Below are 105,768 nucleotides of genomic sequence, written 5' to 3' on the forward strand. Positions count from 1 at the left end.
CTGTCTGCCATGAACGCTGTCTGCCGTCTCTACCAGGCAGATGGCAAACAGCGTGCATGGTGTCGTGTGGGTGAGCGGTTTCCTGATTTCAACGTTGTGAACAGTTCCTCATGGATGACGGTGCGTTTATGGTATGGGCAGGCATACGGACAACAAACACAATTGCATTTTATCGATGGCAATTTGAATGCACAGAGGTACCGTGACGAGATCCTGAGGCCCATTGTCGTTCCATTCATCCGCCGCCATCCCCTCATGTTTCAGCATGATACTGCACAACCCCATGTCGCAAGGTTCTGTACACAATTCCTGGAAGTTGCAAATGTCCCATTTCTTCCATGGCCTGCTTACTCACCAGACATGTCACCCATTGAGCATGTTTGGGATACTCTGGATTGACGTGTACGACAGCGTGTTCCAGTGTTTGCCAATATCCAGCAGCTTCTCAAAGCCATTGAAGAGGAGTGGGACAACATTACACAATCAACATCCTTATCAACTCAATGCGAAGGAGATCTGTCGCGCTGCATGAGGCAAATGGTTGTCACAACAGATACTAACTGGTTTTCTGGTCCATGCCCCTACTTTTTTGTTGTTGTTGGTATTTGTGACCAACAGATGCATGTCTGTATTCCCAGTCGTGAAATCCATAGATTAGGGCCTAATTTATTTATTTCAATTGACTGATTTCCTGATATGAACTGTAACTCAGTAAAATCTTTGAAATTATTGCATGTTGCTTTTATATTTTTGTTCAATGTACATTTCCAATGATGAGGAGTTTATTGTTTTAGAGCAGCGTTGGTCCTGCTGAGAAATTAACAACTTAAATTTTTATAGGCTAAACTCATGCTGAAATCCAATCTAACAGACATCATTCATTAATTCAATTAGGCCACAATGACATCATTTGCTGGCGGAGCTTTGTCGTAAACACTAAAGATGGCTTACACCTGTCTACTTTGATACTACAGAACAGTCATACAGTCACATACTTCACATACTATATATCTAGTGACGTCGGGGGGGGGGGGGATTGAAGCTCATTCACTGCATACACTACACAATTTAAAAACTCATAAAACGATATTTGGGGAAGAGCAAAAACAAAACAAAAATGACACCAGCCATTAATTATCACCGCAAAGTTAGGTTTAAAGGTACAGACCAGTCAAAAGTTATGACACACCTACTAATTCAAGGGTTTTTCTTTATTTTTACTATTTTCTACATCGTAGAATAATAGTGATTACATCAAAACTATGAAATAACACATATGGAATCATGTAGTAACCAAAAAAGTGTTTAATATTTCAGATTCTTCAAAGTATCCACGCTTTGCCTTGATGACAGCTTTGCACAATCTTGGCATTCTCTCAACCAGCTATTATTCACATGCTTTGTAAACAACAGGTGTAGACTAACAGTGAAATGCTTACTTAAGGCCCTTCCTAACAATGCAGCAAGAAAGAAAATAAAACATGTAATAATAAAATGTATAATAAATACACAGTTGGGAAAATACATGGGGTACCAGTACTGAGTCGATGTGCAGGGGTACAAGGTAATTGAGGTAGATATGTACATATAACTAGAGATAAAGTGACAGATAATGAACAGTAGCAGCAGTGTATGTGATGAGTCAAAAAAGCTAGTGCAAATATGGTCAATGCAGATAGTACTGGTAGCTATTTGGTTAAATATTTAGCAAACTATTTAGCAGTGTTATGGCTTGGGGTAGAAGCTGTTCAGGGTCTTGTTTTTTCCAGACTTGGTGCATTGGTACCGCTTGCCATTTAGTAGCAGAGAGAACAGTCTGGGTGGCGTTAGTCTTTGACAATTTCTAGGGCCATCCTCTGACACGCCTGGTATAGAGGTTCAGGATGGTAGGGAGCCCAGCGCCTGTGATGTACTGGGCCATACGCACTACCCTCTGTAGCGCCTTGCGGGTCTCATGCCAAGCAGTTGTCATATCAAGTGGTGATGCAGCCAGTCCAGGCCTGCCCAGAAGGGCATTAGGGGTGGCGACCCACTTGTGATTGCCCCCCCCCCCCCCCCACAAAAAAAAATTATATTAAATAATTCATGGATTATGTTTTAAATGCTCATAAAAGTACCATAAATGTGTACATTTTCCTGTTTCAAAAATATATTGTTCAATATAAGCTGTTCCGTTACTTACTGCTCTGCCCCTCAGTGGCTGCCACCAGCAGCAGCTCCGCCTCTGTGGGCGCATAGGCCGTGCGAACATTGCTTGGATTGTTTTGAAAAAACAATCCAAGCAAAGCAAAAAGCTAATTCTAATGAACTTGTAAATAAATAGTTATAACATTCATGGGAGCCTGGGACCTGATAAACCAGAAAACTACATCCAACAAGAGTCGAAGGACATAGGGATACACTATCTAGAACCTTCATCTCAGATCTGGTAGGACAACAAAACATGGCCAATTTGATTATTTCCCTAGTTGTTCATCAGGTTCTGCTGTACAGTGGCAAGAAAAGCATGTGAACCCTTTGGAATTACCTGGATTTCTGCATAAATTGGTCATCAAATTTGATCTGATCTTCATCTAAGTCAAAACAATAGACAAACATAGTGTGCTTAAACTAATAAAACACAAATGATTATATTTTTCTTGTCTATATTGAATACATCATTTAGGTTGGAAAAAGTATGTGAACTCCTCCTCTTACTTCTCCAAATGCTTATTGGAATCAGGAGTCAACTAACCTGGAGTCCAATCAATGAGACGAGATTGGAGATGTTCGTTAGAGCTGCCTTGCACTATAAAAAACACTCACAAAACTTGAGTTTGCTATTCACAAGAAGCATTGCCTGATGTGAACCATGCCTAGAACAAAATAGATCTCAGAAGACCTAACATTAAGAATTGTTGACTTGCATAAAGCTGGAAAGGGTTACAAAAGTGTCTCTAAAAGCCTTGATGTTCATCAGTCCACGGTAAGACAAATTGTCTATGAATGGAGAAGGTTCAGCACTGTTGCTACTCTCTAGGAGTGGCCGTCCTGCAAAGATGACTGCAAGAGCACTGTGCTGAATGCTGAATGAGGCTAAGAAGAATGTCAGCTAAAGACGTACAGAAATCTCTGGAACATGCTAACATTTCTGTTGACGAGTCTACGATACGTAAAGCACTAAACAAGAATGGTGTTCGTGGGAGGACACCCCGGAAGAAGCCACTGCTGTCCAAAAAAAAAACATTGCTGCACGTCTGAAATTTGCAAAAGTGCACCTGGATGTTCCACAGCGCTACTGGCAACCTATTCTTTGGACAGATGAAACTACACTTGAGTTGTTTGGAAGGAACACACACCACTATGTGTGCATAAAAAAGGCACAGCACACCAACATCAAAACCTCATCCCAAGTGTAAAGTCTGGTGGAGGGAGTATCATGGTTTGGGGCTGCTTTGCTGTCATCGACAGAAAAATGAATTCCCATGTTTACCAAGACATTTTGCAGAAGAATGTTAGGCTATCTGTACGCCAATTGAAGCTCAACAGAAGTTGGGTGATGCAACAGGACAACGACACAAAACACAGAACTAAATCAACAACAGAATGGCTTCAACAGATGAAACTACACTTTCTGAGGTGGCCTAGTCAGAGTCCTGACCTCAACCCGAATGAAATGCTGTGGCATGACCTCAAGAGAGCAGTTCACACCAGACATCCCAAGAATATTACTGAACTGAAACAGTTTTGTACAGAGGAATGGTCCAAAATTCTTCTTGACCATTGTGCAGGTCTGATCCGCAACTACAGAAAACATTTGGTTGAGATTATTGCTGCCAAAGGAGGGTCAACCAGTTATCAAATCCAAGGGTTCACATACTTTTTCCACCCTGCACTGTGAATGTTTACTTGGTGTGTTCAAGAAAGACATGAAAACGTATAAGTGTTCATGTGTTATTAGTTTAAGCAGACTTTGTTAGCCTATTGTTGTGACATAGATGAAGTTCAGATCGAATTTTATGACCAATTTATGCAGAAGTCCAGGTAATTCCAAAGGGTTCACATACTTTTTCTTGCCACTGTAGGTGACAGGGCAAAATGTTGTGTGGACTAAACAACATAAAATTGGGTGTATCACAAAGCATGATCAAATGAATTAGCCAGATACAGTCATTTTGAGAAACATTGAGAAATAGTTTGGTCGAATTTTGGTCAAATTAACAAGTTATCTACCTTTTGATAAGCAGCTAGCTAAAGTTAGCTGGTAACTTGCTAGCTTGTTAGCTCCCATGCCAATTTCAAGTCTTTGTAGCCCATTCCTGCAGTCAAATGACCAAATCGTCCTCTAGTGGCCTCATGGGTTTAATGTTATTAATGTTTTTCATAATTTCATAATGAATCAATATTATTAAAAAAACTGTGTATGTATATAAAGTGTAATATTGGGAGACAAAGTCAAAATGTAATACATTTCAACTCTATATCAGACACGGTACAGGTTTCTTATTTTTTTAAGCCCATAACCATGTGTGAGGTGTATACTTTTGTATTAAAGTAGATTTGTTTAAAACTACCAAGAAACACTTTGTGGCACCCTGATTTAGCCCACTGCAGTAAAAGACTAAACTAATATCTGACTAACTCAGAATTATATAGTTATTTCTGAATGAATGTTAACTGGTTAGCGCATCATGCTTTTTGACATTTTGTTAGCTAGCTATCTCCAGTTTGATAATGTGTTTTCACTTATTGCATCTGCATGTTGGTTGCGTTCTCCCTGGTGCACTCGTTCGTTGGTGAGCTGGCTGCTTGTTGTAAATAGTAGAATCTAATCTGTTCACAGCATGTGCAGCAGTGGTTATTGGGTTTCTGACATGCAAAAGGGAAATAGGTGTATTGATGCTGTCGTTCAAATGGACAGATTGCTTCATATATCTTCTCAAATAAACTACCGGTAGTTTGAAATCTTGTCATCAGATTTTTTTGTTGACCACTCCAACCACCTTGTGCCCCAGGTATTAAGCCAATCAGCGTCTGCCACTGGTTGGTTTGTGTGGACTAGGCTTGGGCGGTATATTGTATATACCTTATACCTGGGTGTGTGGAATAAGCCACTGGATGGTTTTTCAATACTGTCAATAGCATTGAAAGTTTTTCAATTGATTTTTATATTTGTAGCTACTTTTTAAGTAAATACCTGCAGTTAAATTGTGCAATAAGTTAGGAGATATAGCATATTTCGTTGTTAATTTCCCCTGTTGAATAATTTTACATTATGAAGCTTACCGTAGTTCCCCAGAACAGTTGAGCCAGTCACGTGTTTGTTTGTAAATAGCACAATGGAAGAAAGCGGAAGCAGGTAAGTCCAGCTGTGTATTGACAGGGGTTGCGTTTGATATTGAAAGTCAACAGTGTTTTTTTTTTGCTTCAATAGAGTGATGGGGGGTGCAACTATAGTTTTCCTTCACAGAAAATACATTAGTGCTACACATTCTGCAAAAAATTGCTTCACAGAAGTACAACACTATTTGACTGGCAAAAGTAGGCTACACCGAGAACAGTAGAAGAGAGAAGTAGTTAGTCAGAGCGTTGTCTACTGAGAGAATGCTGGTTTGTGAATTGTCATCTGAGTGGAGAAGTGCAACTGAAGAACAACATTTGTCTGATGCCGAGCAGAAATTACAATAAGAAGTATTTTAGAACTGCGTTTACAAAATATATTCCTCATGCGTTTAATCTTTTTTTTCTCTATAAAAAATACATAATTCTGCATTATGACCACCAAGTTTATCTTGCTAGTTATCTAAGTAAGTGGCTGAATTAATAAGGGGATGGGACACTATATACTGTAGTGGTAGCTTTTTGCCATGTGTGAGAAGGCAAATCCCTTTGGATGAGTTATCTGTACAGCTGCCTTGATTTCCTTGGGTTTTTTATCTTCTCTGTTCTCAAGCCCTGTGCTCTTCCTCTCAACTTCTCCGAGCAGAGCAGGCAGACCCGTTGCCCTAATGACTCCAGACTCCACACAGACAGCTGTTCACATGCTGCTCCAGATCCAGTACTGTTCTTCCTTCAGACAATGGGCTTTTTTGTAGGCTATTTGACGTGCACGCTGCCCAAGTTGCGAGCAACACATCTCTTTTTTTAAAATAAGCTAATGATCCTCTGTGGCCAAATCATGCTCTCTGGTGTAATATTTTGAATGATTTTATTTATTTATTTATAGGCATGAGTAATGATATCGACCATTTTTGCAAATTCAGTTTACTTTAGGGGAAGCTTACCTTCACCTAGCCGATTGGACTCATCGCCTAAGCCGACATCAATGTGAAAGTAACTGGTGCATAAAATAGCTGGCTGGGAGGCTTACAAGGCCTAGTTCAAATGCCAATATTAAGTTCAAAGGAATTGTTGCACTGCCTAAACAGCTCGGCAAAGTAAACTGTCTGGCACTGTCTCTGCTCTCGCAGGCTGGCAGCTTCTCTCTAGTGATGGTCCTAAAGCCAGCCAAGCAATATGCTAAACCATCCTATGCATTTTATTTGGGATTGGAATGATTTTAGTCTACTTTTTTGAAACCTTTTCATTTTTGGTCTTGAACTAGGGTATGGCGACTGCCATACCCAACTGACAGCCCTGTATTTATCCCTTAATTAAATTAACACACGCATGGTCTATTAATGTTGTTCTGTTTCAATTGCTGTGGTGACAGAAATATGCCATGTTTGCCATCATCCCTGCAGTGTGAGTCTAGTTATTGTTGGCATGCAACTTACTGCAGGGGTAATCCAAGATGAGATCATGTTCTCTTTGTCAGCAGACCCCAAAGAGCACTAACAAACTATACTATTATCTAATGATAAAAAATTTCTCTGTAAGGGATGAAAGATTTAGGATACACATCATTCTGTAATTGTATGTCAGACTTGTAGCTATCTAATAGACATATGACTGGGCGGGCTGGGCAGGGACATTTACGCTCTTTACTATTACAGTTTATGTGGACTTGAAGGATTAATGAATTTGTACTTCCCTCACCTGATACTGAGACGGCTTATCTTTTGAATCGTCTTCCATACAGTTTGAACACAACCTTAAGACAGAGAAGAGGTAACCCAGTGTTTCCAGGGCAACTTGACAAGAAATGACATGCACCTTCAAAAGGACAGCCACAGGCAAGGGGTTTGTGGGTAGCCTTTCCCCCTGAGCAATGGTAGCTCATTCCAGGCTGGCTAGGAACACAGAACTCTCTCTGTCGGGGCTTGCTGCCTTCACCTGAGCCTCCTGTATACTCCTGCTCCCTCCCAGAAGGCTGCTGCTGCATCACATTGCCTCTCAGAGGCAAATCAGGTGATCCAGTCACACACTGAGATTGGCACCACCCCTGTGCATCTCAACAAAAGGATTGGATCTGCAACAGTACTGCTCAAGAAGTAAAAGGCATTTAAAATGTTGTTTTGAGCAGCTAATACATTATATTGTTTTCTGAGTAATATGTCGTCAACATAAAACTATGACAAGAGAAACCTATAACGCATGAGTAATGTTAATTGAAAAATACATATTTCCCAAACTTCATCCCTTTTCTCCAAGAACATTTTCATTTAGAAAAAAGCTAGTTAAATAACATAAAGATCAGTGTACTTAAAACAGTGTGTTACTTATCCTAATTCATGGCACTGCTAAGACCTTAGCGCTCAACGCCATACAGCTTGTCAGGCCTCCCTTTTCAGCAGAGGAAGTCTACAGAGATCTTTCAGTCAGGAGGGTACAGTGAGTCTGATGACATACAGGGAGGTGGGCGAGGGAGCTCATGTACCTCCACACCACCTTGGGAGAGAACCAGTGAATGCCTGGGAGGAACCGATCCGTCACGACCTTGACTTTCCAAAGCCTGCTTGGGCTCACTGATGTGATGGTGTGACTGCACCGAGCCAGAAGGAGTAGGACTAGAGGGAAGGTCTGTGAAACTCAAGCCCCATACACATGCACGCACGCGCACGCGCACACACGCACACACGCACACACGCACACACGCACAGCCACAGCCAGATGAGAGGTCTGCTGTACACATCAACACACAAAGAAAATGGACACATAAAACCTGCTTACACAAATCCCTGGAAAGGGGACCGGGCAGGGTGGTAGCGGTGGGTACAAGGCCAGGGGCTGAGGCTTGGGCTGAGGCTGGGGCAGTGCAGGTCACCAAAGCCTCTACAGCCTCTTCAGAAAAACACTACAACTCTATCTTCTGCTCTGGTGGGTCCACTTAGGCTATTGACTGTAAGGTAATCAATATCAGCACAAAAGGGTCATTCTGGGAGTTCACGACCTTTGATGTCTGTGCTAGGTTGTAATCTGGAGGCAGAGATTATTGCTCCTTCCAAGAAATCTACTATTAAAAACGATGATTTACTCTGTTCCTCATTCTAACACTGACAGCTAAATATTCGATGAGATTGACGTTTATATAACATGGTGATCGAAGAAACATCCAGTCATTTGACATACATTTGTGATGTTCTATGTCCACATATTGATGTGTATCTATTGAGATACATCTGTTATTACACCCATGAGTCCATCTAAAATATCCATCTTCATTAAAAGGAGAAGACGAACAACAGCAACACTTAACCTCACCACACTCAGTGATATTGTAAAAGTGCAATTTCTCTACAAATTGACCCCACAGTTAATTATTAAACCATGACATTTAAGAAAGACCCCCAAAATCCATATAGTGAATGTACTAACCTTTTGAAGAAAAGTCTGGCGGGGCTGTTAATATGAGGTTTGTTTGGGATGTTTAAAGCCTAATAATAAAGCTGTCAAAGCCAGTCAAAAGCTGCCCGTCTGAGAGTAACGGTCTTCTGGTGTGGTCCTCCAGTTGGTCAGCTGAGAACAGAAGGTGCTGGGGTTCAGTCAGGCCTCTGATACAGTCAATACGGTCTGGGAGGACACAGCCACGGAGAGAAGACTCTCTGAGGAGGCACATGGAATCATGCTTTTGCTCACGCTATGAATACATTTTTTTCAATGTTAATGTAAAGAATATTCATGTTCATAATAAAAGAATGGCATTGATGACCTAACAAAAACTCTGGAGACGTAATAATATCTCAGTGAAGGTCAGAGGGAAGGGCATGGAAGTGACAGTGGTATTGAGCTCTATCTTCTCTGAGAAAACACCCGTTATCAGATAGGTTACATAGGTCATACATAGGTCACACAGGGTGGCATTACAAGGTCCAGAATCCAGCCCACAAGTCATTAGGTTTGCACTGTTAAAGAAGCATTTATTGGCTTTGTCACTGCAACCTGTGTTAACCAGGATTCCTGTGTGGGGTTTAGTGAGGGCTTAAATAATTGAGAAGTCAGACAATTCGATTCATTGTTTTGCATGACTTGGACCATCTCTCTTGAACATGGCCCAAAGGTCCTTACTACTGCAGTTACTCCCCCCTGAATATCATACAGTGTGGCTCACATTGCCATGGAATTGGAAGTTTGAAAATGAAGACCCTCATTGCTCTCTGTGAGAGAGGTATTCCTCCTGCCCTTGTTTGGAAATTGAATTATTCATACAGACCTAAGGACATTCTTCTAAAACTGCAAGAATGGTAGATTAGCTTATAACGTGAGTTAAAAGGCAATGATTTCATTGTTCAGAAGTTTATTGCAATTCTATCAGAGTAAATATTTCATTACATGTGAGTAAAATATGCTGCAAACTAGAGGCATCAGCTTATTTTAATTTTCAAGATTAGGATAAAATAATTACGGCATCACTTCAAGAAGTTTTGCATTCACCAGCTACAGATTTACTATTTTTCAAAGACCTTTGGACATGACCTAAAATGTTAGATAATTTATGGAAACAAATATAGACCTTAAAAACAGGTTTTCTTTTATAACTTCCTTCATAAAGAACAGAGGCAAACTCGTATTTTGAGAGCAAATGTATGTCTTACAAGTCAGCATTGGCCTCCAGAAAGCAGAGAAAAAGCGGCTCTTATTGGAGGAATTAAACATATGTAATAAATAGAAAGTACATGACAGGATGTGCGCCAAATGCAGAATTCCTGCCAGTTTAGTTTACCAGTTATTGGCTGTTGACTTTAAGATTTACTGTCTACGGCCAGTTCTCTGCCTACCTGTGATTTATTAGCCAATGGTTAGTTCTGTCGGAACATCTTGTCCTGTACTACATCCCAGGGTAACTCAAATGTCTCCTTTACTTCCCAGAGGACTGTGTGTGCTGTCGGGAGGGACCCAGCTTGCTGTAAGCCAGTCATCTAACTCTTCCCTGCCCTGTGTGGAGCTGGACAAGTTGTCTCCTATTTAGTTTCAGCTATACAAGTGTGATAGGATCACCATGCAGAAAGTATCAGGCTTTAACAGGCTATCAAATTAAACAAATAATGTTTCTTCATGACATGCATGCAGCCATTTTTTGGGAAGAGAATCTGACGGAATAAAACCGTTAAATAGAGCTCTTTATTTGACTTGGTTTGTAAACTGCCTGAGTAAAATGATACTGCAGACACTCCCTTTCAAGCCTTCAGAGCGATTTCATCTAGAGAGAAAAAGCAGGGACCGGTTTAATTCTGTGTTCCGTTTTGATTGATGCACAAATCCAGTATAACAGCAGAGGTGAATTTTAAAAGTTAGCTCAGTAAATGTCAGTGTCCTGGGCATTTGCCAAGAGGTAAATCAGGTAATTTAATAATGGTAAGCACACAGGTATCAGTTTACATTGCATTTCATGGTTATGAAACACTACAGTAAAAGATCAATAAATGTATTTACTCTGCATCCAATAAATGACTTTGCCACTGCACAGTGTTCTAACAAAACCATAATTAAAGTAAGACCACAAGCAGGATATTAGGTTTTCCAATTATAACTCCTCTTTATCCGCGCTGAATAGACGCTTTCTTAGGTTTCATAATAGGAGCATAATACTGTCTGTCTGTATGTCTATTTTAATTAGATGCAGCAAATGGAAAACTCTTGTTCGACTCATTATTATTCTCTATTGACGTCCCTGGACAACAAATTGTTCTAATTTGTAAGACATCAAATGTCCCACTTTGGGGTGGCAAAGGTTTGATGGTATTAAATTGTTCCCCACAAGCCCCTGATCAAATTGATATATGATGATCTCTCCAAAAAAGTAGATTTCTATGTGTTTCACTGCCTTTTATATTTTGCAGTATGGGAGTCTGTCACACCCTGATCTGTTTCACCTGTCTTTGTGATTGCCCCCCTCCCTCCAGGTGTCACCCATCTTCCCCATTATCCCCTGTGTATTTATACCTGTGTTCTCTGTTTGTCTGTTGCCAGTTCATCTTGTTTGTTCAAGTCAAACAGCGTTTTGTGTCTCACCTCCTGCTTTTCTCAGTCTCTCTTTTCTCGCCCTCCTGGTTTTGACCCTTGCCTGTCCTGACTCCGAGCCCGCCTGCCTGACCACTCTGCCTGAGCCTGCCTGCCGAATTGTACCTTTGACCCCCTCTGGATTGCCGACCTCTGCCTTACCCTGACCCCTGAGCCTGCCTGCAGCCCAGTACTGTTGCCCCATCTCTGGTTTACTGACCTCTGCCTGCCTTGACCTGTCTATTGCCTGCCCCTGTTGGAATATTAAACTATTGTTTATTCGATGTGGTCTGCATCTGGATCTTACCTTCATACCTGGTAGGAGTCTATGCATTGAAATAATTTTTGATGCAAGTTGGAATGTTCACATGCTCATTGAAAATGATCTCATCTTAAAAACCAGGGGATGTGGTAAATTTTTGCCATCAGATCTAATGATTTACATAGACTGACTCATCATTGAAACAAAAATGTTACAAAATGTTACAAAATGTTACAAAATGTTACAAATAGCATACTGGGAAATAATACACGTCCAAGAGATCCAGATCTGGTGGCATATTGATTTAATGATTACCACCTGTAGTAGTCAGTTGTATAACAATACTCAGCATGCTAAGATGAAAGGTGTGCTCTTGTCATTTGTTGAGTTGTCCCATCAAGTTAACACAAAGATTTAGGTAAACACAAATTATCTCCAAAAAGGAACATTGGTGATTACAAGCTCTTCTATCCCTGACCATTTTAGAATTATTGTCACACCCTGATCTGTTTCAGCTGTCCTTGTTATTGTCTCCACCACCTCCAGGTGTCGCTTGTTTTCCCCAGTGTATTTATCCCTGTGTTTCCTGTCTCTCTGTGCCAGTTCGTCTTGTATGTCCAAGTCAACCAGCGTTTTTTTCTGTTCTTCTGCTTTTGCTATTTCTTCTTTGTCTAGTCCTCCCGGTTTTGACCCTTGCCTGTTTCTGGACTGTACCCGCCTGCCTGACCATTCTGCCTGCCTTGACCTCGAGCCTGCCTGCCAGGGTGATGGGTGCAATGGGTGATTAGAAAAAGACAGCGTTTTAGCAATTGGACTATTGCTGATGCCCTCAACAACCCTCAGCTGTAACGGGGTGCGTACTGGCGGCAGAGAAGTCAGTCGCAGGAGAGCGAAAACTGATTTACAACGGTATCGTTTAATAAACATAAAAAACACCGTAAACAGAACAATCAATAAATGGGTCAAACAAAACCCAGGTATTCACCAGCATAACGTACACAAGCACTACAAGAAACAATTCCGGACAAGGACATGGGTTGAACAGAGGGTTAAATACACAACATGTAATTGATGGAATTGAAACCAGGCGTGAGGGAAGACAAGACAAAACCAATGGAAAATGAAAGGTGGATCAGCGATGGCTAGAAGGCCTGTGCCGTCGACCGCCGAACGTCGCCCGAACTAGGAGAGGGACCGACTTCGGCGGAAGTCGTGACATCAGCAGCCACTAACCAATATATATTTCAGTAGGCCATATACTACAATATACAATTTTTACCATAAATAGTGCAACTAGACATCATATAAACTCAGCAAAAAAAGAAACGTCTTCTCACTGTCAACTGCGTTTATTTTCAGCAAACTTGTGTAAATATTTGTATGAACATAACAAGATTCAACAACTGAGACGTAAACTGAACAAGTTCCACAGACATGTGACTAACAGAAATTGAATAATGCGTCCCTGAACAAAGGGGGGGGTTCAAAATCAAAAGTAACAGTCAGTATCTGGTGTGGCCACCAGCTGCATTAAGTACTGCACTGCATCTCCTCATGGACTGCACCAGATTTGCCAGTTCTTGCTGTGAGATGTTACCCTACTCTTCCACCAAAGCACCTGCAAGTTCCCGGACATTTCTGGGGGGAATGGCCCTAGCCCTCACCCTCCGATACAACAGGTCCCAGACATGCTTAATGGGATTGAGATCCGGGCTCTTCGCTGGCCATGGCAGAACACTGACATTCCTGTCTTGCAGGAAATCACACACAGAACGAGCAGTATGGCTGGTGGCATTGTCATGCTGGAGGGTCATGTCAGGATGAGCCTGCAGGAAGGGTACCACATGAGGGAGGAGGATGTCTTCCCTGTAACGCACAGCGTTGAGATTACCTGCAATGACAACAAGCTCAGTCCAATGATGCTGTGACACACCGCCCCAGACCATGACGGACCCTCCACCTCCAAATTGATCGCGCTCCAGAATACAGGCCTCAGTGTAACGCCGGCGACGTTGTTGCCGGTGATGTCTGGTGAGGACCTGCCTTACAACAGGCCTACAAGCCCTCAGTCCAGCCTTTCTCAGCCTATAGCTGACAGTCTGAGCACTGATGGAGGGATTGTGTGTTCCTGGTGTAACTTGGGCAGTTTTTGTTGCCATCCTGTTCCTGTCCCGCAGGTGTGATGTTCGGATGTACCGATCCTGTGCAGGTGTTGTTACACGTGGTCTGCCACTGCGAGAACGATCAGCTGTCCGTCTCCCTGTAGCGCTGTCTTAATCATCTCACAGTACGGGCATTGCAATTTATTGCCCAGGCCACATCTGCAGTCCTCATGCCTCCTTGCAGCATGCCTAAGGCACGTTCACGCAGATGAGCAGGGACCCTGGGCATCTTTCTTTTGGTGTTTTGGAGTCAGTAGAAAGGCCTCTTTAGTGTCCTAAGTTTTCATAACTGTGACCTTAATTGCCTACCGTCTGTAAGCGGTTAGTGTCATTGTTTTATTGTTTAAAAATAAAATATAGAAATAAGGGATGCAAATACTGACCAAAAACAGTTATATGAATAGTGTTTTTGGCACATTTTGGGAGCAATTTAGCAGAACAACTTCCCTAATGGGTCTCTTTGTTCTGTGACCACATCCCAGTACTGCCAATTCTGTCTCAATGTACCCCAAAATGCATACATGTATGACCTATGAACTCCCAAGGTGGACCCATAGACATGTTATTACCAATCCAATTGTTTTACACCTTAGTTTGTGTTGTAATATGAATTTAATAATATATCAATTGCCTTAGTATGAGAAGATTGTTCCCTGACAATACAACATTTCATTTCATACCTTCAATCCTGTCCAACTAACCGCATAGGGGTCAAAACATATCATGCACTGATACCCACATTTGTCTACCTCCGATAAGTGGTTATCATACCAACATATAACCCACAGACATGGACCTTAATTAATGAAAATCATCATTAGACTTTGCAACCCCAAAGTGGACAAATATGTGAAATTTGTTCCTCTGGCCCGTGGACAAAGTCCAGAAATGGTTGTGGTAAAATGTGTTTAGCTATTGTAGGGCCGCATTAAAGGTGGGTCGCCAGGAGGTTAGGGGAGCTGGCTTGTGTTAGCCCTGGAGGGCATCACTACCTCATCCAATGCCCCTGGTCTCACCATCCTCCTCAGACTTCAAACAGTCAAACTGCATTCCTCTGCCGTTTAACAATAAGCACTAATAATGCTGAAAAATGAAAAGCAAAACAGATGGTGTCCAATAGTGTGGGAGGATTACCGAGACTATCCAAGGCTATATCTGCAAATCTAGGCATGGAGAGGTGAATCCCACTCCATTTCTTTCTCAGCAGGACACAGAGTTGGCCAGCCAGTATCTGTGGAATAGTGTGGTGTTTTTGATTGACAGCCTGAACCCAAAGCGTCTCTGGGGGGGCAATACCTGGCTGGATGGCAGGCTGTGACCTATCTATTTGGTAACAGCCACAGCACAGTCAGTCAGCCTCAGTTGTGTGCTCACTTCAAGACTCTAAAAAAATTACTGGCTTGAAGAAAATGTCAGTCAGACATTGGTTACCAACACTCTCACTAACAGTTAACCACACACAATGAAAAGTGCCCAACAAAAATAGAGAGAAGCTCCTCTAATCCCCAGTTGGACTAGCATTGAACTCATAAGATTGTGCTAAGAGCAGGGAGAACCAGACAGTGGTGAGCCCACGGAGACCTGAATGTTTTTGTCCTAGCCTGTAATTAATTGGTGAGGGAAATGTGGTTTCGGTCACTTCTAATTGTAAGGTTGGGAAATAATGGTGATAAAATATGCCTTAGAGGACATTATTGTGTTAAGATATGTTGTGTAATGAAAACAATAGTCAGATAAAAAATTATGTATTGTGGGATATTCATAGCAAACCCAGTCATCTGTTACAGTAGATGAATGAATGATGGGCCTCTTCTGGTTTAAGTGATGGAGAGAGGATGGGTTATAAGGTCACAAACTGACACATAGTACTATCGATTGTCTCCCTTCATGCTGTGTTATTAAGAGGCCTGCTGCTGAGAATATATCTAGCCATTCATTTGATACTTTGGATAAACAAACAGGACCATACACATGCTTTTTCTTGGGGCGGAATATAAAGAAAACAGCTAGGAGAAAAAATGGATTACAGGCCTACAACTGTCTCTCAGGTGGAAGTGTGGGATTTTGGTAATCTAATGAAAATATTGTTGATGGGCTAATTTCCTATGTGGTGCCAGAGCGGCAGAGGAGAAAATGTGTGAAAAGTCTACAGAGGCCAACGGTTAACAGAGTGGAAATGTGTGTGTGAGAGTGTGTGTGGGTGTGTGTGCGAGTGGTAGAGGTCAGCTCATGTTTCAGGAGTGCTGTTTTCTTGACTAGGCCACCCCACTAATCCCTCTCAGGGTCTTCTCTGGGCTAGCTGAATCTCCTAGCAGGTAGTGATACAAGCTAGCATTCACCCGCTGCCTGCACTGTTTTGGTTAGTTCTGCTCTAATTTGAGAAAATACAATCTCAAGGTTTGCATTGAGGATGAGGAGGTAGGGTAGAACCTCATATTTTTTATGACAATAAGGGGTTTGTACTTTGAAATGACAGGATGGGAAGGCACAGTGATGGAATAAGAAATTATGATTTGGAAAAGCTTAAATGGACACTTCGGGATTTTGGCAATGAGGCCCTTTATCAACTTCCACGGAGTCAGATGAACTTGTGGATACCATTTTTATGTCTCTGGTTCCAGTATGACGGAAGTTAGAGGTAGTTTCGCAAAACCAATGCTAACTAGCGTTAGCACAATGACTGGATATCTATGGGTATCTACTAGCATCTACTAGCATGTTCCCTCTAAGCTGAGAAGCATGAGATTGAACTTCACTCAACTTTCTAGAGTTTTCCTCGTTAGTTAACACTATCAACTTTTCTCTTTACTGTGGGAATTGTGATCGAATCAGCGCAGTATTAGCCACTTTCTATGCGACATACCAAAACAAAACGAACTATGCAAGACTTAGTATACAAAACTAACTATACAAGAGATTTTGTTGTAAGGCATAACGCATCGGAGTTATAATTATATTGCATTGACATGCACGACTTAGGTACGTGCTCTACACAGACAGGAGCACCATAACCAATCAGAGCTGCAGTAGGCCTATATGCAAATAGACCATTGCCATATATGGATGTGCCATTCACTTTGAACTGGACTGTTTTTACAGTATCAGCAGTGGTGTGTAGATGTCTTGGTACTGAGATCAAATCGAAAGCTACATGTAGCGACGTGTGCACATTTGTACATGTGTTCATATCCTTTGCTAGTTAGTGAGTTATTAGCTCAGTTGTAGATCATTTGTAGTCAGCAATGTGCGAGTGATTGCTTCCTACAAGGGTACAAAAAGTGTTTATTTCTAGACATCTTTGAAAAGCGAGTCAGGTAAAGAGGTATTTTTTTGTCTTAAAGGGGCAGTGTTGTATTTTGAGACAGGCTTGAAGCTAAGTAGCCAATAGGCAGAGGGTAGCATAATTTGTCTGATTCTCCCTAATAATGGTATGGGAATAATGACACATTCTATTTTGTTAAGTGGTTTCTTGCATCAAACAACACAACAACATTTTCAGTCACCTCCTTGTCTGAAGGACAAGTGGATAAACAGGTTAATGTCAAGCCCTGCGTGTCTCATGGAATGTAGGCCTACATTGAACACCACACATTGGCTGCTACTGTAGGCTGAAAAATAGAACAGCTATGTCCATGTAAAAATGTTATGGGATGCATTTTCTCCATTGTTTTTGATATTAGGCCGCTCTGGTAGGCCTAGATTATGATCAAATAGACACCGTAGCTTACTTTACCACTGTTAAAACTGACTTAAAGTGGGTGCAGCCTCAGTGTTCACAGTAAACACATGCCGGAAGTTGCATAGAATTTTCACAACATTCAAGTTTGCGCTCAGCAGACCTGAAATTTGGGGGAACGTTTTTGACGGAACATTGCCCATAGACTTATTTACTTGCATGCTAGTAGATACCAATAGACTTCCAGTCATTGCGCTAACGCCAGTTAGCATTGGCTTGCGAAACGACCTTCATAAAAGGTATAAAACAGTACATAATGTAGATCTAGAAGTGTCTTAGAGTGAAAAGGTTTAGATTAGAAGATACATGTAATTGTATTTACTACTTTGAGTTATCTAGAAATAATGGATTCACAATATGATGACCACTGTGCACACTACAATACTACAGCATGCTACTATGGCATGTGTTTGCTGGTGACAGGGCTTTCAGTTGTCCTCAGAACCCTACACTGTGGGTTCACCTGGCCTGATCTCCACTAGGTGAGGTCCTGACCAACCTTTCCTTGAAACGCAAACCCATTGTGGGCGTGCCAGCTCTCTGAGTGTTTACTGTAAATTAAACTATTTTGTTATACCTGTTTGCTGTGGCTTTTACTCTGTAGTCCTCACACATGACTCAATGAGCCCATCACCTCAACCTGCTTCCTGAGAATAGTCATTATGGAGCCTATTCACTGGACATATCCCCTCACAGCTGTACAGAGAGGACTCTTGAGTCCTGAGTCTTAGTTAACACTTTGAGTCCCACAATCACACTGGCGTGATGTAATGCTTCTGACTCCTTTTATACATTCTGTGTTTGGATTTGTTTATTTCTTCTGCATCCGCTGATACCAACCATTAGCCTGTGCGATTAATGGGGGCTGAGCTAGAGCAGTGTTCTATGATGCTCACAAGCCACACAAGAGTCATTAGAAAGTAAAGGGTTCTTCTACATAGAAGATCACAGGAAATCCCTGTCCCACTGTCCCAATGAGTGAGAAAATTACAGAGCCATAAATATCAAACTCCCAAATTGTAATGGTGCATGTCTTGGGGATAGGATATTTATGCCACTGTAACTTTCTCACTCATCATTATTCATGATTCATTCAGGATTATCTGTAATCATGGTAGCATCCACATTAATGTAGACGTGTTCAGAAACATATTCTATTCTTATTTACAATAAAGTTAATCCAAAATGACACAATACATTATTTACCATTAATTTATATTGTACACAAAACAATCTGAAACACAACCAAAACAAACAGCAAATGCGTCCAATAAGTTTGTAAAGTCACAATCTTGATGTAATCATTGCGTGCTAGGAATATGGGACCAAATACTAAACTAATTTCTAAACTGTTCACCCGATATGGATGAAAATACCCTCAAATTAAAGCTGACAATCTGCACTTGCATCATTTCAAATCCAAACTGCAGAGGGGTATTCCAGAAAGACGGTTTAACAAATTCAGGATTTCCTGAACATATCCGGCTTCTCATAACCAGATGAGAGAGTCCAGGATTTCTTGGTTCCAGAACGGCTGCTTCTAGTTTAAGTTATTAGGCTAAGTGAAGCGCAGATTGGTTTATTTGACTACCTACTACAATACCCTGTTCAAAGGCACTTAAATATTTTGTCTTGCCCATTCACCCTCTGAATGGCACACATACACAACCCTCTTGTCTCAAGGCTTAAAAAGTATTCTTTAACATGTCTTCTCCCCCTCATCTACACTGATTGAAGTGGAGATCAAATTAACCTACTAGGTTGCAGGTTTGCTTCAGAGCATTCGTTGCTATGATTTCTTGCTTTCAAGATCTCTTTCTGAAGCGGGAAATTTTGACAGATCTTGCTAAATCACTAATCCGGCTTTATGGAATACCCCTCAGGAGTACAGATCCAAAACAACAAAAAATGTGTCACTGTCCCAATACTTTTGGAGCTTACTGTATACTGCAGGGATGTTAGCTGTAATCTACATTGTACAGTAGAAATGGAGAACTGCATTAGGCTGTTTCTAAGAGTGTTGCAGTGGAGAAATGACAGGAATTCAGCCAGAGGCGATAAGTCACGTAGAGGTTAAGAAGCTGATACGGGTGGAATACATTTCCCCCCCATTTGCATCTGAAGACAGGTCAACCACTGAGGTGTTTGGGCTAAAGTGGTGATGTCAGCAATGCTCCTTTAGGGAGAGGAGGAATAATGCCAGAGTGACAGGGAATGACGAACGGCCATACCTTCCAACACCTGTGACAGCAGATATTTTGGGTTGATAAGGAAAAGATATACTACTCTACCAGATAGAGCTGGCATTCAGCACCTCACGAACACCACAAGCCCTCCAAGCCTCGGTCGTCACCATCAAGGCAGTGGATGTCAACATTCATTTATTACCTGTGCAGAAACTCACTCATTCACTCTCTCATGTATGTTGTGCATGAAGCACACACAATAACACACAGCAAAAAAATGAAAGGGCAGCTACTACCCAATGATGATACAAAAAAATCCAAGTTAAAATCCTGATCACAGCAGCTAAAAGATGAACGAATATACATACACATACTGTACAGTGCATTCAGAAAGCATTCAGACCCTGAGACTTTTTCCACATTTTGTTATGTTACAGCTTTACTCTAAAATTAATTTACTAGATTTTTTTCCTCATAAATCCACACGCAATATCCCATAATGACAAAGCAAAAACATGAAATATCACATTTACATAAGTATTCAGAACCTTTACTCAGTACTTTGTTGAAGCACCTTTGGCAGCGATTACAGCCTTGAGTCTTGTTTGGTATGACGCTACAAGCTTGGCACACCTTTATTTGGAGAGTTTCTCCCATTCTTCTCTGCAGATCTCCACAAACACTGTCAGGTTGGATGGGGAGAGTAGCTGCACACCTATTTTCAGGTCTCTACAGATATGTTTGATCGGGTTCAAGTCCGGGCTCTGGCTGGGCCACTCAAGGATATTCAGAGACTTGTCCTGAAGCAACTCCTGTGTTGTCTTGGCTGTGTGTTTAGGGTTGTTGTCCTGTTGGAAGGTGAACCTTCACCCCAGTCTGAGGTCCTAAGCGCTCTGGAGCAGGTTTTCATCAAGGATCTCTCTGTACTTTGCCCCGTTCATCTTTCCCTTGATCCTGACTAGTCTCCGCTTGCATGATGACGAGTTTCTCACACAACTGGCCTATCTGGGTGATGTTTTTTCTCGCCTGAATGACCTGAATCTAGGATTACAGGGACTCTCCGCAACTATATTCAATGTGCGGGACAAATTTGAGGCTATGATTAAGAAGTTGGAGCTATTCTCTGTCTGCATTAACAAGGATAACACACGGGTCTTTCCATCGTTGGATGATTTTTTGTGTGCAAATAAACTCAAGCTTACAGACAATGTTAAATGTGATATAGTGAAACACCTGAGTGAGTTGGGTGCACAATTAAGCAGGTACTTTCCTGAAACGGATGACACAAACAACTTGATTTGTTATCCCGTTCAGGCCCTGGCTCCAGTCCACTTACCGATATCTGAACAAGAGAGCCTCATCGAAATTGCAGCAAGTGGTTCTGTGAAAATTGAATTTAATCAGAAGCCACTGCCAAGATTTCTTTATTGGGCTGCGCTCAGAGTATCCTGCCTTGGCAAATCTTGCTGTTAAGACACTGATGCCCTTTGCAACCACGTACCTATGTGAGAGTGGATTCTCAGCCCTCACTTGAATGAAACTAAATACAGGCATAGACTGTGTGTGGAAAATGATTTAAGACTGAGACTCTCTCCAATACAACCCAACATTGCAGAGTTATGTGCAGCCGTTCAAGCACACCCTTCTCATTAACCTGTGGTGAGTTATTCACAATTTTCGATGAACCAATAACATGTAATATGTAAGATGGCTAAATAAAGAGCAAAATTATTGATTATTATAATGTTATTATTTGTGCCCTGGACCTATAAGAGCTCTTTGTCACTTCCCACGAGCTGGGTTGTGACAAAAACTCACACTCATTCTTATGTTTAATAAATGCATCTTATGTGTGTGTGTGGCAGGCTTACAATGATGGCAAAAACAACATTTGAGAGTGCGCTGACCCTGGTGCTAGAGGGGGTACGCAGCTGGAGGTTGAATGTTTGAAAGAGTACGGGACTATAAAAAGTTTTGGAACCACTGATCTAGAAGGTAGAGACAGTACAGGTGCATCAAAGCTGGGGACTGAGAGACTGATAAACAGCTTCCATCTCCAGGCCATCAGACTGTTAAACAGTCATCACTAGCCGGCCTCTGCCCAGTACCCTGCCCTGAATCTTAGACACTGTTACTAGCCGACTACCACCCGGTACTCTACCATGCACCTTAGAGACTGCTGCCCTATGTATACATATAGTCATTGATCACTGATCACTTTAATAATGTGTACATACTGTTTTGCCCACTTTATATGTACAGTGAGTGCACAAAACATTAGGAACACCTTTCCAATGTTTTGTTGAACCACCTTTTGCCATCAGAACAGCCTCAATTTGTTGGGGCATGGACTCTACAAGGTGTCAAAAGCATTCTACAGAGAAGCTGGGCCATTTTGACTCCAATGCTTCCCACAGTTGTGTCAAGTTGGCTGGATGTCCTTTGGGTGGTAGACCATTCTTGAAACACAAGGGAAACTGTTGAGTGAGAAAAACCCAGCAACGTTGCAGTTCTTGACGCCTGGCACCTACTACCATACCCCGTCCAAAGGCATTTAAATATTTTGTCTTGCCCATTCACCTTCTGAATGGCACACTTACACAATCCATATCTCAAGGCTTAAAAATTAATTCTTCAACCTGTCTCCTCTCCTTCATCTACACCGATTGAAGTGGATTTAACAGTTGACATCAATAAGGAATCATAGCTTTCACCTGGATTCACCTGGTCAGTCTATGTCATGGAAAGAGCAGGTGTTCTTAATGTTTTGTATACTCAGTGTACAGTATATACCATATTTTAGTCATGCCTCATCCTATATAACTACTGCTGTACACACCTTTTCTATTCACATACTATCCATACTGTCTATACACACCATTCATATACATATACAGTACCAGTCAAAAGTTTGGACACACATACTCATTGAAGGGTTTTTCTTTATTTTTACTATTTTCTACATTGTAGAATAATAGTGAAGACATCACAACTATGAAATACCACACATGGAATCATGTTGTAACCAAAAAGTGTTAAACAAATCAAAATATGTTTTATATTTGAGATTCTTCAAAGTATCCAGCCTTTGTCTTGATGACAGTTTTGCACACTCTTGGCATTCTCTCAACCAGCTTCACGAGGTAGTCACCTGGAACGCATTTCAATTAACAGGTGTGCCTTGTTAAAAGTTAATTTGTGGAATTCCTTTTCTTCTTAATGTGTTTGAGCCAATCAGTTGTGTTGTGACAACGTAGGGTGGTATACAATAAATAATTTTTAAAAAACTTGAATGAGTACGTGTTTCCAAACCTTTGACTGGTACTGTATATTTATATTCCGGACTCTGGTCTGGAAGTTAATTTCCTGCAATTCTATACATTTTGCCATGAGGTTTTGTAATGTTTCTCGTAATGCCTCATTCTAATACCGTATTTTTTCTTCTACTGCACTGTACATTACATTCTTAGTATATCTTATGTAAATGAATCTGGTGTACAGTATATACGTATAGATTGCATTTCGATTTCTTGTGATATTCGGGTTGTTAATTTAATTAGCTCCGACATTTCTTGATTTCGTTTTTTAAAATTGCTTATTTGTGTGCTTGTTTAACATTTTACTGCATTGTTAGGATCTAGTAACAAACATTTTGCTGCACCCGCTATAACATCAGCTATATTGTGTACGCGACCAATACATTTTGATTTGATTTTGAATTGATAAACTAGATCTCAGATAACCCCTCATGATTAGAAGAGACTGTAGGCAGCAGGCAGGTGGCCAGGCTGGGATCTGGGGGAGTGTCAGCTTGTCTGACCGCATTGAGGAGCTGTCAGGTAGATGAAGGAGCACACAGGTGGTAGCTAGCCTACATTCAAGCAGCCACTGCCTTCCTAGCTGCATGCTACATCCCCTCCAGGCTGTACTGGGAGGGAGGGTGTCTGGTAGTGATACACGGGTTGACTCATAACCCGTACTCCCTGCGGTTATATCCGTAGGGCGGGCGGGTTTAGGATCATGAAATGTTGTGTGGATGGAGGGTGGGTGCGTGGTGGGCAGGTTGAATAAAGATAAGGAAAAAAAACATCCATGAATGTTTAATTCTTGTGTAATTCATATCTATATGCTATACAGAGTTTTTTCTTTCCTTATTTGTATCTGGCATTAGTGCTTAAGATTTAGGTCCTATCTGTATGCATGCCAAGTACATGCCAATCTCCAAATGCTTTTGGGAACTTGGGCAGAAAAAGCTAATGTAGATCCAAATATTCAATAAATAAATTAGGAAATGTTGAAGAAAAACGTCCTTGTTCAATAAATGTCAAGAGGAAAAAAGTGAACTGTATAGCACATTTTCTATATTTGCGGGTAAGGGTCGGGTGCAGAGCTCAGATTTTCACTTTATCACATATAGTCGGGCGGTTGCGGATGGGTTATTAGCAATTAAGGGTGGGTGTCTGGAGCCTACTCAAGCCATGTTAAATGATCCTGCTCTCTTTCTCTGTGACCCAAACTACTCATCTCTCCCTTTCTCTCTTTCTCTTTCTCTCTCTCTCTCTCTCTCTCAAATCATAAATGAACATGATTGTAAATTTAATCCATTCACACAGTTTAATCCAAAAAACAACAAACCTTGCGTTCCATCTCTTTAACAACTTCTGTACCATGAAAATACATGTTACAATTCCTTCTGGGTCACAAAATGATGCAATTGCTATTATGAGGTTCAGTCTTTTTAGTACAAATGTGTTTCAGTGTAGCATGAATTAAGCTATAATCAGGAGAAGAAATAGTGTTTATTCAATGAACCAATCGACTTTGGTAATTTAGCAATTTCTTAACATTGAAAATGTACATTTACATGGTCTCAAGTCTGTATGAAATAAATAGCACAATTTTGCTCATTTACAGCTTGGCTGAAAAAAGGGTTATGGTTCATAATTAAATGGCATACAAATGAATTGTGATAATCATGTACTCACTAATTACATAACAAAATGTTCTCCTGTTTAAATAAAGCTTTTCAGATTCATAAGTACCTTCAAGAGCATGTTATAGTTAAATAAATAGAATGTTTTCCATTTTAACATGCACAACCAATCTGCTTGGGAAAGTATTTACACCAAACGGACACCACAATGCATCTTTATTTTTCTGAATGTTTATATCTCTCACACACTCTTACTCAAATACACACACACATACCCACATTGTCTCTTGTGAACACACTGTCTATTTACTATGAACACAATATCTTCTCTTTAGGGCTAAAACTATCAATGTGATCAAAATGCTAATGCTGAATGCATTATAAAATGGACACATCTCAACAACTCACAGGTTTTTTTTTCAGGGTTTTTCAGTTTTATGGTCATACGATTAACTATGAAGTCATGCATTATGATAACTGGTGGGCCTGTAGTATTTGGTTTGCGTTTTTAAAATCGGTGGCTCCATTGATTTTCTTTTTGTTGACAAAGAAAGGTGTGCAACTTTTCTGGCAGTAATATACAAATATGCTACCAATAATCTCTAGAAAAAAAGAAAATTGTTTTTTTCCCCAGGGAATCTCCACTGTTGAGAAACAATTTTTCTCTATTTGAATCCATTGTCTGCACATGATCCAGGAGTCATTGGAACAGGTCGTTGCTTCTGTCTTGTCCATAGCAGTGTGGAAACTCCTTGATGTGAGGCAGTTGAGGAAGGCGAGAAGCAGAGTTTGTGGATGATCTGCTATATTACATAATATAATTTCTGTATGTGATACTTTCATGATGCAAAGTAAGAGTTCTGCATGGAATAGAGTCGGTCAATGGGTCCCACACGTGCTTGCATGTTCATTTCTGAAGATGCCATGAAGCAGTCACTGAGGCTGGTTAAAGATGTGTCGCTGTCTATGTCATGGAAAATTGAATCATTACCTATAAAGAAGAGAAAGAGAAAAAATTGTTGCAACAATATAATAATTTACAGTCAAAGAAAATACTATACACGGGGCATTGAATAAAAGCAAACTGCAACTTCCAATTGCACTGATAATAAATCTGATATATTTATGACTGTCTTGCAAAGTGATAATTGTTAGTCTTGATGCCCACTTTGAATGATTGTTATTACATTCCATTATAATTCTGAAAACTGTTTTGACAATAACTCTCTGAAAGCATTGTCCTGCCCTCTCTGGGACAGTTACTATGGATCTGAGAGGAACATGTCAACAAGAGGCATCAATCCAAAAGAGATCAATAATAGCAAATGTTTACGTATCTCATAATTTCTCTTCCTATAATTTTTCTTGTGGGAATTGTTAACTTTATTGCACTCCAGATTTTAATGACACTGTTACAAAAGACAGGGACAGAGTGATGAAGAGACATATCTTTTAATGTGTTGGCAATATCATCCTGCCCTCTATTTATCCCATAAAAACAGAGGAAGTGTGATGAGACTGGGACTTTGGGTGTTGCAATTGCAAGACACAAAATGGAGGCTTTCAGAAATGATATTACGGTAAGTTTAGTAAACGATCTTTATGGGGTTGGAGACACTGCTCAAAATGGTCTTCTACCAGTTTCAACCCGTATATGTAAATTAAATGGAAGAATAAAATAACTGATTCAAGTTTTATTTCAACTATTGTGTTTTGTTTGCAATTGCATCCCTGTGTTGTCATGTGTTGCTGCCATGCTATATTGTTGTCTTAGGTCTCTCTTTACGTAGTGTTGTGTTGCTACCATGCTGTGTTGTCATGTGTTGCTACCATGCTGTGTTGTCATGTGTTGCTGCCATGCTATATTGTTGTCTTAGGTCTCTCTTTACGTAGTGTTGTGTTGCTACCATGCTGTGTTGTCATGTGTTGCTGCCATGCTATATTGTTGTCTTAGGTCTCTCTTTACGTAGTGTTGTGTTGTCTCTCTTGTCGTGATGTGTGTTTTTGTCCTATATTTAAAAATATATATATATTTTAATCCCAGCCCCCGCTCCCGCAGGAGGCCTTTTGTGTTTTGGTAGGCCGTCATTGTAAATAAGAATTTGTTCTTAACTGACTTACCTAGTTAAATAAAGGTTAAATGAAAAAAACAAATAAAAATCCCTGTGATTGTCACATATTAATCACATACAATGGTTATTTCGCATCGTGGTACATTACTTCACTCATCATTCTCACCATTGTTTTGATTATAATTTACCGCAAGCCATTTGGATTATCTAAAAGCTCTTCACATAGTCCGCAATGCAAACTGTCAGATAGCATAGCATTGCATGTCACTAAACCCCATACACAGACAGAGAGAACGTATTGAGTGATTGTGGGGTGGGAGGAGGAAGGGGAGTAGAAAACATGTTGGATTGATTTTGAAATGAACTTCAAAATAAACCAGTGGCCTGTGAGTATGTTTGTGTCATCTCATGTGGAAGGGGGTTGCTTATACTTTGTGCAAGCAGCCTAAGCCAGGGCTCTGTGGCCTGAACACATGTCCCACACTGGGGAGCATGTAAGGTTGAGCAGGGGGGTAGGGGGGTGGATGCTCACCATATGGGTTCATGTGGTCTCCGGGCATCTGTGGGGGAGTGAGGCCCTGTTGGAAGGGGTCTGTACTGTAGCCGTTCTGATCCATGGCAACCAGTTGCTGCTGGGGCGGGGCCAGTGGCGTGAAGGAGTTCATCATGCCCTCCATCCGATTGGACATCACCTCTGTAACACAGCCAACCACATGGAGAAAGACTTTACATGAAGACTCTTGTGTTCCTGGGAGGAAAATCATCAACTCTAAATCTAATACAGAAACTAGACCATGAGCACTGTCTCCATGGAAACCCTCTCTGCTCTGCTGTGGCCAAGGGAGATTCTCCCAGCATTCCCTTGAAGAAGGCAGCTCTTGACTCAGTCAGCGGTGAGTGGGATGCACACACAGCCCTTGTGGGTTTGAGACTGGAGCCCACCACCCTGCACTTTCCTTTACAGTGGTGAGCCCTTGTGAAAAGATGTCTGTCATTCATTTATTTTGGGTTCCAGAAGTTTCCATCACATATGTCTGCTGTAATGCTTTCTTGTTTAAGTTAACTGTACTCAGTAGATTTTGTTATCTGAAATACATATGTCTCCTCACATACTATCCTATCCAGTATTCACAATATGCACTTTTGGGCAACAGCATTTCAGGGCATACTGTATGCCTTTCCCTACAGAGTTTGACAAAATATTCTAGAGCTGTTGAGTAATAAAATGTCAATGTAAGCCTTGGGATTTCCACAGTAAAGAAAGGTAGCTGCTTTAGCTTGTACAGCTATATTTATGTACTGTGTGCAACATCTCTTAAATCGTGTATCTTCTGTCTTGTGTATACTTTGTGTAGATTCTTCCTCCTCACTGTTATATATCTTGTGTTTTCTTACAATATTGTGAAACCAAATCCTTTCTCCATAGTGGATGTGTGTCTTTCAATTAAGCTTTCGTCTGTGCCTGGAATCATATCATTACCACCATTTTATCTAAAATTCCAAATATAATATGATTTGTGAACATTTTACAACCGCTCTAGTGATTCCTCCTCGCGGTGTGGTAGAGTGCCAAGGCATTATGTGCAATATTTCTTCATTTTCTCTGTTTTTATTTGTCTTGAATTCTGAGAAGATTGCCTCTGAACACTTGTTGGTGTGTCTCTAACCCTGACAAACAGTTTGTATGACATCATTACAGGAGTGCAGTTTCTGAACGGGAATGTGAGTGTTTGACCTGGCTACAGCATGCGGACTACAGTACTCACACAGGATGGGTCATTTTATATACAAGACTGATTAACAGGTTTTCATTTGTAAATCTCCCCACCCACACACACAGCTGACACGGTCTCCCATGTACCACGCCTGACTGGGGCCACAGACGCTAGCTAGCCTCCTCCACCCCCCCACACACCAGTGGAAACTAGGGCTAATGCGTGGGAGGTCACACACGAGCAGAAGCCATTACGACCGTTCTCCTCCAAAGGTTTGCATGTTGCCTCAATTAATGCCATCTTTTGGAGTGGTCACACAGAGCTGTGGTATACAGTATGTGATTATCCTGCCTCTGTGTTTCTCATTGAAGTGCCATGCTGCATGTTTAGCTGGCTGAATCATCATTTTTATTTCTGTTATGTGATAATCCCAGATCACAATTTTTAACACCATGTCAAATGCAAAAGAATTGTCTGAAGCCATGGTAATACGGAAGCAGTAACATCTGTTTTTAAACTACTGAAAGGCTATTGAAAATGATTCTGGGGCAGTGGTTATTGGCCCTCTTCAGCCCAAACTGTAGACTGTACCTTGGCCAAGCCTTTGAGAATTCTGTTGTTCTTGTTGCTGTTGCTGCCTCCTTGCCATCTTCTTCATCTAAAAAAAAAAAAGACACCGAGTTTTAACCCTTTCATGCGTGAGTTCCAAATATCTCTAACGGTCGCCCCAGCGTGAGTTTTTTTATGCACGTGATGTTAGAATGTTCTCTCCATTCCAGAATGTGATTGATACGTAACAGTACATTTTATCCGCGCTGCCCTCAAACCAAAGCACGCAGCCTGTTTATATTTATAGGCTGTTTCAACTTCAATTTCAAATTATTTTCTAACAAGTTTTTATTTTCTAAAAACAGTTTGAATTTAGGTGTGTTCCGCCTCCTCATTCATTCACATAAAAATAGTAATTTTTACTTTTGCGGACAATTACATTTTTGGGACATTTCTGACACGGACAAAATTCCCCCAAGCACTTCCCAATTGTTTGTGCAGTTCACGTCTGCAGACATTTGCTCATCTCCCGTCAGAACATGATCTGCACACGTGTTCACATTTTCTATCTGTTGCCCTCATTGCAGTCATTGTTTTCGTTAATAATAATAACTTTGGAAATGTGTGCGTTTCTATCAAAGTAAGTGCATTATTACGTTGTAATAGTTTCTGTATGTCGTTTCTATTGTAGCGTACTGTATGTATGGAGCGTAATATATTTGTGTATATTCTTTATAACCGCGGACACGTGAGGTAACGTTACTCATTTTATAACCTTTATGGTGTTATAGTCAATCGTGCTTATGTAGCTACATTATTCTATTAGCTCTGTAAAACAATGCTAATTGCGTCAGAGAAGTACTATCTTGTGTTGTATTTTGAAGCTACATGGCCTTATGACTCCCAAGTGACGCAGCGGTCAAAGGCACAGCACATCAGTGCTACAGGCGTCACTACAGACTCCCTGGTTCAAATCCAGGCTGCGTTTCTATCAAAGTAAGTGCCTTATTACGTTATAATAGTTTCTGCTGTAGCTCACTGTATGTATGGATCATAATATATTCCTTATAACCGCGGACACGTGAGGTAACGTTACACATTTTATAACCTTTATGGTGTTATAGTCAATCGTGCTTATGTAGCTACATTATTCTATTAGCTCTGTAAAACAGTGCTAGTTGCGTCAGAGAACTATTAGCTTGTGTTGTATTTTGAAGCTACCCTGACTTTATGACTCCCGAGTGGCGCAGCGGTCTATGGCACTGCATCTCAGTGCTAGAGGCGTCATTACAGACACCCTGGTTCAAATCCAGGCTGTATCACAACTGGCTGTGATTGGGAGTCCCATAGGACAGCGCACGATTGGCCCAGCGTTGTCCGAGTTTGGCCGGTGTAGGCCATCATTGTAAATAATAATTTGTTTTTAAATTACTTGCCTAGTTAAATAAAATAAAAAATATGACCATGGTTTGTTTATTTGGTCTATTCAGCATAGCTCTGTTCTGCCCTGCCTTGCCCCCCTGTGGAGCTCAAAAGTTAGTTTCTTAATGCAATAAACTATTTTTTATAGCAGTGTTTATTATGTTACTTCTTTGTAGTATTGTTTTATTGCTATATCCTTATATTGTATTCTAATTAATAATTCCTCTTTCTTCTGTACTTTCAGAAACCACAAACATTATTTGCCAATATCATAACTGGAGCTGGACATCTTTGGAGCAGAAGAATGAGGACAGCTTTTGTATGCTAACGTACACTCCTTAACAGTCTTACTGGATGAAAAGACAGCAAGAAAACACATATGCCAATATGTAATAGTCGTCTATTTTATTGCAGTATTGGTAGTTGGTTCAACAACATACTAGAGGACAAAAAACTGAAAATGCATAACCCATATTTAATATTCATGCAGTGACTGAACAACAACTGCATTTCCACCCCCCCCCCCCCCCCCCACCTCTGAAGGCATAGTATCATGGCAGTCAGTCACTTATTGCTGCAGATGTGCTCAATAATGCTTGAGCATGTGATACTCCTCAAAGCATGGTGAAATACATAGAGGTGTATCACAAGCTAAACACATGTATTTTGTCATCTTCCTCTGCTTACTTCTCCTGGTGCCAGACAGGCAGACTTTGCAGTGCCTCCTTGTGCGACTACCTTGAGCAGCAGTTTGAGGGACTTTGCAGGGAAAATGCCGTGCAGTAAGGCGTAGGGGATTGTTTACAGCAGGACGACCCCCAGTGGATGGGCGCCGAGGGGTGTGGTGCTCCTCCAGCAGCTCTCTCATTAGGTTCTCTCTGTATTTTTGGTAGGTAATTACTTTACCTAAGAGGGAGTGGGGAGGATGAAGAAAGTTAGAGGATGATGAGGCAGTGGGTAGGTGGGTGAGATATTGTCACTATAATTGCATAATGGATTTGTATGTGAACTGTACATCCAATTACAAAAATAGCTTGTTCAGTAATCAACTCACCTGTTAGTTGGCGGTGAACTATGCTGCCATTGAGGGCAGCAGTGTCGATCAGATGGAAAAATATCTTCTTGTACCACTTGGTTGTTTTCCGAGTGCATTCCACAAAGCTGTTTATCATGTCTGCCTTATCCACTGCCCCCATTTTGAGGTTATAGTCGAGCACACAATCTGGTTTGATCTTTCTCTCTCCAGTCAGGTGATCCACCTTCCCTGTGGCCGACATGGTTGCTGTATGGACAGTGGAGAGGACATGGACATCTCTTTTGTCATGCCACTTTACTGCCAGCTGTTGACCATTCTCCTGGAACTCCACCTCCCCTCTCTGCATCTTCCTGCATCCGAATACTGGCATCCCCTTCCTGTTCGACCTGACTGTGCCACAGGCCCCTGTGCTGTTGGAGAGCAGATGCTGGAAGAGTGTGGGACTGCTGTACCAATTGTCCACGTACAAAGTGTGTCCCTTGCCGAGATGAGGAGCCAGCATGGTCATCACTACGGACCCGGACACCCCAAGCCCCTCATAATGTTTGATGTCAGTGGTGGACCCTGTGTAAACTATAATATCCTGGACAAATCCTGTCTTCACGTCGCACATGACAAAGAACTTGACTCCAAACCTGTGCCTTTTGGAGGGAATATATTGACGGAACGCCAGCCTACCTTTCCATAACATCAGGGACTCATCAATGCATAGGTCCTTGTATGGCACAAAGACCCGACCAAATGCTGATGTCAGGCTGGTTAGAACATTTCTTATTTTGTATAACGGGTCACTTAAGATGGCAGTAGCATTGTTGACGAAATGCAGGCATCGCAGCAGAACTAGGAAGCGGTCTTGGGAAAAGAGGGTGGCAAAGAAGGGAGTTGCAAACATAGGATCTGTGCTCCAGTATTCTCTTAGGGAGTTCTTCTTTACTATCCCCATGAGGAGGACTGTCACCAGGAAGGTATACATTTCACTAATTGTGGTTGTCACCCATTTAGCGAGTTTCCCCCTCACTCCTGGCTCTCTCTTCTCCTGTAGCTCCAAGGCATAGCGATTGGTCTCCTCTACTATGTCTCCCACCAGCTCCTCTGTCAGAAACAACTTGAAGCACTCTGCCTCAGTTGGAAATGGCAAGGGGCGTTGCACTCCAGACTGGGACTCGTCAAAGCAAACAGCAGGGCCAGGAGGGGTGAAATTACTGGTGGCCTTCCAGCTACCACAGAACTCCTGTACTTCATCCACTGTCGGTCTGCCTCCATCACCACCAGCATCTTCAAAGGGAACTGGTACTTCGTCAGTGGACAAGGGAAATTCAGATTCAGGGTTCTCAATGGCTACAAGGTTGGAGGGCAGCTCCTCACTGTCACTGTCAGAATCTGATTCCTGACTTTCATACTCAGACTCATTGTCAGAATTTTAAAAAATCTCCAGAATTTCCACATTTGTGAGTTGTCTCCTTTTGAAAGACATTGCTAATGCTACAGCTTAGCTCACTAGCTACATACATAAACAACAACACTGAATGGCTCAGAGGAATGGCTCAGAGTGAGAGGGTACGTGTTTGACTACCGGCACGCGCCACTTGTATCAATAAATCACTATCAGAAAATGTTTCGCGTGGCAATTATTTGTGTATTTACGGTTTTATTCACATGTTTTCAATTCTAGGTGACAAATCATGCATTCCGATTCTTGCACAGATTGTAATGGGCACATATTATGTGTGTAAAATAATTTTTTTGAAGGTTGTACTGATTATGATGAGCTAAGCTAATTCCAGCTGTGTAGCCATGTTTGTTGACATACAATGCATTCTGGGTTTCACGTAATCGTCTGTTTGACCAAAGATGTTATAACAAAATGAGGTGAGTAAGAGTTCACAAATTCTTTGAGGACTTCCGGAAATGAATGGTGGGATGTGAACGACGGTAGATGACACACCCCTTCAACATGCATACTATAAACAGACCAAACTCATCTCGTCTTCTCTTATTATCTTCGGTTTCTGTGAGGAAAAATGCATGGCTGCGCGCTGAAACTAATCATCGGATTACTTTCGATTTCTATAAAGTGTTTTACCTAATTATTTCGATCAATGGTGAGCTCACCCGTGATGTGATTAATTATACATAGTAATTGCTATTAGCTAATTCATATTGTAGTTTATGTCAGCCTAGAGTTAGAAAATATGACTGCTTGTGTTGGGTCAATCTTTCCTCAGTTAGCGCTAGGACTATTGTAGCCTACATTTTCCCGGTTAGGATGATTGTGTTATGCTATATATACTTCTGTGAATATCTGAACATTGAATCCAAAAAATAAACTGCTCACATTCTGGACATAACTTTGTAAGGACTGTGTTTGTGTAAATAGTTTCTGAAAAAAGTGTGGCCAGCTCAAACGCTGATTGTTGCGTCATTCGAAACTGGCCGTTCTAAACGAGCGTTCTAAATGAGTGTTCTAATCACACAGGTGTGATCGTACGCTTCAGGGACCACTGTAGAACGATCACACCCGTGTGATGGTACGTGTGAAAGGGTTAAGCAACTCCCCAAACTAACGTGCTGTTTTTCATTTGAAAACAATGCTTCTTGTTGCTCACCCCTGAGTGAACTATAGGAACACGTATCTGACTGTACTTTGTTATCAAAGGCTTTTTACGATAATATCAAAAAAAGGAGGTGGATGTAGACATCCAACGTATGACTGAGGTAGATTTGAATGCATTGCACTTTAACTTTACAGAGTTAAATGGAATGCAATGAAATAGTTACATTTATTGTTGATATCTGTGGTGATTTGTTATCTCCAATACTGTAATGTTTTCCCACTCCTGCCAATCTATGTGTACTGCATTGCTATTACTGCATTGCTTGATTAGTAACAAATAACATAATTATCACAAACAACAGTGCCTTTCTGGTGGTTGTGCTCTCACCTTGGCTCTCTGGTTTTGAAACCACACCTGCACCACACGAACACTGAGGCCTGTCTCAGCAGCGAGGGTCTCCCTTACCTTTAACAAGTCAACACAAACGCATTTCAACATCACACAAGAAAACAAACACTTAACTACAGATTGCGGCAGTCTTTTTGGACCTATTGGTTACTGCCTCTTCAAAGCTTTGGAGCGGGTGCAGTGAATGCTTTTAGGGCCTCCACTATGGATGCAGTTCCTCTCTTTCAGAATGTCATTTGGTGCAGGGCAGATGGGCTGCGTTACCCTCTACCTCAGTTAACACAGACCAGAGTGTTGCTAGCCACTTCAAAGCACAGCTCTGAGGTGCTGGAGATTTTTCAAATTTGAGAATTTTATTTGTAAAACTACTGTAGGTCTCATGGCATTCCTTCCTCTCCACATGTCATTCTGTCCATGGGGATATTATGAAGTATTAGTATTGGATTTGCATCTACCGTATACTACAAAAACACCTCAAAGTAAGCTTAAAAGATTGATTTTGTTGCTTGTCTTCTCACAAAAGCCAGCTTTCAGTTCATACTGTGTGTATACTGTAGCCGTGCAGACATTTACAGTAGTTTTCCAAATGTAGGTCATTCTTTCAGGTCATTCTCTGTAGCCTAAATACACTTGTTCCTCATAGCTACTTTTGTGCTCAAACTGCAGCTAGCCGCCTTCGTGCTAGAGGTTAAACAAAGTGTTCGTTTTCATCTCCGTTGAGTGTTCAGTAGGCAGACAGTGGGATTAACTCTGTCTGTCTGGTGAAAATAGAGCTGCTTTGGTGGTGACTAGGTCATGTGGAGGAGAGGAGAAGGTCTCACCTTTCTGCAGGGCTTGGAGGACACCTCGAAGGAGGCTTTGAAGGCTCGTCTCTGCTGAGTGTTCAGAATGGTGCGGGGTCGCTTGGGCCTTCTGGGGTCCTTCCCATCATCTCCCTTCCCCTGGCCTCCGGTGCCTTTCTCCTGCTTGATACCCAGATCCCCATCGTCGCTTTTCTCTGCATGGAGATACCATTTTTCACCAATATCAGTATGGGTTTGAGCTGACACCTTCTCAGAAAGTCTGCTGGTAAATAGATGTTCTTTCCAATTCCAAGAGATTCCGACTCCACAAGTGTATCCATAATGAAAGGAGACACGTGGTTTTAATAGTTTCTTATGAATTTATTACAAAACGAATAGGCCACATGCACGATTAGACTTTCAGAGGACTTACCAGAGAAGCACAATGGTATATGCACATTTGTCATTGGATTTGACATTATGTCATTGGTAATTAATTACACTCAGCTTTGGCTGTTTTACACCAAATAAATCTTTGGTAAGAATCCTACATAGCGGATCCACCACAACATGAAAAGGCAGCATGACCGCATATGGGAAATGAACTCAAAATATCAGAGGAAATATCAAATATAGATTTCAGAACCTGAAAATAATAGTAAAATGTACACTGGGTCCCAACAGACAAAAAGACAAAAAATATGCTATGCATAAAGAATACAATTGGAAAAGGTTCTAAGACATTCTTACCAAAAGGTGGAAAGCTGATGGGTTTTGTTATTGTCTATTGTAATTGCATGTGTCCATAAAGGGATCTTGGTGTCTCTCTATTGGCACACATAATGTGCCATCTTTTATCATCACATAGTGTGATGGACATTACATCATTAATCTGACAAGCAATATCAGTGTACATAATATAAAGATACTCATACTTAAAATGCTAAACTTCATGAGTTTACAAAGATAATGATCAAATCCAATGTTAAATAATGTGTCCCCAATGCATTCATTACAACCTTCAAGGCCTGGGTGAGTGAAAGGCAGTATTCTCAGAAACAGCAGCACTTTCAATTAAAGCAACAAATGATGTGGGCTTCCAGTGATGGCTTAGAGATGCATACATGATGGTCTCGTTCTGTCTGCTGTCATCTGGTTCTGATTCTCTACTGTAAATAGTGTGGTGTAGTATGCTAAACTGTATTTCACCAGTTGATTTCTATATTTTATTTTCTGTATATGCCGAGGTTAACCTCTGTTCATGTAAAATCTTGAATTTGGAGACACTCCAAAAGAATGCCCATGTGATACACTAGGACAAAACGAAGTGTGGAAGTAAAATAAATATTCCTTTAAGTTGACAAAAGTTGACACAGACAGATGTGTTTGACAAATTCTCTGCCTTTGTGTGCATGTTTAAATGAGAGCCAGATGGGTCTGAACAGTGAGGCTTGGCGAGATGCCTCATTGTGTGGAGGCGAGGAGTACAGAGGAGAAGATAAGAGGAGCTCCGCTCGGCCTTCTGCAGAAAGGCCCTAAATCCTCCCGTCAGTCATCATGATACACTGATTTAATTATTTCCAGCAAAAGAGCCCGCCGGCACAAGGACCCAACAGCCATTAATACAGTGCCTTTTTGTCTTCCCTGTTTCGACTTCCTAGCCCAATACATTTTTGCTCCCTGCCCATAATATCCATTGTACATTGAATAAAATGAATGAATGACTGAATAAAATCACTCAAAACTGTGGGTCTCACCCAGAATACATTTTCATACTTTTCTGTGTTTGCGTGAGTGCGAGTGTGTGTTCTTCTGTTTCTGCGTGTACTGTATTGTACTGTACTGACTGCGATAGGATTTGGTCTTACCTGAGTCGGAGTCGTCCGGGCTGACAGAACTGAGCAGGTCCTTCTCCTTCTCATAGTCACTCTTACACAGCAGCTGGCCCTCCTTCAAGACAAACTCATCCCCTTTTCTCAGCTGCCGGTCACACACACAGCAGGAGAAGCAGTTGAGGTGGTATACACACTCCAGAGCACGCATCACAAACTCTGTGGGGGCGATCTTCTCCAGGCATCCACTGCACTTGGCGGCAAACAATCTATGGAAGGTGAGAGAAAAGGCACCATTACTAATCAGATTAATCAACAACGTACGTTACATTAATAATACAATCTGATCACAGAATCAAGGGGGGTCAACTTAGTCTCCCGAGCTTGACCTGTCATCATTTTTTTTAAATTAAGTGTGTTTGAGGGTGGCAGGCCGCTGTGGCTGATTCTGTGTGCAGCCAGTACCAGTGAGTGATCCCTTTGACTGGAGTTCATGTGTGTAAGTGACTAGGGTCCCCCTATCCCCATGCCACTCCAACAGAGCTTGGTCATGGGCACCTAAATGCCTCTTAGCCTCAGACAGCTGACCGACACTGGGTTCAGTCAGTTATGATGCTCAATTAGAATCAGCACATTAAACCCTACATGTCCTTTTTTCTCTTTTTATTTGTTTATCGTAATCACTGTTTCTCTGTCAGATTAGCATCTGATTCTTTGCAGGTTGTCAGCATGGTCTGTTTGAGTAATGACTAGGAACTGGAACATGCCCACTGTGTCCTCATACTTTTCTACACCCACTATATCTGATTAATCTCCTCCTACTCATCACACTGTTTTAAATCTCATCTGGCCATCCTAAACCAGCCTCTATGGTGCATTAACACTTCCATCTTCCATTATATCCTTTCAGGAAGATGTCAAACTGTTTGTATTGTTTTATTGGTGGCTGGGAGAGTTTTAATTCATTTGCTGTCGTTCAGAAGGAGAATCATTAACTGGGCAAGGAGGCAGAGAGTGTGGTTGATGTTGTCCAGCCGTGAAGCTGGTTTTATTAGCATGCTCTTTGTTTTCGTTGGTCTGGAGGACAGCTGGCAGCCGCCTATCTATTTGTGGTGAACATCTATTTCATTGTGCAAGGGAGAGAGCGAGAGGGAGGGAATAGAGAGAGAGAGAGAGAGCAGCAATTGACATCATCTGCTGTTTCAGGACAGGGATGAGCGATAGTGATGAATATGTTTAAATATGAGGGGAGAGAAACCCAGGGAAGGTTTTGTCATGCTAATATTATTGTAGGTGCTGATTGAGAACTGATAGGGAGTTTGTGTCTGCCACACAGTTCAGTAGAGCAGCTGCTTGCATGGTTGAAACAAGAGACACGTTTGGTTGCTGTTTCTAGTCTCTACATCTCATATCAGCTCCATCTTTGAGCGGCCATTTACTACAAATCAGACTGTTGTCAGCAAGCCAAACTTTTCTCACTATAATGGCAAAACAACAGAGATATCAGAATTGGCACACGCATGCTTTAATCTTTCAATTATTACAATACATTAAGACGATTATTATTAAACTATGGAAAAACCTAGAGGATAATCGCTTAAAAAATATATTTTTGGCACATTTTGCAAACAAGCTGACTTCTTGTGAAAGCAACCTGCAGACCTACAGAATGATGCTTATCTGCTCAACGATGAAATTACTGTGATCCAACAAAATGTGTAATTCATATCATCTTAAACATCACCTAATATTAATTTAACCTTTGTTTAGGCAGAGTCCCACTGAGACCAAAGTATCTTTTGCAAGGCAGCCCTGCATTACATGGGCAGCAAGCAATTACACATTAAATATTCAAGCTGTGTCAAACGATAATAGCAGGGACATACATACAGATGTAGGATCTTAATTTGAAACAGTTTGCTACAGCAGGAAAATAATCCTGCATTAACAGGAAATGTGAATTATTATGTGGAGTATAATTAATGGCATTTTTTTGTAGGGGTTGATATATTTTTCGTTAGGGCATATCAAGTCTGAAATTTTAAAGTGGAAATTACAAACTTAAACCTTGTATACACTAAAAGTTTGCATTTCCTGCTATGCAGGAAAATTCTCAGCAACAAAAGAGCGAACAAATTAAGGTCCTACATCTGTAATCCAATATCTACCGCAAAAGTGTAGTAGTAAAACAAAAAGTCCTCGTGGATCAACCTTACAGTTGCATGGAATGTTGGCTATCGCTGTTTAAACAAATCAAAATATTCACAAGATAGATTAATAATAATTCATAACTTTAGAGAGAAGGACTGTCTAACTGTTGCATGCTGGGGTTGAGGGACATGAGGGGATGAATGTGTGGTGACCAGCCCAGAGGTCCAGCTCTAATGTTTAGCTAATGATTGGCGTCTGAGAGGAGAAAGGCAGAGGAAATGACTTGTTAGTATGGTTTTGATATGTCCCAGATTCCACATTCACCTTCAACCGCTCTCTCAAATCTTCTCACCCAGATAAAAACATTCTTATTCAGACCCTTCTTTTCTTTCTTTCTTTTCCTCTACGATTCTAATCTTGTAAGCCATTATTTTTCTATTTCCCCTCTGTCACTTTGCATTATTTTTGGTGCTGTAATTCCTATTTGTCCCTTCTGGAATCTTCCTGTCCTGCTTTGTCCTCTGGTCTAATCCAGACTTCTAGCCTGTTGTCGGCCCCTGTACCCCATTCTCAGTGGGGTTCAGATGGAATATCCATGCATGACGCCCCTTCTATGGCAACCACACCTCCACAGGAAGGCAACGGCGACTTTTCGGATGGGCAGAGAGGGCCTTTCAGAAGCTGGCAGCAGAAGTAAATCCTTCTCTAAGGAACAAGGGGAATTAGCAGGGAGCACTGGACTAGGGATTTAACCCCTCTCCTTTGAAAGGCCCAGTCACTCCGACTCCCGCGGCTAGCTACAATCAAACAGGGGGGGGGGGGGGGGGGGGGGGGGGGGGGGGGGGGGGTCGCGGTGCAGAAAGGAGAACACAGCTCCCTGAATGACACAAGCACTGGATTGTGGAGGAGCCTAATCCCACTTTAATACCTTTCCAAGTTCAGCTCCTAAAGAATGCTCTTTAAAACAACACCAGTGTGTGAGCAGTGAAGGACAACCAGAGGGAGGCACGCTATTCAACCTCCATAACATTACCTGATTAGCAGATAGAGGCCCGGGCGGTGGGGAGAACATGCCCACGGGAGACAGGGGAAAGACACAGATGATGATGATCACGCTGATCTGTAAAATACTATAATAAACACATCAACTATCAAGGTCATGCTGACTCCAGCCCTAAGATGAACAGGGTCTGCAGTTTGAAGTGTAGGCTAAGCTCTTTGTAAAAGCTAATGGGGCAAGAGGGATAAGATGCAGCAGTTGGTGTAGTGCTGGGCTAGCATGGTTTATCAATATCCTTTTACAAACCGACTCATATCACTCAAAAATTACAAACTGTCTCAAGGACTCAAAATGCCATTTGAAATCAGAATCAGCCCAAAATGAACCAATGAAAAAAGAATGCATCAGTTTCTGCTGCTGCCCATAGTGACCCGTCTATTGAAGCCTGCGTTAAGAAGACTGTTGTTTGTTGTGTGCTCAGCAGCTGTGCTGTTATACACTTACTGAGGACGGAGATAGAGCACGGACCACAAAGAGGACCACCAGCAGGATCCTCTGTCCCTGCTTTCGTTTGCAGTCAGGATCTGCGTTTCTCTCCTCCCACACCTGAGCGCACAGATCAGCCGATAAGACCCTCTAGTGTGGATCAATGACCACGTTTCAAGCAGCAAAGTGCCAATATTTACCCAGGCGTTCTCAGCATTGGACCTCATCAGTAGAATAAAAGATCATCTCAGCAGATACCTTTAAGATGGCTCCCAGGGGAATCATTCATCCTTCCATCCTTCCATCTCTTAGCACTCAATATCTTTGCCTCTTATTTTTTCTCTATTTATTTTTTATTTATTTCTCTCTCTCTCTCTCTCTCTCTCTCTCTTTCTGTCATGCTCACATTCTAGCTAGCTGTACTGAGATTCACAAGAACCTATACTCTGACCTTGCTAAAAGCAATGTAAAACAGTAAATGGAACAGCAGCATTTCATCATTACTCTGCATTCACCTATGGCGAATTCAGCTATGCACCCTCAAAGCACTTTAAGATGGAAAATACTCAACTTTTTGAAAAGCTTCCTCAGATAGAGATATTTAAAAAATATATATCCCTAGTCTGGTCAAAGGAAAAGCTCAGTGCAGCTGAGAGGCCTCAGCCTTTGGAGTCGTGGGTTTTCACCTCCCTGTTCCTCTTCTTTCTTTCTCCTGCTAAGGCCCACTGCAGAAGTATGCACTTTCCCTTTGAACAGATTAGAAGCAACTTAAAGTGTGACAACATCTTAAGCTTTCACCACATGTTGCCAATGATTTCCCACTAAAGACATTACTTTCAATGCTTCTGCCACAGTGATAAGGATCAGGCTGAGAGAAAGGGATAAAAGAGGAGCCCGGAGGATGAGAAAGAGGTATGGAGGAGTTTGTGGCTTGATAATCATGGTACATTTAGCAACACATGGTCTCGTCTCACCTACTCCCCTTTTGCTATTAAACAACCAGAGAAATAGCATAACAATTTAGTGGGAGAATAGCCCAGGCTATTATGTCCTCGCATCCCCTTCAAAAGAAAGAGAGGATCAGGATTAACCCACGGAACAGCTGTAAACAATCACTTTGAAGATGGCCCTCCTTGTTTCACTAGGAAGCGGGTGGGCCTGTAAGGCTGGCCATGTCAATCACCTAGACGTGAGGGATGAGGTGTATGGAACAGGGTCACAGCCACAGGAAGGTCTCCGGACACTGAATGCAGACTGAGGACCTGTGGAGCAATCGGTCAACACCGCATGGCTGGAAGCTCATTGATTTACAGGCTACATCTCTGGCTTGACCTTTCTCTCCAGCCATCCATCTCCACCGCAGTCCAACAAGAGCCCAAGTTGTCTGTCTCCTGGAAACCAAGGAGAAGGGTGGAGGCAGCGACCAGAGGAGAGAGGGGTGGAGGGAAAGAGGGTTGGAGGGAGAGACCAGAGGAAAGAGGGGTGGAGGCAGAGACCAGAGGAGAGAGGAGTGGAGGGAGAGACCAGAGAAGAGAAGGGTGGAAGGAGAGACCAGAGGAGAGAGGGGTGGAGGGAAAGACCAGAGGATAGAGGGGTGGAGGGAAAGAGGGGTGGAGGGAGAGACCAGAGGCCAAGGATACTGATAAACAGCAGCTCCTGTTAAAAACATGTTAACTCTGTTCCAAGAAAGACTGAAGTGTAACAGCATGAATATTAGATATAGAGTTGAACAGCTTTACTGGTTGTGGATGTATGTTACGTGCAAAAACATGTGATGCCCAGATGTTCCTTTGTGCATAGATGGCGATCCTTAACATTTAGAAAATGACTTTGTTATGTACAATTGTGTTGGCTACTAGACAGCACTTTAGACCACAGAGGCACATGTTCTAAATATAGCAGCCTCAACTATAACCCTACTTTGTCTAATTGCTTACAGTGATAACCACAGTTGTAAAACACACAGCATAGAGAGGGACTTGACATGCGAGAGTATGGACTGTCATCATAACTAAAACAACACTAAACTTGTTAATTTACACTCAATTACATTTCAAATCTAGGGCATAACAAAATGGTAATCTAGAGCACCATTACTTTTAATAATCCTAAAGGATATGGCTCCATAGCAGTATGGTCTCAGCATGTATCTTAGGTTGGTGTGTTTAGACGCGTGTAGAAAGTAATGAAGCCAAATAAGAAGTGCCATCCTTCTAGTCCCCAGGGCCAGCTCCAGTCAGCCCTAAAACCTGCTTAATCACCCCCCTCCCCGCTAACAAAACATTAGCATAGTAATGGACTTCAAATGGAGCCGCTTTGTTTTTTAATTAAACTCTCAGCAGGTAAAAGTAACCCATTAGAGGAAAATGTACACACTACTAACGGCTCAAAGGTGCCATCTCCATCACTTCTCTCTCACATGGGCTCTCCCTCTATACTATATAGCGAGGCTGGCATTTGTAAGATGCCTTGCTGAAGGAAGCTATGAGCGCATGTGCACCTGACCCAAAATGCCAATGAAAACATATGGCATAGTTTTTGGATATCACTATTTTTAAAACATTAGTTACATAGTGAGTCACAGTCTGGGCTGAGGTGTTATTCTCATCACTTGACCCCCACTGCCGGTCTGGTTCAGATGAACACACTGTTTCTATGACTACATGATCTCCTATGTACTGGAATGCTGAACGATTTCTTCAGGCAAGCCTCTGGCCACACAGACAGCCAGCCGGGTAGTCATGTTAGATTGGGCAATATCACTGTATTACACAACTACACACAGCAAACCTCTGCTTTTAGTCACATTCAAATGATCACATGCCAACAATTGTGTTTTTCCCACACTAGTCACGAGATGAAACAAGGTGAAACAAGTTGTGTCGTGTCGTTCAGTGTCAATATCAAATGTCTACACATCGCTTTAGATGGCAAAATGCATGAACTTCTATGGCAGGTGTTTGTTCCCTTAAAATTGCAATTTGTCTACTGCAGCATGTTGGTCTTCCAGGTTCACCAGATGCTGTAAACCCTGTGGGCACAACCTGACAGTCAGCTGTGGGAGGATAAAAGGACCTGTCACTGGGAGAGCCTCATCACACGTATAGGAAAAGGCCAGACACCAACCAGGGCCCTGACATGTTACTGCTGCCTCTGTCTATCATTTACCAGACATTGTGCGGCACCGGCAATCAGAACACAGAGCTAGAAGCAACACCTACATGCCTCCAAGCATTGATCAAGTTGTTGTGCACTTAAGACTGCCGTTCTTTGGGATTTCTTACAGCCAGTGCTCCGTGTCTGTACTATGGAGTCCCATAGGGTTGATGTTGAGCTTAAAGGCCTGCTTGTGTGACATCATCACCATCTTTCTCGTGAGTTTATAATAGATGCAAAAAACACCACACAGTTAAACTCTGTCTTTGTCACTCTGTAGTCAAGACAGAGAGAGAGGTAACTTTCTCTGCATGTTAGGGAAAGAGTTGTGCTTCAAGCACACAGTGAAAGAAAAGCTCATGTTGAAATGTGAAAGGACAGTGAGATCGCTGGCCAGCAGAAGAGGCTGAGTACACAACTAAGCGGGCGAGCAGGCAGCCAGGTACACAAGTGCTGTTTGGACAGCTGTAGTTTCTGTGGATGGACACTCAATGCAACATTGCATTCAAGCCCTGCTTCCACACAGTGTCATCACTCACTTTGCATTATAGAGTGGGGTACAGGGTTGGGTAGGTTACTTTCTAAATGTAATCCGTTACAGTTACTAGTTACCTGTCCAAAATTGTAATCAGTAACGCAACTTTTGGATTACCCAAACTCAGTAACGTAATCTGATTACATATTGTTACTTTTAAATTACTTTCCCCTTAAGAGTCATTAGAAGAATACATCAATGTATATATTGCTGGATAAATCAATGTTAAAGTTTACATAGCTGGACATTTATGGATGTAAAATTTTACTTTATGGGTTGGTTATGTAGGCCTCTTCTAACCCATCACTTGTTACTATATTTAATAATAAAATAAAATAATTTCTTCACATTAATATATATAATTTACTAGTGCAAAAATAGATGTAGCAACTACAGATTGTCTATCAAAAGTGTGCGAGTTAGAGCATGTGTCCATTAGTCCATTAGCATGTGTCCACATGGATTAAAAACATGATCAGCATGAATTAGATTGAGCAATAACAAAACACTTTTATTCCATAGGCTGGGATCCGCACTGTGCAGCTGTTGCAAGAGCGCATTTTTCACTGGCTGTCCACTGGTTTCAAAAAGAAACTTCTTGAATTCAACCATTATTGGGTTCAAATACACATTTAGATTTGTGAACAGCAATCTACAACAACCACAATCCATAAGGCGCAAATAGCTAAATGAGAGAGCAGCAGTGTGATTCACATCAATGCGCTATGTAGATATCAATAATAAGTGATATCCGTATCGCCGTAGACTACACCACTGCTGCCATCCTTACCTCCAAGCTTTTATTCAAGTTGGATAATCTTTGGATGCCGACAGCAGTCGCACCATTGTAAGACATAGCTTGTACGGTAGCCTACAAAAACCTAATTCATGCTCTTTTCCCTCGATCCATCAAACACATTTGGTGCGTCATCACAGTGGTCAGACTCGCTCAGGTGGAATACAGCCTTTTTTCAATGCTGATTTGAATGTCATTGAGAAAACAGAGAAGTGTCAAATATTTGTTTTCGCAAACATCTTTTCTGAATTTAAAAGTAATCCTCAAAGTAATCATCTAGTTTTTCCAAAGTATCTGTAATCTGATTACAATATGTTTGCTGGTAAAGTAAAGGATTACAGTTACAATTGTTTTCTAATCCCTTACATGTAACTCCCCAACCCTGGTGGGTTATAAAATAAATCACTGAAATGAGCGAGTTTACAATACATAGGATAGACTAACTTCCTGATTAGTGCATCTAGAATAGAATAGAATAAAACTTTATTGTCCATCCTGGATGGACATTTTTCTTTGGCATCACCTTACATTAAAAATATCAAATACACATACATTCTCACATCACACATATTTAAACCAGTCAGTCCATCATACTGCATACACTAAAAACATATGGGGACACTGATACATTGACTCAGAACTGACCGCTGCCCCAACTGCACTGTTAAAATAGATAGATAAGTACATATACCGATACAATTTACGTTGCATTTAGTAGTCCAACAGTACAAGGAACAAATGAATGTTTGAACACATTTACTAACTAATAGCATAATATTCAAGGTAATAATCAATAGACTGTCTATAGGTTTTCATTCCATTACATCATCGTAACTGTCTCTAAACAGGACTTTTATCTTCAATTCAAAACAGCTGAATTTATTTGTCTACAAACGAGGCAGAAGGCTGTGAATTACAAGGCTGGTATTAAAATCGTGATCTGCTTCTTCTCACTCCCCCCAGTCAGTCCAGCCGACAGTAACTGAAGCTGTTTGTATGGCCCATCTCCCCGGCCGCCCTGCTGGAGATGTGACATCTTTACAGCACATGCTCTGCAAATGAGAACCCGCCGAGAACAGAGCGAGGGATGGGGACAGCTTGCATTTAAAGCCACTGTAAATTCCTCCGCACCCATTTTATATTTTTAATAACTCTATCGCAGGTCCTCTGTCTGTCTGCCCCTTCCAAGCGAATCTAGGTGAGGTGTAGCAGACCCCCCATTAAGGGCTTGGCCCACTCAATGAGGCATCCTGGGTGATTGCTCCTTTAGAGAGGGGGAGCTGGGGATGGCTAGCTACACTGGTAGTAATAGCTATCAGATGTTGTGGAGTATACTGCTGCCTATAACTGCCCAGATCTACGGTCTGCTTTTCACAACAATGGACCTGAGGCTTTCTGTACTCAGCCCAGGTTAGGGCAGTTAGGGCAGAGGAGGCTCTGAGTCTGTGTGCTCATTACCAGCTAGTGCATCTGAGGGCTGACATCATCCTTCAAACATGGAGAGGCTGTACTGTAAAAGCACAGTACATAAAATAAACCAAGGGTAATGGCTAATGTTCCAGTTTTTTCTGTAAGTCAATTTGGAGGTCTCTGATGATAAATGACCTGATCCCCTATCAAACATCAATCTAGGAAGAAAAGTTAAAGACACAAAAAACTATGGTTGTTTAACTTTATTGAATAAATGGGTGCTAATTACTAAAAACTGGAATTATATTTGGGGAATTTCTTGGGGGGAAATATATATATGGAAAATCTGTTTTCACATTATGTGCTGAAATGGTTAAAAAACAACATTTGGAGTGGAGGGCTTTATAATTACTATTGACCCCAGAAGGTCCTGGACTAAGAAATAAAACAAACAGTAATATGAGGTGCTCTAAAGCGGAGGTCTGCAAATATGCAAAGACGGGGTCTGCTGGAAAACCTCACGTTTTGGCTTCTTTTCTCCGCTCCTAATCTGTGGGCGAACACAATATTAAGACGGCTTTGGTGCCACTTGTGACCCAGCTGTTCACTAATGAAAAATTCCACAGCTCCGTGCAGAGGCCAATGGGGCCTGCCCCCCTCTACCCCAAACCAAGCCCTGTCCATCTTGTGGAGTTTACCATGGCTAAAAGATGCTGGATTAATAGGTAGAGAGGGAGAGGCAGACAATCTGGAAGAAAATCCCATGTGTGTTTTCCCCCTCCGCTTCCTCCCATCCTTAGGATATTGGTGTGAAGACAAGTGTTTGCCCAGGTTTTAATTATGAGCAATGATGTGGTGATTATTGTGATGGTGGATAGTTGGATGAGGGGCTTTATTTATTCAACAGAGATTCAGGCTAAGCCTAAAATCAGTCTGGAGAGAAGAATCTGAGACTGCCGGGGTTAAGCCATTGTCCATGAGAGCCGGACTCGTCTGTTTGTGTTCCTGCTTTTTCACCCTCTCCACTGATTCCCTGTCTTTCTGAGTGACGTAAACATCTTAACTCAGACTGCTCCGATTGATGGAGATGGAGATCACTTTTGATAATCCCTGCCTATTATCTTCATTACAGAAAAGCACTGACCATAAGGAATCAACACCAAAAGTGTACATTATTTCAATAATCCTCAAGGGTCCTTTATTGAAGATCACCCCATCACCATGTTCCTGTCTGGCTAAGTATACAAATACACATTTAATAGATATACTGGAAGTCGGCACCTAGCTGTGAAACGGCAAGACACAGTCAACAGCTGATCATCTGACTCCCCTAGTTGACTCTGAGTCTAAAATACTATTTAGGCTGTAAAATGACCTCTAATCTAAAGATACTGTATCAGATGTATATCGTTTCATAATCACATACTTTGACGAATTTACAAAAGACTCCCTTAATTAAAAACGTGGGCTCTTAATTCCAAAAAGGTTTTGACACGATATTCCTAGAGTGCAAGGCAGGCAATTTAACCAGACTGTAGTAATGCTCTTAAAAAGACCTGGTTAAAGATTGTTTTGTGGGAAAGCATGTTGCCATGGCAGCATTGGCAGGAGCTATAACATGAGATGTGTGTGATAATGTCCTGGAAGGTCTCAGCGTGAGGACACCACAACATCCTCTCCACAGCCAGGAGACAGAGGCAGTGTTCTTTATTAAAGGACATTTTCTAGGTAAGGGGCACAGCACAGCACACATTAACCAGGGAGATGTCTGGGACGCATGGGAGAGAAGGAGGTTTACTTTAAATCCTACTGCTGCTTATTTTAGGGAGGACGTTCACTGGGGGACATCTGTGAACTCTGATTCTCTCAACAACAAGAAAAGATCACAAAGGCTTTTTCTTGACAGGGATCTCAAAATCAGAAATGTATGCATTGGAAAGGGCACCAGCTTTACAAGACGAAGCCACAGATAATGGAAAACGATAGAGGGAACAAATGAAAGAGAGTGGGAGAGGATAAGAGAAAAAGCCAAAGAAATACAAACAATCTTTTTCAATGACAGGATGTTTCAGGACCCAAAGGTTAGGGATTAACACTCAGATTAGCATGCAAATAATATATTAGAATTTCTGATCTGCAGGTCCCTTCAAAGGAATAAATCCAAGATTAGCAGGTGTTATGCTAAAAAGCTTTTTGTGTGACATAGTTACACTAGCCAAACAAATATGTCTTTCAGTGAGAAGGGCTGGCATGAATGTATTGCCGTAGCCATAGAAGCCAACTGGTATCTAAGAGCCTTGGAGAGGGGGCAGTGTTGGAATGTGTCAGACAGACAGAGGGGCGCGCACACACCACAGAGCTAACCAAAAACCTGCTGTTTCACAAAAAAGCATAATCTACTCCACTGTTCTGCTTACAGACCACCTATAAATATCAAGTGTCTTTGGCCGAGGAAAATAAAAAGGTTCATTGTGAGATCACAAAGCTTCTCAGTGCCTGATTATCACTGTATTGTCTATGTTTTGTGTGGGAGAGGAGCCAATTGAGGAAGATTGACATAAAAAATGTGTATTCATTAAGGGAAGCATTCACACAAAACATGCAGTTTACTGAAAATGACATTGTGACGTACAGTCTGTTTTCTAAAGTAGATGGAACATATGTGCATATAAATGCTGAAATCAGGTGTTCTCCATTTTGTTGGCTAAGAATTGTCACTCATATGCCACTGACAGGGAGTTGGCGAGCCTTTAAAGAAAGAGAGCCTGAGACTCCAGAGGATAAGATCAGCTACAACGACGGCCCAGGATTTCTCTGGCGGGAAACTGACTGGCTGAAGCATTCAGGAAATTCTGGCAAAGACACAGCATGACGCATGGACCGGCAATGCCATAACGAGGTCAGTTATGGTATGATAGTACAACAGTAACATGGAACTGGTCTGGTACCACTCCAAATTAAAACGATGGAAGAAAATCTTGCACTGAAATATCACTATTAGGCATTGGGTTGTTTTCAAATGCTAATGGTTTTGATTTGATACCGTTATGTAATTGTAATAAGGAATGACAATCAGAGACGAATATTCAGCATTTTCCCTGAGATGGAATCATCAAACTAGAGGGCAATCATAAAGTCATTTGGAAAGGTCTGCAAACATTCATTAAGAGGTAAGTTACTGCAAAGTGCAGGCAATGAGCGGGTTAGCAATGAATTCCTTGTTCACAGATAGTGAGCCTTAACATTTCTGCTGCTTTACAGTATACTAAAGAAAGATTCAGATACAAAGTTTGCAATATTGCCTAAAATAACATTTACAACACTTTATGTGGTCTGCTCTGTGTTTTAAACCTTCCATCTTGAAGATGCCAGAGCACCTGAGCAGTAGTATTTTCCCTTTGTGAAATGGGAATGATTATATTTACTGGGCGTAGAGAGCCCAGCTATTTCTATAACAACGGCATAAAGAACATCAAATATTCTCCACTGCAGAGAGAAAAGCATGAACAGCAATGTCTCGGCATCACAGAGGTGAGAATAACATACTGTAACGTCTAGACATTGTGCAAGAGACAAATAACACCCCAAAAGAACAATAAATGAATTGTCTGAGACTTCCCTTACTTGCTGATACTTGTGTTGTGTATCTGAATTGGAGGTATTTGTGTGTGTTTCATCTTGACAGGGTTTTTTCCACCCTACATGTTACCATCTAATGTTACCGTGAGGCTATTCTGTTCATGTATTCAAGCATGTATTTTGCCTCCAGAGATCTGGCAAAGAGGTTGTCTGTCTGCGTTGCCCTCTATCTTTCCCACACACACCAACACACACGGCTCTCTTTCATGCAGTTGGCAGAGTGTTTGTGTGAATCACTCCAGCTGGAAGAGAACAGGTTTGACAAAATTCCATTTTTTCCACGTGGAGCCTTCGAGGCAGAGAGAGGAACGGCAAAGCATGGTAGAGCACGTACCATCTCCCCACAACCCAACCCACACTCCGACTCCCCACATTCCCTACTGACACCCAACTCATCTCGCTGGTTAAACCGTGGCTCCTGACTGCACACTACCCCTCTGACTGGCCACTAAGTGATTGACCCGTGTAGTCAGAAGTGTTTTTTAAGGGCAAAGACACCTTAGCACCACTTCTTTCTAAACACTTCTTTCAAACCTGTAAGTGCCATCAGCTGTGGGGTAAGAGGATGAATCCTGTTTAACAGAGATCTAACCTCTCTAGGGTATGTGACGTTGTGCCAGCTGTATGTCCAGTGCACGTGGATGTGTACAATGAGGTTCTTGTCTACCAAACACCATTCCTTATGACAAATGAATAACATGAATCTCTATTTCTCTTCAGAAAGTGACAACGTCTCCTCCTGCACTGACAACCTCGGTGAGCCCTGTATTCACCAGCCAATTTTACAGTCCCTTTAGACGCGTGCAGCCCCTCATTGTGCCTGGGAGCAGCCCATTCTCTCACCCTGCCGGCAAAAAACAGCTGTTTGGATAATGCAGTTGCAGCACTTTATGTTACAGAATGACACACGGAGGGGAAGAGGCAGAGCTTAAAGCCACTGAAAAGCATCTGAAACACACAAGAGAAAATGCACACAAATATCCACTCATACAGTATGAATATAGGCACCAAGCAGGATGGGGTGGTGAACCACAAATTCAGCTAGAGGTTATGGGGACCTGCTGAGGGACTAACAGGAGGATGCGTCCCACCAGCCGGAGCTGCAGTCCCAGGGGGGTGAGGGGGTGTGTGGCTCTCTGCCCCACCAGGGCCTGTAGCTCGCCTATCCTCAGGGCAGTCACCCTCCTCTCAACCTCCCACCTCTATACGCTAATGACAAAGCCCTGAGGCCTCGTCACCCCCACCCCCCTACCTCCCCTCTCCTCGTCCGCTGTCATTCCCAGGTGCCTGTCAGAGGGGTGTCTGTTTCACGACTGGTGTCACCATGGCCCCAGGCCCAGCCTTTCATCTGAAGTGCCCTGGCCCAGCTCTGCCACGGCCTGATCCCATGGCCCGCGGCCTGGGCCATTGTCTTGCCTCAGAGAAACACCATTATTTCAACTCAATTTACTGTGAGTAAACACTGAGTGATGAACCCCCCCCCCCCCCCACACTCTCTCCCTGACCCATGGGCTGTAATATACACAGCTAACAAATCATTGCTCTTTTCCCATTTATATCAGTATCTCCAGAGTGGCACTCACTAATTCACTTTCCAGCATAGAGTGTAAGACAAGCCCCATGTGCTTCTGAGTACGCTTTCATCACTGAATGGGATTTTGAGGGCTGCTGGCCGTATTGTGCACCCTTATAAATATCAGGCTCCTCCATTCTCATATCCACAACATACTGTGACCATATTGTGGCCACCATGGTCCCAAAAAAATAAATAGTCATGTTAGTCTCAAAGGTTCATAGATGGTAGAACCTCTGGTTTTGCAATGAGAGACAAACATTGAGACAGTTCAACTGACCTGGGAGTAAACGTTTTGGTCGCTTTTGTGTTCCTCAGACAATGGCCACAGCGTGATTTGAAACACGCAGCTGCAGAATGTGACAACGTTGGGAGTGTGTGTCTAATGTGGTCAGAACTGTCAGTCCACACAGGCCAAATATATATTTTTACCAGCATTCATTGATTGACAGGTCAGACGAACCATGATAATGTAGATGTAGCACAGACATCCACCAGACTTTGTCAGGGGTGCATCTTTGGTTTTAGAAGTGGGTGGAACATAATTATTAGTATTTTTTTATCCAGTTGGATCAACACTCCAACAGCCTACCTGACCGCTCGGAGTCGTCCACATGGTCCTAAAGCACACCGTTTCCTCGTTTTGTATCACAATCCAATGATAAAACTGGGGGGGACAAAAATTCAATTTCAGAATATGGGGGGGGGGGGGGGGGGGGGGGGGACATGTGCCCCCCGTCCCCAGTGAAAGTTGTGCCCCTGGTATTTGTCACAAAAAAGGTGCAAGTACATTGTTGTTTGGTGAAATAGCACCATATTCCCATTTAAAAAGCCTTTATGTGGGAGATTATACAATATGTCTTAATTCTAGGGAATTATCAGACAGCTTTAACTAGCGGTCGTTTACACTGTCTCTGCCCAGCATTGGTAATAGGATTATTTGGAGTGTATTTTATCTTAGGCAGAGAGAGGCTGACACAGTAGAACAAACTAATGTGATACAAGCTCCTGCTATCACGGCTTGATTCAAATATTTTAAAGGTAACCGTTTATGACAAGGTAATAATGCTGCATGAAAAAGGCTGGCCTGTAAATTGGTTAGTTAGGGCATGATGGATGAGGGAGAGCTTAACCTTATATCCAATAGAACTGCTTGATTTTTAGAGCTGAGGATAATGAATTTGATTTAATTAGCCCGTCCCTTATTTAATTAAGACCTTAAGAAATTTGACCCTGCATGTAGTCACATACAAAAAACTACTTTGTGTTGAAACTGATGAAAATATCTAAAACAAAACCCCCGAAATGATAGTTTTTCAAAATAAAAGAGACAGTGCGCAGGAGTAAAAGTAAAATGGGTAAAATGCATTCTAGATATTTTTCCCTTTACATGCCAACTGCTCCATCCATCTGTTTAAATATGGCATCATACATTTTGTACATACTATCGCCATCTCTTTTACCAGTTCCTCTATCAACAATAAATAAAGCAAATACACGAGGAAGTGTTGTATACAAACCTGTAAGAAGTCAAAAGAAAGAAGGCGGCTAGGGATCAAGCAGTAGCTATAAAGTGTTAATTAAGGTAGTGATTCATCATCAGATTATTAATGAAGCTTGTGTTGGGCCCTCAGCTCCACAGTAATGGGCTTGTGTATATCTCTCTCCTCCTGGCCCTCTGGGTGGACCTGGGCCTGGTCTAACACTGCCAGCTAATCTCTTTAACGGCCAGGGAGAGCCGTGCTGCAGGGCCCTGAGGCTCCACCATGCCTCTGAAATGTTACCCATCCACGGGTCCTCATGCCTTTCCACACAGGCCTGCCTGACACCTCTTATTGTGACTGCTACCTTTCACTATTCCACCTCTCTGAACAGCCTTCGCACATCCATCATTCTGACAGCCCCAGGTATGTGTCAACCTATCACTAATTGACCATGCATGCGAGAGCCGAACACAAAAAAAAGCACAAAGAAAAATAGAGCTGAGAACAAACGATGGGTTCAGCCACTGCAGAACATGCCCTCCCTCTCCAATATAGGGCCTGGTGTTTATACAAGTCAGGGTTTTTTCTGGAGTTATTTAGCTAAAGCCAGCTTTGATTTGCTGTGGGTTATGTTGATGTCTAAGCTTCCTGGTTGAGGAAATCAGGCTGCATTAAAACAAGACTTAGAGAGACATACTTATCATTGACAGTCCATCTCGGGCTCCCTCTGGTAAGCTTGGGGAACAAGAGCAACAATACACAGCCCATTGATGCTTAAAGAGGGATAGCACATTACAGATCCAATTACCTGTAATACACACTTCAGTTTATCTCACTCCCAGCCATTATCTAAACTGCCGACATATCATTAGGGTACCTGGTTGAGAAGTGTGTGTGTGTTTTTCTGTCTCTTAATAGGCCCCAAAGGGACATTGTTGTTTTGTAACTAACCCTCTGTAGGCCATGAAATGGGTTTATAAACCATTTTTTTTAAAGGGAGGCAGGACCCACAGAACACTTCACTATCATGCACCAAATACAAACGTATCTGAGATGGCGACGGTGAGCTCTTTCTCCCTCCCTGTACATTGTAGAAGCAGGAGATTAATTATGTGATTGTGGAGAAGAGAAGGAGCCCAACCCTCAGTCAGACTCAGACCAGTCCCTCATTACATTACTGAGGCCTCTGGAGAAACCCAATTGACTTCAGACCCACGCAGCTCCACTGCTTCAGAGGTGGAATTGAGAAGTACCTACCTGCCCAATGTAGAGTTACACTGATTGAGAACCACAACATCGATTAAGGGTGTATTTCCTACATCTCACATAATGTCTCTGTGTCTCAGGAATAAGTTGCAGAGGATAAAATACAGTTGTAAGTTAAAACTGATTCTACTGGCAGAATAATTCCAGTACATTTCAATTCGTATTCATCAGGGGTAGTGAACTAGGTTCAGCCGCGAGATGATTTTTGAAGCGGATGGTGGGTGGGTAGGGGGTCCAGAACATAATTATAATTTGTACACTGCAAATTGACCACAATTAAGCCCAATAATGGATTATATTTGAAATTAACAATAATTTCATACACTAGATGACCAAAGGTATGTGGACACCTGCTCGTCAAACATCGCATTCCAAAATCATGGGCATTAATATGGAGTTGGTTCCCCCTTTGCTGCTATAACAGCCTCCACTCTTCTGGGAAGAATATGTTAGAACATTACTGAGGGGACTTGCTTCCATTCAGCCACAAGAGCATTAGTGAGGTCAGGCACTGACGTTGGGCGATTAGGCCTGGCTCGCAGTCAGCGTTCCAATTCATCCCAAAGGTATTCGATGGGGTTGAGGTCAGGGCTCTGTGCAGGCCAGTCAAGTTCTTCCACACCAATCTCAACAAACCATTTCTGTATGGACCTCGCTTTGTGCACAGGGGCACTGTCATGCTGAAACAGGAAAGGGCCTTCCCCAAACTATTGCCACAAAGTTGGAAGCACAAAATTGTCTAGAATGTCATTGTATGCTGTAGCATTAAGATTTTCCTTCACTGGAACTAAGGGGCCTAGCCCAAACAATGATAAACAGCCCCAGACCAGTATTCCTCCTCCACCAAACTTTACTGTTGGCACTATGCATTTGGGCAGGTAGCGTTCACCTGGCATCTGCCAAACCCATATTCGTCCGTCAGGACTGCCAGATGGTGAAGCGTGATTCATCACTCCACGTTTCTACTACGCTCCAGAGTCCAATGGCGGCGAGTTCTACCGCACTCCAGCCGACGCTTGGCATTGCGCATGATGATCTTAGGCTTGTGTGTGTCTGCTCGGCCATAGAAACCCATTTCATGAAGCTCCCGAAGAACAGTTTCTGTGCTGACGTTGCTTCCAGAGGCAGTTTGGAACTCGGTAGTGAGTGTTGCAACTGGGAACATACTATTTATTTTTGTAAATTTATTTTTACACGCTTCTGAACTTGGTGGTCCCATTCTGTGAGCTTGTGTGGCCTACCACTTCGCGGCTCAGCCGTTGTTGCTCCTAGACGTTTCCCCTTCACAATAACAGCACTTACCGTTGACTGCGGCAGCTCTAGCAGGGCAGAAATTTGGCGAACTGACTTGTTGGAAAGGTAACATCCTACGACAGTGCCACGTTGAAAGTCACTGAACTCTTCAGTAAGGCCATTCAACTGCCAGTGTTTGTTTATGGAGATTGCATGGCTGTGTGCTCGATTTTATACACCTGTCAGCAACGGGTGTGGCTGAAATCGCCGAATCCACTAATTTGAAGGGGTGTCCACATACTTTTCTATATATACTGTACCTTGATTACATTGAGATACGATTGATCATATGTCTCTTTTTTTATTTCTGTTGAATACTTGAGAACATATTACGTAAATTAAACAACATTTTAGCTGAATAACTGGTGATTGTACAGTCTTTTTTGACCAAAAACTAAATAAATCACTCGTGGTCCGGTTTTGGCTCGCGGGCCGCCTGTTGCCGACCCCTGGTATACATAGTCAATTAATATTTTTGTCTCTTATGTTATCAATTATTAGCAAATCATAATGTTCCGGTATACTCCTCTCCTGGATTATCCATACAGTATCGCATGAAAGAAATGCATTATGGCTCCAAAATGGAAAAATCCTTGAAAACCATAAATAATCATTGTGCATGACATTTGAAATGCAGCTGCTTTTAAGAGCAGTACAGTGTATTATTTCTGACCACCACAAGAATTCCTTTTAAGATGGGGGATTTGAGGAAGAAATGATAACCCTACTCGGAGCCAGCCAACAAAAATCATATATTACATCTCAAATACAGATAAAGGACTTTAAACCTTTCTTTAAATGTAAAACCACGATGCATTGGAATTAAAATAATCCCTTTTGTGGACTGTGAATTTATCCTTTTCCATTTTTGAGTAACATTATGCTCAAGCCATGCCATGCAGTCAGTCAGTTGCCTGCACTACGGCTCTGTCTGTGACGCTGATACATGCCGAAGGAACAAAGAGACTGAGGCATTGAGACAGTCATCTCTCACTCCTCACATCTAAAGCACCAGCGGCAGATAACATCTCTTGTCATCATAAAGATATCCATGAGATCTATGACCATGGCCTTCTCTCGGAGAGCCACACACCTAGGCAATTACAGAAAAGGTGAGGCAGAAAATGCCTCATCCATAGGGAGTTTCACACAAGCAATAACATGCTATGAGAGAGATAGACAGCAAGATTAGATAGAAAGACAGCTAGACAGGCAGAGATCAAGCTGAATCCCAAACCTTCATCTGGCTACATGTTCACAGGTCAGGCTTAGCTAATCTAATTCCTGGGGTTTCCCACAAAAAAGGCAAGTGCCACTCAGAAGAAGTAGCAGGGAGAAAGAGGGGTTGAGGGTGGATGGAGGGAAGGGGCTTGAATAATTATGAATCGGGGAGATTAACCTTCTGGGGAGTTAATTTGAAGAGCACTGGGGATAGGGGAAAGGGACTCTTTTATTTCCCTGGGGTGCCCCTAATGCCATTGTGTGGGAATGGAGAGATCAGGCTGCAGAGCAATATCGTGTCTGTTAACAGCCATATGATGAGCTGACCCCACTGCCATGCCCACAATCACACCTGCCGTCATCACGGCTAATTTGTTAAACACATCAATAGCGCTTTATTGGTCTTTTCTTTCCTGTATTGGCCCATTGATGCTGCCACTGTGCTGAGAGACAAGACCCCCCCCCACCCCAACCCCCGCCCCATCCCTTAAAAAATTAAAAGGAATATCAAATTCCCAGCTATCTATTGGGTGAAATAACTTAAATATAAGACAATACGTTTTATAGCACAATAGATGTCAGCATACAATTGAATAAAGATAATTTTGGATATTTAAATATAAATGTATTGTAGGTCTACTTATAGGATAGTGATACCCACACTCCTCAATTCCTTTCACTGATCTCCCATATGTAAGTTGTGAGAGACAGAGGTAGAGAGGGGAGAGAGAAGAGAGAGAGCTGGCAGTGAGGAAGGGAGGGGAAGGATACAGACACAAACCAAGGGTTAGATATATCACAGCATGTGCAAAAATGATACTTTGCAGCCCTTGGCTTTGTGAGGGGGTCTAGCTGGAATTCTTTCATTTGGAGAAGGGCCCCCGTACCCAGCTCTCTCCGAGAGAGTCTCCTGTCATGTTTGCAGCGCAGAGGCTGAGAGATTGGATCGGTGGATGGCAGAAAGGCCCTGTTGTGTGGCTCTGGCAGCAGCCTAGGCCTATGGCGGCACGGGCCGTGACATCTGGATTGAGTTTGCTGTGAGCACACTCAAACAGGGCTGCCTCTGCCAAGAGGAATCTCAGCCCTTTGATTCCTACTCCCATGGCTTGTTCTAATTGTCATCTCTGATTATTTAGTTGAAGGTGCAGGGATGAATCATAAACTATTATGGTGGGATGACATTCTCCTCTCCAAGTGAATTCCTCCTCTCTTTCTAGCTCTCTCCCGCTTCTCGTCTGATAAAATAATTTGGCTTTTTTTCTCAGAGGAGGAAAGACTGGAGGATAAACATTGCTCATCTTTCAAACCGGAGCAAGTTTTTCTTTGCTCAGATTTGGCTGAGAGGGCCTCGGAATTATCCACTGGAGTTTCTTCCAAAACCACAATCAACATGAGATGAGAGCATTGAACGTTCAAAATGATTTAATGAGAATGTTCAATTAGAGAGGACTTAGAGAGGACTTTGTCTTTTTTTCAGGAATGACTCAACACAATAAGGGGAGTCATTTACAGGCTAGGGTTTAACCAGTAGCAATTGTTGGGATGTGTTTACTGTTTTATGGAGAGTGGCGTGCTCTAATAAAGAGCTTCATATTGAGATGGTGGGTACTTCATATGAATCAAAAGCATACTCAATGGGATTATAATATTTAAATAATTTATAGCTAATGGACACAGAAATATGTCAGGGAGCTCCAAGTGTAAAAAAGGGTGGGGGATCTTTAGAGTATTTCAACAGTATCGGTGAATAAATCCGAGAATTCTCTGAGGTAGCTGTGGATCTGTTAATTATCGCACTCCATGCAACTCCAAGCTATTACCTCTACATTTCATGGTTGAGGCCCTCTGGTCCAAATCTGCTCGAACAAATAAACCTTTGACATTTTGATCAGATCATCTCCCCAAATGAATCTTTGGATATACTCTGACAAAAGCAACATCAGAAACGTGAATGATAACTAAGTATAGATCATTTATTATTGGGAGAGAACTCGGATTACAATTCAATGCAAGGTATTCGTTGTTTCACTTTCTATGTCACACGGTTCTGTTGTTCTTATATTACAGTGAAATTGTAGCATTTTGTTAGCCTGTCATATCATACTAAGCATCCATAGTACAGTCCTTGTTCAATGTGGCCTATACAAGCCTTAGGTCATAGGTTCAGCGAGCCTAAGCTCCTATTGGGTGGTGTTAAAGAAAAGTCACACATAGCTCCCAATTATAGCTATCTAATCCGGCTAGCTATGTGGCTGAGAAGTACGTCAGTCATTCAGTCAGTCAGTCAGTCAGTCAGGTGAGAGCAGGTTAAGTTGCACTAATGTGAATGGGTGGGGTCTGTCTTTGACAGGGCGCGGTCTGCCTTTGATATATCAAATGTTTGTTTTGGAAACAAAGTCGGGGGTGAATATGTGGAGTGTATGTGTGTGTGTATGTGTGTCCTGCTAGCCATCCCACTGGTGGTATGCTGCTGTCTGCTCTCTATGACACCCACATCACTCTCCTCTCATGCCATACATTCTATATGGATGAGCCATGGTAACCTTATGTCTAGATCCTCGGGCTGGAGTCACTCAATTCACTATAGGCAATGGATATTCATACTCCAACAGATTATAAACAACCAAGCATTTAAGACATAGCTGGCCAGAAAGTATAATAGGAGTCCTATGTACTGAGCCACCGAATGTCCCCACTTTCTTATCTAAGAGACCATGAGAGAGTCCATGACAAGTACCACTTGCATTTGCAGGCATATTGAATGGTTTAAAATGAGGCGGAAAGATGAGTATCAGTTCCTTCTTCCTTTGACTGCTCTGTTTAAAGTAACCATTACTCATTCATCACTGGTTGGTAGGGCTATTTTTTTCCTTTTGTGTGTTGAGCATACCATCAGATTAGGCGAGCTCTGATTTCAGCACTAATTGTGCTCGTCCACTTAAGAAGTTGACAGCTCCTCGAGTGAGTAAGCAGGCCTTGGTGACACGACACTCATCCATCATCGGCTAACCGATCACCTCCCTCTCATGGGCTACATGCTAACAACATTAGCACTACTGCTGGGCATCTGACTAACACATCACTCGCACAGAGCTAAATGCTAACATCATTAGCTAGCTCTAATGTTGGACTTCTAACTAACACATCACTCACAGAGCTACATGCTAACAGCATTAGCTCTGCTGCAAAAACACCCCGGACCACAATGCAGCCCTCTAAAACAATCAGATAGATTATTTTGCCTCAACACCCTTTGTGGTTGTCATGAAAATAGACCTCATTTGTCTCTGAGTATGTGGTCTACAATGTTAGGGAGAGAAATGCAGTTTTGATTCCACCCTGTTTTTCCCAAAAAAGCTCTATACATTTTATTGAATGTACAATACATGCTTCTAGCAGAGCAACGGGAGCCACCATTCAAATCCTATTAGAATTTCATATTTCACATAAACATTGAACCACCGAGATTATTTTTCATTAGAACCGAAATCAGTCAAATGAAAATGGGGTAGAGACAATAAAAAGAAGAATGTATTCATCTACGGTAGGATTCTCTATTTAAGATCTGTGCCAATGTGCTAAATCATTAACAGCATTAATGATGTTATAAAGAATTATGAGAGGAAATCAAATTTGCCTCGCCACTTGAGCGCCACTAAAATGCCAAACAATAAACTACCAGATTGCAAATTAGATCAGTAAAAATATCAAACACATTGCGGTGGAAGAAAATCCATAATTGCGTTTAGCGCCGGGCCTCTCCTGGGAGGCGAGACACTAAAGATCATCAGCACGCTGCTACATGGTAGCTGCATTATTGGATCTGCTATTGACAGAGCAGTAAAAATCGACAGGCTAACTAAATAAACACTCCAGGCATCATTAAATATTCAACAGCTGAGATTTGACTGGAACTCCTGCTTCTCCCATCCCCGTCAATGGCTTCTCTCCCTCTGCAGCACATCTTCCCCAGCCCCCCCATCTTCCCTCCCTCACACCCCAGCATACCTCCCCACCTCCTCCTCCCCCTTGGCTCCTGACAGCAATAAATGATGCGGTGCCTGAGGGCCCTACTCCAGCGGGAGACGAGGCTGGGAGGACGGGGCAGCAGAGCAAAATAAATAAAGAGGAGACAGCCTATGACCAATGACCATTAACTGATGGCTGAGGGCGAAGCCCTGTGGCATCCAGTGTCCCCCCTCAGTCTTCATCTATAGAGATGGAGAGTGTGTCACACACACAGACATCCACCCACCTGTGGCATCACAACTAACTTTCTCTGTCAAGATGTCCTATCAAAAGACAAAGTGTTTCAGAGAAATCCCACCAATCTGATCCCACCGACATCATACTGTTCAAAAATGCCATTGTGTCAGCAGAAAGACCAAAGGACATGGGCAAAGACAATTATATTTCATTACAGTATCAGAGGCCAATACAGTAAAACACACAATAGATTGCGTTGCCCTGGTAACCGAACCACAATCCAGCATCTGTTTCATCATAGCCTCTGCATTTCTAGTACTAGCTGCATAAAGGAGAGAAAAACATATATCCATAAATAATATAAACTCCTGAGGCCCATGACAAGATCATATGCATTCATCTGCCCGGGTGAATGGAGCAGGGTTATGCAAATGACTGATGACAACGTTATTGTGTGAGGAATATTGGTGGAGTAATTACTGTTACATGTCGGGCTGCCCCTCCACCGCTGAGCTCTGCTCGGCGCTCTTCATTTCTCAGCCGCTCTCGGGGGAGAGATGAGCCGCACGCTCTCGAGAGCAGAGCTAATAACGGCAGCTCAGATATGGGCACGGCTTAGACAAGCCCTGAGGTCCTGAGCCACAGACTGCTAAACGTCGCTCGGGTCTCAGGAGACTTCCCCAGCACAGATCAAATGATTAAAAAACCACCAGAGCTGAGTGACAATCATCAAATCAAAATCAAATGTTATTTGTCACATACTTTGTAAACAACAGGTGTAGACTAACAGTGAAATGCTTACTTACAGGCCCCTCCCAACAATGCAGAAGAAAAAAAGATAAATAATAGAAAAATAACAGGAGGAATAAATACACAATGAGTAACGATAACCTGGGTATATACATGGGGTACTACTATTGAGAAATTGAGGTAGATACACAGTTGAAGTCGGAAGTTTACATACACCTCAGCCAAATACACTTAAACTCAGTTTTTCACAATTCCTGACATTTAATCCGAATAAAAATTCCCTGTCTTAGGTCAGTTGGGATCACCACTTTATTTTAAGAATGTGAAATGTGAAATAATGTTAGAGAGAAGGATTTATTTCAGCTTTTATTTCTTTCATCACATTCCCAGTGGGTCAGAAGTTTACATACACTCAATTAGTATTTTGTAGCATTGCCATTAAATTGTTTAACTTTGGTCAAACGTTTAGGGTAGCCTTCCACAAGCACAATAAGTTGGGTGAATTTTGGCCCATTTCTCCTGACATAGCTGGTGTAACTGAGTCAGGTTTGTAGGCCTCCTTGCTCGCACACGCTTTTTAAGTTCTGCCCACAAATATTCTATGGAATTGAGGTCAGGGCTTTGTGATGGCCACTCCAATACCTTGACTTTGTTGTCCTTTGGATGTATGCTTGGGGTCGTTGTCCATTTGGAAGACCCATTTGCGAGCAAGCTTTAACTTCCTGACTGATGTCTTGAGATGTTGCTTCAATATATCCACATCATTTTCCTGCCTCATGATGCCATCTATTTTGTGAAGTGCACCAGTCCCTCCTGCAGCAAAGCACCCCCACAACATGATGCTGCCACCCCGTGCTTCACAGTTGGGATGGTGTTCTTCGGCTTGCAAGCCTCTCCCTTTTTCCTCCAAACATAACGATGGTCATAATGGCCAAAAAGTTATATTTTTGTTTCATCAGACAAGAGGACATTTCTCCAAAAAGTATGACCTTTGTCCCCATCTGCAGTTGCAAACCGTAGTCTGGCTTTTTTATGGCGGTTTTGGAGCAGTGGCTTCTTCCTTGCTTCTTCCTTGCTGAGCGGCCTTTCAGGTTATGTCGATATAGGACTTGTTTTACTGTGGATATAGATACTTTTGTACCTGTTTCCTCCAGCATCTTCACAAGGTCCTTTGCTGTGGTTCTGGGATTGATTAGCACTTTTCGCACCAAAGTACATTCATCTCTAGGAGACAGAATGCGTCTCCTTCCTGAGCGGTATGACGGCTGCGTGGTCCCATGGTGTTTATACTTGCATACTATTGTTTGTACAGATGAACGTGGTACCTTCTGTGACTTGGGGGCATTCCTCTGACACTGCTTGGTATAGAGGTCCTGGATGGCAGGGAGCTCGGCCCCAGTGATATACTGAGCCATACGCATTACCCTCTGTAGCACCTTGCGGTCGGATGCCAAGCAGTTGCCATACCAAGCGGTGATGCAGCCAGTCAAGATGCTCTCAGTGGTGCAAGTGTAGAACTTTTTGAGGATCTGAGGACTCATGCAGAATCTTTTCAGACTTATTAGTGCCCTCTTCACGACTGTGTTGGTGTGTGTGGACCATGATAAATCCTTAGTGATGTGGACACCGAGGAACTTGTAGCACTCGACCCGCTCCACTCCAGCCCCATCGATGTGGATAGGGGCATGCTCGGCCCTCTGTATCCTTTAGTCCACGATCATCTTCTTTGTCTTGCTGACATTGAGGGAGAGGTTGTTACACTGGCACCACACTGCCAGGTCTCTGACCACCTCCCTATAGGCTGTCTCATCGTCGTCTGTAATTAGGCCTACCACTGTCGTGTGGTCAGCAAACTCAATGGTGGTGTTCACCCAAAGCCTTAATGCATGTTCACCCAAAGCCTTAATTTTGCTGGACCCCATGAAAAGTAGCTGCTGCCTTGGCAACAGCTAATGGGGATCCATAATAAATACAAATACAGGAGTGGCTCCGTGTTGATTGTTACGTGGAGGATGTGTTGTTGCCTACCGTCACCACCTGGGGGCTGTTCATCAGGAAGTCCAGGATCCAGTTGCTGAGGGAGGTGGTCAGTCCCAGGGTCCTGAGCTTAGTGATGAGCTTGGAGGGCACTATGGTGTTGAACACTGAGCTGTCGTCAATTAACTGTGGTCAATGAACAGCATTCTCACGTAGGTGTTCCTCTTGTCCAGGTGGGAGTGGGCAGTGTGGAATGCAATATAGATTGTATCATCTGTGGATCTGTTGGGGCGGCATGCGAATTTGAGTTGGTCCAGGGTGTCTGGGTGATGGTGTTGATATGAGCCAGCCTTTCAAAGCATTTCATGGCTACAGATGTGAGTGCTATGGGGCGATTCTCATTTAGACCGGTTACCTTGGTGTTCTTGGGCACAGGGACTATGGTGATTTGCTTGAAACATGTAGGTATTACAGACTGGGTCAGGGAGAGGTTGAAAATGTCAGTGAAGACACTTGCCAGCTGGTCAGCGCATGCTCTGAGTACACGTCCTGGTAATCCGTCTGGCTCCGCGGCCTTGTGAATGTTAACCTGTTTAATGGTCTTACTCACATCGGCTAAGGAGAGCAAGATCACAGAGTCGTCCAGAACAGCTGGTGCTCTCATGCCTGCCACCTAGGAAACTCTCTCTATGTGTGGGGGTCAAACCAGAAGCTCTCACTTTAATTAGAACAACTGATGAACAACTGATGAACGTTTACCACATCAGATGACCATCAGACACTGACATGTGTGATTAGTCCACCAAAACGTCCTCATTATTCAAATGGAATAAAACAGACACACTAATGCTACATTATTCAGAAAGATCATTGTTGAAAATATCATCAAGTCAATATTATCAAATATCAAGGCAGATGAGTAGGGTATGTTATGTAACCATTCAGTCTGATATGGTTAATATGGGATAAGTCAATATTATCTGTACAGTAATGAACATGTCTTTGTTTTGTTGTTACTGTTAAAGATAGTCAGCTGCATGATGTAGATGAAGAACCTAAATAGCATAGTGGATCAATTACCGCAACAACTAAGAGCGTTGAAGCGTGAGGCTCAACTTCTCTGCTGTTTTGGTGACCTGGCTACAGCGCGAAGCGAACCAGTGCGCATGCGCAGATACTGTGTGTGACAGCAAAGTCTTGCATCTCACTCATCTCAATATCTGCGGTGCATGGCAACATTTTATTAACCTTTATTTAACTAGGCAAGTCAGTTAAGAACATATTCTTATTTTCAATGACGGCCTAGGAACAGTGGGTTAACTGCCTTGTTCAGAGCGACAGATTTTTACCTTGTCAGCTCGGGGGCTCGATCTTGCAACCTTTTGGTTACAAGTCCAACACTCTAACCTGCCGCCCCAATTTTGCTGAGTCTACCTTTAGTATGCAAGATTAAAGTGATCCTGTCCGATTTTTATAAATATGTCTTGGCAGCTGGTCAATGAGCAGATACTTTTAACATGTACATGTTTTCTATTTTAAAGCTCAAATGTGTTCAAGTGCCTAAGAAAGCACTCTACTTTCCATTAATCTATATGCAATAGCAGCAATCTGCCTGAAGAGCTGTAATATGTCATCTTCATCATCTTTTGCAGATGAGGGATTGTCTAATAAATAAAAAGGGCAGATGTTTGTTTTATAGAAAGAGAGAGACAGAGAAGAGTGAGAGGAAACATTAAAAGGAGGAGGTAGACTTGTGTAGGCCCTGAGGCTGTCAGTTAACACACCAACCAACCAGGAATCATTTCCCCACAAACCTTATCAGAGAAGGAGAAACGACTGGGTCATACTGTGAAAACAGATCTTATTGATGGGACTGTATTTCTGCATAAAATCTAATCAAATCAAATGTATTTATAAAGCCCTTCTTACATCAGCTGATATATCAAAGTGCTGTACAGAAAACCCCAAACCCTAAAACCCCAAACAGCAAGCAATGGCCAGGGACAATTTCAAGATGCTAGTGTAAGCTACCGTTTATCTGTAAGCTAGAGAATGATCTATTGTGCTGCAGTGTGGGTTGAGGAGAGAGGGGCAGGGGTTGCACTTGTACCCTAGCACCATTCATTTCCTCATCAGGTGCACCTTCTTGCAGTGTACAGACACCTCATATATCTCCCAGAGTAGGATCCGGCTTATCTCCACATTTATCTCCCAAGTAATAAGTCCCACTTAGACCTGCACAAGCTCCAGATACCTGGGTGGTAGGCTACACTGCTCCCAACACAGGCCTGACTATGAACACGGTCATCTTCCCTCAAACACCAGACACCCACGCACGCATACACACACGGTACAGCTAAGACATTGCTCCAAGCCCTGAAACAAAAGATGCATTCCAATACAAAGCTGTCTGTCAGAATGTACGAAACATATAAGAAGTTTTTCACCTACTGTCCTCACTCTGTACCATTTTCACAAAATACATCAAACTTTTTCTCCCACTGATGTAAACCATACATCAGGTCTGAAACTATCATTTATCATTTTGACCACAAGGCTGAAACAACACCCCCCAAAAATGATGATGCTATTCCAAACTGTTTTTAGGCAGAGGTTTAGTCAAAAAGTAGTAAATACCATTTGGGCCAATAGCTTCAAGCTCAGCTAGATTTCAGCAATAAAAACATCGGTAAACAGAGAAGGCTAAAACAGTCAGATCAATTAGGCTTCCCTAGCCGACAAACCCCAGAAGACGGCTGAGTAACAGAACCGAGTCATACATACACAAGGCTCTTGTCTGACGTTAAAATGCTTTATTCACACCGTGTGCTGCTCAACGTTTCCTCACAAACCCAGAAATGCAGTGAGAATGAAAAAGCTGTCAAACAAGATTTTCATCCAATCAGTGTTCTGTTTCAGTCCTCGAAAGAGAAAAAAAATATTACAGAGCAATAAAATAAAGAGCCATAAACAAAACATACTGTATGTCTGTGGTGTGAAATATCAAATGTTTCTGTGAGTTTTTTCCTCTCCCTACTTTTAACTGCTATTGTTCTTATGCTTGCGTGGTCTGGTTTTAATTTTCTGTCTTTTTTCACAGCAATAAAGAATAATATAATAAAGAAATTGGCCTCTCCCCGGCATGGTTTCTCACCGTGGGATGAGTCGTAAATCTGATAGCATGATTAACCGTGCATGACAAAAATAAGGCCATTTTGTTTATTTGTTCCTGTTTCCTTGCCTAATGTCCGTTCAACAGGGCTTTGATCCCTCTAACCTTATGGATCTCCACCGTAAACACTTACCTTCTCATGACACTTTTAGTACCATGAGGTTTGATGCCAGGCATCTGCACGGAAGTCCAGAAACAGATAAAGTCACAAGGCACAAGAACATATCGTACAACCAGCTCTCCTGTTGAAGTGTCTTGGGATTATAACATTACACTGATGGATAAAGGACATTCAAGGACTTTTTTCAGTTATTGCATTTCTGAAGATAATGTTGGACAGACGTTGCTGTTGTGGGGAGGTTGGATCTTGTGAAATGTTCACTCATCGTGACATTATGCTATTCACAGGGAGATGACTGAAGCTTTATCTGTGCTGCAAAGATACTGTACCTGGCTTCTCTTGCAGCCAAAATGCCAGCTACACCCAATCTCAGGAAAAGAACTTCATCTGAAGCTTTGAAAGGCATTGCTCAATAACCCACAACCAACCTAACGCCCTCTGCCGTGAGGCATCTCTACAGATTCAAAGGGGCAGTTTAGACATGACTTTTGTTCAGAAGAATGTTACTAAGACTGCTTTGATACTGCCGACAGACACATTATCGTAAACAAGTCGGTTCTGACCCTGACTTATAATTTTGACCTCGATACTACCATAGTAATTATATCGATACTACAACACTGTCGGTTAATCCTGAATATAGAAAACATCCGTAGGCTAATAGAGCTCATCTACTATTATACATAATATTATACACAACTCAAACACACACACACACACACATACACAAAGACCACCACAACAAAGCACACACAGCACACAACAATAAAAGCAAAAGAGCTCCCAGTAGATTTGCAGAGAGAGAGCATAGAGAGGAGATTTTTTATCAAATGCAATCGCAACCAGGCTTGGACTTCTCAACCTGTTAAAGGTCCACAAGTTTCTTTATCCCACACTGAGACACGTGCCATGGCATGACATTGCCCTCTCCTCCTCCTCTCTGCCCTCCTCTGCCCTCCCAGCCCCTGTCACATGCCCAGGCAGACAGCTCCAGAGGAACACTCTGTGATGTGCCTCTCTTTCCCAGCAAGACTACAAACATTCAGCCCGAGGGCATAGTAAGCAGGTCACTGTGCCTCACTCAAGACAAATGTTCCCTTTCGTTTTGGTTTATTTATCCCATCAATAATCATAATAATCAGCAGATAATGCATATTTCTTCCTCTTTCAACCATGTGTTCATGCCCGTGTATATCAAAGACGCAAAGGAATAATTATAGTAAATAAAAAAGAAATACAACCAGAAAACGAGGAATGAAACGTGGTTGCTAGGCAAAGGAAGAGTTTCCTTTAGCAGTTGCCAAGGCGCCATTAAATGTTATGGGCACATCAGGGCCCACAGAGCATGTTGGTCAGCACAGTGGGAGTATGACATCTTACACTGTGCAGGTCTACATTCTGGACCGAGGAGCCAGCTTCAAAAGAACTAAACCATCAAGAAAAACAGAGTTTGTATGAGGCTACTATGGAGCCAAGCAGCACTCCTAACTTAGTTTGGCAATTTTTTCCTATAAGAGATTAACTTAGCTGTGTCTTCAGGTAATTGTTTAACAAGGCAACCAAAATCAAGAGTGTAAGTCCTGAAAGTCACTCAAATAATAATAGTCTAATATTGTACAAGAAGGGTAAAAAACTCAAACAAGGCAACAGAAATGGAGAACTACTGCCCATGAGGGATGTTTCAGAGCCACTCAAATCCTTGTCAGAGCAGTTTATTACTTCCCTGAAATATCTGGAAAAGAGAAGCCACTGAGCAAAAGCAAACTGTTTTAAGGACTTAGGGTGTAAATCTCTTTTAATGTTGCTGATCTGTGTGTAAGCGGCGCTTCCAGAAACCACTCGCTGTTTCTAGCACCCCACAACTCCCTCATCAAATATTGCAAATTCTAAGCGGTTTTCAAAGTTAGAACTGCTGAGGATGACTCTGCCAAGAGTCTGTCGCATTCTCTCTCTCTGTTTTTTTTGTTGTTGGTTAGAAAAGCCATAAAAATTCTTTGCTCTTACCATACATTACAGCTCTGCCTCTGCTTCTATTTTTACTGTGGTTTCAGATTCAAATTCCACATTGATAATAATCAATAGATGTGACATATCTGGTCAATTGAGTATTTACTAAACAATATATACATTATAACGTTGATCATCTGCATCATCTGCCAATGCAGCAAATCTGTCCAGGCAGTGACCCCCCCATCTCTTCTCCCAGGTTAGGTCATAGTGGGATGTTTTTCTGTAGAGGGTCCTTCCTCCTCTCTCTCTCTTATCTTCCTGCCATCTCTCTGTGGGACGATGGTACATGACTCCCTCACTGGCTCCAAAACCACACGCCTCCCCTGGACCCAGATTTGCTGCATGACTCCATGTGTGTATTCTTTGAGGGGGTGGGGGGAGTATATATGTGGTGTTTGTGTGAGTTTATTAGTGCCAGGATATGGGAGGGAGGGAGGGAGGGAGGGAGGGAGGGAGGGAGGGAGGGAGGGAGGGAGGGAGGGAGGGAGGGAGGGAGGGAGGGAGGGAGGGAGGGAGGGAGGGAGAACCTCTCTGGGATGTCTGCATGTACACTATCTAAACAAGACAGTCATCAAACCCTAAGCAACATCACCGCACTATTAAGAACCCTGACATGACAATTACTCCATCAGACAACACACTTATAATAATGACGATCCCTATGCCAATGCATTTTTATTTATTTAACCCTTATTTTACCAGGTAAGTTGACTGAGAACACATTCTCATTTACAGCAATGACCTGGGGAATAGTTACAGGGGAGAGGGGGGGATAGGTGAGCCAATTGTAAACTGGGGATGATTAGGTTACCGGGATGGTATGATGGCCAGATTGAGAATTTAAAACGACATCTAATCTCTTAACTTCAACTACATCAACTACACTACTATTAGTAATCCAACGAAGGGCATTTAGAACAGGAAAGAGAGGAGGAGAAATAACTGTTATACTTTTCTTTCCTCTGTATAATTTCCATGTCAGAGTTGAGGTGAATTTAAAACCTGTAATAAAATCATGAACAGCAGCATGTGTGTAGATGATCACTCTCATGAGAAATAGTTGTGGAGAAATAGAAAAGCGTATGTTGCTTAGTGTGGCAGGCACCAAGCCTATATTTCATGCATGACGTTGGAGAATGTTAATAAGGATTAGAAACATACTTCAAGCTAATGTACTTTTCCTTTGCAAGGCCAACAGTATTTTTTACTTCTGTCTCTGAAAGAGAGGGACATGGAGTGTGCCAATTTACAAAGACATACAACTTCATTCATTGGTTATAAAGAGAGATCTAATATTTGATAACATTTATAAAATATTAGTGGAATGTGCAAAATGGTATCTCTCTGTAGAGTCTTCGAGAGATCTCTGTAGTATCTATTCCATTGGAGCTGACATGTCAGAGGGCATGCTCTGACCCGAGTGCCCCTTCAGCCGGTGCATGGGTTCTGGTTAGTGTAACTGGTTTCCAGCTGAAAGCTAAAAGAGGCCTTCATGTGGAGATGTTATGTTTCCAAGGAAAGATGGACCAATTAATCTGATTATGGTCACAAATCCTACAACATGTGTAAGCATGTCTCTGAGCATGTGGGATACAGATGTTTTTGGGGTATGTGTGTGTGTGTGTGTGTGTGTGTGTGTGTGTGTGTGTGTGTGTGTGTGTGTGTGTGTGTGTGTGTGTGTGTGTGTGTGTGCGTGTGCGTGTGCGTGTGCGTGTGCGTGTGCGTGTGCGTGTGTGTGTGTGTGTGTGTGTGTGTCAAAGCCTTCTCGGTCTGTTTGAAAACACAACAGCAGAGCACTTAACGGTTTTAAACAGCCTCTTTTCACTGGCATGGCCATGAATATGTCTATTCTGAGGGCAATCCTTTCGTTTTCATGTAAGAAATCTGAGTCACTCGGTCTTCCGGAGGGGTGTGTGTGTTGTGCCACTGCAGGCTGGCTGTGCAGAGGGGTGAGCGGAAGGGGAACGAGGAGCTGACAGACAGGGCCTGATACTACACCTCCACCGCAGGCGAATCCCCAGCTAACCCCTGTGCTGAAAGCCAGGATGTAGCACTCATCCACAGGCCATAGCCCAGGAAGGGACAGCAGGGAGAGGGCCAGCTTGCTGCTGATGGAGGAGGGCTGTGGTTTGGGTGGCACGCACCGCTTACTGCCTCCAGAGCCGCGTAACCGGGAGGAGAAACCACAGACTGTGTCATCTGCCAACACCGTGTCCAATGCCTGGCTGTGGGACAGATCCACTTCAAACACAGACTTAAACATTATGCACACATTCACTCACTCACTGTATGTACTACACAAACACAGATATGAACATAGTATACACACACACACACAAATAGTCACATTGTAGTCATGCTTACAACTACCCCCCCCAACCCAAATGTTTCATCAAAAAAATACATCTACATTCAAACAGCATCTGTGAAATATCTGACACATTTCAAACAAATACAGTTGGGTATACTGTAACTGCTTTCAATTTACTGTAGATACAAACTGACTACAACCCATCTGTCTGTTGTGTTTGAGTCTGCCAATAACAAGTCTTATATTACCAGTTTGTATAGAGCAGAGGACTCTCCAGTCCCAGTGTGCACACTGCAGTGGTGTAGAGTAGACTGAGCAGAGGGAGAGAGGCAACTCATGACCCCAGTTCCACACTGTGCAAGAGAGGGCCCCGGTCAGAGCCAGTGCTGTCTCTCCAGCTGGGATCACAACGCTAGACTGAGGCTTGGGTTTCAGAGCAGGACTCCGGCCTCGGGGTGTAGGGGTGGGATGCCTGACACTTGTGCCGGCAGGGGCAGAGGCAGAACCCAGCGGCAGGCCTGCAGGACTGACATCAGACAGACGCCCACCCCAGGGGGCTGGGCCCGCTCACCCGCCCGCTCTCAGGAGGAGGCAGCGACAATCACAGGGGCCCAAGACAGATTGGGCTGCCATAGGGCTGCCATAGACCACACATTTGCCTTTTAAACTGCTGAGTTTGGATTTGCATCCCACCACAACGTATTTCCATCGGGGGGGGGTTCCACCTCACTGACTCAAATTAACAATCTCAATAAGGCACTGGTATTAAACTAATGCAAAAAGCCACAGGGCCAAAGAGAGCCAAATCAAAAGAGATTATGGGGGATACAGTAAAAGTCGTTGAAAATGATGATATGGCAATAACTGAGCAAATGAAACGACATATGGTAAGTACATCAAGTCATCCAGAAGCCATTGAATAAGATTCACACTATTCTCAACATAGACTATTGAATCGATATAGTGACAGTTCTGATACAAAAACCTAATTATGTGTTTCCTATTCAATGTTCTTCACACTTTCAACAGTATGGAGACACAAATATCTTAATTTATACAACGAGTGGGTCTAATCCTGGATGCTGATTGGTTAAAATCACGTTCCAGCCGTGTCTATTACATTACTTACCACCGGCTAAATTTATGATGGCGAAATATCTATTTACTGTTCCATCTCACTGTACAATCCACTGTCTCATAAGCCTTAAGTATGTTTTTCCTATTCAATGTTCTTCACACTTTCAACAGCATGGAGACACATGTATTTTCATTAACACTTCAAAACAAAATATATCAGAATTAATGTTCTATCTCATTCCGTAAATCATCCATATTTCATCCCCTTATCCAGTCCTCTCCAAGGTGCAGGATCATTTTGCAGCTCACGAGTGCTGGAATTTCCCAGGAAGATGTATTGTGGCTGTTTTCTGGGAAATATTAAGATCCAGCCAGCAGCGAGAGAAGGCGAGGAGGGGGGGAGGAGGGGGTCACAGACGCTCAGTATCATCGTCTCTCTGATGATGAAATGCCTCATATCCCAGTTCTCTCTCTCTCACTCTCTCTCTCTCTCCCTCTCCCTCTTTTTTTCTCTCCTCTTTCTTTCTTTCTTTCCCTCATTATTTCTTTGTTTCTTTCTTTCCTTCCTTCTTTCTTTCTTTCTTTATTTCTTTGGCTCTACCTCCTCCACCTTTCTATCTTTCCCTCCCCATGCTTTGCCTGCTTCGTTTTCTGTGTATATTTCTTTCTTTGTTGCTCTGTCCTCCATCTTTATCTCTCTCTTTCCTTATCCCTTACTTGCCTCTCTTTCGCTCTATTTTTTTTTCTCTCTCCCTTGTCCCCCCTCCCTTCACATCAAACATGGCGTCTGTCTTCTCCAGGTCTCCAGGGCAGAGTCCAGGGTGGGCAGCGCAGGCAGCCACTCAGTTCACTAGTGAACACTCTCCCCTGTCATCACCACAGTACCACAGAGCCTCCACATCTGCATTGTCTTACACTGGTCATCTGCACTCCACACCCCTTCACCACCCCCTCCTCCCCCTCTCTCCCACTCCTCCAACTCCTTCATCTATAGCATCCAAATACTTCCCCTTGCAGCTTTTTGAAGCTTCCATGGGTCACCGGACCCTGAGCACAAATAATTTTAGCTGGTTTTGGGGTGGCTTACCAGAAAGGTTGGGAGAGACAACGAAACCCAATCTGCAATGTTTTCACTGCAGGGTTATTTCTCTTGCCAAGACAGCGATGGTCAATCAGCGGTGATCCTCAAACAGAGAGGTTTAGGAAGCCTTCGCTGGTCTACATGTCGTCGTTGCAGTTTACTTAAACCTTTCTCCCCTCCTGCTCCAGGGGAATAGGCCAATGGCATATTTAGAGTTCCTGACAGCCTGCTGTGTCTGGCTTCAGGATTCAGCCCCAGAACCACGGCACTGGCTCTCCTTTGATAAATAGAGAACACAAAACATCTCCTGGTTTCCAATAAAACTGAGCTGTTCGTTTTGACAGTGTGACACCTCACTTGCCGTCCTTGTTGTTACTGAATTATTGCCCATTGAGCAGGGGAGCCAAGAAGTACTAAATATGTCTGAGACCCGTCTCCTCTGTGCAGAAAACAACCCTTACTTCAGTTGCCCCAGCACTACATATCTAACCTATACCCTAAAAGATTGTGGAGAGAATGAACTTCAGCCAACACTTTCATTAGCAGGCCAAAACTGTAACTCTATGAGGTGATAATTGTCTAAACATTCATAGTGTATACACCTTGGAGGCTACTCTACAGCTAGCATTCATAACACCTCTGTACGCCATTGGCCTGAGAGATAGAGGGTGCTGATAGACAGGACAGTAAGCCAGGGAGATGAGCCAGAGCAGTGCCAGTGAACTGCCCACCTGCAGCCTATATCAACTCTGAGACGGGAGTGGAAAGAGGCTGGGGTGGAATCTGAAGGCCTGGTTAAAGTAACCAGATTGTTTCAGTGCATGTGATCTGCAGTCTAACAGACTTCCAAACAGTTGAATGAGTAAATAAAGTGTCCCCAGGGGACTCCTGCTGGAGACGGATTACCGTAAGAGTGTACACAAAGGAGTCTAAGCCCCACAGTACCCAGGGAGCTGCAGACAAAAGCCAATGTTGGGGTTCTACCAGGGAACTGGCCAGGTTTATTCATCTCATCCTGAATTGCACCAACCTCCTGCTATAGCAAGCCATGCACTCACACACATACACACAAAGACATACTGTACATGTGCTCAGGTGTATGCACACACACTTGCATGTACTGTACTTACATGCGCACACACACACACACACACACACACACACACACACACACACACACACACACACACACACACACACACACACACACACACACACACTATAATGGATGTTTGTGGGTGTGTATGTGTGCCTCATAAGATCAGTCTCATGCCCACTTGGCTGTGGAAGAGGGCTTAGGGGGAAGTTGGGGCTGTGGCATTATGCAGCCCCATCCCATTCTGCCCCATTCTTCCCCCTCTCTGGACCTGACACAACTAAAGGGATTAGGAGCCCCTGTTTCCGTCAGGGCCTCCACCCAGGACAAAGCACTCCACAGCTTAATGTCACAGTCTATGACAAAAGTACAGATCTCTGTCAGTCAGCTTGGGCAGAAATACCAGTGTTTGTAAACTAATCTCATTAAGAGATGAACAAAAAGAGTGGCAGAGAAAGATGTTTTTGTTGTTGACTAAAGTGTGTTTAATGACAAGTGCTAACGTTATCAACGTCAGATCACATACATGTATGTGTACATGTACATTCCTACTGAGTATGACATATACAATTAATCAGTGAGTGTAGGTAACAGTAATGATTTATGAGTTTTGAGTGAATGTACTGCTACAACGAAATATGATTACAGACTGCACAAGGGGCAGAAGAAAGAGAAACAGAGAGATAGAGAGATGGAGAAAAATACACTGGTTGAGGGTAAACATACTGCTATGCACAGATCCTCATGTGGTGGTGGAATGTGTGACGTTAGTGTGAGAGTGCGCCAAGGGCACACAGCAGTCGGACTGCAGCACTTACCATCCTGATGCCACCCCTTTCTTGTGTATCTGTGAAAAGCCTACGTGTTGGAAAAACATTCCAGTGTGATCACATTTACGGAGTGCAGGGGGCCAGCTCTGAAATCCTGAGCCAGAAGAGGCCTTTTCTCAATTCCACATGCAGGTTCGACTGGGGTGCTTGTAGAACAGGCATGGACAAATTGGTTGTTCTGCAGATACAGTACAAACACTAAAACATTATTGTAAAAAAAACAGCATTCTAATTATTGATCAAATTTTTCACATCAATCAAATCAATGAAAACAGCCATCCTAATATTTTTTTCACAAATTCACACGTCTACTAGTGCCATTAACCCTGTCCATTTTTCCTTGTATCTTCTCTCTAACGCTCTCTCTTTCTCTCTTATAAAGGGATAACTGCAGATTTAGCTTTTTTATTTCAGTCTAATTTGTAGATTGGATTAAAACATTTTCAGTATTTTTTGAATAGTTGTCACCCTCTGCCAATGATCCCCTTAGGAGTTGAAGATGCTGATGGAAATCCCTATGTTCCCAAGCCTTTACTCATCGCTGATTAGCATTCCTGTCTGACTGACAGGTCCCACTGACTCCCTCACTGGATCTCTAACTTTAGGAGCTGAGGTTAACTTGTGGCTACCAACAAATTGCATGCTTGAGTTGCTTTGCCCCCTTTGCTATCATTCTGAGTAATGTGAGCCCACCAGGCAGTTCCCAGTACCGATTCCGACTCCACTCCTCCTCAGGCCAACAGCTCCCCCACAACAAGCCACAGAGGCGTAGCCCCACATCCCTACCCACCAGCCTGGCCTCTTAAGTGGTGATGGGCATTAACATGGCTGAGCCTCTGTGGCTTGCCAAAGTATCTTGCTAGCTCGTCCTTTTTCAACTGCAGTCATACACATGCGCAAGCATGCACACACGGACAAATGCAAAAAGACACAAAGACACACACACACACACACACACAATCACACACTGTGATTAAATGAACAACTAAGCCTATATAACCATGGTTGGGATGTTGGGAAAAAAATATTTATAATTGAATGTGGGTGGAAGAGAGCATCTTATAATTGCAAACTCAATTAACCATTGGGAAATGCACCAAGTAAATAAGAAGTGCATACGGCATTACAAATAAATACCCCCTAAAGTACCATGAACAGGTCACGATGAGTAGGGGGAAATGGTTTGTACGTCATGAGATGACAGATGATTGCATCATATTATGCTGCTGGGACAGGCCAGGCAATGTTGACATAAAACTCAATACTTCCTTACAGAGGAACACAGCTAGACCAGTCAGCTCCTTGCCGCGCCATGCACTAAGAATCCAGGCAAGCTGAAGCAATATTATCCAGCTTACGGCAACTAACGTTAGATTTGTCTTTCTGCAGGGGCCCTCTACTTCTATACCAGCGCTAGCCATAGCCACTCCATCATCCCCTTTCTCGTTCTTTTGGAAAAATTAGAGAACAAAGAACGTTACGTCTTGCAAAATACGTCTCTCTGTTTTTGACCTGGCTAGTCCTCTATCATATCATCAAATGCACCATGACATAGCTACAGTATAGCCAATGTGTAAGAGTAACTTTGTCCTCTACTCCAGAATGTCCCCGTACACAGGGATAGAGGCGGCATGAGAAAACCTTGACCATTTTGCGTGAATCCCTGTTCACACCGAGAGCAAATGCCACACAGGAGTGTCGTACACTACAGTGAGTGGAACACAGAGTGAGTTAGTGCAGCTAGTGTAGAAACCTAGCTGTCAGCATGTATCCACCACCCCACATCCTGAACACAGCTAATTAAAAAACAACATTTCACAGGAGGACACGCCTAACAGGCCTAAAAAGCACCAATCAGCACACCAGGGGCTCGTCCAGTGCTGATAGTAAGGGGCTCTGGTGTCATGTGTTCAGTGGTTTGTTATAATAATGTGCATAGTGACTTGAGCAATACTGCTGCTTCAACATGTATTCAAATAGTGGATCAAGTGGTTAGCAATATAGATTAGAAATTGTAAATATTGCAATAGATAGCAGAAATATTTATTTAGCAAAAAAATGCATTCTAATGGAAATATTTCACTAGATCTGTTGCCACCTATCTGCACTTGTCTGAGCATCACAATATAATAGTTTGCAACAATATATTTTCAGAAATAATACACCTTAAAGGGATACTTCGGATTTTGGAACTGAGGCCCTTTATCTACTTCCTCAGAGTCAGATGAACTCGTAGATACTGTATCAGTTTTTCTCTCTGCGTGCCGTTTGAAGGAAGTTTCTAACTAGCGCAATGACTGTAAGTCTATGAGTATCTGCTAGCATGCTAGCAGACTGGAAGTTTATGGGTATCTGCTAGCATGCTAGCAGACTGGAAGTTTATGGGTATCTGCTAGCATGCTAGCAGACTGGAAGTTTATGGGTATCTGCTAGCATGCTAGCAGACTGGAAGTTTATGGGTATCTGCTAGCATGATACTTGGTTAGGGAAAACGCCCCTCTCGGGGAGATACATGTGTCCTCTAATGATGTCTAATTGAACTCCCAACACCAGGTCAGAAGCAGCTCTCAAGGGGATGGTGTATTTCCACTCCACTTCTCACACATCATCTCCCTCCCCACCGACCGACCAACGACCACCTCATGGTTTCTACAGTTACAGTTTCCACCCAGCAGACAAATAAACCGACCATACCTATTTGCTTTGGTTAGTAGGGGCTTTACATTGTCACCTGTCCTAGTCTAAAGTACTTTGCATACAATCTCAATCATGTATGGAGAATTGAGTAAGATAACACATTTTAAAAGTCACATGACATTATATAAATGTACAAAGTTTTGCATTACATTTTCCATGTGATTAATACATAAAAACATGTAAAACATTATTGGGGCCAGTGGAAAATGTCATTAATATTCTGTATTATATCCATTTAATTTTATTAAAATGTATTGATAAAAAAAGTGAAAAAGCCAAATTTCGAAATTCTTGTAAACTGTGCATTTGTCTAATGTGTAAATCTTCTATTTAGTAAATTGTGAGAAAAAAATATAAACTTCAACATTCTCTACCATTCTGAAACTTAATTAAATCCAGTTGTTTATATATCAACAGGAGAAAGTCTTAAGAACATTTAAAGAATTAAATCCTACCCTAATCCTATAATAAGATTATTCATCCTAACTCTGAGCCAGGTTTTGTAAAACTATGTTGGAGGGAGAATTAAATGGGACACACAATCATACACTTCCTTGGTATGAACATAAAGCTGTAAATTGTGCCAAAGGTGTGAAAATGAACATTTGCCAATCCCTTGATTTATGGTAGCCAGAGATGATTATGGGGCATGAATCATTTGCTGTAGGAATGTAATTAGGCACCTCTCCCTTTGTATGGCAAGGAGCCTGCCTTGCAGCTCATGGCAGTTTGTGGGCTGACAAACGCATCTTAAATTGGTGTCATAAAAGTCAAAAAGGTGCCAATTACACCTCTAAGTATCCCATCAACGCAAATGAAATAAACAAATAAATACAGATAGTGTTGTGTACACATGGGACCCCCCTGCTAGTTGTTGACCTGAGAATGATGGAAGGTGAAGAAAGGGAGGCTGGATGGTGTAATGATGGATAATAGTATGGGTGTACATGACAGGAATCAGCAGGTTACTGTTTAGAGGCTGTGGATACCCTGGAAGGTCACAGCATTACAAGGGTTACAACACTTCACGGCCAAAACAACACTCCAATTGTGAAAATAAACTACTGCCAGTTCAGACCTCATACACAATTTCACACACGCACGCACACACACACGCGCGCGCGCACACACACACACTATACGCAAACACCACAGAGAGAAAGGTGGTCAAATAACAGGATCCCTCTCCGTGCCTGCCTGCACTGTTTGTCTATGTCACTGTTTCCTGGCTGTATCTCCCAGGCAATGGCATCCCGGAGCTGCTGCTATGAAATTCACATTGTTACTACTAACTGCCTAAGGTCATGTTGGATAGAGCAGGATGAATAGCAGACAATGAGAGTGATGCGGGGCAATAGATGTAGCTCATTGTTTGATTCACGGTATCTACCAGAGAGCTATAATGTACCAGTGATTGAAGTAGCAATGTTAAAAAGCTCTGACACAAAAAGTTTAAAATTGAGTGACAAGCATGAAGAGCACTGATGCAATGAGTGGGAACACAGGGCACCCCTAAGTCCACATGCTACACAAAGACTGTGCAGGGAGAATACACTTTAGCCCCCCATCGAGACAACAGCAAACGCCATCAGTCAGTTTGCTTCACCATTGTCAAGGCTTTATTGGATGCGCGCAACGGTAAGTTTTCGATATCACGCATGCATGTGATCTGCCACAAAATATCATTACTGCATCCATGTTCTTGCTGTTGGTTATAGAAAAATAAATAACTACATATATAAATGTATTTTTAAAAATAGTTTTACTATACATTTCCATTGACGTTTAATTAGTCTACCAATTAAACGTGTCCAAAGTAAAAGTTTTAAAGGTCATAATGATACTTATGAATATTAGTAGTAGTAATAATAATAATCATCATAATAATGATAATCATAATAATAATAATATTTTTAGTTCGCAGAGTGTATGGAGAACATTTACGCATGCCATTGTTGCTTTTCGCAGGCCGTTTTTGTTATTTAAAATGGTCGAATGATAACCTATTATTCCTATAATCTAATAAAGGAACAGAACTAAATACAGCATTTTCGTATATAGGCCCACTATATTCACAAAAAGGCTTGCATCTCCTTCTAGTTCTTTTTTATAATCTCTCTCTCTCTCTCTCTCTCTCTCTCTCTCTCTCTCTCTCTCTCTCTCTCTCTCTCTCTCTCTCTCTCTCTCTCTCTCTCTCTCTCTCTCTCTCTCTCTCTCTCTCTCTCTCTCTCTCTCTCTCTCTCTCTCTCTCTGTGTGTGAGTGTGTGTGTGTAATTATTACAATGACATAGGATTAATAACGAAATAATATCAACAAACTATTCAAATGGGTGGGTCTACAATGTTTGGGTTGTTGTTTATCTTGAAACGAGACAAAGGCCTACGCTGCATTAAGACCTACAATTGTCTCAAATATTTGCATTAAGAAAAAAATGCGCTCCGATGTTGAATGGTTGAGGTTACGACATGAATCATGCCGTCCTACTACCATGAACAGGGTTAGGCTAAATGCTCCACTGAACGCTGCAGTGACTACCATCAGTCTCCAATCCAACGACAAATTAAACACTTGCCGCAAGAGATCCACGTCATAACAATATAAAATATAAACGAAATTGCAGATAATAAAGTGCCACTAAAAACCAACTGTTCTGTGACTGACTATCATTTCGACCAAGTGGTGGACACTGCATAGGCTACCTACATCAACGTTAGAAAATAATTACGACTAACACTAACGTGAATTGAAACTGTCTGCCTGTCTGCCTACCTGTTATCACACGCCATATAATAAAAATAAAGAAAATATTGAACAGCTTAATTTTTTCAATTATAGGTCTATGATAGACGTAAATGTTACCCATGTTTTCTAAAGAGCGATATAAGTCCAGGCAACTGACAAGTAGGCCTAACGGAAGCGCGTTTCTGTGCTTGCGCAAGAGGACCGCATTCGACCGCGTGAAGAGTGAAATTATTGGAAAATTGGACACATCAGCTAACAGTGTAGGGCTGATGACTTAAATTAAATCAAAGTGGGTTATTCTGCTGCAATTCTGAAATGGTTGGACACACTCTAAACCAGAATTATATTCCCAATTGGTTATAGGCTAGGCCTAGCCAATGCCTATTGGTGATTATCCTTGCGCGTAAAACAACCACACAACATATATAAGTATTATTGTCCTTACTGTTGGTAGTCATGTTTGCAGTACAGTTTCCTATCCCGGAAGTAACAACTGGTAGTGAGAGGTTGTTGACACACAGCGCACTGCAAACACTCCTCGTGCCATGAGGAATCGTTGACTCTCATCAGAAACCGATCAGATATTGGACGCTGGCATCCTTCACATACAGATCGGTGATGGTATTCTGTCCCTAAAATGGATGCAAAATAAGTTTAAATTCAACAATAATATTCATACTAGCTCTATTTTTGTATTTCTTTATTTACAATTTAAATGTTCAGTTTAGATATTAAATATGAAGTAATAGATTATAAACATGTCATAAACATGTAACTATAAAAGAGAAAACACATGCAGTCCTTATCACACTACAAGACCAGGTTGTAGGGCCTAGTCTAATAACTACAACGATCATCGAAATACAGACCTGGAGTGCTTAGTGAATGTGTTTAAATATCTATACCAAAACCACTAAAATCAGAAACGATAAGGCCAGCTAGCGGTGAAAATATTTGTTGAATGTGATAGCCTATGCACTAACAAGCAGCAATCAATTACAGTAACTTTCACCAAATTATTTGACGTAGTAATAATTTCACAAATGAATGAAACAGGCTATTGTGTCAGAGTAATACGGAGATCGTGAACACAGTGATCAGTCATTTGTGTTATTTGTTGCTAAGAATACAATACATTCATATTTAAAATTACATCTAAAGAAAATGGTAAAATATATCAAATGTTAAGGTAGGAGGCCTACGGGTCATGAGAGGATATAGTGGGCATAGCTGCGGACATACAATTACAGCAATGGTGTATTCATCAAAGGTCTCGTATTGTGTGTGCTATCTGCACTCTCCGGCTCTTTTAATACTATGGATGCAGATGAAACTAAACAGGACTTACCAAGCATGACTCCAAGGGTAGCTTGACGATGGGGATTATCTTCAATCTTTATACCGTCTAACATCCTTGGGTACTTGGAATGGTTTCTCTTCGAGAAACAGCGTTCCAGTGACTTGGGACCTGTTGCAATATCCATAACAATGTACTGTCAGACGTGTTTTCGCTTCAAATCCTAGCTAAAGCCCACACTATTTGCTGAGACTACTCGCACACACACACATACACAAACAATGTGTGTTCCCAGATCGCTAACTTAAAAATAAAAATAAATAAAAAGGCGTCCCAATGTTAAGACCGGTTCCACTTTTTGTGGGGCTATCCTAAGCAGAATCTTCAGATGTCACAGAATCGTAAGAAGCGGCAATACATTTGACAAATACTATTTTGAGCAGTCACCTGTTAATTTGGACTGAATACGTTTCGGCTATCTTCTTGTTTGCACCCGCGCGTGGCCAGAAGAGAAGGCTATGGAGGAGGGACGTATCCGCTCAAGACTTTTGCTTCTAAAACAACAAAAACAACAACAATTGTAACTCCAAGAAATATGAGTGAAATGTTCCAATGGTAACTCTTCAAATACTATGCCCCTCGGTCGGATCCCTGCAGCTTGAAAAGTCTCAGACCAAGATTGAAGCCAATAGATCCTCCTCCCACCCCTCCGTGGTCACGTCACTTTTTTTTGGACTATTTACTGACATTGGGATGCTATTGGTGCTCACTGTTGGTGCGCTCTAAAGAGTTGAACTGAGTTTCGGCTACCACTTTGAACAAAGCTATAGACAATATGGTGAGAGAAAAAAAGTACAGTCAGTGTACAACAATTATAAAATAGACAACTCAAATACTGTACATAGTAAACTAAAGGTATATCAAGTAACTTGCTACGACCATTTGCAAGATATTTTTATTTAGTTAAAAGTGTACTATTGTTAAGATTATAATGTAGTATTATTGTTTTGATGATGATAATGATGATGATGCAGATAATGCTTATTGTTATTATTGTTATTATTATTATAATTATTATTATAACTACAATGGTAGAAGTAGCCTAGTAGGCCTATTGTTGTTGATTTTGTTGGTGTTGGTGAGGATGATGCTTCTTCTTCTTCTCCTCCTTCTTGTCTTCATATAGGTTAGTAAATGCTTTGAAATCAAGTATTGGACCATCACGCGTTCGAAGTGCACATGCTTTGTGGTATTGTGTCCACTACAAAGACTTGAACCTAGTGACCCCTCTACCGCCGACGCACCTGGCGATGGGGTGACGATAACTGAGCAGCGTGTAGCGTAGATGCCGTAGCCTATACTGACTTTTTAAGCAGTAGCATATATCCATTTGCAATGTATTTTAAAAACAGGATGGAACCTTTTTTTACGTCGTTCATTCATTCATTTAGAGCTATCATTTTAACAATATAGGTTGATGTTAAATTGTTAATAATACTGTCGCCTAATACATTATGAAATGCGACCTGTTTGCCTGTACACCTAATTTGCATTAGCTTAGTTATTGTATGCAGTTGGATATCCTTTTCTTGTTGGTTGTGTGCAACCCGAAAATGTTATTATTATGGTGTAGTGTAAAATTATACTAAACAATTATGCATTACATTCACAACATTTAGCAAAAACAAATAAGTGTAGTTATACTAATTATTCATACTGACACAATTATGGTGTTCTGTGCCGGACACAGGCCATCATTATAATTCAGCAGAGGGCTGTTCCTTTCATCTGTTTTTATCAATCGCAGGTGTCCTCGGTTGTGACTGAGATGCACACCGATTTATTCATGACAGGATGGCTCAGAAAAGCAAGCCTTGGAATCGAAAATAGTATCCCCAACGAAAAAAAAGAGGCACATTCCTCAATTCTAAATTATTCCCAATTTCAACCAATGATACACATGTAAAGAAAATAAACCATGTTAAACCATTAAATTAAATTAAATGCAACGAGTTTCCACTATGTAGGCTTGCCTATATAACATAATGTTTGTCCTATACGTAAAATATTTTAGCTTTCCAATGCGGGTTTTGTGTTTTAAGATGTCGGCAAAGGTGAGGAATGCGAGTCGCCCGTAGCTGAAATTACAGGGTGCTGTACATAATTCGTTATGCCTCCCCTTTTGCAGTACTCCAGGGATTCAGTACATTGGAGGCATTGGGACACTTCGGGCAGTCACTCTGAGATACCCTACCTCTTATACCTCATCCCTCTCTATCTCTACAGTAGGCCTATACACCACTAATTACAGGCCTATAACATCTTGCAATATGCACAACTTCATGGTTTTGAACATTCCTTATCCCATAGTTTTGGGTATGGAGAGAACTCAGATCTACGGTTCTGATGTGATTCTGGTCTCAGTTTGATCAAGCACAACATCGGGCAGGAGGTGGGTTGGAAGAGACGGCCTCTGCTTAAGTTAATTACTCGAATCGGCTATTATTTATCGCAGCGCGTCTAAATCCAAAGGATATCCTAAATGTCCTAGTAGTCAAATAAATACTCAATCAATCTCAAACCTACTTGTCAGCGAAATAAATGAAACTGCAAAAAAAAAATCGTTGTTTAAATAGCTTAAAGGATCTAAATCAGGTGCTAATAGTTTACTGCATTTAGTCCATAGGCGACTTTAAGCAATATCGTTTCATGTTGCTGCTGAGTTGATACATAAATAATGCATAAGAAATATGTCGAAGATGCCAGAAATATTGTAACTCAAATTTGATTGCGAATAACAGCACTTTACACTAAGAATTTGCAGCCACATCAAATACAAAACAACCAAAACAATAATAACAATAATAATATGAATAAGAATACATTTACAATCGCAGTTAAGGCATTCAAAATAACCAGGTATATTACATTAGAAAATAACAGGAAAGCAAAATTCTAAATAAAAAAATGACAATAAATGATCATATAACATTTTTTAAATCTTAGTTTTAGGTTAGGCCTACCGTATCCATATGTGTTCTTGATATCCTTTGTGGACAATATGGTGAACTAGCCCACTTTGTAACGTTCAAAGCCATAGAACTGGTCCATAATTTGTTTACGATGCCCTCTGGCGTTCAGAAGAAGAACTGCTAAGGACTGGGTCTGTTGGAAGAATTGTGTTGACTACAATGCTTCATGCGTCGACTATTTAGACATATTCTGGATTGCAATTGGCCTGGATTTGATTGGGGAAATATATTTGTTTATATGCAAAACTACTGCTTCAACAGATACTAATGTATTATATTTACTAAGCCTTTATACTGTATGTCAGAGGCATCAGAAAATTGTATTTTGAGAAATAGATCATTCGAGTACAATAGAATAATATATCTATAATAGACAACGTAGAGTAGTAGGCTTCATGAACCGTATTTCTATGGGATTGACCTGCCTGACTAAGGATGGTTACCTATACCTGCTAAGGATGTAACGCTGCACTAGAAAAGCCCTGCATGACACATCTGTGATGTGTTTGTAAAATATCAACCTCCTCTCATTTTCTAAATGGTAAATGTCGTCCGTATATTGGACTAACTATTCAAAGGGTTGAAACAGAATACTACTCTTGGTCTACCATTGTGTCATATCGACAAGAAAATTCTAAAGCGATTATAATGAACACAAACTACTGGCAGTCGGACACCAATCGGATATGCCAATAATAAACCAAATGCTGTGTTTTTGCCCGCGGCTTTTAATGGGTCTCTACATGAGAACGCCTCCCCCTAAACTATTGAAGAAACTTCACGCAGCAGGTGTGTTGCATGTGCACCCTGGGAAAAGGTCCCAATAAGTATGCTAAGAAGGTTATGAGAATCTGTTTTCAGTAAAACAACCCATTTCTATTGCATCCACCGAAAAGGTAAGAGGTTATTGTTTAAATGCAATGCATGAAAGCTCAAGTTCAATTCGTTGCTGGCCTATATGGCAACAACGACATTGACTTTATTTAGATTTTAAATAGGCAACAGGCCATACAAGACATAAGAAAACGAAACAAGAGGCCGAAGAATGAACTTCGTATTGTTAATTTACAGAAATGTCTAAATAGGCCCATGCGAGTCACATTTTTTTAGTCGTGTGTAAAAAAAAATATATTCTGCAACTGAATGTAGGCTAATTTGTCACCCAGGTTAATATATTATTTTATCAATTGTTATTGCGTTTTTCCTACGGTAAAGTAGACAATAATGTCGTAAAACAAACCAAAAATCAAAAGGCAAATTTAAAAAGCAAATAAATTCGTTAAAGTCATTTGTTTATTTGTATTTATTATTTCACCTTTATTTTATCGGGGAGTCCCATTAAGACCGACGTCTCTTTTGGAAGGGAACGCTGCATAAGTCATCTTATATTCAACATTTATATGACAACCAAATGTGATTTATTCTTCATTCTTCACGTTTTTACCCTCCACACCGTGAAATGTTAACTGTGAGAGCCCGAGGCAAAGACTATGTGTTTGTGTGAGATCACTGAGAGAGATGTGAGGGGTCAGGTCAAGACCTATTTCATTATCGGCTCTGAGAACCTTATGTTACTTGTTATATAATCGCCAAACGTACTATAACAGACCGATAAGGAATTTAACACAGGTTATAACAACTATATCAAAAGACAGATTATGGATTTATAAGACAACTCAAAGACCACTTTATATCTTTACCGCCATCATAATGATGGGTCTCAAACATGTTGTGTTAACTAGTTGAATTACAGCAGAAATTCGTTGTATTGAAGTTGATTTACTGTTATTACTGTTATCTTTGTACTATTTTTGTTACCATTCTTCTTATTATTATTATTGTTATTATTAATAATACTGAAGACCTCAAATTGTGGTGTAATATTGCCAAGTAGACATTAGTTTGATTGATATGTATTTCAAGGGTATTTGAATACACTTAACTTATCGTGGGAACTATATTGCAATTTACTTTAATGCAAACTCTTACCAAAAAGTCTATGAGAGTCTTTACATTTTTAATATTGTAATATTCATCCAGCATTAGTTTTACTGTAATTACCAGCATAAACATGATTACCAGGTTACTAGAAGGCTATAGCATAGAGAAATGAATGGTACCATTTTCAAAGTGACTTAAAGCTTGTGTGAATAGCTTGGGAACACGTTTGCTTACAATAAAATGGAACATGCCTTATATAAGTAAGATAATGTGTTTGCATAGGGATTGATGAACTACAATAAAAGACAACCCAATAGCTGATTTTGAATGCTACATTGATTATGCATCAAAATATATAGGTGTCAAAATGTGTCAAATGTGTTCACTCACAGTAGTAGAAAATGAGTTTTGTATGGACACGTAGTTTTCACTCTCTCTAGTATAAAAGTGTTTCTGTTTCAATATTGTGCATGGGGTACAAACTATGATTTTACAGTATTTTGGGGATGAATAAATTGTAGGGCAAACATAGAATGGGTGAATTTGAGTTACAATTGGTACAATCTGTAAAATTGGTAGGCTGGCTTTCAACATATCCAACAATAATCAACATAATAATGGAAATAAGCACTTGGAGATTAAACATTGTGGAAAACATTGTAAAGCTTTTTACAAGGGTCTTGTATTCTACAAAACACTAACCAGACTTGAAATACATCAGATCAGATGATATTAATGTCAAATAAATATTATTCCAAAATATTGAATGGCTACAAAAGGATATAGAAATACAGGAATGCAAAACAAACTTCCCTTTCATAAAAACGGATGGCTTATTTAGTCTGGAAATCTTAGTGAAAAAGCCAATCCCTGACTGAAAGATTACACCAGAGACATACAGTAAATTGCAGTGGCTGAGGACTTTGGTGGTTTAACTCACTTTGATCTTGTAATGCATGTTCCTCAAAACCTTTGGCTCTCCATGATGCTTCTTTAAAGGCAAGGATAAAACCGCTCTAGCAGTCTTGTTTGCCCCACACAAGATATGACTTACGCTAGTTTAAGTAGCTGCTTACAAGCATAGGCTGAGGTACACAGAACATGAGATGTCTCTGGGATATCATACAAAATAGCCATAAGATACTTTTTACCTATAGGTGTTGTTTTTTCAACTCTCACCTCTTGACTTCTGAAGGCCACACCTGGAGAATAGACCATCAGAATCCTTTATCGTGCAACTCAATCATGCCCTCTTTGATACACTAACATCCCAAACTACAAATATCCTTGATTTAGCCCAATCAAACATAACATAATATAGTTAACAAAATATAGGACAGTGAAACGATGAGCCATAAAAACAACATGAAAATGAGTTAAAATTGTGAAATATGAGTGCATATTATATGTATATCATGCAGAAATCTCAAAGTGACATTATCATTTTAAAATACACTGGTAACCCCTCTCTGAACAAACAGGTAGCGTTCACAGCAGAATGTACTCATACAGATACATATAAATAAGGAACAGAGTGCTGTAAGTATACTGGCAACATCAATAAAAACAAACATACTTTATCATACATCAACAACAACAAAAGAACAACACAACAACAGTGTTGAAATGATCATTTTCACAGTACCAGTCTACACCCGTATGAGAGAAACCCCATCTGAAGCACGATGGCTCTCCTCTATAGTATAACAGAACTACAGTGATGCCCCCTGCTGGACAGTCTAACACTATGTGACTCAACTTGTGGTTCATTCACAAACACTGAAAATCTCAGCTACTGTTTCAGCTCCAGAACACTTCTAATTGAATATGGTAACAGATTATCTAACCGTTTATATGGTAGCAGATGTGTAATGTCAAAATCTTAAATGCATGTTATCTACAATAACTGAGCATGTCAAACTGTTACACAAAGTTACTGTGAACAGTAATGTAATGTTGCACATATAATGAGTAAGTAATATAATCTGAGCAATATTTCTTGAGAATGAAAAACTATATCTGTCATTCAGAAATGGCTTAATTCCAGACTGGCACATCATATACAAACACTAATAAACAGATGTAGAACCAAGTAAAGAGTACTGGGTTGCCAATGAAGGATGGTTCTCCTTTCCCCGCCATTACTGCAAAGTTTCACAAATCACACACAAAATGTGCAGCCAAAAACTTCTCAAACACCTTAACACATTGAAAACAATCAAAGTACGGCAGAATTTTGCATTACCAAAACCACATTAATACCAAATCTGTGTCAGTCGCTCAACATCTATCCGTGACACTACCCGACTGGTGGTGACCATAGTTAAAGGTTGGTATGATCCATCTGGCATATGGATATTGCTGTGACTAAGAAACATTAGGCAACTGAGGTAATTGCAGAACAGAGCTGTAGAACAGTACATAGAAAACCAAGCCACATCTGGAGAAGTTAATAGGCCAAATAGACAGACAGGGGAGTTGTGTTTGTGAGTGGGAGATGATAGAAAGGCCAGAGCAGAGACTACTCAGCTGAAACAATAGAGAACATACACGTTCCTCCGTTTACTCACGTACAAGTTCCATTTGCTCACAAAAATGGTCAGCTAGAATATCTTTCTTGATAATTATATAAGATGTGAGTGTAACAGATGCAGAAATATGGATCTAGTTGCTTTGCTGCTCTGGTGATGGCAAATGTTTCTCAATTCGAGCACGATTTACAATGATTTTTGTTGGATTGTTTTGTTGTTCATATGATTTGTCTCCAGGACAATAATGTATCCCTGACAGAAAGCAAGGCTGCAGAAAGTTCCAAGCATGATCTTGGGATATGTGCCATTTACAGCAGGCATACACAGCTTTTACTCATGTGGGACACATACATTCTCCATGTTCCTACAGACCTTGTGGCTAGAGCACTGAAAGACATTCTGAATGGATCTAAATACTCCATGCTATGTCATAATATCATGTTAGCTTTAGAACTCCAGAAAGATGTATAATCATGTTGAACACCACACTATGGAGAATCCATTATAGAGATACTTGGACAAAACTGGCATGAAACCAAAGGCATGATTTCTTCACTTATTGCAGTTATACATGCATGCAAAGTAAGTCAGAAACCATTAGTAGATGTGTGTTGGCTATGTTACGGTCACAACTGCTGTGCAATGGCTTGGGGGCCACAGTTAGAAAGGTATTTAAACTAATATTTTTATTTATAGAATCGAGTTCATTACTTTAGGTAAATGTCACTTTTCTTGTGCAGTCCATAGGTGTACCACAGTGTTCTTGTGGAAATGTGTGTGTGTGTGTGTGTGTGTGTGTGTGTGTGTGTGTGTGTGTGTGTGTGTGTGTGTGTGTGTGTGTGTGTGTGTGTGTGTGTGTGTGTGGGTGTGTGTGTGGGTGTGTGTGTGTGTGTGTGTGTGTGTGTGTGTGTGTGTGTGTGTGTGTGTGTGTGTGTGTGTGTGTGTGTGTGTGTGTGTGTGTGTGTGTCATTACAAGTCTGCACTTCAGAGAAAAGGTAGAAATCCACCAGATGTTTTTCAGCTGGGTGGATCTGGTAGTGAAGATTTAGACAGCGTCTGTCACAAGCAAACATTTCCAATCTGTCCTAAACATTAGGCAGAGTAATCTAAAACCCCTTTCCATCACAACGTGCTGCTCCTTATGTGCTGACCACAACTTCAGTATATCCCTTCCAGAAACGAAGAAATACTTGGAACGTCTGGCTGAGAGAGAGAGAGAGAGAGAGAGAGAGAGAGAGAGAGAGAGAGAGAGAGAGAGAGAGAGAGAGAGAGAGAGAGAGAGAGAGAGAGAGAGAGAGAGAGAGAGAGAGAGAGAGAGAGAGAGAGAGAGAGAGAGAGAGAGAGAGAGAGAGAGAGAGAGGATAAAGCTCTCTGGCTTTTGTCAAGATGAGAAAGCCAGAGCAGAGAACCATAAAGTCTAATGAATATATTAGTGGGTGTTTTCAGACCCTTAAAGGAGAGCTAACAGGCTAAATTAAGTTATCAGAGCACCCCACCTGGGGCTGAAGCCCAGGGCTTTGAACTAGTGGTCTAGTGGTACTCATGAAGATCACTAGAAAAACAATAATCTACTGTGTAGACATACAGTACAGGACAAGGTTTCCTGCTAATACTGTTTTGATGATTATGAATGTAAAATGTTCTTAAAATACATTTGGCACCATTTAGCTTTTTTCTGCAAGCCACAAAAAAATATTGTCAACAATTAAAGAATGTTCACCTAACATGCCACCGGTCAGCTTTCTATGGTGTTCCTCAGTAATGTGGGAGTAACTGAAAGGGTGATTGTTAGAAAGGGACCTCGCTGGTCTGCAGGAATTTCCTTCCTGGAGTTCATGTGCCTAGTTACCACTTTGGCAAACTCATGCCCTATGAACTGACCCTGTTACGTCCTCCTTCTGGGTTCAGCAGGGGAAATAAACCAATCCTCTGTGGAGCGCTACAACTAACAAGAAAACTGCTAGCCCAAATCTCTCAATGCCTTTCTGTTTTCCCTCCGGACCACTTTCAGCTTAATAAACATCTTATCTGGGCAAGCGTCCCACGGGAGTTGCTGGGAAATCCCATGGGCAACCGGAGCTCAGAGCTGACCCTTTATTGCATTCAGGTGGCTGTGTTAAAAAAACGCTGGCCAACCATAAATGTCCAATAAAATGCATGTGGCACCTCCAGGGGTGTACAGGGTCACTGCACCTGTCTGTGGAGTAAGACTCTCCTCTCTCCTCATGGCCAGGCACGTGCACAGATAGAGCACATGCCCATTTTCCCTTCTAGTCTCCAAAGTGCCCTTTTGGGCGGTGGTATAATTTCCACAAAAATTATTTTTTGTATAATCTCTTTTGTCATTGCTGTTTGGAACCCAATGCCCGTAAGTCACCGTGATGTCATCAAGTTCGACCACCCCGTCAATTGGTTGAACCTTTTGGTCTGCCCTGTATGGAGCTCATCCTTTTTACCCAGTCTGCCCTGTACAAAGATTGCATGTGCCTGGTATCTATACATGCATGAGATGCTGTCACAGGTTGAGCGTGTGTGAAGCTAGCTACCTAGTTTTTATGCATATTCTGACCTTGTATGGTGTTCATGTTTTTGTTATTCACCCAATGTTCGCGGGTCTGATGGACCCACAACATTATTGGGTTTTTAAAACAATACAGCCATAACAGTTTACATAAAAATACTTAATATGCAGATGTTGACTTATATCAATCACAAGCAATATAGACAGCATACATGGTTAATATTTGCCATTTACCATTGCTAGATCACATTTATCAATAAATATTGTTTTATTTAATAAAATGTGATTTTTGTTAACAAAAATCAATTATAATCAATACATGGGTAGAATAAATCATGTTTATCTTGAACAAATATAAATGAAACAAGGTTTTCATCACTATTCATGTTAATTGCTTTGAACTGAACAAATTGGAAGGACAAATCTTACATACAGTATTTATGGAAATTATAAATGAGCCCCATTGAACATAAATTAAGACCGGTCTACACACAACATGAGGGATATAGTTTTACTGTGTGTGTTGCAAATGTATTTCTTGCACATGATGCATGTGTACTGTGTCTTCCTATCCTTCTTGAGTCCACTCACATTGCAGTGCTTCTTCTTGATGCTACCGGCTGCAATCTAGAATGTTGAAAACACTTAGTTCAGGAATTTTACTAACATCTCACTCACTCACTCACTCACTCACTCACTCACTCACTCACTCACTCACTCACTCACTCACTCACTCACTCACTCACTCACTCACTCACTCACTCACTCACTCACTCACTCACTCACTCACTCACTCACTCACTCACTCACTCACTCACTCACATACATAGTTACAGCAGGCCAAGGTAGGAGAGTCAGACACACACTCACTTCCGGTATTGGAGTTGTTGGTTCTGTGGGACGGGCGGATGGGGCACCAGCATCCTCCTCCTGAATCCTCCTCACAATGGCTGCAGAAGCTGGGGTTCTTGGGATATGTTGCCTCCTCTGGATTTGAGGTCTTACTAATGCCTTTCCCAGCTCCTCGAGAAAGAGCCGTCTCCTCTGGAGATTCCCTCTGTTCCAATCTGGGTTCAACGCTATCCAGATGACAAACGCGTTGTATGCCGAGATGTCCAATATATTGAAGAATATCACAAATGGCCAGCGTAGGGTTCTTCTTTTGCACCTGTAGCCATGTACCAGCTTATCTAAATTGTCCATCCCTCCTTCTGTGGCATTGTAATCCATTATGGTTTCTGTTTTTTGATGTTCCTGGCCACAGATTCTCTCATCTCTGTGCAGCGTACTCATGAGTACCACATTTTTGCCTTTCTTTGGCACGTAGCACACTAGGGACGTGTCGGCCGTGAACACAAACTTAGAGGAATTGATTGGCATGTTCCGTGTATTCAACATCTGAGGTGGGAGCTCTGGCTTGTTTTTTTGTACTGTTCTTACCATCGTCAGCTTCCTCTTGAGGAGCTCCTGTGAAATTTGCTTCCTATGCTTCCTATGTTATCTCTGTCATGGCCATGTAGTTATTCCTAAGGATCTTTAGTAACAGTTGATAATATTTAAAAAAGACATGTTGGCTCATTAAATCGTTACGAAGCAGAGGACAGATTAGGTCATAACAGTTTGAACTTGACCCATGGTGCAATACTTGGCTGTGTCATCACACATTTCCATGGTTAGCGCAGGCAATAGACAAGGGTATAGCCTACTATTGTACACTATTCTCCCTATTATAATTATATGTACACTAATCTTCCAACATTAGCATGGGTTAAAGAACTGAATTTGGCAATTTTCTGAATGAATCAAACCACCATTTTCTTTCTTTCATATGTAAAGGCTCTCCAACCCTGTTTTTTTATGATTCACTTTCCTAAACCTAAATAATCTTCAAAATCAGAGTATATTTACATCTACTAATTGGTGATGAAACGGAGATGAATTTTCATATATTTAGATGGCTTTCTTTCATTGATCCTTAATATTCTGCTGAACCGGTCTCTCGATATTCTATTGAGTCTGTCAACAAAATTCTAACTAAAAGGTATACCGTACACCCCAAGAACATATGTTGGCCAGCAAGTGGGTGGGTTTTCAGCAGCTGAATTACATGTATTTTATGCAAAGCCGTTATGCACCTTCCTAAAATAAATCTGAATATCAACTACAGTATGGGATTATAATGATGACAGACCTATGTGGGTTTGTATTTTGAATTATGTGGTCGCACATTGAGATTCGTGGTTGTAAGTACGATTCGCAAATGTGTAATTTAATTTTGCAAGCTTGTATCATGATTTGTGAAAGATTTAACAACGGTTGCAAACTTGCATTTTGATATTTGAATACATTCAATAAGATTTGCCAGTATAATTTATTTTCAGAATTATTACAAATCCATTTACGAGTATAAATATTCAACTGTGAATCAAAATAACACTTGCAGATTTTGAATCTGTGTACACTCCGAGTTCTGTCACTGTTGTTACATTACCAAGATATTCTCAAACTGTTACCAAGTTTTGTAAATTTGTCGAAAGAGATTTGCAAATCGAAAGAGATTTGTAAGTCAAAATGTGATTTGCGTGCTGGGGGCAGCATTTTTTACTCTTGACCAATCAGTTCCTTCTGTCAAAACCACAACCACCTAACCATTGGCTGGATTGTTCCATCAATCAAATCTCAGGAAGTAGCTACCCACATGAGCAAGAGAGGATTTTTTTTTAAAGAAAGTTTTTTAACGTTTTTCTTTAGCAAGAGAGGATGAGGTAAAAGAAACAAAAAAAATCTACTTGAAATCAATAGTCTCTTTTATTTGTATTCATACATTTTTGTGTGTGAAAAGGCATGACAGTAGTTTGCTTATCATTTAGAATATAATGGTACATTTCAGACAAACTCCTGACCTATTGCATTAGCTAGCTGGCCTCTGACATTCATCCTAGCTTCACTATCAACTGGCTAGCTTTATCAGGCAGCTTTAGATGCAAGGAAAACAAATATATTTGCTAGTTAGTTAACCATCTGATTGATATACATGCCATTGAAAATGCTGGGAAAAGCTAGCTAACTACCACCATCATCACTAAAGTGTAGCTAATGTTAGCTAGGTTTCTAGAAAATAAGACTTGTAACTGACTTTTGAACACTTGTCTAACTACTTCATTCCACTGCCTGTTTATTGATTAATTGGTGACTGAAAAAGTTGGCTAGAAAAATGCCCCTCTCAATTTCACTGCAAAACTATTAGCTAGATAAAAGTAAACTGGTAAACTTGATCAAGCTTATGAATATGTAAAACTGTTTACAAAAATGATGACACATTAAAGGTAGTTGGTGTTCTCAGTAACTTGAACCAGCACTGAAATTTGAGCAGTGAGGTTCATTTATTCCCACGTTCTGCTCTTTTCATCAGGTTGAAGCACATCCCTAACACCATACAGATCTAAAGAACTTGGGAACCTCCCAGCCATCAGGAAAATAATCTTGTTCTTGGAGTTTATTCACAAGGTTCGATAGAAATAGATCCACACATGTTAAATGCTATTGTGCAAACCTGTCGCTAAACTTGTAACTTGGGAAGCTCATTCAATAATACAGACGTGGGGGATTTATTTCCCAGGGGACTGAACTGCGTGCAAGTTTTTGTTAGATTTTGACCACAATTAGTTGAATGAAGTGTTAGTGAAGTGCTGGAACAAAAAAGACTTCTGTGTAAAGAACCTATGGCTGTCATGACTTCAATTGACCAAATACAGTTACCATTTTATTTTGTTAATCTATGTAGGTTTGTCATATGATTTCCACGAGCCTGGTGAAGATGTATACAATCATAATACAAGGCAGTACATTTCCCTGCATCCAGTTTGAGGCCTGCTACCAGCAGGAACATGGAGCACTCCATGTCAGTAAATCATGCATATTGTTTATATACTGTATATATAGCTAATACTCCACTCATATGCAGAGTGAGAAGCCCTACGCACCATACACTTGTCTACTCCTGGAGTAACTCCCTGTCCGAGAGATTGATTAGAGGGTTTTGGGCCAATGGGAGGTCAGGGGTGAGGTCTTAGGAGTGAGAGTGAAGTTACAGACATGAAGATACAACTTGAAACCCCCCGCCCCTTTCACTCATCCATTTGACTGATTGGAAGGCACCCTTATAGTCCTCAAAAATCAACATATACATGTTAACTCTCTTGCAAGAACATTCCGTACCTCTATCCATCTCTCTACAGGTGCTAGAGACAGAATATTCCAAGGACCTCCAGAGCCTTCAGATCAACTACCTGTGATCTCTCCAGAGAAGTAAGCTCCGCTGGTGGTAATATACTTGATGCACCATGTAAACCTTCTTCACTATGGTTGTCTGTCTGTGTGATGACACATATCATATTATCCAGGGCCACTGGTTGGATTTACTGTACTCACTCCAAAACACATGTACTCTCCTCCCACTAAAAGTCTCCCAGACTTTTATAAAACCGAACGTGTCCATCCCTCTGTTCCCAGGTGAGTCTGCCGGGCCATGGAACTCTAGAGCAGAACATCAAGAACCCTGCCACCATGTTGTCAGCTGTAAACAGTTCCCTGAGGAAGGAGGCAACTACCAAGGCTTCACATTTGGGGGATGACCACCAAATGCAATAAAGTGTTGTATAAACTACTCGTTCATTTTTTTATAGGTTACAAAACAATTACTGTTTCTTAGCCTGTTCTCATTTTTACTAACTACTATGGTAAACATCTGACAACATGCAGACTTTATCCATCAAGGCAACACTTAGAGCTTATAATTCAAAAAGGTTTAAGTCTCATATCCAGGGTGAAAAAAATGTTTTATGTATAAAGGACATCACACAGGTGTGCCAACTGAAATATATATCCCAGACAAGACTTAAGAATAGGACAAATAGGCTGCGTTTAGATAGGCAGCCAAAGTAAGAAGGTCAGAATTGGGCTGCCTGTCTAAACGCAGCCAGGGACAAGTGAATATAAGTCAGTTCTTGTATTCGCAGCAGTTTCCATGAATTTGAGTGGTTACATACAGTACATGTTAAATGGCTATGAGATAGAGATAAGAAGACTCTTGCTGTAATCAAAGGGAATGAACCACTGAAGGCCCCAGTATTCAGGCAGGCAGCTTGTAGCAGATGTGTTACAGCATGCAGTGGCCTGATAGGGAGATGACAATGAATACATTATGTACGTTTCACCACCAAAGCCGTGTTAGCATTTACTGCACGTTGCTGAACGTTCAAACCATTTTGTTAGTGTCATTGATATAAATGAGCAATTCAAATACAGTTCATAAACATTGACTGTGATACCACTAGGGTCCTTTGGTGGTCTGGCAGCATGCTCCTTTCTAGTAATCTTACTCCCTCTCCACCTGAAATGCAACAAAAACATGAGCAACAATAATACTAGTCAGTCAGTAACTTGGCTAACAAGGCTAGTTAAACACTCATGTAAATGTGCACATCAGCCAAATGATACCCAACCAGCCTAATAGTCTATTTGCAGTGAAATTTGGAGGGGCATTTTTCTTGACAACTTTTTCAGTCACCAATTAATCAATAAACAGTGGAACGAAGTAGTTTGACAAGTGTTCAAAAGTCAGTAACAAGTCTTTAAAATATAGCTTCAAATATGTCTATATTTTTTTCTAGAAACCTAGCTAACATTAGCTACACAGCAGTGACGATGGTGAGAGTTAGCTAGCTAGCCCATGACATTTATAACCAACTTCATCAATCAGATGGTTAACTAACTAGCAAATACGTGACTGATCGGCTCAAATCGGTGTTATGTAGCAAAATTTGAAATGTTTTTTTTTTTACATTGGATAAAGTAGAGACTCAGAGCTACAAAATGGTATATCATACACTGCATTTTTGAGGAACAATGGGAAAGTAATTCTGCTTTGAAAGTTGATAAACTTGTAAACTCACTTTTGAGAAAAGGGCCTTTGAATGTTTTGGCACCTACTGGAGAGCTCTCCTTTGTCTACACCCATTCAGCATTGTTCACACCCTCTTAAGCCAGCCCCACCCATCTCTTTAAGGATTCAGATGTGAGATAATGTGCTAAACAGTGAGTAGTGTAGTAAAGATTAAGACTAAAAGTGTTAGTAGCCTACAATAAGGAGCAATTCCAGGTAAACAGAAAGTGTCCAGATAAAAATATTTTATAAATATTAGATGACGCTGACCGAGACACATTTGTCTAAATTGATGGGTCATGTGAAAGAAATGCTATAACCCCCAGCCACATCCAGACGTGGAAAAGTACTAACCAGCTGTGGGATGTTAACCCCTGTCACAGTGTTGTCCTTCACAACACCAGCAATCTAACACAAAGTGTTCACTCTGGTCTTTCTGAAGCGCTGCTTGATGAGGCTGAAGCACCAGTCGGGAGCAAACTTGGTGTGGCCTGTGATCAGGAAGTGAAGGTTGAGACACAAGATGCTACACCGCAGACCAATCTGAAACTCATCTCTTGGCATGTTCAGCCCACTCATTATCTCAGCCAATCATGGCTAGGTTCCTGACTTTTTCTTTGGCTAAACCAACTAGGCTCGTAAATGAACAGCTTCATTCGTATTTACAGATGGCATAAAAGTTTGTTATTAAGGCACATGAAAGTTTACCTGTTCGAGAAGGCATTACTGCCAAAACACATTTGGATTTTTTTTAAATGCAGACGTTCAAACGGCTCTCCTGTGAAGTTGTGACTTTCGACATACGCCCAGTTTCCTGAATCGGGTCACATATATTTGTTTTGCCCTCACATCTAAAGCTGCCTGATAAAGCTAGCTAGTTGATAGTAAAGCTAGGATGAATGTCAGAGGCCAGTTAGCTAACGCAATAGCGGCTGTCAATGCACTGGCTGGTCTGGAGTTTGTCTGAAATGTACCATTATGTTTCACATGATAAGCAAACTACTGTCATGCCTTTTCACACAAAAAAAATCGATGAATACAGATAAGAGACAATTACTTTCAAGTACATTGTTTTCGTTTCATTTACCTCATCCTATCTTGCTCATGTAGGGAGCTACTTCCTGAGATTTGATTGATGGCACAATCCAGCCAATGGTTCGGCAGTTGTGGTTTTGGGGAACTGATTGGTCAGGAGTAAAATGTCCTGCCCACAGAGCGCAAATCAGATTTCTACTTGCAAATCTCTTTCTACAAACATACAAAATGTTGTACAAGCTTACAAATCTCTTTTTAAGGTGACAGCAGTGACAGAACTCCAAGTGTGCGCAGATTTAAAAACTGCATGTGTATTTTTTATTCACAGCAGAATCATTCATACTTGTACATGGATTTGTAATAATTCAGAAAATAAATTTAACTTGTAACTTGAAATAAATTCAAATGTCAAGTAACAAGTTTGCAACCATTGTTACATTTTTCATACATCATGATACAAGCTTGCAAAATAAAATTACACATCTACGAGTCGTACTTGCAACCACAGATCTCAATCTGCCACCACAAAATTCAAAATACAAACTCAAGTAGGTCTGTCATCGTTATAATCCCATACTACTGAAAAGTGCGTAGAAAAGGTGTGAGTAAGAATGGCATAATTTCCTAAGTCGGAATCGGGCCCATAGAGAGGAGTAGCTGCATCTTCAGTAGGGAATTGTACATTGAAATTTTAGATTTTATTTTGTGATGATCAGTGAGTGTGTTGTTGCAGCAATAAATAGACCTATGCTCAACAATGTTATCGCTACGGAGGCATTTGGAATTTTGTGAATTTCGAGATATTAATTCTGTGCACGGCCCTGCCCATGGACGATCAGCTTGTTGTACCACACCACCTCCAGCTCTACCACCCCTCCATCCCCTTCCTGTTTGTTATACACTGTGGTGGCATTATTTTTAGTGCAGTGGGCTAAATCAGGGTCACACAGTGTTTCTTGGTAGTCTTAAACAAATCTACTTTGAAACAAAAGTATACACATCAGACACATGGGCTTAACAAAAACAAAATACCTGTACCATGACATAGAGTTGAAATGTATTACGTTTTGAGTTTGCATCCCAATATTACACTAAATACATCACAGGAGACTAAAATAAAACAAAACCATTTGATATAGAAACACCGAATTTTTGGCGTAAAAAATTATCATGTTTATTAATTATGAAATTAAAAAAAATATGAATAACATTCCACCCATGTGGCCACTAGAGGGCACTTTGGTAATTTGACTGCAGGAAAGGGCTAGTAGCGACAGTAACTGTCCAGTGAAAATCTAACTTTTGAAAGTTAATATTCTGTTAATTCTGTTAATTCAACAACTAAGGTTGCTGAATTTTCCTAAACTGGTATTTGTGGCCAAAGCATAAATTGGACAAAACATTTAAATAATCTGAAATATAAAAAATGTCATTGCCAAGTTGGTTTGTTTGCAAACATCTGTCCTAGGCAATCACATCACCCTTGTTTATGACTAACTCACACATATGAGACACATGGCAGCAAACTCCCTTCATGCGTCCAATCAGAAGGACTTAATGAGGCTGCAGGTTCTGCTGAGGTCTGGACACAGCCCATTGGCCCTTTGATCTCACTTGAAAGGAGTTAATTGATCTCTGTGTTACAGGCACTTTGTGTTGTAGACCTACTCTCCCAGGAGGGAAAAAAAGACTCTGACTGGTCATCTCACATATGGAGAAATATGAGAGAGAGAGAGATCACATCACACCCGGCTCCATCCGTGCTCAATTACAATAATGTGGCTCACATGGCCCAGATGCCGTGGCAGAGAAGTGAGGAGAGCTGTGGGGGGAGAGGATAGGCCCTGCTCTCCTCTGTGAGATCACTCATTGCACCACAGCACTCACTGCACTTGGCCAAGATGGTTTTGATATCCCTCTCCCCCTGAGTCCTGTTGGGGCTTGTAGGTAGAGGTGCAGGGAGGACCACACGTTCAAGCTCCCCTCTAAAAGGCTCAGTGGGACATTTCACTACCTGACGACACTCACAAAACAACAAAGAGACTAGAGGCCTCAAGGTCGACTTCAACCAGTGCTAAAGTACCAGTTAGTGCAATACCACCTCCCTCTACCATGGATGGCCCTATTCAGGTATACAGCTCTAAGGCCATTAAAATAAACTACAGTGTCAAGTGTGGCTGCAGGTGAAGCAGAAAACATTTATAGATAATATCTGTGTTGTTAACCTAACATAGTAGTTCATAGAACACGTGTAAAGCTACAGTATGATAAAAACAAAGCTAAACTTCTTGTTTATTCATATCTAGCCTTAGGGGACAAGATAGTACAGGTACAAAAGTGTACCTTTGTAAAATATATATATATATATTTTTTTTTAGGGTACCACAACAGTGACAATGCTCTTTGTTCCTTTTAAGTGTCAAAAATGTACCTATAAAAAGTTTTTGGGTGTTGTTTTAACACTGTTGGGTATAAAGCCTTATTTGCATATTTCCCAGGGAGCCTTTCAGGTGAATTTTAGAGTTACCAGTACCACCCATGACTTTGTTTGCTAGTGACAGAGTTGTTGGATTCAATGGCTTTCAGTCCTGTATCCTTCACCAAGTGAGTGTCTAAGTGAATATTTGATCATTGAAATGAAATGCTTTATCACAATTCATTACATACTGTATATCATAAGGCTATATTTTGACAGCCTAGTTTTACCCCAACACAATGGCCTGAAACGTCTGGCTTGCAGGTCACATTATGCTGGCTTGCAAAGTGATATGTAATTCCTGTTGGAATCCAGCCGGAGTTAGGATATCCAAAAATGTAAACTTTTAATCACAATCAACCAGTGGTGGAAAAAGTTACTAATTGTCATACTTGAAAGTAAAGATACGTTAATAGAAAATGACTCAAGTAAAAGTGAAAGTCACTAAGTAAAATACTACTTGAGTAAAAGCCTAAAAGTATTTGGTTTTAAATATACTTCAGTATCAAAAGTAAAAGTATAAATACTTTCAAATTCCATATATCACGAAAACCATTTTATTTTTATTTCTGGATAGCCAGGGGTACGCTCCAACATTCAGACATAATTTACAAATTAAGCATGTATTTAGTGAATCCGCCAGATCCGAGGCAGTTTGGGATGACCAGGGATGTTATCTTGATAAGTGTGTGAATTAGACCATTTTCCTGTCGTGCTAAGCATTCAAAATGTAATGTAAAAAGTACATACTTTTCTGTAGGAAAGTAAAAGTTTTCAAAAATATAAATAGTAAAGTAAAGATACGCCAAAACACTACTTAAGTAGTACTTTCAAGTATTTTTAATTAAGTGCTTTACACCAGTGCAAACAACCTGCATTTAGAATGATTGCCAATGTAGGGAAAATGTATAATCCATCTAAACGGGAACAACCACCTCAGGAAAGGGTGCAATAAGTCCAACTACTAACAGTTTGGATTAGTTTAGAAAGATGTAAGTTATTTATCTTTGTGTAGCATACAATCAATCAACCAATCAATGTGCACGCAAAAACACACATATTGAAACAAACAATTCTAAAAATCAACCTGCAATAGAGCATGATGGGAAATATACAGTGCCTTGCAAAAGTATTCATCCCCCTTGGCATTTTTCCTATTTTGTTGCATTACAACCTGTAATTTAAATCAAATCAAATTTATTTATATAGCCCTTCTTACATCAGCTGATATCTCAAAGTGATGTACAGCAACCCAGCCTAAAACCCCAAACAGCAAGCAATGCGGGTGTAGAAGCACGGTGGCTAGGAAAAACTCCCTAGAAAGGCCAAAACCTAGGAAGAAACCTAGAGAGGAACCAGGCTATAAGGGGTGGTCAGTCCTCTTCTGGCTGTGCCGGGTGGAGATTATAACAGAACATGGCCAAGATGTTCAAATGTTCATAAATGACCAGCATGGTCAAATAATAATAATCACAGTAGTTGTTGAGGGTGCAGCAAGTCAGCACCTCTGGAGTAAATGTCAGTTGGCTTTTCATAGCCGATCATTAAGAGTATCTCTACCGCTTCTGCAGTCTCTAGAGAGTTGAAAACAGCAGGTCTGGGACAGGTAGCACGTCCGGTGAACAGGTCAGGGTTCCATAGCCGCAGGCAGAACAGTTGAAACTGGAGCAGCAGCACAGCCAGGTGGACTGGGGACAGCAAGGAGTCATCATGCCAGGTAGTCCTGAGGCATGGTCCTAGGGCTCAAGGCTTTCGAGAAAGAGAAAGAAAGAGAGAAAGAGAGAATTAGAGAGAGCATACTTAAATTCACACAGGACACCGGATAAGACAGGAGAAGTACTCTAGATATAACAAACTGACCCTAGCCCCCCGACACATAAACTACTGCAGCATAAATACTGGAGGCTGAGACAGGAGGGGTCAGGAGACACTGTGGCCCCATCCGATGATACCCCCGGACAGGGCCAAACAGGAAGGATAAAACCCCACCCACTTTGCCAAAGCACAGCCGCCACACCACTAGAGGTATATCTTCAACCACCAACTTACCATCCTGAGACAAGGCCGAGTATAGCCCACAAAGATCTCTGCCACGGCACAACCCAAGGGGGGGCGCCAACCCAGACAGGAAGATCACGTCAGTGACTCAACCCACTCAAGTGACGCACCCCTCCTAGGGACGGCATGAAAGAGCACCAGTAAGCCAGTGACTCAGCCCCTGTAATAGGGTTAGAGGCAGAGAATCCCAGTGGAGAGAGGGGAACCGGCCAGGCAGAGACAGCAAGGGCGATTCGTTGCTCCAGAGCCTTTCCATTCACCTTCACACTCCTGGGCCAGACTACACTCAATCATATGACCCACTGAAGAGATGAGTCTTCAGTAAAGACTTAAAGGTTGAGACCGAGTCTGCGTCTCTCACATGGGTAGGCAGACCATTCCATAAAAATGGAGCTCTATAGGAGAAGGCCCTGCCTCCAGCTGTTTGCTTAGAAATTCTAGGGACAATTAGGAGGGCTGCGTCTTGTGACCGTAGCGTACGTGTAGGTATGTACGGCAGGACCAAATCGGAAAGATAGGTAGGAGCAAGCCCATGTAATGCTTTGTAGGTTAGCAGTAAAACCTTGAAATCAGCCCTTGCCTTAACAGGAAGCCAGTGTAGGGAGGCTAGCACTGGAGTAATATGATCAAATTTTTGGATTCTAGTCAGGATTCTAGCAGCCGTATTTAGCACTAACTGAAGTTTATTTAGTGCTTTATCCGGGTAGCCGGAAAGTAGAGCATTGCAGTAGTCTAACCTAGAAGTAACAAAAGCATGGATACATTTTTATGCATCATTTTTGGACAGAAAGTTAATGATTTTTGCAATGTTACGTAGATGGAAAAAAGCTGACCTTGAAACAGTCTTGATATGTTCGTCAAAAGAGAGATCAGGGTCCAGAGTAACTCCGAGGTCCTTCACAGTTTTATTTGAGACGACTTTACAACCATCAAGATTAATTGTCAGATTCAACAGAAGATCTCTTTGTTTCTTGGGACCTAGAACAAGCATCTCTGTTTTGTCCGAGTTTAAAAGTAGAAAGTTTGCAGCCATCCACTTCCTTATGTCTGAAACACAGGCTTCTAGCGAGGGCAATTTTGGGGCTTCACCATGTTTCATTGAAATGTACAGCTGTGTGTCATCCGCATAGCAGTGAAAGTTAACATGTTTTTGAATGACATCCTCAAGAGGTAAAATATATAGTGAAAACAATAGTGGTCCCAAAACGGAACCTTGAGGAACACCGAAATGTACAGTTGATTTGTCAGAGGACAAACCATTCACAGAGACAAACTGATATCTTTCCGACAGATAAGATCTAAACCAGGCTAGAACTTGTCCATGTAGACCAATTTGGGTTTCCAATCTCTCCAAAAGAATGTGGTGATCAATGGTATCAAAGGCAGCACTAAGGTCTAGGAGCACGAGGACAGATGCAGAGCCTCGGTCTGACGCCATTAAAAGGTCATTTACCACCTTCACAAGTGCAGTCTCAGTGCTATGATGGGGTCTAAAACCAGACTGAAGCATTTCGTATACATTGCTTGTCTTCAGGAAGGCAGTGAGTTGCTGCGCAACAGCTTTCTCTAAAAATTTTGAGAGGAATGGAAGATTCTATATAGGCCAATAGTTTTTTATATTTTCTGGGTCAAGGTTTGGCTTTTTCAAGAGAGGCTTTATTACTGACACTTTTAGTGAGTTTGGTACACATCCGGTGGATAGAGAGCCGTTTATTATGTTCAACATAGGAGGTCCGAGCACAGGAAGCAGCTCTTTCAGTAGTTTAGTTGGAATAGGGTCCAGTATGCAGCTTGAAGGTTTAGAGGCCATGATTATTTTCATCATTGTGTCAAGAGATATAGTA

General features: G+C 41.6%; 2 protein-coding genes and 2 long non-coding RNA genes across 6 annotated transcripts; 2 read left to right on the forward strand and 2 right to left on the reverse strand.

Annotated features, from left to right (window-relative positions):
• Nucleotides 1-25,476: 25,476 nt before the first annotated feature.
• On the reverse strand, nucleotides 25,477-82,573 carry LOC120063195 (LIM/homeobox protein LMX-1.2-like). Of its 2 annotated transcripts, none has more exons than XM_039013410.1 (8): nucleotides 82,438-82,573; nucleotides 81,535-81,721; nucleotides 37,045-37,277; nucleotides 35,216-35,391; nucleotides 34,374-34,451; nucleotides 29,016-29,082; nucleotides 27,242-27,403; nucleotides 25,477-25,628 (listed from the first exon to the last, which is right to left on the reverse strand). In XM_039013410.1, the coding sequence occupies exons 1-8, from the start codon at nucleotides 82,571-82,573 to the stop codon at nucleotides 25,477-25,479; spliced, it is 1,191 nt and encodes a 396-aa protein (XP_038869338.1). The 2 variants fall into 2 exon arrangements, with proteins under 2 accessions (XP_038869338.1, XP_038869339.1); XM_039013411.1 differs by having other exon boundaries at nucleotides 81,535-81,715; nucleotides 82,438-82,501.
• Nucleotides 29,920-31,900, forward strand: LOC120063197. Of its 2 annotated transcripts, XR_005478481.1 has the most exons (4): nucleotides 29,920-29,969; nucleotides 30,640-30,784; nucleotides 31,102-31,284; nucleotides 31,642-31,900. It is a non-coding gene; the product is annotated as an uncharacterized LOC120063197 (long non-coding RNA). The 2 variants fall into 2 exon arrangements; XR_005478480.1 differs by having other exon boundaries at nucleotides 30,640-31,284.
• LOC120063196 (piggyBac transposable element-derived protein 4-like) lies at nucleotides 30,923-31,640 on the reverse strand. Its single transcript, XM_039013412.1, has 2 exons — nucleotides 31,450-31,640; nucleotides 30,923-31,301 (listed from the first exon to the last, which is right to left on the reverse strand). The coding sequence occupies exons 1-2, from the start codon at nucleotides 31,589-31,591 to the stop codon at nucleotides 30,982-30,984; spliced, it is 462 nt and encodes a 153-aa protein (XP_038869340.1). The 5' UTR covers nucleotides 31,592-31,640; the 3' UTR covers nucleotides 30,923-30,981.
• Nucleotides 82,574-95,100: 12,527 nt separating the features above from the next.
• LOC120063486 lies at nucleotides 95,101-96,299 on the forward strand. Its single transcript, XR_005478513.1, has 3 exons — nucleotides 95,101-95,176; nucleotides 95,824-95,918; nucleotides 96,196-96,299. It is a non-coding gene; the product is annotated as an uncharacterized LOC120063486 (long non-coding RNA).
• The last annotated feature ends 9,469 nt before the right edge of the window (nucleotides 96,300-105,768 follow it).

Source organism: Salvelinus namaycush, chromosome 18 (genome assembly GCF_016432855.1).
Source record: "Salvelinus namaycush isolate Seneca chromosome 18, SaNama_1.0, whole genome shotgun sequence".
Lineage (NCBI taxonomy): Eukaryota > Metazoa > Chordata > Actinopteri > Salmoniformes > Salmonidae > Salvelinus > Salvelinus namaycush.

Coding starts and splice junctions, on each gene's coding strand:
- LOC120063196 (XM_039013412.1), bottom strand. CDS start 31,591: ATGGGGGCAGTGGATAAGGCAGACATGATAAACAGCTTTGTGGAATGC. Junction 31,302..31,449: donor AGTTCACCGCCAACTAACAG/GTGAGTTGATTA, acceptor ACTCCCTCTTAG/GTAAAGTAATTACCTACCAA.
- LOC120063195 (XM_039013410.1), bottom strand. CDS start 82,573: ATGGATATTGCAACAGGTCCCAAGTCACTGGAACGCTGTTTCTCGAAG. Junction 29,083..34,373: donor TTCAAAACCAGAGAGCCAAG/GTGAGAGCACAA, acceptor TTTTTTTTTTAG/ATGAAGAAGATGGCAAGGAG. Junction 27,404..29,015: donor TTCTCAAAGGCTTGGCCAAG/GTACAGTCTACA, acceptor GCTGTGTTACAG/AGGTGATGTCCAATCGGATG.